The 144,179-nt window shown below is 43.9% G+C and overlaps 2 protein-coding genes, 1 long non-coding RNA gene and 1 pseudogene across 8 annotated transcripts; 3 read left to right on the plus strand and 1 right to left on the minus strand.

The window, feature by feature from the left end:
- Positions 1 to 1,141: 1,141 nt before the first annotated feature.
- RNF169 (ring finger protein 169) lies at positions 1,142 to 76,402 on the minus strand. Its single transcript, XM_060176833.1, has 6 exons — positions 75,849 to 76,402; positions 47,768 to 47,841; positions 39,285 to 39,431; positions 31,338 to 31,456; positions 10,821 to 10,917; positions 1,142 to 7,925 (listed from the first exon to the last, which is right to left on the minus strand). The coding sequence occupies exons 1-6, from the start codon at positions 76,348 to 76,350 to the stop codon at positions 6,735 to 6,737; spliced, it is 2,130 nt and encodes a 709-aa protein (XP_060032816.1). The 5' UTR covers positions 76,351 to 76,402; the 3' UTR covers positions 1,142 to 6,734.
- Positions 11,340 to 13,911, plus strand: LOC103111017 (dihydrolipoyllysine-residue acetyltransferase component of pyruvate dehydrogenase complex, mitochondrial-like; annotated as a pseudogene).
- Positions 33,641 to 35,998, plus strand: LOC132534071 (uncharacterized). Of its 2 annotated transcripts, XR_009545771.1 has the most exons (3): positions 33,641 to 34,070; positions 34,481 to 35,285; positions 35,871 to 35,998. It is a non-coding gene; the product is annotated as an uncharacterized LOC132534071 (long non-coding RNA). The 2 variants fall into 2 exon arrangements; XR_009545772.1 differs by having other exon boundaries at positions 34,481 to 35,998.
- A 22,416-nt stretch (positions 76,403 to 98,818) lies between the features above and the next one.
- On the plus strand, positions 98,819 to 137,088 carry CHRDL2 (chordin like 2). 5 transcript variants are annotated; one of them, XM_060176830.1, is made up of 13 exons: positions 99,801 to 100,479; positions 113,690 to 113,802; positions 116,913 to 117,006; positions 120,483 to 120,625; positions 123,906 to 123,999; positions 126,157 to 126,212; positions 128,398 to 128,566; positions 129,726 to 129,920; positions 131,360 to 131,533; positions 132,359 to 132,443; positions 136,024 to 136,116; positions 136,267 to 136,314; positions 136,928 to 137,088. In XM_060176830.1, exons 1-13 carry the CDS (start codon positions 99,972 to 99,974, stop codon positions 137,016 to 137,018), a joined length of 1,863 nt encoding a protein of 620 aa, XP_060032813.1. In that variant the 5' UTR covers positions 99,801 to 99,971; the 3' UTR covers positions 137,019 to 137,088. The 5 variants fall into 5 exon arrangements, 4 of the variants coding, with proteins under 4 accessions (XP_060032813.1, XP_060032815.1, XP_060032814.1 ...); XM_060176832.1 differs by lacking the exon at positions 132,359 to 132,443 and having other exon boundaries at positions 99,806 to 100,479; XM_060176831.1 differs by lacking the exon at positions 136,267 to 136,314 and having other exon boundaries at positions 99,808 to 100,479.
- The last annotated feature ends 7,091 nt before the right edge of the window (positions 137,089 to 144,179 follow it).

A 144,179-nucleotide genomic window follows, 5' to 3' on the forward strand; every position in this document is an offset into this window, starting at 1 on the left:
ATGAGAAACTGGCTGCCACTCTTCTGATCCTTTTCTAGTCTTCTACCAAGAGCAAACAGAAGAAACAGTTTCTCTTGCCAATTCCCCAAGATTAAGTTAAGTCCACTGTTTTTCCAGTTACTTACTCGAGATGCCAGTTAGTATCCAGGGAGTTAGGTGTGGCTGTAGGGGAGAGAACAAACTGTGCCTCACAATCCTAGCTGTCTCAGGATACCCTCCACACCCTTAGTGGAAGCAGGGGGAAGAAGTCTAGTTTCCTAAACCTGTCAGGTTAAGTCCAAGAGAAGGAAATTCAACCCCAAAAGTAGTGGGAGCCATACTGTTAGCCAAGGTCAGAAGAGAATGGCACCGCCCTGTGGTTGATTTTAGGGCAACAGAAAAAGCTTTCAGTGGAACCAGCTTGCAGGTTATAAAAAATGGACAGGGTCAGTAATGAAGGTCAGTCCTTACACGCACACACACAAAGCTATAAGGAAGCTCATGGGCAAGGTGTATAGAATATTATCTGTTACTTTAGGGGGCAAAGAACAGTGAAGTTTTGCTGTCTTGTCCCCCAAGTAGTCCAATGTTTCTTGCCAATCACTGTTAACAGTCCTTTTAAAGAGGTTGGCTCAGATGATTTCAACAGCTCTCCAAGAGCTGGTTTACATGTCTAACATAGATTGTTATATCAGTCTATGAAATTTGGTTTTATGACTTTAGGTAGATAAGGGACACATGTATTCTCTGCTGGATAAAAAACTGACACCAAGGGGGATTTGGGTGATTTCAAAGCAATGGTTATAAGAGGGCGTTAAAACAAACAAACAAAAAAAAACCCCGATGCTTTGATTATGGTCTTAATGTACAAGAATAATGTTATCCAGTATAGTTGTCCTCACTCATACTCTTTCTTGGTGCCTTAGAAGTATGAATTATTTAATATAAGAATGACACCTGTATGCTGAAAATAGCTTAGAAATCCATGGAAACCCCATCTTACCTCCTAATTTCTCTTATCATTCTGAATGACAAAGCAAGACATTCCAACATGGGGGCGGTGCATCTGTCAGAGCACAGACAGCACCATAAATAAAACATCATCGTAGTCTAAGCTAGCCCAAGTCCATTTTAGATTACACTTCAGAGATAAAACTTTACCAAAAATGCAACATTCATGTTTATGAATTTGTTTTACTGTATTCTCCACTTGAGCCTCTCCCTAAGCAGGCAAATATACATTGAGAAATGCACTTTGGTTCCATTTAAGTAAACATATCATCCCATTTGATCCCATGCTATTTCCTTGTTGGCAGAAGCATTCCTGAAAAGCCGTTTTGAGTTCACTTTGTGAAAACAGTCTTTATGTTGAGTCAGAAGGCATGGAAACCTACTACAAGGCCCTACTACAACTCTAGTGCAAGCAGCAAGTTAAATCTGATAAACAACCTATTTCCTTCCTTCTTTTCTTCCTTCCTTCCTTTCTTTCTCATTCTTTTTTTTAGTGGGAGGGTAAAGGGCTCTAGGGGTAACAGTGTGTAGAGTTGGAAGAAAACAGTGCATCAGGCAAAAATAAACCCATTAATGACATTTAAGATAATTTTTTTTCTTGCATAGTTATCATTTCTGCTGTAGGCTAAGGGTTGAACCCGCAGAGGATGAGCTTCTGCTCTTATTGGTGGCACAGGTTCCAGCGTGGGCAGGACCAGTAGGGAGAATCTGTTGCCAATCAGAACCAGGGCACAACAGCTTCCATTTTTTAGAAGCAGAACTTTTTTTCTAGATAGACCACAGTGCCGAGGCTTCCTTCACTGTGGTGGGTGCATCCAGGATGGCACTGTCTTCAACAGGTGCTGGGCTCTAATCTGGGTTGAGCACATGGCAAAGCAGCACATTATCCAAGTGAGGTATTTCACTGGCCCAATTTATACCATATATTATAGAAGAAGAAAGAAAAAAAAAAAGAGGAAAGAAGATGAGCAATCCTGTTTTACTGTGGCTCTATTCAAATAGTTCTTGATTTAGGAGTGAGGAGAAAAGTTAGAAAGTATGAGGTTGCCTTCCACACTTAGAAGATATTAAGGAAGCACTTACAAGCCAGTGTGTGATCTTTTTTTTTTTCCTTAGGAAATACTGATAATACGTTTAAAATGTGCAAATTCAGCCTTGGCACTTGTTCTTCACCTAATTTAACCTATCTCTAAACTGGTGGTCTTTTCATAACTCTTATGTCCTTTTCTGTAGGACTGTCATCTTCAGAATAGTAGACAGTAATTAATCATATGTGAAGATGTATTTCTGGATCTTTGGAGGAAAATCTACTCAGTATCCTCTATTGCCTAGAATTCCTCCTCCCACCGCCCACCACATGAAACAAAAACAAACCTGCTTTCTCACTGTGCAACAAGAATTTGTGAGCAGTTATACTCACTTCTAAAATCAAGACCAAAACAAACAAACAAAAACTGTGTTGATAAAGAAAGACTCAATTCCCTTAGGAGCTCTTGACTTTCAAAGAAAAATGAAGGCTTTTTACTTGCAGTAGTTAAAATGATATTCCAGTCAAAGTATTTTACTTCCCAAGATTCCATATTCATATTACTCAGACTATAGAAGTTTGTTTCCCTATTTGGGTATGTATTGAAGGGATTTTAATCCTAATTTAAATAAACTAGAAAGAAAAGGCTGTTAAAAATTAGAAAACCTCCTAAACCATCCAGATATCCCCCTCATTAGCAAATGATGTTTTTATGTAAGGAAAAGGACTATTTATTTATATATTAGGAAGTTACAGTGTAACATAGGTGCATGGCAGGGACTGTGTTTCTCATTTCTTTAAAATGAAAATAGGGATGAGGGGAAGTTTGAGTAGGATTATTTCTAGTTATCAGATTTTATGATTATGATCCAGCCGTCAGTTTTTCTTTTGTCCCTCCCCACCCCAACTGGCCTCTAATTTTAATGAAGAGCCAGACAAGGAAGAAATCCCACGTTGCTGCTAGGTCTGGTAAGAAGTATGGTTGGGCAGAGATTAGGAGAGTATGCCTAGTATGGGCTACCTCTGACCACATCAGTCCCTTAGTCTGCTTCAGATCTTGAAAATTCAGCTAAAAACAGCTCTGGCAGAGATATTACTATCCTATAGTCACTGGATAAATTACTTAGGGAATGGGAAGCAGGGTTGCAAACAAATTCACAAATACTGACAGGGATATATTAAAGTGTTCAAGGCAGCTTGCTGGGTGTTAGAATCCTGAGTAGGATCATCCGAGATCACTAGATTATAACAAACTCTCTCTAGCCACATACACATTCAAATACATTCCATTAGGCACTGAGCTCACAGTTGGGACTGTCTTTCCATCTTTGTATCTTCATGATCCAGCATAGGGCTGGCACAAGTTCGAAGCTCAGGCAGCTGTCAAATGGAACAGACAGAGTAAATAGCACAGTCTTCGGTCATCCAAGCATAATGGTAGCTTCTCAGGTTAGTCTTTTGGTCAGTTTTGTAACCATACAGTAAGCAGCTTTAATCTCTTAAGGGTCATTTTCCTTTAGGGGAAAAAACAAAACACAGAAAGCACTCATCACCAGTGCTTTCTCCAAGCAAAAATATTATTATTTTCAAATAAAGCCACTTACAAAGATTTTTCTGGGAAGCCTTGGCCAAGAACTAATATTTTCAAGAAAGATCATTATACGAAAGATCAGAGGCAGGGTGATTTGATTTGAAACCCACCCAACAGGCCCGGATGACTGCTAGCAGATATAATCAGCAGGTCACCAATATGTTCCCAAAGTCTTCTCCATTCTCTGGAAGAAGGAGGGAGGAGAGTCCCTTTCTCAGGGCTTTCTACCTTTCCTGGATTTCCTATCAGAATAATTCCCATCCTCCAACCTCTCATAATTTCCCCTTTAGTAAGAAAAAAAAAAGACTGCATATGTAAAAGGAATAGTTAGCATAAGGTAGGAAATCTATATGATGAATTGAACACCAGTGATTTATGAGAAATGTTTGCTGTGTGAAATACTTTCTCATTATTATAGCTCCAGCCTAACAGTTCTATTTTATCTCCCTCCCCCAATAATTCATGTCAACTTTATTTCTGACCAACTGTACAACAGAAGGGCAATATTTTCTAGAAAGAAAAACTGTTTTGGTTTCAGTTAAATATGGAAAGCATCTTAGAGATAATACCTTAAGGGTTTTTTTTTCCCCCTCCTCCAAAACCTTAAAGATTAAGCCTTTCTCCCCTTTAACCTGGGCTGTTTTGCCTCTGTTTGAAGGGACTGCTACTGAAAGTTTGACAAGTAACTGTCACCACCACTCCAGGGACCATTAAGCAGATGCAAGGGGGAAAGTCAATTGGGAGGACATAGCATTTGGAATTTTGCTTAACAAGAAGTAGCTTTTCACTCTAAACATGAAGCTAACACTTGCTGCTACTACTATGTAATTCATTAAAATGAAAGTATTACTTTGGGAAAGTATTTAAAATATATATCTTTATCTATTAAAAATATTTATCTGTCTTCCAAAACCAAAAGTCAGCTCCAACTAAAATGTGTGTGTGTGTGGGGGGGTTGTTTTTATTCTTTTTTTCTTCTTCAAATTACTGGAAGATATAGAAAAAGGTGACAAGTGGAAAAATAAGTGTCTTTGCTATTACCAATGAGACTAGCCTTCCAATAATGTTTACTAAGATAAAGAGGAATATATGAAATGGCAGTAAGTGATCCTTTTTCTAAGTCACCCTCCCCATCCTCTGCAGACCAGTGCCAGCCTTTCTATTGTGGGCACTAACATGCCTTCCAGCAGCCTTGGAGGGCATATGTTGCTGCTAGGACTTAGAATTGAAATGTTGTGAATACAAAGAGATACACATCTGCACATGTGCAGACACAGGCACACAGAATACAAGACTGCATACATTCAGGTGAGTGGCACTCCCCACCAAAGTGGTTACTGAGGAGGTTTCACACAGCTCAGTGAGCACAATGCTTAGGACACCTCTGGAACATCTCTTTGGGAATCATGTATAAGGTACACAAGGAAATGGCTCAGACTGCTTTATAGCTGGACCTCGTTTTATGACTTCAAAGCCTTCTGATAGCCACCTCCTCATCCAGAGGTTTCTGATTAGTTGCAAACTGAAGATTCTCTGTTCTATAACCCTAAAAAATGGAATATCCTTCCAAGGAACGAGGGTAAGTCTCCTAAGAAGAATCCAAATAAGGTGACATACTATATATCTAGTGACACTTGTCACTGAGTCACCCTTTTGGATCAAATCTTCTGCCTTAGAGGAAGAGGCTAGAACTAACTGTTAAGGTACTAACATTTTCAGAAGTCCATGTTTATGTTTCTAGATTTTGAGGACAGTTCCAGAAAAAAAAAAGTTTTTTTTTTCACCCAATGGGAAAACTGCAGAATTCACTAGGGGCACTCAAGGGGAGAACAGATAATGGGTGTGTGTGTGTAAGTACTGGAAGGTTTGTTAAATGCCAGTCATAGGACTTTATAGTAACAGCTCATACATGCACAGGGAATGCAGTCTACATGAGATTCCCAAAAACTCTATAATCCCTTTATCCAAGGAGCCCAGATGGGCAGAAGCACCAAGCACCACCAGGGATGCAAAAAGACACATGGTGTCAGCTGCTATGGAAAATAAACCCCAAATATCCACATGGAGTTGAACTGACCAGCTGTATCCAGCTAGATACCTTGCTTCCATAGTATGGAATTTCAGGACTCTTCTGCCTGATTTTTGAGCAAAAATTTTGGATTTTAGATCAACATTGCAGATAAACCCTTGGCCATGTGAAGAATAATAATGAAGTCCAGTTATAGTTTTATCCTATAGGGTGGAACCCCCACCAAAATGCAAGTGGAGAGATATACTGATACTTTTAGTTAATCTCACTACCTGGATGGGAATTTGGCACATTCAGTAGTCAATGCCCAGCCAGCTTCCCCAAGGCTCCTTCTGCACGCCATTGGGTTGCAGTCCGTTATGGCAACCTGTTAGTATGGAAAATCAATGGAATTTGTCAGGAGATCAACCCTGACAGTCTGGGACCTGCCACTTGGTAGAAAACCTCAACATCTGCACTGCAGTGTCAACATCTAAAAATGGGGCTAATACCACTTACATGAGGGGGGGTCTCTTGGGAAAACCAAATTAAACAATGATTGTGAATGTGGCCTGTCAACTATATGGCACTAACCAGATGTTATTTTTTAATAGGTAATGTAAATTTTATAGAAGCATAAGCTCAACTGATTTTATTTACTTGTGCCAAAGGAAAGGAGATCTGCCAAAGAACTACACTATGTTCCACTTCTCTGAAAAAGAACTGATTTCATCTGCAACGCTGATTTAAAACAATACCCTGTTGAAAGAAGTCAGTCATCTATCAGTTTGAGAAGGTATTCCCTCTTTCCTCTAGTATTTCTGATTCTGACCACTGTGCTCCTAAATCTCATTCCAGTAGGTGCTGCCATTATTTGGCTAAGAACCCTCACGGGTGTATCACCTGGGTGGGGGTGTGTGAAGAGTGCTTCTGATCTGGGTTACAGTGAGGTAGAGACCCAGTTCCCTTGGATATACACTGCAAAGGTCCTGGCACCTCTCAGAACCGCATTTGACAGTGTTCTGCCTTGAAAGAAACCCAAAGTGAGAACACTAACTCTTCAGGAAAAACGACCAAGCCCAGAAGGTCTCAAGATAGGTAACAATGTGCATCAGGTGCTACTTCGCCCCAGCCATGTTGCTGGACCGTAAGAGATACTGATCCACGCTTCCTTTCCTTCGACTCACAGTCCGCCTTTCATTGTCAAACATGCGCTGCAGCTGCACAGCCAGCTGTCGGTCCTCTTCCTCTTGCCGCAACTTCTGCTCCATCTCTTGCAGTGCTGGCTCTGCTGAGGTTAGACCTGTCTCACCACTACTGGGTCTCAGTTTCTTAAATGAACCATTTTGTTCCAAGTGCTTGGTCTTACAGTGTCTTTTCCGGCCGCGCCGCAAAGAAGGAAGTGACTCCTCACATAGGTTACCTGCCAGAACACCATTAGGCAGATCCAAATGATTCACTGTTTTCAACTGTTTCTTTGTTTTTAAGATTCCACCCAGAACAGTGTTTTTGGGCAGCACTGAATTAACTGTAGAGATTTTCACAGCTGTGCTGATACAGATTTTTTCTAACTTGGCATTTGGGATTGACCCTGAGCCTTCTAATTGCTCTCTCCCCAAGGAAGTCCCACTGGCTCCCCCTTTGAGTTCTGAAGAAGAGCAGATATCCAATGGAATCTCACAGCTCCTCTTATTAGCACTGCTCTGCTCTGCTTTTGTTTTGCTAACAGATGGGCAGTTATCAAGGTCAGTGGATGTGGGCCCAGTGTTTTCACAGATTACTTGTCTACCAGTCAGTCTTGTATTTAAAGCCAGAGATGGCTTCTCCTTGCTTTTGCTTGAATGGGTAACTTCAGAGACAAGTAAGTCTTCCCCTGCTTCTGAAGCCAGAGAGGTAAGGGTGGCTTTTGAAAGGGTTTTTTTGATTTGCCGCTCCTGAAAGATCTGTTCCCACTTTTTTAGGATCCGTGGACTGGCCTCATAGGAAGTCTGCTTCTGTAGGCTTCTGGTTAGGTTTCGAGGTGTTGATTTAATGATGAGGGGACTGAGCACACGGCCATCGGGAAGCCTCTTGGGAGGAGTACATGGTGAGCAGACAATGGGTTTGAAATGGTTTAATTCTTCAGAGATGCTGTCATTGCTTTCAGGACTGATGGACCGCTCTGGCTTGTGCAGGGAAGCCAAGGAAGAGAGGGAACTGAATGGCAGACGCTTTTCAATGGCTAAGTCAGGAGCTGAGAGGCAGCGATTGTTCTGAGTGGACAAGAGAACACCAATGATGGGGTTGGAGGCTGGGGTCATAGCTGTGACCTGAAAGAGATAGAAAAAATTATAGGTACATAAACACATACATAGTACTCTTAGAATTCCTTCAAAATGGTAGAGGAATGGAGAACCATAACATAATAAATAAAAGAGATTAAGGGTGTAAGAAATGGAGATTAAGGGTGTAAGAAAAAGCATACGATTTAAAAGAAAGTCCTGTATATTTGAACCAATAAATAAATTTGAAAATTTGTAATGGGAAAGGGGAGAACTTCATCTCAAACATTTTCAAAGGTTCCTCTGTTAGGCTATGAAAGGAGCCAGACATGCACTTCTAATTGGGAATTGCACCACTTTGCATAGGAAAAATCATGCAGATTGGTGCATACCCAGCCAGGGCCACTGTTGTATGCTTTACATTGGTTTGGTCTAGCTCTCCCCCTGCCAGGAAAATTAGTTTAGTCCTGCTAGTTTCGCGGGTCCGCTTGTCCCCGCCCCAAAGAACCCCGACAGAGTTAGAGACTTCTTGGAGCCACCATGTGAGAAGGATGCAGAAGAGTTCTGTTTGTCGATTAGTTTGGGTTAGATTATGAATCGTTGTTCATGAATAAAGAAATACAGCTTCCCGGCCCAGCTGCGTATCTCTGGTCATCTCTGTTACCTGCCCGTGAAGCCAGCCCAGATAAAACAACATATGGCACCCAACATGGGGCCAGACCTGCGCATCTCTCAGATAAGTGAAGACAATTTGGCTACCTATGCACTATGGCCTTCTCTTCTGCTTGTGAAGAGATCTCCAAAGGCGTCTGCCCTTTCTTCACGAGACTGTTTCACTGTTTCTGGAACATTTATCTCTGGACCACTCTGTGGTTTCCACCCAACACCAGCCTGCAGGAGCCCAATGCCAGCCCGCAGGAGCCCAACGCCAGGAGCCGGCTTTCTGCCGCGTGGCACAGGACATTGGGCGCTGGCTCCCTCCACACTGCTCGGCCGCTGGAAACAGGGCAGCAGACATGGCAGGGCCATGGGGCAGGGCCGCAGCAGCCTATCCTGGCCGCCACCCCAGGGCACCTCGGCCCGCGCCTTCTGCATGGCTAGCCTGCCCACCCTCGTGCTATAAAGTCTGGACAGATCCCAGACCCCCCGAGACCTCGGGCTCCCTGCCAAAACTGGGCCCCCTGGCCGAGATCTCCAGCTTGGGTCTGAAGGCAGACGAGCTAGAATATGCAGAGATTTGTGCAGAGATCGCAACCTACAATTCCTAGAAGTGGAGCTGCCCAAGAGGCCACTGCTGGACAACGCACTCCCAGAACGGCTAAGACAGTATAGATCTAAATTTGTGTTTAAAATGACATGCCTTTGTAACAAAAGTTTCTCTCCTTGTGTATTGAAGACCATGTGTATGTGTGTGTTTAAAGTTTGGTAACATTAACTTTAAGGTTAAGAATATAACTTTAAGGCTAAATTCTTACCAGGCAAAGTTAAATGAAAAAGGTTTTCAACGTAATTCTCATAAAGATAAAATTAACTTACATTTAAAGTCTGAGGTAAATATTAGTTAACAATCAATATATTTTAACTAAGTTGGTCTAAACAAAACCTGCGCGCACCTAGGGTGTGTCTCCATCTTAAATGGGTGTAACAAAAGGTTAAATAGACATTGTTGATATGTAAAACTCTCAAATTCCTTCTCAATTAGAAACATTAGATTGCGCTATGGTTATGCTAATGACAAGTTTTGTTTCATAGTAAGTAAATTGCAGCTGTCAAGTTCTCTACAAAAAAGCAGAATTCCGATGGTTGACATCCCCCATCAAGACAACAAACGCTGACTGCAGCCATCTGCCTTTGGGACTCTAGGCTGTTCCCCGCTCCCATGCTAGAAAATGCCCATCGAGGCAAGTACGCCCCCCAGAGGCAGGAAATGGTTTTTTTAAGCTGATAAAAGTTTTGCCCACAGAGGCAAAAAATGGCCCCCTCAGGCCTTCCCTTGGCAGCACACTGGTTCTTGTTACTCGCTTACATGTTTCTCCATGTTTGTGCCAGTTTCTTTTTTGAAAATGCCTGTACGATATAGGTTTCTGTTCACCACACACCCCTGATACTGTAGTCATTTAGTTAAAAAGAAAAGGGGGAATTGTTGTATGCTTTACATTGGTTTGGTCTAGCTCTCCCCCTGCCAGGAAAATTGGTTTAGTCTTGCTAGTTTCGCGGGCCCGCTTGTCCCCGGCCCAAAGAACCCCGACAGAGTTAGAGACTTCTTGGCGCCGCCATGTGAGAAGGATGCAGGAGAGTTCTGTTTGGTGATTAGTTTGGGTTAGTTTATGAATCGTTGTTCGTGAATAAAGAAATACAGCTTCCCGGCCCAGCCGCGTGTCTCTGGTCATCTCTGTTACCCGCCCGTGAAGCCAGCCCAGATAAAACAACAGGCCACCAGGAAACCAGACCAACTGGAGAAAGCCAGGAGGTTCCAGAAACTGCTGGACTCACCAGCATCAGGCGAGCCAATTATAAAGGAGAGTCTGCAGCCAGAATACAATCTCACAGATGACAAGCAATGAGGGGATGGGACTAAAGACCAGATAAATGCAAAGTTATTTGACCTCCAGCCCCCCTTTTTTTGTTGTGCCTTTTTAGAAGTACCTCCCCTTTTTCTGAGGGGGTGTCATATTCTCTAAATAAATGTACTCTTAATTCTTCCTAATGTGTATAAGAACCTGGAAGGCCCAAAGTAGATCATGAATTGCCTAGTCAAACTTCTATTGGCTCTTGTTCTACCCATCTGTCTACTCCCTAGTTTCACATCTGTAGACTTGTCCCACATAATGAGTATTAGACCAATTCTATTGCTTTTCATCTGGAATAGTTTCTGGACTGGCTGTGTGTAGAGGAGGTGTGGGGATGGGAATGCATAAGTGTTTACTTGTATCAGAGGATTACCTTGGCTTTGCTGGTTGGGGCTACTCTGAGTCTCTTCATTCTGTCTGGAGCAGTGTCATTGCAGCTCTGACTCCTCTCCACCTTAGAATTTAGGTTCCTAAAAAAAAAAAAAGAATAAATAAAAGACAAATAATCAAAAGGAGCCTATATGTTAGTTGAGAAAAAAAGAAGAATCCCTTCTATGATTACAAAACCACCCACCAAGAAAACAATTTCCTTGGATAGCTAGAATAGAAAATAATTAATTACTAGCAAAACTGCATTTAAAAGCAAGTCCTGTCAAAAGAGAAAGAGTTCTCCAGAGAGATAATTTGATTTATGCCTTTATTTTCAAATTAGAGCTTGCTTAAATGAGGCAAGGCCAAGAGCTATTGTGCTCATGATTAGAGAATACACACTGTTAAATCACCTTTACAAGCAATCATCTTTTCACTTTTGTTAGACTTGGATGACCTTTTCTCAAGCAATCTAAATCAAACATGAAACAAACATTTAAGTGATCATAAAAATGCCTCCGGAGACGGCGTTGGGTTTGGGCTGTGGGGTCACTGACACTATGTGGCGCGTCTGTGCGCGACGGGCCCAGCGTGCTGCCCCCGGGGCAGGGTTCCAAGCTGGACTGACGGCCCTGAAGGAGGGCTCCGGAGTAGCGTGCGGTTCCGGTTCGGTGCAGGAGCGCGGCCGCTCGGTATGGCGGGGTGCGGGCATTGTGTGGCTGGAGCCCCAGCTCCAAGGTCTCCTCGCGGAGTCGCTTCCTGCTGCAGCTGTTAGGGCCGTCAAGCCGCCGCAGCTACAGTCCCCCCCCCCCCCCCCCCCGCACCAGAAGGTTCCATTGCCCTCTCTTTCCCCCACCATGCAGGCAGGCATCATAGCCCGGTGGGAAAAAAAGGAAGGGGAAAAAAATCAATGAGGGTGAACTAATTGCAGAGGTGGAAACTGATAAAGCCACTGTTGGATTTGAGAGTATGGAGGAGTGTTATATGGCAAAAATACTTGTTGCTGAAGGTACCAGAGATGTTCCAGTTGGATCCATCATCTGTATCACAGTTGACAAGCCTGAGGATATTGAGGCCTTTAAAAATTATACATTGGATTCCTCGGCAGCACCCACCCCACAAGCAGCCTCAGCACCAGCCCCTGCTGTCGCTGCTTCGCCTCCTACACCTTCTGCTCAGGCTCCTAGTAGCTCATATCCCACTCACATGCAGGTGGTTCTTCCTGCTCACTCTCCCACAATGACCATGGGCACAGTTCAGAGATGGGAAAAAAAAGTGGGTGAGAAGTGAAGGAGACTTACTGGCAGAGATAAGAGACTGACAAGGCCACAATCGGTTTTGAAGTTCAGGAGGAAGGTTACCTGGCAAAAATCCTGATCCCTGAAGGCACAAGAGATGTCCCTCTTGGAACCCCACTTCGTATCATTGTGGAAAAAGAGGCGGATACACCAGCATTTGCTGATTACAGGCCAACTGGAGTAACTGATTTAAAACCATCAGTACCACCCCCTATACCACCCTCGGTGCCCTCTGTTCCTCCAACTTCCCAACCCACAGCCCCAACACCTTCACCTAGCTGCCTAGCTGCTCCTGCTGGACCAAAAGGAAGGTTGTTTGTTAGTCCTCTTGCAAAGAAGTTGGCAGCAGAGAAAGGAATTGATCTTACACAAGTAAAAGGGACAGGACCAGATGGCAGAATCATCAAGAAGGACATTGACTCTTTTGTGCCTACGAAAGCTGCTGCTCCTGCTCCAGCAGCTGCTGCGCCTCCCCCAGCTCCAGGAGTGGCACCAGTTCCTACAGGTGTCTTCACAGATATCCCAGTCAGCAACATTCGTCGTGTTATTGCACAGCGGTTAATGCAATCTAAGCAAACCATACCTCATTATTACCTTTCTGTTGATGTAAATATGGGAGAAGTTTTGTTGGTACGGAAAGAACTTAATAAGATGTTAGAAGGAAAAAGCAAAGTTTCTGTCAATGACTTCATCATTAAAGCTTCAGCTTTGGCATGTTTAAAAGTACCAGAAGCAAATTCTTCTTGGCTGGACAGTTATAAGACAAAATCATGTTGTTGATATCAGCGTTGCAGTCAGTACCCCTGCAGGACTCATCACTCCCATTGTATTTAATGCACATATAAAAGGACTGGAAACTATTGCTAATAATGTTGTTTCTTTAGCAACCAAAGCATGAGAGGGGAAACTTCAACCACATGAATTCCAGCGTGGCACTTTTACAATTTCCAATTTAGGAATGTTTGGAATTAAGAATTTGTCAGCTATTATTAACCCACCTCAAGCATGTATTTTGGCAATTGGAGCTTCAGAAGATAGACTGGTTCCAGCAGATAATGAAAAAGGATTTGATGTGGCTAGCATGATGTCTGTTACACTCAGCTGCGATCATCGGGTTATGGATGGAGCAGTTGGAGCACAGTGGCTTGCTGAGTTTAGAAAGTATCTTGAAAAACCCATCACCATGTTGTTATAATTAACTCAAGAATTTCTAGACACTCCCAGACCACATTAGGTCATTGTTATCAAGATATTTATGTTATTACACAGGTAATTTGTTTTTTTAAATTAACCAGTTTACCTTTTAGTCTGTCCAGATGAATTATTTGTGATGGGCATTACTGAACTTTTTAATGCCAATTACAAACAGATATTGTGTTCATTTAATAAACACCAGTTGGTAAGCTGTGTATTTCTAGTTGATGGACATGTATGTAACTTGCCATTTTGGCAATAAGTACTTCTAGTGGTTCCCTGATGAGACAGGTACATGAAAGTAATGAAAACATAACACTTTAATATTTAATTGCCCCAATTATTTTGCCTAAATTTGAGAGGAAAACAAATCAGGAAAGTTATATCTCTTATAGAAAGGGTATGTTTTAGAATTTATCCATAGTATAAGACTTTATGATATGTGAGCTATTGTTGGTCAGCCTTTTTTTTTGTTATGGATGATAGAAAAATAAGTGAAATGTTAAGTCAACATCTTCTTTCATCAATCAACTGTTCTTTATTTTTCTATGAACTCCTAAATGGTTGCTTTTCCCCCTTGAGATGAACATATAAATATAAACTAGCTACTTGGTATAAGTGAAAAAAAAATGCACAGCAGTGCACTAAATTTTTATGGAGGGAGTAAAAAGTAAATGCAGTTGCTCTTAACCCATTACAATTGAGCTTCTAAAGGTCTCCCTAAATCCTGATAATTTAAAAAAATTTCAAGGACACAGGACTTTCTGTCTTTGCGTGAATTACTAGACAACTCAAATCAAAATCCCCAGTTCCTGTTTTAATACCTACTGCCACCTATAGGAGGGGAACACATGCCAGAGACTGTAAGTAGGAATTCGTTTTGTTTTTTTTTAGTTTCCTTATTGGGGGATTCGTGTTTTACAGTCCATAGTAAATGCAATACTTTTGTACATGCATAAAATTTCCCATAACAATACAACCCCTACTAGGTCCTCTGCCATCGTTACTTTGGTGCAATACACCAACTATAGTCCAAGTTCTCCTTAGTGTCTTCTCTTCTGATCTTATTTTTCAGCTTCTGCCCAAGAGTGAGATCATCCCATATCCATCCTTCTGTTTCTGACTTATCTCACTTAACAGGATTTCTTCAAGCTCCATCCAAGACGGACTGAAAATGGTGAAATCACCATTTTTAATAGCTGAGTAGTATTCCATTGTGTACCTAGACCACAACTTACTCAGCCACTCCTCTGTTGGACACCTGGGTTGCTCCCAGGCTTTGGCTATTACAAATTGTGCTTCTATGAACACAGGTATACACACATCTTTTTGGATGGGTATATTTGGTTCCTTAGGATCTATCCCCAGGAGAGGAATTGCAGGGTCATAGGGTAGGTCCATTTCTAGCCTTCTGAGAATTCAGAATTCTGAATTCTGCTCTCCACAGAGGTTGGACCAATTTACAATCCCACTAGCAGTGCAGGAGGTTTCCTTTGACCCCACAACCTCTCCAGCATTTGTTGCTACTACCTTTTCTGATGTATGACATTCTCACAGGAGTGAAGTGATATCTCACTATTGTCTTTATTTACATTTCTCTGACAATCAGTGACGTGGAGCACTTTTTAATATGTTTGTTTGTCTTCTGGATCTCTTCTATGGTGAATAGTCTATTTATATCCTCTCCCCATTTTTGGATGGGATCATTTGTTTTCATGTTGCTGAGTTTGGCAAGCTCTTTATATATTTTGGTTATTAGCCTCTTGTCTGACCCCATTCTGTGAGGGGTCTCTTGGTTTGGGTAGTGGTGCATAAGCTTTTTAATTTGATGTAGTCCCATTGGTTTATTTTTGTTTTAGTCTTCTTTGTAATTGAATTTGTTTCATTGAAAATGTCTTTAAAATTTATACAGAAAATGTTTCATTTTTATAAATAAAAATTTTTAAAAAATATTATTTATGTAGTATTGGACAGAGACAGAGTGAAATTAACAGGGGATGGGGAGGTAGAGAGGAAGAGAGACAGAGAGACACTTGAAGACCTGCTTCAATATGCATGTAGCTTTCCCTCTCAGGTGGGGAACCAGGGGCTTGAACCTGTGTCCTTGCTCACTGTAGTGTGTGTGTGTGTGTGTGTGTGTGTGTGTGTGTGCACTTGACTAGGTGCACCACCACCTCGCCCCCTGACTTTTCCACTCTGATCCATCCTCGTCTTTCTTTTCAAGCCTGGTTAATCATGATAATGATTATAACTCTCTTTTCTGAATTTCTCATTCCCTAGATCCACTCACACCAACCCTCAAGCCACTATGCCAGTAAAAATCAAAGGAATTGGGAGTTGGGCTGTAGAGCTGCAGTTAAGTGCACGTGGTGCAAAGCACAAAGACCAGAGCAAGGATCCGGGTTCCAGCCTCTGTCACCGCACCTGCACGGGAGTCACTTCACAGGCGGTGAAGCAGGTCTGCAGGAGTCTATCTTTCTCTCCCCCTCTCTGTCTTCCCCTCCTCTCTCCATTTCTCTCTGTCCTATCTAACAATGATGACATCAATAACAACAACCTTAATAACTACAACAATAAAAAACTAGGGCAACAAAAGGGAAAATGAATAAATAAATAAATAATTTAAAAAAAAAAATCAGAGGAGTCTCTGGGAGCCTGTAAGATAAAACCCATCTCTCCTGGGAGGATCAAGACTACCCCATTCCAGAGTCTCTTCAACAAATGGCGTTGGAAAAAATGGGTTGAAACATTCAAAAGAAAGAAATTGAACCACTACATTTCACCAAACACAAAAGTAAATTCCAAGTGGCTTAAGGACTTGGATGTTAGACCAGAAACTATCAGATACTTAGAAGAATTCTTAATAATGTATTTACTCACTTTTGTTTCTCACTTTCCAATACTTGCCTACTATATGTTTGATAAGAATAATACTTGTGCAAATGTTTGTAACTTGATAGAATTTTTTTTTTCCCTCCTCCAGGGTTATTGCTGGGCTCGGTGCCTGCACCATGAATCCACCGCTCCTGGAGGCCATTTTTTCTCCCTTTTGTTGCCCTTGTTGTAGCTTCGTTGTGGTTATTATTATTGACCTTGTTGACACAATTCGTTGTCGGATAGGACAGAGAAAAATGGAGAGAGGAGGGGAAGACAGAGAAGGGGAGAGAAAGATAGACACCTGCAGACCTGCTTCACCGCCTGTGAAGCGACTCCCCTGCAGGTGGGGAGCCGGGGGCTCGAACCGGGATCCTTACGCCCATCCCTGCGCTTTGCGCCACATGCGCTTAACCCACTGCGCCACCGCCCGACCCCCAACTTGATAGAATTTTAACATTTATCACACTGAGTGCTAGCCAATGATAAATGTTATCTGGGTACTAGGAAATACAGAGAATGAAAAAGACAGAGTTACAATTTCAAATTTAAGATCTGTCTGACGTGGTTTTACTGCAGAAACACGTGTACCGAGAAAAAGACTGAACCCTTCCTTCCTCTTTCTTTTCTCCATCCTCTCCCTCCCTTCCTTTTTTTAAACTATTCCTTTTTTTAAAAAAAATTAATTACCCTTATTTATTTATTTATTTATTTATTGGATAGAGACATCCAGAAATAAAGAGGGAAGGGGGGAGATAGGGAGAGAAAAAGAGAGACACTTGCAACATTACTTTACCACTAGCAAAGCTTTCCCCTTGCAGGTGGGCACTAGGGACTGGAACCAGGTCCTTGCACATTGTAACTTCACTCAACCAGGTGTGCCACTACCCGCCCCCTCTCCCTCCCCTCCCCTTCCTTCCTCCATCCCTTCCTTCCTTCTTTCTTTCCTTCTTTTCTTCTTTCTTCCAGGGCTTTACTGCTCTGACCCAATTATTTTTCAGACAGGAAGAGACACAGAGGAAGATAAGGAAGATACTAAAGGACCAAAGTATCCTCCAGTATGTGGGAGCCAGGCTCAAACCTGAGTCATGCACAGGGAAAAGTAGCCTCAGTGTCCAGGTAAGCTACCTTGTTGATACCTGGACTGACCTTTTAGACAGTCAGAGAGAGAGAGATGGAGAGACACTGCAACACTGAAGTTTCCTCCAATATGGTGGGGGCCAAGTTTTTCAGATAAAGAGAGCAGAACGAAATAGGAAAAGACATCACAGCACCAAAGCTTCCCCTGTGCCTTGGGGACTGGGCTTGAACCTGCTTTGTGCACATGACAAGGCAAACAACCTTCCAGGTGAGCTATTTCACTAGCCACAGGAAAAAGATTTTCTGATCAACAGAAGAATATATTTTGTAACTTTCAGTAGTTAGAACAGTTTGCTGGTAGCTATTTTGGAGGGACTGAACTCCATGTCATTAGAGGTATTCAAGCTGAGGTGATACTTTAAGGCCCAAACATTCATTCCTTAATTGAAAGCTAACTGAATATAAATTTTAGAATAGGATATCAATCCAGTTAGTTGGCAGAGACAGAATCAAATTTAAAGATAGTGCCTACATGCTGAAGTTATTAGTTGTTCAAATGACAACTATCTATTATTGATGGGAGGAGCATTCTCACAGGCCAATTTCCAAATTGTTTTGGTGACAAAAAGAAAAAAAGGGAGGGGAGCAGAAAGAGGAAACTGATGGTTGCTGCACTCAAACACACAACAAGGACACCCACAATGATTCCTGCTAGAACAAATCTTTTTCTAAACCTTAGTAAACCCAAAATCATCATTGCCTCCTTTCATTTGGTCAGTGGGGCTTTCCTAAGTGTTAGTTCTGCACAGCATTTGAATGTTGATGAAGTGATCACTTTGACCCACACGAGTAATTCTTCCTTAGTTCTTTATATAAAGATTGTGGTGGGAATAGATAGCATAATGATTATGAAGTTTTGCTAGTTATTGCAAAGAATCTCTAAAACAATTTGGGGAGTATTGTTATCTTAATATTAAGTCTTCTAATCCAGGAGCACAGGTCTTCCACTTTAATTACCTCTTCTCTAAACAATGTTTTATAGTTTTTAGTGTACAAGTCTTATATCTCCTTGCCCAAATGTATTAATAACTAAGAGGAATCATAACATCACTTTAGTATATATGGTGATGGAAATGAAACTCAGATTTTGCAAATCTAAAACTCTATCCCATGCACAACCTCCTAGGTTATAACTATTTTATTATCTTTGATGCAAAGGTAATTGAATTGCTTTTCTAGTTACATGTTCTGATTGTCCATTGGTAGTGTATAAAAATACAACTGGTTTCTGTGCAGTGATCTTATTACTGCAGCTTTGCTAAATGATTAGTTCTGTAGCTTTTTCATGAATTCATCAGGATTTCCTATGAATAACATCCTTTAAATATACAGAGAATAGACTGGTAGTTTCCAGAGGCAGAGATGGAGTGAGAGAAATGGTTCAAAAGGTACAAATACTGAACTTTAATCTTTAATATTTCCTTCCTTTTGTTTGATTACAAGCTTCATTTACTCTCCTAGCTTCTTAAGGTAAAAGGTTTTATTTATTTTTAAAAAATTCTTTTTTAAAATGTAAACTTTTACAACTAAATATAAAAACATCTCAGTATTGCTTTTATTATATTCAAAGTTTTAGTATGTTGGTTCATTTTCATTCCTCTTAAAGTATTTTCTAATTTCTCTTCTGATATCACTTTTGACCTATTGTTTTTGTTTGTTAAAGAATGTCTTTTTAGGGGGCTTTGGAGACAACATAATTGTTCTGCAAAAGACTTCCATGTTTGAGGACCCTGGTTCCCACATTCAGTCTCATCATAAGCAAGAGCTGAGCAGTGTTCTGGATTCTCTCTTTCATTAAAATAAATTAAAAACTACAGATATGTAAAAAAGAAAGAAAGAAAGGAAGGAAGAAAGAAAGAAAGAAAGAAAGAAAGAAAGAAAAAGAAAGGAATGTGCTTTTTAATTTCTTTGCTATTTATTTTTGCCTTAATTCCACTATGGTAAACATAAGCATGCTCATTTTTTCCAAATTATTTTATTGGGGGAATAATTGTTTACAGTACATTTGTTGACATATGGATACAATTTCTCATCTACCCATGACAGTTATCTGCAAAACATTCTCACCCCCAATGGAGGCCCCTTTTCCAGCAATGTGCATCATGACCCCAGTGCTCTTTATACTCTCTGCCATCCCTTCTTTCCCCAGAGTCCTTTGCTTTGGTGCAGTCCAAGTTTCACCTTGTAAACAATGTTCACCTTCTTTCCTTGTTTCTTAACTTCCAACTGCAAGTGAGATCATCCAATATTCACCTTTCTAATTTTAGCTTATCTCATCTAACATGATTCCTTTGAGATCCATCCAAGATGAGGCAGAGGAGATGACTTCATAATTTTTAACAACTGAGTGGTTTTCCACTGTGTCTATGTACCACAACTTTTTACTTTTAGCTGTTCATCTGTTGTTGAGCATAAGAGTTGGTTTTAAATTTGGGCTATTATAAATTGTGTTGCTATGAATGTAAGTATCAAAGAGTTCTTCAAATCGGTGTCTTTGATTCCTCTGTATATCCCCAGGAGAAAAGCTGCCAGTTCATAGTGTACATCCATTTGTAGTCTTCTAGGAAATCTCCTGGCTGTTCTCCACAGGGTTTGGACCAGTTTACATTCCCATCAGCAGTATGAAAGGGTTCCTTTCTTTCCCACATCTTTGCCAGCACTTGTTTCTGTCCTTTCAAATGTGTGACATTTCCACAGGTGTAAAGTATTATCTCACTGTTCTCAGGATTTGCATTTCTGATTTGTGACTTTGAGCATTTTTTTCCATATCTGTTGGCCCTTTTGATCTCTTCATTGATGAAGGTTCTGTCCAAGTCTTCTCCTTATTTTTTAATGTAGCTATTTCTTTTTTATTGTTGAGTTTACTGCGTTCTCTATATATTTTGGTTATTAGTCATTCCTCTGATATAAGGCATGTAACAATCTTATCCCAGTCAATAGGGTGTCTTTCTGTTTTGCTGATGGATTCTTTGGCTGTGTGAATGCTTTTCAGTTAGATTTGGTTCCACTGGTTTATTTTTGCCTTTGCTTTCCTTGCTATTGGACTTAAGTCTTAAAAAAAAAAAATTTCCAAAATATATATTGTATTCTGCCAATGTTTTCCTCTATATATTTTATGGTCTGGTCTAACATCCAAGTCTCTTATCTACTGGGAATTGGCTTTTGTGCATGGTGAACTGTAGTGGTCTTGTTTCATTCCTTTGTATGTTTCAAACCAATTTTTCCAACTTCATTTGTTGAAGAGACTCTCCTTTCTCTATTCCCCCCCTTTTTTCTTTATTTTTTTCCTTTCTCTATTTAATGTTCTGTCAAAAACTAGATGTCCAGGCTGGAATAAGGTATTCCAGACCAATAATGCAAATAAAAGCTATTCTAATATTAGGTAAATTAGACTTTCAGGCAAAGAAGGTGAAAAGCAACAGACATGGGCACTATGTATTGGTCAGAGGACCAAACCAACAGGAAGACACAATCATCATCAATATATATGCCCCCAATAGGCGGTCACCCAAATATTTATTTAAAAGTACTTATTGACCTTAAGAGAGATAGTGACAGCAGCACAGTATTAGTTGGAGACCTCAACACACCACTCACAGCAAGAGACAGATCATCAGGACAAAAAATTAACAAGGAAATAGAGGCCTTAAATGAAGTCATAGACAAAATGAACTTAGCAGATATATTCAGAACTTTTACCCCCCCCCAATAAAAAAGAATATACATTCTTTTCAATTGCACATGGAACATTCTCAAGAATTAACCATACGTTGGGACACAAAGTCAGCCTTAATAAATAGGTGAATACTGAAATCACAAAAAGCATCTTTTCTGACCATGACACGGTAAGGTTAGAAATCAACCACAGGGGGTCGGGCGGTGGCGCAGTGGGTTAAGCGCATGTGGCGCAAAGCGCAGGGACCGGCGTAAGGATCCCGGTTCGAGCCCCCGGCTCCCCACCTGCAGGGGAGTCGCTTCACAGGCGGTGAAGCAGGGTTGCAGGTGTCTATCTTTCTCTCCCCTTCGTTGTCTTCCCCTCCTCTCTCCATTTCTCTCTATCCTATCCAACAACGAATTGCGTCAACAAGGGCAATAATAATAACCACAACGAAGCTACAACAAGGGCAACAAAAGGGGGAAAAAAATGGCCTCCAGGAGTGGTGGATTCATGGTGCAGGCACCGAGCCCAGCAATAACCCTGGAGGAGGGAAAAAAAAAAAAAAAGAAATCAACCACAAAAAGAAACAAAAAACAGACCCAAACTATGAAGACTGAGCAATAACTTCTGAATAACACCTGGGTCACTGAAGAAATCAAAAGAGAAATTAAAAATTACTTGGAGAACAATTAAAATGAAGAGACTAACTACCAGACCCTGTGGAATGCAGCAAAAGTTGTCTACAGGGAAGTTTATAGCAATATTGACAAACAACAAACATCTCAACTAAGCTACTTAACATTACAACTGAGCCAACTAGAAAAAGAGCAACAGAGAGACCCAAAAGTTGGCAGAAGGAAGAAAACAGTCAAAATCAGAGAAGAAATTAATGAAATGGAATCCAGAAAGGCCATCCAAAAGATTAGTGAAACCAAGAGCTGGTTCTTTGAAAGGATAAATAAAATAGATAAATCATTAGCTAGACTCACAAAAAGAAAAAGAGAGAAAGCTATGATAAAAACAATCAGGAACAAGACAGATGAAATGACAACTGAAGACAGGGAGATGCAAAGAATCATATAGGAATATTATTAACATCTCTATGGAAATTAATTGGACAACCTCGATGAAATGGATACATTTCTAGAATCATACCACCTGCCAAGCCTACCCCAAGAGGAAGTAGATAGCTTAAACAAGCCTATTACTAGTTTAGAAATTGGATGAATCATCAGACATCTTCCCAAGAATAAAAGCCCAGGCCCCAGCAGCTTTACTAAAGAATTCTACAGGACTTTCAAACAAGAACTAACCTATTCTCCTCAAACTATCCCAGAAAATTGTAGAAGGGCAAATACGTTCTATGAGGCAAACACACTTTGATTCTCAAAGCAGGGAAGGACTCCACTAGAAAACTGTAGACTTGGAAGTCAGGTGGTAGCACAGTGGGTTAAGTGCAGGTGGCACAAAGCACAAGGACCAGCGTAAGGATCCAGGTTCGAGCCCCCAGCTCCCCACCTGCAGGTGAGTCACTTCACAGGCGGTGAAACAGGTCTGCAGGTGTCTATCTTTCTCTCCCCCTGTCTTTGCCTCCTCTCTCCATTCCTCTCTGTCCTGTCCAACAACAATGACATCAATAACAACAACAATAATAACTACAACAATAAAACAAGGGCAAAAAAAAGGAAATAAATATTTTTAAAAAAAAACTATAGACTTATATGCTTGATGAGTATTGATGCAGAGATCCTGAACAAGATCTTGGCAAATCGAATCCAGTAACCCAGAGAATAACTTACCAAGACCAAATGAGATTCACCCCAGGGAAATGAGTGGTTCAACATCTGCAAATCAATCAGTGTAATTCATCATCAAAAATAAAAATAAAAATCCCATGTTCATATCAATTGATGTCAGAAAGGAATCTGACAAGATCCAACACCCCTCCAGAAACTGGGAACAGAAGGACCAGTCCGCAACATAATAAAGACCATTTACAACAAATCCACAGCTAACATCATTCTCAATGGGGATAAGCTGAGAACATTCCCCCTAAAATCGGGAATGAGACAAGGATGTCTACTGTCTCCACTGTTATTCAACATAGTTCTCGAGGTCCTTGCCACTACAGTCAGACAAGAAAGAGATATCAAAGACATACAGATTGGAAAAGAAGAAATCAAACTGATTTGCTGATGACATGATATTATACTAGAGAACCCTAAATACTCCACCAAAAAACTACTGGAAGTAATAAATTCAGTAGAGTAGCTGGATAATCTATTTCAAATTAATATAATATCAAGTTAATTTCAATAGCGTAAAATTTTGCTCCTATCCAACTCTACTCCCTTGTGTTGCTATTGTCACAATGATTGAGGAGGTGGGTCAGTGGCTCAGCAAAGAATTTTTAAGCTTAAAATCCTGCATTTGGTCCCTGGCACTACAAATGCCAAAGTGATGTTCTAGTTCACTCTGTTTTGTTAATATACAAATGAATCTTGAAAAAAGGAATTATCACAGAAATTATGAGTGTGAAAATAACACATAAACCATAAACATAGTACACATAGGTCATTATTTCAGTTAGGTACTATTTGGTCAGGATAAGCAGTTTCAGATAAGCTATAGGCTGGAAGATGGCATCTGGTAGAGCACAGAGCTTGTGTGAGTTCCTGAGTTTGAGTCCCAGCATCACATAGGAGCACTGTGGATGGCACTGGGGTGTTCCCTCTCTCTGTGTCCTTCTCTCCCTCTTTCCTTGTATCTCTCAAGAAAACAAACAAAAATGAAAAGTTTGGGTGAGGAAGGCTATTCAGTAGTATTATACATGTGTGAAGCTCTGAGTTCATTTCCCAGTGCTACATTAAAAAAAAAAAAATGCTGACAGAGTTTGCTGGTAGCACATATGGTTAAAGGCACATATTCCCATGCTCAAGGACCTGGGTTTAAGCTCCTTCTCTCTACCTGCAGGAGGAAAGCTTCACCAGCAATGAAGCTAGTACTGGAGATGTTTCTCTGTCTCTCTCCCTCTCTATCTCCCCCTCCTCTCTCAATTTTTCTCTGTCCTATCAAATAAAGGGGAGAAATTAACTCATCATGCAGTCAATAAGCACAAGCGATAACCCTGGTGGCAATTAAAAAAAAAGTTCTGGTGGAGAATAGTCAATAGCAATGAAGCTGATAATGTTACTAGGGTTGAAAGAGCTCAGACACCATCACTAGACACATAGGGGCAGTAACTTTTGTGTATTTATTTCTGTATCCCGAAACTCTAACATATGACCTTCCACATAGTGTACATGTTCAGTAAGTTTATTATAAATGAATAAAAATATATACAGAGATGCCTTTCTCCCTTTTAAAGGAAAGAAAAATTACACATTTATTTGGAATCTAATATCTGTCAGCACTGTGCTGAGTTTTTTAAATAGATTATATCTCACTGAATCCATAAAGAATCTTTGATAAAGATATCATCATCTTCAAATTATATATAAATTGTTAAAAGATGTGATCTTTCCAAGGTCATACATTAGAGCCAGAATTTTAAACCTGATTGTGGTTCTTTTGACCACAACACACTGATTTTTATATGCTACCCTGCCAAATCATAGAACAGATCCAGAATGCCTAGGGAAGATCTCTCTCTGTTCCAAACACATAATTAAGTCATAAAGAGAAAGCAACATTGTCTGAAAAGCAACTGGCTTAAAATTTCCACTGCCAAGAGGCCAGATGGTTTCTGGGATGTCTAGTTAGCTATAAATACCCACAACCACAAGGAGTCTGACTTACAAAGAAAAGGAAGAACAGCCAGTATAAACATGCAGCTGGAAAGTTAGAAGATTAAATGCTTGTAAAAAAAAGCTTAAAACATTTTCAAATGGTAATGCATGATATAAAACATTAGTCTGTACAACAGTTCCCTCTCATCACTTTCTCAGCTACTCACCAACCCATTAGTTTCTTAATCAAATTTTAACAAAGCTAAATGGCTCCACCAGTAAGTCTAGGATTGGGGAGCCCCTAAATACAAAGATGCCCCCCTTACACACACACACACGCACACGCACACGCACGCGCGCATGAATCAAATAATCGATTTCCTAAGGCTTAGTAGTACCTATGTGCCAAGAAGCAAATATGATTTGTTGTGATCCTTCTTTTGTATGTTTACAGTCTGGGTAACCTGCCTGTGTATAGTTTTGCAGTCTGGGAGGTGGCACAGAGAGTTTACAAGTATCACAAGTGCCAGAGTGATGGTCTGGTCCTCTCTCCTTTCTAGCATAAATATTTTTTAAGATAAGTGTACAACTTAATGGTTTTATTATTAGTCACAAAGTTATTTTTACACTTGAAAGTCACATATCTGCAATTTCATTTCATTATATTTTATTTTTCAAGCCATTTATATATATATATTAATTTTTTAATTTGTGATTAATAGTAGGCTACAAGATTGTTAGATTACAGTCAGTGTACATAGTCCCACACCACACCCACTAGCAAAGTTCTGTGCCCCTACTCTCCCAAAGATAACTACTGTAGTTCTTACAATCTTAGAGACAATTTGCTTGTTTTTGTTTTGCAAGTTTATGTTTATCAGTTCTCCAGATTACACGAATGAAATCATCCAGTAGGTGTCTTCCATCTCTTTACTTTAATCATCACTACAATATTAGAATGCCTCCCTCACATCTATAAAGAAATCTCACACTCTTTAGCTGTCATCCTCCAACCCCTTTTCTCCTCTACCCTACACAACCACTGATTCACTTTTGTTGTTGCTATTTTTACTTCTTAACCAAATACTGCTCATCTCTGGCTTATGGTGGTTCTACGTAAGAAACCTAGGATTGATTGACTTTTTTCTTTTGCTTCCTGGGGTGGATGCCAGCACTACAAATCCACAGCTCCCGGCAGTCATTTTTTTTCTTTTTCTTTTATTAGGACAGAGTAGGAATTGTGGGGGGGAGGTGGCAGATAGAGGGAGAGAGAATGATAGACAACTGAAGACTAGCTTTAGTGCTCCTGAAGCATCCCTGCTGCAGGTGGGGAGTGGGGGCTGGGACCTGAGTCCTTGGCGGGTCTTTGTGCATAGTACTATGTGTACTTAACCAAGTGCACCAATAAATTATGCCCTCTTGCTTCACTTTCTATCTCTATATAGTTGCCTATTGTGGACATACAATAATATCCTTTTTGTGATGGGCAGACACACTGTTTCTACAGCTTATTCCATAGGCTTAGCAGCATTCAAAAGGACTGAGGTCCCCTAACACATGACTACTGTACAGTTTCTTATACACTTTGGTATTAGTCATGTATCTTTTTGGAATAAGAGAGCATAATTTATTGTACCAAAAAAGAAGAAAGGTTGCTTTCTTTAGTAGAGGTAGATCACTTCAAGACAACAATTCTCACACAAGGCTCTTTTGTCCCAGGGTTCTGCCTGTTGTTTGACAGAAAGTTCTGGGGTTGAAAAAGAGCTGAGTTCCAATTTCACCTCTGTCATTCTACCAAGGTGAGTTTTAAATGATGAGTTAATTTCTTTAAATTTCATTTTACTTAGCTGAAAAATGGGAATACACAAAATTTGAAGGAGTCATGTGAGAGCTAAATGCAATGAGGCATGCAAATGCTCACCACAGCAAGAAGCACTGGGAGAAGGCTAGTTCCCATCAGGCTGCTCCTTAACCAACCTGCCAGCCTCCTGAAAACCACCCAAATATTTCTGTTCTAAATGACAAAGGGGGGCAGGTGGTAGTGCAGCAGGTTAAGCACACATGGCATGAAGAGCAGGGACCAGAGTAAGGAACACGGTTTGAGACCCCAGCTCCCCACTTGCAGGTGGGTTTGCTTCACAAACAATGAAGCAGGTCTGCAGGTGTGTCTTTTTTCTCTCAGTTTCTCTCTGCTCTATCCAACAACAATGACAGCAATAACAACAACAATAATAATAAACAACAAGGGCAACAAAAGGGAAAAAATAGCTTCCAGGAACAGTAGATTCGTACTGCAGGCAATGAGCCCCAGCAATAACCCTGGAGGCAAAAAAAAAAAAATCTTAAAAAAAAATGACAATGATATCACTACACCTCTCTTCTTAAGTTCCAATATTGTATCTTCATAAGCTATCTTCCTGTTCTAACCATCTCCTATTACTTTTAACAAGATTTGTCCTTTTAATAACCAGGTTCATTTTTGACTTCTTTCAGTTCCTTTCTGCCTCCCTCAATACACATACACACACCACCACCACCACCATCAGCATTGCACTTCTGTTTCTCTTAAAACTTCCTTCTCTCTCATTATTTGGTCATTTCCCATATATAACTTTGCAAGTATGTGTGACTTCAAATTACTTAAAGGAAAATACTTTGAGCTACTAGCAAGACTCATGGCCAAGATCTATTGATGAATTCCTAAATAACTCTTTTCTAAGGACAACTCACGCTTACCTCTATGCTTTTGCTTTTGGGTTCAAGAAAGAAACATCTGTAAGGTAAGTTAGTAAAACAAATGGTAGACTCATTTGATTGAAATACAGTTGTTGTATTTTAAAATATTTATTTATTTATTTATTCCCTTTTGTTGCCCTTGTTGTTTTTTATTGTTGTAGTTATTCTTGTTGCCGTCATTGTTAGATAGGACAGAGAAAAATGGAGAGAGGAGGGGAAGACAGAGAGGAGGAGAGAAAGGTAGACACCTGCAGACCTGCTTCACCACTTGTAAAGGGACTCCCCTGCAGGTGGGGAGCCGGGGGCTTGAACCGGGATCCTTAAACTGGTCCGTGCGTCTCGCGCCACGTATGCTTAACCCACTGCACTACCGCCCAACTCCCCGAAATACAGTTTTAAAAGCTTTTAGAGCATCTACCTATGTGATTTCTTTAGAACTTAGATAAAACATGTATTCTTCTGTTGTTCCTTAACTGTATAAAACATTCCTTTGAAACAATACAAAACTATGAACAATATTAATTATTTTGTAAAGAGCTAGAAAAAGAGATAACCCACTCCTGGGAAAGTTGTGGTATAGATATATTTACAACAGAATACTACTCAGCTACTAAGAATGATTAATTCACCTTCTTTACTTCATCTTGGATGGAGCTTGAAGGAATCATGTTAAATGAGATAAATCAGAAAGAGGATAAATATGGATGATCTCACTCATGGACAGAAGTTCAGAAATAAGAACAGAAAGGGAAACACAAAGCAGAACTTGCACCGTGCTTGGTGTATTGAACCAAAGGAAAGGACTCTGGGGGAGTGGGAGTGTGTTTTCAGGTCCTAGTGCAAGATGGTGGAAGAGGACGTAGGCTGGGGGTGAGAGTGTTTTGCAGAAAACTGAGAAATTTTATACATGTACCAAAAACTTGATTTACTATAAACCATTAATCCTCCCAATAATAATCATATAATCTTAAAATAAATAAATAAAAATAATTAAAAGAGATAAGCCACTCTGTTAGATGTGGTACTACTGGGCATCAACAGGAGACTCAGGTATATAAGTCCATGTTCTACCAGTTGAGCTATTTCCCCAGATGCTTCATTTTTGTAATTTCCTACTATTCTAGCAATCTAAGTTTTGTCAAACCAAAACAGGTCTTGTATCTGTGATTATAAAATTTACCATTTTAAGTTTACAGACACACAGTCATGCTAATTCTTTTTTAAAAACATACACATATGCCACACCTCACTGTTGCCACTATCAATTCCATAGTGTTTTCCTAAATATCATTTGGAAGTAAAACATTTTCTTGTAAGGAATGTTTTCTTGTAAGGATTTAACTTACAGTAGTATGACAGATTTTCCAACCTAAGGTTTCCATGATAACACCAGACAATTTCCTATCATAACACTATAAATCCAACTAACTGTTTTAATAGTGATACTTATAATTGGTTTTAATCCACACACTTTGAAAAAAAATGAACGCTGAAGTCTAGCAATGTGCAATGTTAATCCCTAATATTTCTTGACAGTAAAATGTTAATGCTTTCCTATATCAGAGTCACTTTATGGTGGAATGAGAGGTAGGGTAAGGCAAGGAGAGTCTGAGTAGCAGGAAAAGAAGATATATTACAGAACCATACATCTTCAGAAGGATATCCCTCCATAAAGACTTTGTGTTTTCCCTTTCAAGAAGAATTTTCTAAGTTCTTTGCAAGACATTTATGTATAAAGGTATCAGCCTGAGGGGGTCAGGCGGTGATGCACCTGGTTGAGCTCACACATTACAGTGCACAAGTACACTGGTTCAAGCCTCTGGTCCCACCTGCAGGGGGAATGCTTCACGAGTGGTAAAGTACAGCTCCAGGTGTCTCTCTCCCTCTTTATCTCTCTCTTCCAAGTCCTCTCTGTCTCTATCCAATAATAAATTAAATTAAAAGACTAAAAAAAGCCTAAAGATATTAGCCTGCTACCCCTTTTGAATGAATGAATTATATGGGTATAAACTGAAACTGGTAGCATTTCACCTGTTTAATATCTACACCAACTAATTGATGAAATTTGGTCTTGACATTGTACTTTAAAATATATTCTTTCTAAGAATTTCAAATTATGAAATATTAATTAACTAGTCATAGGTAGCCTAAAGTAACATTTATTTGTTTTGTTGACTACTGTGCATAACATGACTTTTTTCTCTTTTCAGTAGCTCCATCTCATAATCCTTAAAATAAGTCTGCTGTGTTGGGGTATATATAGTACACAATCAGCTAACAAGTTTTAGTCAAATAACCCTTCAAACTTTAGAGGACTATAGTTCAAACTCATATACATAATGTAAGAGTTCTATAGTCATCATAAATGTAAAGGACACTGACTTATTGGGTCTTGATTCACCAACCAAACCTTAGTGGCCATTCAACAAATGTCAAATGAGTGAATAAATATATATATTTTTCTTTTTTAACCAGATCACTGCTCTGTTCTGGCTGATGGTGGTGTGTGTGTGTGGGGGGGGTTGAACCTGTGACTTTGGGGCCTCAAGCATGAGAGTCCCTTTGTGTAACCATTATGCCCAAGTGAGTAAATACTCTAGGAAAGGGTATTACTGGGAAGGCCTATCTTAGAGAAGGGAGCATTTAAGAAAGGGTAGGTTTAGTAAATTTTACTTAGAAATAGTAGGAAAGTCAGAATACTTTAAAAGAGCAAACATAAAAAGGACTCAGATTAAACAAACAAACAAAAGCTACACTAGAGATTATGACAGACATACTATATAGCTTTTCAAATCCTGGTAGCTTGGTGGGGGGAGTCATATTTATTAGTACCTAGTTGTAAAAAGCCTTTAGATGGAAAACGATATAGATATATGTCTATAGGGACTGCAAAAGGGGGAGGAGAGAGAGGGAGAGAAGTGTTTCATAGTGTAGGTAGGAAGGTAAGAAACCCTAGAAACAGCAATGAGCAATGCCAACTTTAGATAAACAAAGACAGCAAAATGGGGTAAAGATTGTGAACTTCCATCTCTATTAAAATAGGAAGTAAAACAGAGAGTAGTTGTTCCCAATATATCTGTCAAATGATTCCCCCCTTTTTTCCCATCCATCCATCCATCCATCCATCCATCCATCTTTGTTTCCTTCTCAACTTCCCTCTCCCCTTCCACCTTCCTTCCTTTTTTTCATACTTCCATTATCTAACCCCTCATTATTTCTCATATTATCTAACACCTATCTAATTCCTTCCTTCTTCCTTCCCAGGGCAAAAGCTAAAAGATCAAGCTATTTCTTGACATGGATCTAGATAAATTCTCAGTCTACCCTCTTAAAAGTCTATCAGGGCATATTTTAATTCTAGTCAGTGAAAATAAAATTAACTTCTCACTTTTAACTAAGAGAAAAAAATCCACAGAAAGAATCCATGGATATTGTCTGCTAAAGAAGACTTTGATGTTTCTTCCCAGTATCTAGTTTCACACTTTGTAGCACAGCAATTATCACAACTTTACACCCTAAGGATGTCAGAAATACTGTTACTTTTCTCTATAAACTCAGGTCAGAAAGGTGGACAACAGAACAACTGGTAGAACACAGTACCTGCCAGCCTGAGGTTCCTAGTTCTACCCCGGCTCTGTACATGCTGGAGTGGTGCTCTGAGCCCATCTCTCTCTCTTTCACTCATATTAGACTCTTTTTCTCACACAAAATAAATATCTCAGCCTGGTCAGCCCTTTGTCCCTAATCCATTATTTGAAAATGAGTTACCAGTTCATTTCCCTGCTTCCATCTCCCCCAAATTAGCTACCACAAACACTTTTGCTTCCCCACTCCCTTTTGTTTGACACCCCAAAATGAAAGAACCCTGACTGAATTCAGTATCAGTCTCTTACCCTGCCTGGAAAGCTAAGGAGTAGGAGTTGTTCTTGGAAACAAATGCAGAGCGATGTGTCTGTGCCATCTTGCCTCGGGAAGGTTCTTCGTTCTCTGAGTCTGAGAGACGTGCAGGACACTGGCAGGAGACAAGGGAGACAACAACACTGTCCATTTGGGATGCCCACAGAATCTCCTCCCCTCACTACTGTTTCTATTCTTTCTTTCTACTATATGTCACTTCTTTCTGAGATCAAATCTGTATTTCTAACTACCTTCTGGAGACCTCAGTCTAAATATCCAAACTGTAGCTCAAACTCAACAGATCCAAAATGAAATTTACCACTTTTCTTCTACCTACTTCTAGTAATTCCACTGCCAACCAACTAACATTAGTAACTTTAGTGTAATCTGTGACTCTTTATTTCAAAGTACTACTAACACTATATAGAGATATTGAGTATTCCAACATCTATAAACATTTTTCATATACTTTTATTATCACAATGTCAGTATATTTCATATAGTCCTTATATGCTGGTATTATTATCTCTTTTTTACAGATGGAAAATTGAATCTCAAACTAAGTAATTAGTGAGTAAATCCAGAATATTAGTATTTTAATATGGAACACCCAAACTGGCCCCATGCTATTCCTAAAATGTCTCCTAGATCTGACTTGTCCATTCATACTCATTCTCAGTGTCTTTCCTTAGATTCTCATCATCCTGGCTGGACTATTACAATCTGCTAATTGCTGTCACTCTTTTCAGCCTTTCTTCCCTGACCATACCACCAACCACACAGGCAGATTCCTATTTTTTTCTATTTAACTGTTGACATCAGGATAAAGTGTAAACACCTTAGCATGACATAATGACTTTTACAAACTAGACTCTGCTTTCTTTTATATCATTGCTTCCACTAGTTCCCACAGAGGAAACTTCTTGAGTTTTTCTTAACTAGTTATTATTTATTTATTTAATTATTGGATAGAGACAGGGAAATCGACAGGAAAGACAGAGAGGGACAGAGACAGAAAAACACCTGTAGTACCACTTCACTGCTCATGAAGCTTTCCCTCTGTAGGTGAAGACCAGAGCTTGAACCAGGTCCTTGCACACCGTAATGTGTGTGCTTAACCCAAGTGCACCACCACCCAGCTCCCAACTTCTTGAGTTTTACTGTAGCCAAATTACATTCTACTTTCTACAGTTATTATCATGATTTTTAAAATATCTTATTCCTTGGACAAGCTACACACTTTGCCTAAAATTCCCATTCCATATTCTCTGCCTGTCTACACAGTGGCCTTTCATGGTCTTAAATGTCAATTTCTCTGTAAGGGCTTCTAAATACCCTGAAAGTCGGGCTTCTCATATAGTTGATACACACTCATTTACCTTCATTTTATTTTGGAGTTTGTTTATGAGTCTTTCAATTTATAACTGAAATTTCCTCTGGATATAATTTTTGCATAAAATACACAATAAGGATCTAAAAATTTTCACTTCCCTCTTTATTACACTTAGTCTGATTACCACTGTTATACTGAACTGTTTCCAAACAGAACACATAGTAAATATATGTAAGGGAGAATAAAATATGTCCTATAAGTCCCACAATTCAGTGAGAGTTCTTTTTATTGCCATCAGGGTCCAGAGTTGGTAAGGATGTGATAGAATTAGTTTAATATTTTCATCTACTACTAGTGGAAGTATAACTATACTCATATTTTCTGAAGTCCAGCTAAGCAATCAATACCAAAAATCTTAGAGGGAAATTGGGGGGAGAGAAAGACAGACAGAGAGACACCTGCAGCCCTACTTCATCACTTGTGAAGCTTTCCCCCTGCAGGTGGGGACCAGGGGCTTGAACCTGAGTCCTTGTGTACTGTAATGTGTGCTTAATCAAGTGTGCCATTGCCTGGCTTCTCCAAAATTCTTTTATACCATACTCCTTTTCAGATGGCCATTTCACTTCTTGTAATGTATTGTAATGAACATGTAAGACAAGTGAATTTCATGACAGTAGTGATTTAAGGAAAATATCAACAGGAGTTTAATTACATAAATTTATAGTTAAAAGTACTGAAATCACTAAGTAATGATGTGTTTTTTATTTAAATGGAAAGGAATTCATGGTTACAATTTGTTTTATTTTTTAAATATTTCACTTATTTAGTTATTGGATAGAGAGAGAGAAATCGAGGGGGAAGGGGAACTAGAAGAAGAAGAAAAAGAGCGACACCTGAAGCACTGCTTTAGCGCTCATAGGCTTCTCTCTGCGGTGCGGACTGTGAGCTCGAACCTGGCTCTAAGAAGTGTGCCACCTCTTAATCCCAACAGTTTATTTTGTAGAGGCTATTCAACAGTATATAAACATTGATTATAGTTTCTGAAAAGAAAACAATATATAGTATGTGTATACTTAGCTAAAAAGGACATTTACCAAAATGTTTACTAGGGTTATCTCTATGCATGCGATTTTTCACTTTCCTCTTTATTACATTTAATATGACTATCACGATTATACTAAACTGTTTCAAAACAGAACACACAGTAACCATATGTAAGGGAGAATAAAATAAGTCCTATAAAAATGAAAAAGGTGGGGGTGGCAAAGGTTTGCAGAGGAGAGTGTGGATACAAGTGAGGAATCACTTTAGTTTCTATGAAGGTGACAGCTTTTGAAATGGAATAGCCTTTCAATATGTAATGGAACTCCAATGAGATGAAAATCCAAGAGTATATGTTAACTCTCTTTTCAATCACCAGGTTCCAGATGCCACCAGGATGCTGGCCAGGCTTCCCTGGATTGAAGACCCCACCAATGTGTCCTGGAGCTCCGCTTCCCCAGAGCCCCACCCTACTAGGGAAAGAGAGAGGCAGACTGGGGGTATGGACCGACCAGTCAACGCCCATGTTGAGTGGGGAAGCAATTACAGAAGCCAGACCTTCTACCTTCTGCAACCCTCAACGACCCTGGGTCCATGCTCCCAGAGGGCTAGAGAATGGGAAAGCTATCATGGGAGGGGGTGGGTTATGGAGATTGGGTGTTGGGAATTGTGTGGAGTTGTACCCCTCCTATCTTATGTTTTTGTTCATTAATCCTTTCTTAAATAAAAAATTAAAAAAAAAAAAAAGAAAATCCAAGAGTAAAGACTCTAAAGAGAGAAAGCATAGGGAAATGTGTGTGTGTGTGTGTGTATGTGTGTGTGTGTGTGTTTGTGTGTCTCCAATTATGTATGTATATGGGAGAAAGTTAACACCTAAGTTCACTAGAAAGATAATCTAAACTAAAACTAAGGACCTGAATGGCGCTGCTTTGCCATGTGCACAATTCAGGTTCAAGTCTAGTCCCTACTGAATTGAGGGAAGCTTCAATGCTGTGGTCTATTTCACTCTTTCTCTGCCTCTCTGTCTCTATGTGAAAATCTTGGAACAGTAAAGCCCAGGTGATAAAAAAAAAATTACATAAACAAAACCCCTGAATGTTGGGGTGAAGAGTTCTCACTTACTTCCACAGGAAGTAAGGAATCAATCACACAAGTACTGGGACAGAAGAATGAAATGATTAGTCCATCTCTAACCTTCTTCACGTTCCCTACATAAAATAAAATTCTTCAGCTGGCTTTCCACGAAGACCACTTGAGCTCTCTTGGATCCCAATTTGAATGAAGACTTGACTAAGCTAAATGAAATGTTTTGTACAATACCAGAAACTCATAAGACATATTCAAAGAAAATTAGAGCCATTTAAAATCTTCAAAAAATACAAAAGCAAACAATAATAGGCAAATCACAAAAATATAAAACTTGAAGTGTCTTATTTTATCTGATTTTTTCAATGTGTGTTTTTTTTCTGTTTTATTAGATAGAACAGAGAGAACTTGAGAGAACATGGGGAGAGAGAAAGATAAATACCTGCAGACCTGCTTCACAGCTTGTGAAACATTCTCCCTGCAGGTAGGATCTGGGGACTCAAACCTGCGTCTTTGTACATTGTACTATGTGCGTTTAATCAGATATGCCACCATCCAGCCCCCTTGATATATTTTTACATAAAATTTTGTAAAGCCAGTCATTGTCAATTAAAATGAGTCTGAGACATGATGGGCCTAGACCTCAAATAGATCCCTCTCTCCATTGTCACTGGTCATCTCTATCAAGAGCAACACAATAGATCCCTTTGTGGGCCCCCATAGGACCTTGCCCCCAACGTGGATCTACAATGAAGGGAAGCTGGACAACATACTCTATATTCCACCTGAGGAAGATGGGTCCTGAAATTGGGGCAGCTTGGAACATTCCTACTCATGACCACAGAATGTGAGCTCAGATCTATAGAGATGCAGAGGTCACATATGCTCCTAAGCTGAATATGGGCCCCAGATCAGATCAAATTATAGGCTCTTTGGAATATAACTAAAATAGGACTACACTCTATAAAATGGAGACCTCCTCCCCAACTCTTCATCTGAACTATTCCAGCCTTTAGGTTCATGATTAGCCAATAATTTGTTTGGCTCTATATGCTAATTCTTTTTTCAGCCACCAGGTTCCAGATGCTACCATGATGCCAACCGGACTTCCCAGGGCAATCGACTCCACCAGTGTGTCCTAGAGTCCTGCTTCCCCAGATCCCCATCCCACTAGAGAAAGAGAGAGACAGGCTGGGAGTATGGATCAACCTGCAAATGCCCATGTTCAGTGGGGAAGCAATTACAGAAGCCAGGCCTTCCACCTTCTGCATCCCATAATGACCCTGGGTCCATACTCCCAGAGGGATAAAGAATAGGAAAGCTATTAAGGGAGGGGATGGGATACGGAGTTCTGGTGGTGGGATTTGTATGGAGTTGTACCCCTTATCCTATGATTTTTTGTCAGTGTTTCCTTTTTATAAATAAAAAATTTAAAAAATGAGTCTGAGAATTTGTACTTCCTGATGGCTTTTAAGATTAAAATTTGGGTGATTGACTTTTAGTTTTCAAAGGTGGTAGTAGCAAAAGAAATAAATAAGAGCCATTTCCCAATCTTGACATAAATTAATACTAGAGGTAATTTCCTAGAGAAAACCCAGGCCTAGCAAGTCCAAAAATAGGAGGTTCTTTCCATCATAGGACTATAGTGAAGGGTAAGCTTTGTCTATATTGGATTGTCCTAACATGAAAGTTTCTGTTTTGTCTGAGGTCCCTAATGGAAATCTATCAAAATGAAAGTTTCTGTTTTGTCTGAGGTCCCTAATAGAAATCTGTCAAAATGAAGCAGGGTTACAGACTTTAAAGCTCATATTTTATTCTCTCCTTCCTAGCTAAATAGCAGCCTTTTCGCTTTTGCAATTCTCACTGAACAGAGCATCACGAGTAAAAAAGCATTTCATGTATATTACACTGAATGTGTTAGAAAATTAACACCTTGGGAGTCGGGCTGTAGCGCAGCGGGTTAAGCGCAGGTGGCGCAAAGCTCAAGGACCGGCATAAGGATCCCGGTTCAAGCCCTGGCTCCCCACCTGCAGGGGAGTCACTTCACAAGTGGTGAAGCAGGTCTGCAGGTGTCTGTCTTTCTCTCCCCCTCTCTGTCTTCCCCTCCTCTCTCCATTTCTCTCTGTCCTATCCAACAACAACAACAATAATAACAACAACAACAACAACAAAACAGCAAAGGCAACAAAAGGGAATAAATAAAAAAAAAGAAAATTAACACCTTGTAAGAAGGAAGCACCTAAAACTTTAACAATAGATAATAATAATTATTATTATTTACTGGAATTTAAAAGCCCACATACATGTAAGTTTAATACTATTGATCAAAGAAAGCTTAAATAGCATATTGGTTTTTGAAGTTCAGGAAAAATGTTTTTAAAAAGAGTAAGCTAATGGGGCCAGGCAGTGGTGCAACAGCTTAAGTGCGCAGAATAAGAAGTGCAAGTACTCAGCAAGGATTCTGGTTCAAGCTCTGGCTCCACCTACAGAGGTGGAGGTCACTTCACAGAGATGAAGCAGGTCTGCAGGTGTCTATCTTTATCTTCCCCTCCTCTCTCAATTTCTCTCTGTCCTATCCAATTAAAAAAAAAAAAACCGGCCTCTAGGAGCAGTGGATTCATAGTGCAGGCACTGAGCCCCAGCGATAACCCTGGAGACAAAAAAAAAAGTAAGCCAAAAAATAGAAAAGTGAAATAGTATAGTCAATATGGTATAATCTGATACAATGTTAGGAGCTATTTAAAAGGTAGAATTCTTTCCGTTCATAGATTTTTTTTTCTATTCTTCTTTGCTGCTTGTCTTTGCATATGGTAAATTTTTCCTGATTTGGGCTTGTTAGAAAGTTAATCTAAAGGGAGTCAGGCGGTAGCACAACGGGTTAAGCGCAGGTGGCGCAAAGTGCAAGGACTGGCTCAAGGATCCTGGTTCAAGCCCCCAGCTCCCCACCTGCAGGGGAGTCACTTCACAAGTGGTGAAGCAGGTTTGCAGGTTTCTATCTTTGTGTCCCCCCTCTGTCTTCCCCTCCTCTCTCCATTTCTCTCTGTCCTATCCAACAACAATGATAACAACAAAACAACAAGGGCAACAAAAGGGAATAAATAAAAGTTAATATGAAATACTAAAAGGTCTGAATCACAAATTATTTTGGAAGATATGACTCTAAAGATATGTTAAGCACATACAAGATACAGATGTCCAGTTCAGTATAAACTTCCTAAAGAAAATCACTCAACTGTAACTATCCATTTGAACATTTGGTAGACTCCCCTAATGCCTTCTCATGTAAGTTAGATAAACCACTTACAATCTTTGTAGTAATTTCTTAATAAATATATTTTTTAAAAAGGCAAAATTTGGCCCAATTAGAAGTTTAAACCTGGGGGCCAGGTGGTAGTGCAGCGGATTAAGCGCACATGGTGCAAAGTGCAAGGACTGGTGTAAGGATCCCGGTTGGAGCCCCAGGCTCCCCACCTGCAGGAGGGTCCCTTCACAAGCAGTGAAGCCAGTCTGCAGGTATCTATCTTTCTCTCTCCCCTTCTCTAACTTCCCCTCCTCTCTCCATTTCTCTCTGTCCTATCCGAAAACAACAATGACAGCAACAACGATAAACGACAAGGGCAACAAAAGGGAAAAAATAGCCTCCAGGAGCAGTGGATTCATAGTACAGGCACCAAACCCCAGTGATAACCCTGGAGACAAAAAAAAAAAAAAAAACAGATAAAAATTAAAATAAAAAACAAGTTTAAACCTAATGCTTCCAAATAAAGTTTAAAATCCTGAAAAAAAACCTAATGCTTAATAAAAGTGAATCCCACTAAATATGTAACCCAATACTGAGAACTTATCTCATATTTAGCATATCCTTTATAGGATGCTATAAAGAATGTGCCACAGGGGCCGGGTGGTGGCGCACCTAGTTGAACTCACAGGTTACTTTGCACAAGGACCCGGTAGTACTTCAGATGTCTCTCTGTCTCTGTCTCTGTCTCTCTCTCTCTCCATTCCCTATTTATTTCTGGCTGTCTCTATCCAATAAATAAATATAGTAAAAAAAAATTAAAGAAACAGAATGTGCCACCAGAGGAAGTCCCAGTGTAGTGGTGTCTCTCCCTTTCTTGATTCCCTCTATCTGAATGAGAAAATGATGCACAGTAGTGAAATCATCCATGCCTGAGATCACAGTGACACACACACACACAAATAAAGGGAAGTAAATTTTAAGAAAATATGATAATATAGCAGATAAAATTTAAATGTCAAATAACAACATATAAATCAAAAATGACAATTATAAAACTTACTATAAGCAATATATTGTATATTAGGTTTTCCTCTCATTCTTTCCACACAAATCTCCCTACTTTTAAGATTCAGTCCTTACTGTTATTGATCTCAGAATGTACCAGCATAGGTTTTTCAAATCCATTTCACTTGCACTAATTGCTGGTTCTAAGGCAGATGTTAATAACAATGATTTACTTACTCGCTCTAGATTTTTCGGTACAAATGGTACAAATGGCTCATGTCGTTTTCTCTGTTCGTCCATTTTCCTCTTTGCTGTTTCTGTGTCCTCTGATAACAGCTTGTGATCTTCAGAGGTTTTCTCCTCTTGTAACTTGTCTCCTCTTAGCTAAAAATACAAATCACATCAAGACAGTAGTAGCTTTTTAGGCAACCAGAGACATAAAAACATCTCTTAGTCAGTAGTCTCTTAGATCAAATGGCATTTTTGAGCCTACTTTTTATTTTTTTATTGGATATGTAACTCTCTTGATTTTTAAGTAAATCTGCTTTTACTTAGCTCTTGCCAAAGGTCTCAAGGCTTAAGATTTAACTGTTCTTCACTCATGGGCAAAATGAAACTCTTAATGCTAAGATAAGATATATAGTAAAAGGGTTCACTTAACCCAAAAGGTTGAACCTACAAACTTCCTTTATTCCATAAATTGGATAACTATATTAGAGTAGGAGAAGCAGCAGAGATGAAGTCCACAGAGGGCCAGAGATGCTGGGATAGGCAAGACAAATATCCAGACCAAGTGGCAGCAATAATATAAAAGACTGATTTCACTTCTAATGTCATACAATTTATGCTGTTACCCTATGGTCCAGAGCACAGGTTAAGATATGTTGCCTACAGAAGATTGAAATGAGAAGTATATACATCTCATTTGCATAGAATTATGAAAATAAGATAGAATTCAGAATAAAAACCTACATTCCTGGTTACATCTCCTTTTTGCCAGCTACATAATCTTGGGCAAATGAAACATCATATGCTCAGTCACAAAAAGAGTACAATAACTCCTAGTTTTGCAGATATTTTTGTTACAAAGTAAATGAGAGCTAGTAATAAAAAATATATAGTATACATATTGCTGTGTACTTACGTAACACCAAGAGTTCCCTCTCTTTATCTCTTCTTATTCTTTTTTCACTGCCCAGAGTTTTAATAAAATTTAGGTGACATATATTTATCAAATCAATTATAGACTACTGTGGTCTGGGAGGTGGCACAGTGGATAAAGCACTGAACTCTCAAACATGAGGTTCCAAGCTCCATTCCTGGCAGCACAAGTACCAGAGTAATGTATGGTTCTTTCTCTCTCTCCTCCTATCTTTCTCAATATAAATAAAATACTTTAAAAAAACAATTATAGACTACTAATATTTTTTAACATACTTGAGAAAAAATTAACATTTTTCACTGGTTGTTGCCTCAGGGTTTAAGAAAAAGAGCAATAACAAAAATAAAGCTCTAGTTTTATCATTTTTTGTAGATCTCATTCCTGTAAACTTGAGCTAGTTTTAACACACTAAGTCTAATTCAAGAGGTTAGACATAAATAAAGAACACCAACACAAAGCTATGCCAGGAGGAAATTTAAATAAAATAACATAATCCAAATCTCCCCAATTCAAACAAGAACATGAGGGAAGAAAAGCAAATCCAAAGCCAGGAAGAAAGCAAACCTGTCAGAAAAGGAGCCAAATACCTGATGATTTCACTACTTATGGAACACAAAGAAACAAAATAAGGGAGCAAAACTAGCCCTTGGATTTATATCACAGAACTCACAAAGAAACAAAATAAGGGAACAAAACTAGCCCTTGGATTTACATCACAGAACTCAGGTCTCTAGAGCACTGCTCAAGTCTGGTTTATGGTGGTGCAGGGGATTGAACCTGGGACTTCGGAGGCTCAGACATGAGCATCTCTTTGCATAACCATTACTATTTACCCCTGCCCCCATACATATATTTAAATCTCCACATGTTGCTCAACAAATTGTTTGGCTTCGTATGTTAACTCTCTTTTCAGTCACCAGGTTCCAGATGCCACCAGGATGCTGGCCAGGCTTCCCTGGATTGAAGACCCCACCAATGTGTCCTGGAGCTCCGCTTCCCCAGAGACCCACCCTACTAGGGAAAGAGAGAGGCAGACTGGTGTTGGTATGCATGAGACCCCTTCTGTTTCATTTGGTTTAAATCCCCCCTGCTTAACACTATTCTATTTACATAATCACTGTTAACAAGTTCCACCCTCCCTCCAGGGCATTGTGGTTCAGTGATAGGATTCTCTCCTGCTCTGCCCCTTCTTTGTCACACTCTGATTTTCACCAGTCACTTTTCTCTCCACCCTCTCTATGTCACATCCTGTTTCCACCCTACTTGGGAAGTATATATAAAGACAGCATTGTGAGTTTTAGAGTACTTTACCTTGAGTTTAGCTTAGCTCGTCTTAGATTGTGCTGCGTCCTGCATGAATAAAGAGATACTGCCTACAGCTCAACTATGAGTCCCTGGTCGTCTGTTACCTGCCCGTGAAGCCAGCCCGGCGAAAACAACCTAACCCGTCGAAAACGACATATGGCGCCACAACGTGGGACTAGACCTGCGCAACTCCCAGATAAGTGAAGACTTTGCCTACCTATGCACTATGGTCTTCTCTTTTACTTACGAAGAGGTTTGCCAAAGCCTCTACTGTTTCATTATGAGACAGTTTCTCTGTCTCTGGAACATTTTACTCTGGGCCACACTTCGGTTCCCTCACCGGGAACTTTGGTTTCTTATGACCAAGATCATAGAGCTTGGGAGATGCACAGAGATTTCTCCTTGGACTTTCTGGATTCCCTCTCCCATGTTTTCTGAGGAAAAGGACTACATTTTGCTCCGGGCCACAATTTGGTTCTTTATGACCGTAATCATAGACCTTGGGATATGCATGGGGATTTCCACTGGGACTTTCTGGACTTCTTCTCGAATGTTCCCCATGGAGAAGGACTACTCTAATTTGAAGAGCATTCTCCAGTACCCTGGCAGTTCCCAAGTATGGAGACACGTGGTTAGTTCTACTCTCCTGATTGGATTCTTTCTTCGATGGGAAGACACTTTTAAAAATGGGTGCCTGAAGCAATCCAGCAAGAACAGTCAGAAACACCCTAAATGGAATTTCGAGGAGCTTTTTGGACTAGGTCGCCCTCCGGGGATTCTTAATCCTACATGGTGAGATCTTGATAATCTGGTTCAAGTTGTGTTTCATAAGAGAATGATTTGAATGACTGAATTTTTGTTTGACATTGACTTAAAAAAAATGCTAGATGCAGCCATGATTTCTAGAGACATCCAGAAACAATCCAAAAAATTGTTTTTTCCCTCCTTTGATTTCTCTTTTACATCTTGACATGAATCTGAAACGTTTAATCCTGAAAACTGTATGAGTTATGGGTGGGGCAGATAGTGCAATGATTATGTTAATTATTCTCATGCCTGAGGCTTTTAACCGTGGTTCTTCTGTTTACCTTTCCACATTTTATTGAGTTTAAACTGTTTAAACAACCTTAAAATCATATTAGAAAGGACTTCCAATTATAATGGAGTTATCAATTATAGTAAACTTCTAATCTGCTACAAGTTTTGTTCAACAAGTAAGTGAATTTCAGCTGTCAAAGTCTTCACATGAAAAAGCATCTACTCAAATGGAATTCCTGGAAATCCATTTGGATCCGGTTCTCTGACATCGCCCCCGGAAACCAATGATGAGACCTGGCACGACCTGAAGAAACAGATTCACAGAGTCCAAAGATCACTCTCTACAGAAAAGCAGAATTCAGGTGGCCGCCATTCCCCATCGAGACAGACATACAGCGTTTCATCCCTTGGCATTTTCTTCTGTGGTCAGCTACTTTAGACTGACACCTCCATCAGACTTACTGGTACACACTGCTGTGTTTCTTAAAGACTAACTTCAGCCAGTTGCCTTGAAACTTTATAGATCATGTCCCCTCACCTGCAGGCTCTGTCCCAGAGGCAGAAAGCTCCCCCTCCTTATTAGGTTATGCCCACAGAGGCATGAAGCGCCCCAAGAGGCAAGAGATGCCCACAAAAGCAGGAAACGCCCTTTGAGGCAAGAGATGCCCCCAGAGGCATGAAGCACTCCCAGAGGCAAGAAATGCCCTTTCGCCTGCTAGGCCTTGCCCTTTGAGGCAAGAAAAGCTCCACTTGGCATCACACTGGTTATTGCTGCTCGTCTATTTTGTTTTCCATGTTATATGCCAGTTCTTTTGAAAACGCCTGTACGATATACGTTTCTGTTCACCCCATAATGGCCATTAGTTAAAAAGAAAGGGGGAATTGTTGGTATGCATGAGACCCCTTCTGTTTCATTTGGTTTAAATCCCCCCTGCTTAACACTATTCTATTTACATAATCACTGTTAACAAGTTCCACCCTCCCTCCAGGGCATTGTGGTTCAGTGATAGGATTCTCTCCTGCTCTGCCCCTTCTTTGTCACACTCTGATTTTCACCAGTCACTTTTCTCTCCACCCTCTCTATGTCACATCCTGTTTCCACCCTACTTGGGAAGTATATATAAAGACAGCATTGTGAGTTTTAGAGTACTTTACCTTGAGTTTAGCTTAGCTCGTCTTAGATTGTGCTGCGTCCTGCATGAATAAAGAGATACTGCCTACAGCTCAACTATGAGTCCCTGGTCGTCTGTTACCTGCCCGTGAAGCCAGCCCGGCGAAAACAACCTAACCCGTCGAAAACGACAGACTGGGAGTATGGACCGACCAGTCAACGCCCATGTTCAGCGGGGAAGCAATTACAGAAGCCAGACCTTCTACCTTCTGCAACCCACAATGACCCTGGGTCCATGCTCCCAGAGGGATGGAGAGTGGGAAAGCTATCAGGGGAGGGGGTGGGTTATGGAGATTGGGTGGTGGGAATTGTGTGGAGTTGTACCCCTCCTACCCTATGGTTTTGTTAATTAATCCTTTCTTAAAAAGAATAATAAAAAAATAAATCTCCACATGAATCATGTGATCCCTATACTAGTTTCTATAGAAGTTATTTTCTGTCCCTTCTAGTAGTGATTTATAAGAACTGAGAATTTAATCTCTGGGAGAGTTTTTATTTATTTTTTTATTTTATTTTATTGCCTCTATGGTTATTGCTGGGGATCGGTGCCTACACTACAAGTTCACTGTTCCTAGAGACCGTTTTTTCCCCTTTGTTGCCCTTGTTGTTTATCATTGCTGTTGTTATTACTGCTGTTGTTATTGCTATCATTGTTGTTAGATAGGACAGACAGAATCAAGAGAGGAAAAGACAGAAAGATAGACACCTGCAGACCTGCTTCAATGCTTGTGAAGCAACTCCCCTGCAGGTGGAGAGCCAGGGGCTCGAACCAGGATCCTTACTCCAGTCCTTGTGCTTTGTGCCGTGTGCGCTTATCCCGCTGCGCTACTGCCCGGCACCCTTATTTATTTTTTTAGAGAGAGAAAAAAAACTGGTAGCAAAAGTAAATAAATAAAAATAAAAACCTCTACTAAGTAAAAATTCCCAGGAATTTTTTATTAGTGATATAACAATGATTTACAAGATCATAAGATTACAAGGGGGCAGGAAACCAGGCAATAGCTCACCTGGTTAAAGTGCACACACTACAGTGCGCAAGGGCCTGGGTTCAAGGTCCTGGTCTCCACCTGCGAGGGGAAAGCTTCACGAGTGGTGAAGTAGAGCTGCAGGTGTCTCTCTGTTTCTCTCCCTCTCTATCTCCCCTCCCCTCTCAATTTCTGTCTCTATCAAATAATAAATAAAATAAAATAATGAGATTACAGGAGTTGAGTCCCACATCACATCCCCCAGTACAGGTCTGTGCTCCCCACTATGGCTCTCCTCACTTTCCCCAAAGGAGAACCACCAGAGTTTTAACTAAATCTTAGCAAAGTTTGGGTGTTTTTGTTTTCTTTTTAGTAAATTCATGTGTTTCAGTTTTATATTGCACATATGAGAGAAACCATTCAATAGTTACCTTTCAGAGAAATGTAGGTTATTTGGTGATCGATATAAACTACAGCAACAAGAGTCTTTGAATACATATACCAAATTAAAGAACTTCAAAGTATTACATATTAAGAAGGGTGAGTAAAACAAACTTATGTATATGTAAGAAAGACTTAAAAGTAGTAGAGAGAAAATGACATCATTTAAAAAGACATAGAGGGGAGTGTCAGGCAGTAGCACACGTGGGGTGAAGCACAAGGACCAGCATAAGGATCCTGGTTTGAGTCCCCGGCTCTCCACCTGCAGGCTTTACTAGCAATCAGTTAAGCAGGCCTGCAGGTGTCTATCTTTCTCTCGCCCTCTGTCTTCCCTTCCTCTCTCCATTTCTCTCTGTCCTATTCAACAATGACGACATCAATAACAACAATAACTACAACAACAATTAAAAAAGGGCAACAAAAGGGAAAATAAATATATAAAAATAAATTACTGTATGTGTGTGAATGTGTTACACACAAAAAGTACTATGTATATATAATACACACACACACACACACATATATATATATACATACACATACATCTAAGAGGGTCTTTTTTATTTATTTTGCCTCCAGGGTTACCACTGGCGCTCGGTGCCTGTACTACAAATCCACTGGCTTTTTTTTTTTTTAATTTTTTTGGATAGGACAGAGAGACATAGAGAGGGGAGGGGAAGACAGAGAGGGAGAGAGAAAGATAGACACCTGCAGACCTGCTTCACCATTTGTGGAGTGACCCCTCTGTAGGTAAGGAGCTGGGCAGGGGTCAATCCAGGATTCTTGTGTGGGTCCTTGGAACTTCGTATCATGTGTACTTAACCCAGTGTGCCACTGCCCAGCCTTCCCCCCCCCCCCCGCTGAGTCTTTTTTAAAACTGTTCTTGTCTCACCATTCTTTGCTTGAATAGCTATTTCATCTATCCATTTCTTCCTCCTCTTTCATACTTTACTTTAAAGCTGTCTTGTATTTCTATGGCTTGTGTTCCTTGGTCTGTTTTAATGTGCACAGCCTTGCTGAGGATTAAATGTTCCTTGCTACTTTCCCTGTGGCACTCCTTTTGGTAAACCTTGCAAAGCAGGTCTGGTAATGGCAAACTCCTTTAGTTGTTGTCTTTTAAAACCCTGAATATGCCACTCCTCTCTCTCCTGGCTTGCATGGTTCCTGCAGAAAAGTCTGATTTGAGTGTGACTTTTTAAAGTCATTTTCTTCTTTTCCCTCACAGTTTATAAACATTTACCTTTGTCCTGGACTCTTGATAATCACAATAATATGTCTTGGTATAGGCCTGTTTGGGTTTAGGAATTTGGGGGTTTTCTGCTTCCTGAACATTTACATTCTGACCATATCCCAGATTTGGAAAATTTTCCATTATTATATCTTTGAATGTGGTTTCTGCTCCCTTCCTTCTCCCTTCTCCGAGATACCTGTAATTCTGATATTTGCTTTGCTAGTGGAGTCTGCAATCTCTTGAAGAGTTGCTTCATTTTTCTTAAAGCCTTTTTTCTCCGACTTTGAAGTCAAAGAGTGCTGTCATTCTGTCTTCTGTTTCTGATGTCCTCTCCTCTCCATGGGTAAGTTTACTTCCTTGACTTGCTACTTGAGACTGGAGCGTATGCAAAGTGTCCTTCACACTTTGTAGTTCTGTTTTCAGGTTTTTCATTTTCCTATGAAGTGACTCATTGAAGTCATGGATTTTTTTTAACGAATCTCTCCAGATTAACTTGAGAGCTTTGTATTTCCTCAAATTTCCTGACAGTGTATTCCCTAAATTCTGTCTCTGTTGAGAGCTCTTCTGGATCTGCATCATCGTGTTCCTCGCTCTCGCCCTGGTGTTACAGAGCCAGCATTTTCCTAGTTTTACCCATGAGTTTTTGTTTCTGATGTTGGCCAGCAGATGGTGCTGGGTTCTGTTTTGTATATGAACTATGACAGGGAATGGAGGAGTTCTCAAGAATTCACCTAGTGTTATGGCAATCTGACATCCCTTAAACAGAGCCCAGGGGGAGGGGGAAGGAAGATCCCAGACCTCCTTCTCTTCCCAGATTGATTCCTAAAAGTGGGAGTTCTGCTTTGAGTTCAAAGTCACTTTCCTTCCTGCAGGAAGTCTGACACCATTCACCAGGGTCTCTATGGCAGTTGGAATACCTTAAAGTTTGGTAGGCTTCCCAGCTGCCCTACAGGTAGAGAGTTCAGTTCTCTGGTGCCCTCTGGATGGCTTCTTTGGGTTCACGTAAGGGCTTATGGCTTCTGCAGCTCTAAACAGCAGTTACAAACTCCTTTTTTAAGCCACTCAGTAACTGAGTGACCAGAGGGCCCTTTTAGTCCAACAGATGCAAATGCAAATATGGCGCCTGCTGGCAAAGCAGCACCACCTTTCTGCTTATAGCTTTAACCTCCAGTTCTTGCTGTCCACATGCAATCATCAACCTTCAGATAGTGATATTCCTTTCTTTATCAGAAATCCTAGCTGTTCTCTGTGAAACTCATTATTCTGCTATAATATATGCTTTCTGGAGGAGAGCCAACTTTCTGTGACTAGGTTGCCATAGCTCCACCCTGGAAGTTCTCCCAAACTAAGCGTTTTTAAAAGTCATTATTTCAGTTGACTTTAAGAATGAGTGTCATATACTATTACCTTTCTTAGGCTTTCATATTCCTCACAGAGTTCCCCAGGCTTGCTTAATTTGATTGGTGCTCTGAATATAAACTCTGGAATAAAAGGAAAAGAAAATATTTTTAAATAAGACTTTCCATGAAACAACCAAGACTTTGTCCTACAGATGCTTTCAGATTACAAACTATACAATTGTGGTCATTATATTTTGAATATTTTTGAATATCCATTCCCTTGTTCAACAGTATTTACCAATGGTCAAAATCAGGCATACTTTTTTATTTTTTAAATTTTTTATTTATAAAAAGGAAACATTGACTAAACCATAGGATAAGAGGGGTACAACTCCACACAATTCCCACCAACAGAACTCTGTATCCAATTCTCTCTCCTGTTAGCTTTCTTATTCTTTAACCTTCTGGGAGTATGGACCCAGGTTTGAGTCCCTGATCGCCACCTGCAAGGGGAAAGCTTCACAAGTGGTGAAGCAGGGCTACAGGTATCTCTCTGTCTCTCCCTATCACCCCATTCCCTCTCAATTTCTGGCTGTGTCTATCCAATAAATAAAGAATATATATATATACATATATATATACACACACACACACATATATATATATATATATATATATATATATATATATATATATATATATATATATATGAAAAGAGAGTTAACATACAAAGCCAAATTGCTGACCAATCATGGACCTAAAGGCTGGAATAGTGCAGATGAAGAGTTGGGGGAGGAGTCCTCCATTTTGTAGATAGCTAGTAGGCATATTTTAGTTATATTCCAAAGGGCCTGTGGCTATACTAGTTTGTTTTTTTTTTTCCCCTGAGCCTGAAATCTGATATGCAGGTAGATCCAAGTTATTGTCTGGGGAGATGATGTCATAGCTGGGAAAAGGACCAGAAAGCTGGATCAGGGGAGACAGTAGCTCCCTAATATGGGAAAGGGGTATAAATATTTTTTACTGTAAACCCCATCAATTTGATGTGATCTAGGGCCCATATTCAGCTAAGGAGCCCATGTGACCTCTGCACCTCTGTAGATCTGAGCTCACATTCTGTGGTCATGAGTAGGAACATTCCAAGCTGCCCCAGTATCGACCCATTTTCCTCAGGTTTCTAATCACTGAGGGAAGGCACTGAACAAACATCAGCCTGGGAGGTGGCACAGTAGATAAAACATTAGACTTGCAAGCATGAGTTCATTCTGGCACCATATGTGTCAAAGTGATGTTCTATTTCTCTGTCTCTCTTTATATATATGTGTGTGTGTGTGTGTGTGTGTATGTATATACGGCATATTACATAATATAAAACTATATAAAATAATAAGTATAGCATTATAAACATAAGTTTTAAAGGGCCCTGAACAAATATTGTTCTCACAGAAGTTACAGTCTTAAGGAAGAGGGAGACAATTAACAAACAAGTCTGTGGATATAATACAACTAGTGGTTGTAAGCACTATGGAAGAAAATATGTGTACATCAGAATTCTATGCACACCATATATATTTAGATATCTAAATATAGTATTACCTTTAAATATTCTAACAACTATACATCCCATCATAAATGCCTGTTGTATAAAAATTAACTTAAAAATTAATTCTTGCCCACTTTCAGTTGTTTCAATTATTTTATTTTACTGAAAGATTCATTTACTGAACTAGAGTATTGCTCTAGCGTTTAACCCAGGATCATATGGAAGCACATGTTACATCTAAGTTCTGTGCTCTCCCACTAAGCCAACTTCACTGCTACTTGACTATTGTAAAGAGACTGTTCAGAACCTGGATTTGGAAAGCAAACATTCCATCTTCACTTATTTAAAAATTTCCTAATGACAACTTTAATAATGTTCATTAAGTATATTTCCAATTGCAAGCAATATTTAAAAGTAGATGCTCTAAAGAGTAAAGAGAATAAGCAAAACAAAGCCCTTAAAGGCAAATATATACATATAGGAAAATATATATATATATATGAAAATATATATATATTTCAATCTGTTTGTGGAGAACCTATTCTATGTTAGGGTACGTCATATACATTCTTTATGTGAACCTTCACAGAAACTTTATAGGTAGTTATTGTAACATTTTATAATAGAAAAAATTAGGTTAATGACTTCCCCCAAGTCACAGAACCAGTACATGGCAAAACCAAGAGAAGAGCAACAATAAGAAGAGGGAAATTACGTAAGAGCCACAAAGGCAATCCAGCAGTAAGATAATCATGAACTTGTATGAAGCTACAACACAGCAAAACTAGTAAAATTTTAAGCAGAAATTTAAAAATCCAAAATTATACCAACAAAATTTGAAAATTTAAGAAAAACAGATCTAAAAAGCAGATTGTAAGACTAAAAAAAATACTGAACAATAACATAAACAAACTATCATTTATATTTATGTATATATCTAATGAACCAAATAGACATTCCTTAAAGCAAACAATGAGTAATTAAAATAGACTAGGTGGGCACTGGACTGTGGCGCAGCAGGTTAAGTGCACATGGCATGAAGCACAAGGACCAGTGTAAGGATCCTGGTTCGAGCCCCCGGCTCCCCACCTGCAGGAGAGTCGCTTCACAGGCGGTAAAGCAGGTCTTCAAGTGTCTATCTTTCTCTCCCCCTCTCTGTTTTCCCGTACTTTCTCCATTTCTCTTTGTCCTATCCAACAACAATAACAACAATGCTAGTAACAACAATAATGATAACAGCAATGATAAACAAGGGCAACAAAAGGGGGGGGGGAAATGGCCTCCAGGAGCAGTGGATTCATGGTGCAGGCACTGAGCCCCAGCAATAACCCTGGAGGCAAAATAAATAAATAAATAAATAAATAGACTAGGTCATGAAGAATTTTCAAAAACTTTCAGAGAGTTTGTATTATACATACTTGGCTTTTAGATCTTGTTTGCCATGCCCCAAGTCAAGTTTCCTAGCTATCTGCTGATTATTCTAGGTCATCCACATTCTTTCTCAATAAATTTCTTTTCTGCTTAAATTTGTCAGAGTAGATTTCTGCTGGAATTTCTAAAATTGAAATTTATAACATGTTTATAACATAAGGTTTTCCTCAGTCATCACTGCAAATGAAACAAAACCTCAAACTCTATAAATTGAAAAAAAAAAAAAAGAGAGAGAGAGATTCATTGTCCAATACAGGGGAAGGAGGTATAATCTCTCAAATCTTGCCCCCTTCCCCAACTATGTTCTTTTGCTCCTTTATAAATCATCTGGGGTTCAAAAGCTACGTGCCATTTAGCAGGGTTACACGGTCACATGGCGAGGTCGGGTGCATGCCCCAGTATGCCTACAGAGTGTGCTGTGGCTGCTACATGCTGCACAGCAGAGTTAAAAGTTCAGGTGCTTGTTTTCCTGATGTTCAGGCAGGGTGCCAAGGTAAGGTGCCAATTGTGTCTCCCCTAGTTCCTTCCTAACAATTTCAATCCTTTTATGCTCTTTCACTGAACAGAACTGTGACTAACATTCTCAACTTCCTTTTTTTGCAAAATCGAAATACCTATGACATGATAATCTATTATAAGGATCAACGTGGAAACATTTTATAGATCTAAGTGGAAACATTTTATAAATGTTCACAGAGTAGCATGCAACAGAGTCTAGTAACTATAAAATTGAATGTAGTGTTATTGTACAAAGAAATTATGGCTTAGTTACAAGATCAGCTTATAAGAAACAATAACAATGATTCAATTGCCTTGATATACATAGGTATATACAAAATAGGAAAGAATAATTCACTTTTATCACTAATAGTTTAGCTTCATCCATGATGTAAGAAGCAAAACACACAAAATATTTTTTTATTATTTGGCCAAAGGAGAGGAATGGGGCTAGGTGGTGGTACAACCAGTTGAGTGCACACATTACTAGGCTCACGGACCCAGATTGAGCCTCTCCCCCCAATGCGGGGGGCGGGGGGGACACACAGGAGCCTCTTTACTAGCTGTGAAGCAGGTCTGCAATGTCTTTTTTTTTCTCCCTCTCTACTTCCCTTTTTCAGCTCAACTTCTCTGTTCTACCAAATAAAAGAAGGGGGCTGGCACAATTCATAATAGCTAAAACCTAGAAGCAACCCAGGGGCCCAACAACAGATGAATGGCTGAGAAAGCTGTGGTATATATACACAATGGAATACTATGCAGCTATCAAGAACAATGAACCCACCTTCTCTGACCCATCTTGGACAGAGCTAGAAGGAATTATGTTAAGTGAGCTAAGTCAGAAAGATAAAGATGAGTATGGGATGATCCCACTCATCAACAGAAGTTGACTAAGAAGATCTGAAAGGGAAACTAAAAGCAGGACCTGATCAAATTACAGCAGGAACCTCACATCTCCACTATAGAGCCCCTACTTCCCCCAGTCCTGGAACCCTTGGATAGGGCCCACTTTTCCGTATGCCTGTCCCAATCCATACCAAATAATATTGCATCCGCCGACCTAACCAACGCAACGACTGCCACCTCAACATGCTTCACCTCAGACTGTGTCCAGAGACTTCACGTGTGGAATGACAACCCTTCAGCTTCATTACTCGGGTGAGACCTTTCCTTTTATAGTACACTCTAATTTCATCTCAGGTGGTTCACTTTCTAACAAAGTCCCATAACCTAGATATACACCAGTTTCTGTGAGAGACAGCTTATGTTCACACGTATCCATAAACTACTGCAAAATATATACCTGAAAGGAGAAGTACACTAGAGTTTGCAGTGAGTACCTCCCTAACACTTCCTCTCCACTATTCCAAGCTTTGGGTCCATGATTGCTCAACAATTTGTTTGGCTTCGTATGTTAACTCTCTTTTCAATCACCAGGTTCCAGATGCCACCAGGATGCTGGCCAGGCTTCCCTGGATTGAAGACCCCACCAATGTGTCCTGGAGCTCAGCTTCCCCAGAGACACACCCTATTAGGGAAAGAGAGAGGCAGAATGGGAGTATGGACCAACCAGTCAATGCCCATGTTCAGCGGGGAAGCAATTACAGAAGCCAGACCTTCTACCTTCTGCAACCCTCAATGACCCTGGGTCCATGCTCCCAGAGAGATAGAGAATGGGAAAGCTATCAGGTGAGGGGGTGGGTTATGGAGATTGGGTGGTGGGAAATGTGTGGAGTTGTACCCCTCCTAACCTATGGTTTTGTTAATTAATCCTTTCTTAAATAAAAAAATTAAAAAAATAATAATAAATAAAAAAATATAAAAAGAAGGGGGCTGGAAAGCTACTGGAGCCAGAAAAAAAAAAAAAAAAACCTCTGGAAGGAAAAAATCCTTCTACAGGAAGTGGCAAAGAAATAATAATTAAAAAAAAAAAAACCCTACCAGGAGTAAGGTGATAGCACAGTGGGTTAAGTGCACGTGGCACAAAGTGCAAGGACTGACATTCAAGCCCCCAGTTCCCCACCTGCGGGGGGGGGGCTCACTTCACAAGTGGGGAAGCAGGTCTACAGGTGTCTATCTTTCTCTCCCCCTCTGTCTTCCTTTCCTCTCTCTATTTCTCTCTGTCCTATACAACAACAACAACATCAATAATAACTACAACAATAATACAACAAGGGTAACAAAAGGGGATAAATAAATAAAATATTAGAAAAAAAAAGCAGTGACTTAAAAAAAAAAACTATTAAGTTCAGCTAGTGTAGGTGAATGTTAATGAATACGTTAATTTTCCACCAAAGGGAAAGTGGAAGTGAGGCAGTGCTTGAGAATCTGGGGAGTGCGGTCACTGTTTATGTCACAGCATTTTAAACACTGCAGAGAGATGCAGAAAACAAGGGCCAGAAATCTAGGTTTTGTTATGCTGTGGGACACTTATTAAAAAACTTCAAAGTTCATATACAAAACCAAGTAACATACTAGCTGATATTCTACTATGCCTTGATTTATTTGAGAGTAAAAGACAGCTGGCAGAGAACACCCATGTCCAGTAGAGAAGCAACTACAGAAGCTAGACCTTCTACCTTCTGCACTCCCATAATGATCCCAGCTCCATGCTCCCAGAGGGATAAAGAACAGGAAAGCTTCTAATGGAGGGCATGGAATATGGAACTCTGGCAGTGGAACTTCTGTGAAATTGCACCCCTCTCATCCTACGGTCTTATCGATCATTAGTAAATCAATTTTAAAAAAAGATTATCTGGCAGAGGAGAAATTTACCAGTTTATATGTACCAATTTACATGCACCAAAACTAGTACTGATTAATACAGATTAGCTTATTCTTGCATTAAGTTTAATGATGTTTAATGTTTTACGAATACAGGTGCTGGTTGGGTGGTGAGGTACTCGGTTAACACACATATATTACCGTGCACAAGGACCTAGGGTTCAGCCCTAGCTTCCCACCTACAGGGAGGATGCTTTACAAGCAGTGACTAGGTCTGCAAGTATCTTATCCTTCCTCTTCCTCTCTATCTCCCCCTTCTCTCTCAATTTCTCTCTGTCCTATCCAATGAAATAGAAAGGAAAAAGGAAAAAAATGGCCACCAGAAGTGGTAGATTGATATTGTCAACACCAAGCCCCAGTGATAACCCTGGTGCAATAAAAAATAAAAAGAAATAAATATAAGAATACAGATGCTGGGGGTCGGGCGGTGGCGCAGTGGGTTAAGCACACGTGGCGCAAAGCTCAGGGACGGGCGTAAGGATCCCGGTTCGAGCCCCCGGCTCCCCACCTGCAGGGAAGTCGCTTCAAGGGCGGTGAAGCAGGTCTGCAGGTGTCTATCTTTCTCTCCCCTCTCTCTCTGTTTTCCCCTCCTCTCTCCATTTCTCTCTGTCCTATCCAACAACAAAGCAACGTCAACAATGGCAATAATAACCGCAATGATGCTGCAACAACTAGGGCAACAAAAAAAAGGGGGGGGGAATGGCCTCCAGGAGCCGTGGATTCATAGTGCAGGCACCGAGCCCAGCACTAACTCTGGAGGAAAAAAAAAAAAAGCTAGAAAGAAGGTGTCAGAGATGCTGAACAGCTTGGTCTTTGTTTATGAATCCAACAGTCAGGGTACTTTCCTAATTCCTGTGCTCTGACTATGTTTAACCGGAAAAGAAACTCTTTAAAGTTAGGATGCCTCAAGAATGACAAGTATAGGCGACCAGTGTCTAAGTACTACGTTCAGTCTAGAGTAAAGCACAGGGGCAGCTATATTTCCTTGAAGCTTCTTCCTGAAAAGATTTTCTCTGGGTGGAGTTACTTGTTACTAATACAGGCAAACGTAATGCAAGACAGGTATTTTGTTCACTACCTCAAACCATCAGCAATCAACTGTCATTGTTAAAGCAATCACACTCAATACAAAATTAGAAAAGGAACCTCATTCAGTTATATTGGGAAGATGCAGGTGCTATCATAACAACTCAAATCTAAAAGGAATCATCCCTTGGGACCTGCTGTGCTTAAGTTTTTTGGTAGATCCTGTTTCTAGCCAGTGTGGCAGAATGAAAAAGAGCTTTGATTTAATAATCTCAAGACCAAAACAGACTTACATTCTAATATGAGAAGCTCCCTTACTACCAATTTGTGGACCAAAAAATAAACAAGCACGCAAAAAATACTGTCCGGACTTCCTTATCTGTATCTCAGAATTATAGACAAAATTAACAGTGAATCAAAAAGCTTAAAAGCTGCTAAGTGGCAACAAACTTAACACTATGCATATGTATAATTAATTAATATCTGCTTTATACAGCCCAGGTGGTTGTACAGCATAATAGCACAAGACTTGCATGCATGAGATCATGGGGTCTTGGGTTCAATCCCAGTATTGTTCTAATTCTTTTTAACAAATAATCAAAACCAATTTTTTATTGCCACCAGGGTTGTCACTGGGGCTTAGTGCCAGCACTATGAATCCAGCATTCTTGGCAGTAGTCATTTTTTTCTTTTCTCTCACTCTCTCTCTGTTTTTGATAGGACAGACAGAATTTGAGAGAGGAAGGGGAGAGGTAAAGAGAAAAGATGCATGTAGACCACCCCTGAAGTTTCCCTGCTGCGGGTGGGGAGTGGAGGCTTGAACCTCAGTCCTTGCTCATGGTAACATATGCACTCAACCAGGTGGGCCACCACCCAGCCCCCCCATAAGCAAATATTTATTTAAAAAGATATCTACTTTAAGATGTTTAACTGGAGACCAATGTATGCTTTTAAACTACTTTTATTTTCTTTTTTTGTAATTCCAAGAGCTGGTTCTACACTGCTCTTCAGTATGATTTCAGAGGTCACCTATATGTGTTAGTCTTCTACTCCTGCAGTTTCAAATCATTTTGACCCTTGTCTCATACTTTATATTTTATTTTATATGTGGATTCTTGGGTCAAATCAGTGTCTCTATGACACTGCATGAAATGCTCTCACCTTCCTTTTACTCTGCACAGCCAATTTTATATTGGGCTAGAGAAACTCATCCTAAATATCCGTAGTGCATAATAAAACCAAGGGAAAAGATAAACTTGGAAGAAGTATTTGCCACATACTTAATAAAAGGCTAATTTCCATGATCTCACTATCAGCAGCAGCAGCATTAAGATGGTCAGTTATGTAGCACTTATATTATTAGACCAGGGTCATTTCTAAGCAGTTTTTTTATTAACTTATTTACTCTTCACAAGGAGCAGGGGGAAATGCTGCTACAGTCACCACTTTACAGATAAGGAAACTGAGGCAAAATTGTTTAACTTGTCCAAGGCTACTCTGCTGTAATGATTTAAACTCAGGTAATCTGGCTCTAGGCTTTGTGCTATCAGGAGAACTCTAACAGCTCTATAAACAATGGGCATAGGGCATGAACAGTTTCTAGAAAAAAAAACTATATTAAAAGTGATATAGGTCAGATTTCAAGATATTAAACACACTCTTATGTATCAAGTTGATCAAGGTCAATAAAGACAGAGTATCCTTTAACTTGTTTTGGTCATCTCTAGAGTTTCACCACTTGGGCTGACTTTTATACAGAAGCAGAGAGGCAGAAAGAGGGAAAGAAGCCACAGCACCTAAATTTCCCTGTGTGGTGGGGACAGGGTTTGAACCTGGGTCATGCACATGGCAAAGCAGTGCACTATCCAAGTGAGCTGTTTTGCTGGCCACAGCATATCTTTTATCTCAAAAATACATCTTATGTGCATATAAAATATATGCATAAAAACATTCATTTATGGGGCCAGTAGATAGCTCAATGGTTAGAGTACACACCCTACCATGCTTGAGGCCCTAGATTTAACCCCCAACACCACACAGGAGCACATAGACAGCATGAACAGAATTCATTCCATCAATGGTGGGCTAGTGCTGTGATATCTCTCTCTTTCTCTCATGATATACATGGGACGGGAAGGTCACCATGCAGGATCATGCATGTGCAACCCTTGATTCATTTTCCAGTTACTTCAAAAACACTTTTATGTTTTTTGTTATTTCCTTTCTTTCTTTCTTTCTTTCTTTCTTTCTTTCTTTCTTTCTTTCTTTCTTTCTTTTACCAAAGCACAAAGCACTTCTCAGCTCTGGTTTATGGTGGTGCTGGGAATTGAACCTGGGATCTCTGATGCTCAGAAATGAAAGTCTTTTTACATAACCATCGTGCTACCTACCCACCCATTGAAAATGTTTTTAAAATACTATGCTCCCTACAGATCACTCACAATACTATAGGCATGATATAACACCCTTTGATTAGAAACTGATTAAGTATGTGCTCTCTCTCACACCCACCATGAGTCTATAATGTCTGTTTCCATTCATGGTCTGGTTTCTTTTGTTGTGGTTTCACTAGAACATCACTCAGCAAGTTGGGATGTTGCATGCAAGCCCTGTATGCTACCACTTCACTATCTCCCTGGCCCTGATTTCTTGGTTTCTGATAATTTTTGATAGAATGCAATTCACTGTATGAAAAACTACATAGACTCTGAATGATGTTCTACTCCTAAAGATCAATCACATTCACTGACGATTAGAAAGGGGATAAATCACCTCACAAAATCAGGTCCTGAGCTGCTGCAGGTCTAACTGTAACCTTTGTAAATCTCACAAAGCCCTTTCCACCCTAGTTTATAGCCTTTCAGAGTCTGAGTTGTTTACCAAGTCTGCCTTCCTTGAAAGGTTTTAAACTATTTCCTCTTCAACATGAACAACTAAGAGTACTTTGCTTTTTAGTAGCATTTTGTAAGGACCTCTTAGCCTCTCAACCTCTACAGATTAAGAATCAGCAGATGTCTCAAGAGAGAAAAAACAGGTGGAAAGAAATGAAGTGGCAAGGCATAAGGAGGGCTACACCTTCTTGTCTCTGGGTCTCAGCTTTCAAGCTCTGGTTGTCTTGGCAGCCCTAAACTCAAGTTTTTATATCCCCTGCCCCATGAAGAAAGATTTTCTGGCTTTTCTGCCCCTTATTAGCTGCATTCCCCCTTTGCCAAGAATTCACAAATGTCTACAGTCCTGGCTGCCTTGGCAGCTTACCAATGCTACATATAGTTTTTTTTTAAATCAGACTTATTATTTTCAGCTGGAATTTTGGTCCACTACATTCTGCTCCACTACACTCAGAAGTAAAATCTATATTCTCATAAGAAGTGGAGAAGACAAGATTTTCATGATGAAGTCATGAGATGTTATTAAAGACTGAGTGGGAAATGAGAAGATAGAAATAGAGACTATTCATTGAGAAAGTCAAGAAAGATATGACAAAGGTAGGAAAATGTATGGTTCATGTCACAAAGAGATTTAGAATCTTGCCAGGGAAGGAGAAACCGACATTCTATAGTTCCACTAACATATCAGTTATAAAACTAAATTCCACAGTGCACACAACAAATGACAGGTACCAACTGTCTTAAAATAATGTATCTTCTTATTTGCCAACTTTCCCTAGACAAGTAACAGTTTACACCATACAATACAAGGAGTGTTGACCTGGGAATAGAGGGATATGCAATGAAAAAAGCTAAAAGCTAATAAAATGTTAACATCGAATTGTAAGCCAGGGCCTGGGAGATAGTTCATTGGATAAAGCATACAACCACAGCAAGTGTTAGGCCTTGGGTTGAAACCCTTGCACCATTTGGAGCACCATGGACAACAAGGCACTCTAGAATGATGTTGTGCTATCTCCCTGTATCTATCACTCCCTCTTTCTGTCCAGAAAAAAGAAAACTAAGGTTACTTAGTTAAATAACACAATTAACACTATGGACTTCTACTACATTAAATTTCACTGAGTTGTGTGTGTATGTGTTTTAAAGTCTTGACGAAAACGACTCAGATCACACTGTCATGACCTATATATATCAAGGACTTATAAAATAGAACTTCTGGTCTAATAACTTATTATCTAGGAATCTAAGAAAGGAATCCAAAATATGGAAAAAAAAAAACTTTACGTAAAAAGATTGTCATTGCATTAGTATTCTAATCGCAATAAAATAAAATAAAATAAAACTGAGAAAATTAAATGTCCCAGAGTGAGGATGTGGTTAGATTGTGAATAGTTCATACAATATACTATCATTCTGCCATTAAAACTATATAATAAGGAGCCAGGATATAGCTCACTGAGTAAGCACACACTTTACCATGTGTGAGGACCCAGGTTTGAGCTCCCAACACTACATAGAGCACCATGCACAACAGGTGCTATATAGCACCCTCTCCTCTCTCTCTCTCTCTCTCTCTCTCTTTCTTCTCTCTCCTCTCTCTCTGCCTTTCTCTTCCTCTCTCTCTCTCACTCACTGTCTATCTCTATGTGTGTGTCTCTTGCTATCAAAATATGTTAAAAGTTTGCCAGGAGTGAAGTCATGCAAGCATGAAGACACCCTAGTATGCCCCCCCAAAAAATTATACAGAAAATTTTTACAGTGTAAATATTGCTTTAATAAGATGAGCATACAGTTTAAAGAAAAGATGCAATTCTATAGACTTAAGTAATTTCAAACATGAAAAAATAGTTAACATAGATATGGTAATAACACGGGGAGTCAGGCAGTAGCACAGTGGGTTATGCACAGGTGGCGCAAAGCGCAAGGACTGGTGGAAGGATCTCTTTTCAAACCCCTGGCTCCCCACCTGCAGGGGAGTCGCTTCACAAAAGACTATCTTTCTCTCCCCCTCTGTCTTCTCCTCCTCTCTCCATTCCTTTCTGTCCTATCCAACAACAACAACATCAGTAACAGCTACAACAATAAAACAAGGGCAACAAAAGGGAATAAATATTAGAAAAAATTTTAAACAGAGACGGTAATACAAAAAGAGCAGTGTAACTATAAAAGCAGCAAAGAGAATATCAGTGTTGACACATCAAATTATCATATATGGTATAAAAATGGAAATAGTTACCACTAATTAAGTTTAAAATAACTACGGAGATATGACAAGATGCACTGCAACAAAATAATTCCAGATGAACCTTAAAGCAAACATTGCAATGAAAGCTGTAGGGGATGAAAAAAAGGACTCGGGAGGAGAGGCGAGTTTTTAAAAAGATGGAATGAAGCTGTATCTAACTGGCAAACCTTAAAACACTGAAGAACACAATGTAAGCAAAAAAGTACTATCAAATTGTGATGCCATCATTGAACTGGCAAGATGGCAAAGTTTGATTTTTTTTTTACTATAATTAAGAAAATAAATGTAAGTGTGCAGGCTGGATAGTGAATATTTTCTGCTGGAGCAGGATGTTTGGATAGGGGAGGTGCAAAGACCAGAAAGGCAGATTGGGGCCAGATTAGAGAGCCTTCAGCATCAGACTAAGTAAACTAAACTTTATACTGCTGGCATCATCATATTTAATCATGTTAATATGGTAAATCTGTTCGTGAGTAGGAAAGCCTCAGTCATCCAGCATGCCTAGGAAAAAACTGTTTTGAGGAAAGAAAAGAAAAATCACATTTAACTATTTAAGAGACTACTTTCTCTTGAGTTGTAGAAAAGTGGAGGGAAAAGTACTTAAGTTTGGTAAGTCTCCATACTATACAGATCAGGGGTAAGGAACCTTTTTCTGCCAAGGTTCATTTGTATCATTCTCAGGTCACACATAATTATTAACTTAAAAGTTGGCATCTAGTGCTGCTGTAATAATGAAAAACTCTCCATTTGCCTTGGCAGGGTCACAGCAAATGACTTATAGTCCACGGCCCGGGTGTTCTCACCTCTACTATATGTGAACAAGTTTATCCTCCACTCTCAGAAATACTTGTATTATAAGAGGACCACAAGAGACCTAAAAATAATGGATTTCAGACACCATATGTGACATGAGGCATTGTAATCTTCTAAGTCTCTAAAAATACCTACATTAGTCTGAGAGTAGATAAAGTGGTGGTCTTTCAAGCATGAGCTCCATTGTTCAATACCTAAGATCACATGGGCCAGAGTGATGTTCTGGTTATCTCTCTCTCCTACCACTAACTATTGATTTATTTATTTTTCAGAGAGCACTGATCATCTTTGGCTTATGGAGGCACTGAGGAGTGAACTTGGGATATTGGAGCCTCAGTATGAGAATCTTTTAGGCATAACTATTCTGCTATCTCTCCAACCCATTAATGAATTTTTTTTTTCCTCCAGGGTTATTGCTGGGCTTGGTGCCTGCACCATGAATCCACCGCTCCTGGAGGCCATTTTCCCCCCTTTTTGTTGCCCTAGTTGTTGCAGCCTCGTTGCGGTTATTATTGCCATTGTTGACGTTGCTTTGTTGTTGGATAGAACAGAGAGAAATGGAGAGAGGAGGGGAAGACAGAGAGAGAGGGGAGAGAAAGATAGACACCTGCAGACCTGCTTCACCGCCCATGAAGTGACTCTCCGGCAGGTGGGGAGCCGGGGGCTCGAACTGGGATCCTTACGCCGGTCCCTGCGCTTTGCGCCACGTGCGCTTAACCCACCGCGCCACCGCCCGACTCCCTGAATAATTATTTTTTAAAACATCTACATGTAAGGGAGTCAGGCTGTAGTGCAGCAGGTTAAGCACATGTGGCGCAAAGGACAAGGACCAACAGAAGGGTCCCGGTTCAAGCCCTCAGCTCCCCACCTGCAGGGGAGTCGCTTCACAAGCAGTGAAGCAAGTCTGCAGGTGTCTTACCTTTCTCTCCCCCTGTCTTCCCCTTCTCTCTCCATTTCTTTCTGTCCTATCCAACAACGATGACATCAATAACAACAACAATAACTACAATAAAAAAGGCAACAAAGGGAATAAATAAATAAATATTTTTTAAAATATACATGTTAAACATAAAATGGATCCTAAGAATCAGGAAAATACAAGACTTTTTACTTTATTTTTAAGAATTCTTATAATTAAAAAACCCTATATTGGGGCTGGATGGTGGTGCACCTAGTTGAACACACGTTATAATGCAAAAGGACCCAGGTTCAAGCCCCCAATCCCCACCTGTAGGGTGAAAGCTTTGCAAGTAGTGAAGCAGTGCTACAGGTGTCTCTTTGTCTTTCTCCCTATCACACCCTTCCCTCCCAATTTCTGGCTGTCTCTATCCAATAAATAAAGATAATAAAAAAAGAAGTCTCACCAAAAAAAAAAAAAAAAGCCATATATTGTGGTACTCCAGGTCGAGCAAATACATTATGATGCACAAAGGGTAGGGGTAAAGCCCCCAGTGCCTACCTGCAGGGGCTACAAGTGTTTTTCTTTCCCTCCCCTCTCAAATTCTCTGTCCTATCAAATAAAAATAAATAAATAAATAGGAAAAAATGGCCACTAAGAGCACGCAGCAATAACCCTGGTAGCAAAAAATAAAAATAAAGAAGCCATATGCTGTTTGTTTTTGCTAGAGTACTGCTCAGCTCTGACTTATCATGGTGCTGGGGACTGAACTGCTCACCTCTAGTTTATAGTGGTGCTAAGGATTGAACCTGGGACTAGTTAGTCTTATGCATTAGAAAAAAGCTAGTAAAGTCTGGCTGTGAAATATACAATCATTAATAATTTTCTCTGTTGAGACAAATGATATCAACCATTATTTGTCCTTTATCCCTTCTGCTATCCAGAATAGCTCTACTTTTTCTTTAGCACTATAATGAACATTATTTTTTTTATAACTCCTATGTATATGTATAAAATTTCCCGAAGTGGGTGCTTATTCATGTAATCACCAAGTGAGAAGGAATATACTTCTTCCATTTATCAGATAAAACCAAACTGTTCTGTAAAATCATTATTCTCCCTGAGTAGTACATAGGTCCCTGTTATTAGTTTTAGTTAATGAATCAGAAAGTATGTCAGTCTGCCGGACACTTACTTTAACTACCCTGATTTCTAATGATACTGGACATCTTCTTAGAAGTTTTCTTTCTCCAGTCTTCATCTGTGACACATTTATTCAAATGTCCTCACCATTTTTATTTTTTCTAAAATTTGTATACTTATTTTCCCTTTTGTTGCCCTTGTTTTTTATTGTTGTAATTACTGATGTCGTCATTGTTAGATAGGAGAGAAATGGAGGACAGGGAAGACAGAGAAGGGGGGAGAAAGACACCTGCAGACCTGCTCCACTGCCTATGAAGTGACCCCCCCCCTGAAGGTGGGGAGTCAGGGGCTCAAACTGGGATCTTTATGCCAGTCTTTGCGCTTTGCACCACATGCACTTAACCCGCTGCACTACCACCTGACTCCCTCCTCACCATTCTTCTACTGAACATTTCTGTGGTTTGTAGTTCTGTATATACTGTAGACATTAACCTGTCAGTTATTCATTGCAACTATGCTCCAATCCTGTGGCTCACTTCTTAAAAATGTCATTCACCATATACAAGTTTATTTGGGGCTGGGTGGTGGCACACCTGACTGAGTGTATGTATCACAATGCACAAGGACCAGGTTCCAGCCCCTGGTCCCCACCCACAAGGGCAAAGCTTTGTGAGCATTAAAGCAATGTTGCAGGTGTTTATCTCTCTCTTTCTCTCTCTCTTTTGGCCTCCAGGGTTATTGCTGGGGCTCAGTGCCTGCACTTCCACTGCTTTTGTAGCCTTTTAAATTTTTTTTTTCTCAATTTTTTGGATAGGGCAGAGAGAAATTGAAGGGGAGGGGCACTAGTTCTCCAATAGGTTAATATTTAACTACTGGCTTGAATTGTTACATTTTACTTTTTTCTTAAGATGTGTTTAATATTTTATTCATTAGAGACAGAAACTGAAAGGGAAAGAGAGGGAGAGATACCTGCAGCACTACTTTACCGCTCATGGGGGCTGGAGGGTGGGGCTTAAACACAGGTCCTCGCGCACTGTAAAATGTGCGCTCAAGCATCTGTGCCACCACCCAGTCCCTGTAGTCGTATTTCCTAGTTATTCTTCAGTCAGCTGAAGAATATTATATGTTTTTTGGGAATTAGCTATTTCACATACTTTTCAAATACACACACATGCCACAGCACTGCTCCATTTATGGAGCTTCCCTCTGTTCCTTGCATGACGCTCCCACTTGTGCATGGTAAGGTTGTGCGCTATCTGTAAGCTATCTTTTGGCCTTTCATAATTATTGTTTTTCTTTATTGGGAATTGTTTTACATTCAACAGTAAACACAATAGTTTGTACATGCATAACATTTCTGTTTTCCATATAATAACACAACCCACTAGGTCCTCTGTCATCCTTTTTGGACCTGAATTTCTTCTTTTATACAGTCAGCACTGGTTTTGCACCATGCCTTCTATATTTCCCTTTTCTTTATGCTTATTTCTTCTCAAGTGTAGTATTAATTCTTTTAAAAACAGTGAGACAAATTCTCCATATTTTTGTTTGTCCAAAGACATTTTTATTTTGATCTCAATTTTGAGTGGTAACTTAGCTGGAATGAAATGCAGATGTCCTACAGTTAGAAGATGCTCCCTTTTCTTTCTCTCTTGTTGACTTGAGACATCTGCTCCTTTTTGCTTTCCTATCAGGTTACTTATAAGTGTCTTTGATGCACTGCAGTTTCACTGCAGTGTGCTTAGTGTGGGTGGCTGGGTGTTTGTTTTATTTAATTCTTTCAGGGGCTCAATGTCTTTTTACTAATTCCAAAATATTACGACATCATCTCTTCAAATTCCATGTCTCTCTCATTCTGTTTCTCACTCTGGAATTACTGCTGATAGTTTTCTTGACTTATCCTCATAGATCTTCACCTCTCCATCTCACTGTTTTGCCTTCTCAGGTATTACCTCATTATCCAATTCCCAGATGGCCTCTTCATCTGTGTAACTATTAACTTATTTATTGAATTAAAAACTAATTAAAAACTAATGCTGGGGTGGGGGAGACAGCATAATGGTTATTCAAAGAGCCTGTCATGCTGGAGGCTCCAAGGTCCCAGAGTCAGTCTCCTACGTCACCTTAAGGCAAAAGTGAGCAGTGCTCTGGCAAAACTAATTAATTAAATATAAAAAGATAAAAAACAAATACATATAAAAATTATTGCAATGACCATATTTTCATTAAATCTTTTTTTCTCAGACCAGAGAGATAGGTCACCTGGTAGGGTGCCTACTGTGCCATAAAGGTGGCCCTTATTTTAGTCCTGGCATATCATGTAAGAATACCAAGGCTCGGGAGTCGGGCGGTAGCGCAGTGGTTAAGCGCAGGTGGCACAAAGCACAAGGACTGGCATAAGGATCCCGGTTCAAGCCCCCGGCTCCCCACCTGCAGGGGAGTCTCACTTCACAAGCGGTGAAGCAGGTCTGCAAGTGTCTGTCTTTCTTTCCCCCTCTGTCTCCCTCTCCTCTCTCCATTTCTCTCTATCCTATCCAACAACGAAGACATCAATAACAACAACAATAACCACAATAATTAAAAAAACAAAGGCAACAAAAAGGGAAAATGAATAAATAAATATTTTTAAAAATTTAAAAAGAATACCAAGGCTCAGGAGGAAGTTTTGATGCTATGATGTCTCTCCCTTGCACTCTTTATATCTATTTATCTACCTATCTGAAAAAAGGCCTCCTGGGATGGTGAAATTGCACATATGCAAGGTCCCAAAGATGAAAAGAAAAAAAAAAAAACCTTTTTCAAATGTACCTATTTCATAACCACTTGCTCATTTCTTAGAATTAACTTTTTAATATCTCAAGACACTTAAAATATACTAGTAATTTAAGTATTGCAAACTCTCATCTACTATTCTAATTCTTAGAACTATAATCCTTCTGCTGTGTTTTTCTGATGTCTCTGAGAAAACTTTCCTCACACATTGTCATTAAGTTCATCTTGTCTAAGGATTACTCCTTCTGTTAGAAGCCCTGTGGTGCAGATAGAGGAGTAACCCTGTTGAAATGCTGTTTTTCTCCAGGTGAAACAGGTTCCAAGAATTTGGAGCCAGTTTCTATTGGGCTGTCAGAAAAGTTATGGTGTATTTTCTTGTTTTTCTATGCTAAAATGTATCATAACTTCCCCAACAATCCGATATATTAATTTTTAGCGTAGATAGAAATGAGTATCTGAACAATGTAATATAAACTTGGATTCCAAATATAAATTGGTCTTATATTTCAATTTCTCAGAGAAGCTTTTCTTACCATTGCCTCTTTGTCTCCAGTCCAGGTAAATCAAGACAAATTTCTTATTGCTTCAGGTCAGTGGGAAATCTTTTCTCTAGTCTACCCTTGTATCTTGGAGAATTCTGGCTTTACAGGAAGGTCTTATCTTGGAGAATTCTGGCTTTACAGGAAGGTCTTAGTTTGGATTCTTTTTTCCACATGGTTAGAACTCATGTAGAGCTCTAGTGTTCCACCAAGAATAGAAGAATGAAGGTTGGGAGTCGGGCGGTAGCGCAGCGGGTTAAGCGCACAGACGTAAGATTCCGGTTTGAGCCCCCAGCTCCCCACTTGCAGGGTGAAGCAGGTCACTTGGCGGTGAAGCAGGTCTACAGGTTTCTGTCTTTCTCTCCCCCCTCTGCCTTCCCCTCCTCTCTCCATTTCTCTCTGTCCTGTCTAACAATGACGACGACATCAATAACTACATCAACAATAAAAAAAAGGGCAACAAAAGGGAAAATAAATTTAAAAATTAAAAAAAAATTAAGTTATGCTTCACTCCACCTATTCAGTCCTCTACAGCTTTTAGCTCCACTTTTGTTTCTAGAACCTAGAAAGGTTTTCCTTACTTTTCATTCTTTCCAAGAATTTATTTAAAAGAAATATTGTTCCCTATCTTATGGATGTTGTAGTTGTTTGTAACAGAGGAATCTCAGTTTACCTCAGCTAAAAGAGAATTTGGACTTTTCTAACCTACATGCTATCTACCACATCTCACTGGAATGACCTCTTGGAAATGATACACTCCAATATAAAACTCTTCAGGATGCTCCCTATTTAGCAATCAAAGTTCACTATTCTCCAGTAACTGCTAACTTCTACAGTCTCTTAAGTATATTCTCTTCCAGCCACTCCTAGTTACAAAGCCCAAAATTCTCCTAGTTCCACACTCTCATGTCTTGAAAGAAGGCTTCCCTCATCTTTATCCTATCTTCATTTCACTTACTGATTATTTATGGTCAAATATCTGCTTTTCACTAAAATCACTCCTGACCTGTGTAAGCTGGTTGTCTGTGAAACTAGCTAACACTTACTGAGCATATATGCATTGAGCTGCTATATTCCAAGTGTTAAAATAGCTTATTTTGGTTTTCACAATGACTCTATGGTTATTGTCAAAATGTTACTATTTGCTACTCTTAGTATCCTTTCTGAAACTAGGAACTGAGGTACAAAGAGATTAGGCAATATACCCAGTGACACGTAGTTATTAATAGCAGAGATGGAATTCAAACCCAATTTGTCTGTCTCCAGACTTAACTCCATTAACTGGCCTATTGACAGTATCTTCTATAATCATATCTTGCGTTATCATTATTATTGCACATAATTAGTCTATCACATTTTATATGCATGTTTATATACCATTTTTTCCAACTACACTGACTTTGAGACAAAATTATGCTGTATTTTTGTTTGTAACTCTATTGCCTAGCTCTATTGCCCTCAGCCACCCCTCAGTCCTTTTCCATCTCTTGCCAGAACTACTAAAATAGTCCTCCAACTGGTCTCCTTTGCTCTAGTTTCCACTCATATTTTGCTTCTACATTCCAACCAGTAATGGTCTTTCTAAAGTACATCATGACAGTGTCAATCCATTACTTTTAAAATCTTTTTTTTTTCATCTATTGGATAGAGACAGCCAGAAATCAAGAGGGAAGAGGGTGACATAGAGGGAGAGAGATAAACACCTGCAGCCCTGCTTCACCACTTGCAAAGCTTTCCCCCTGCAGGTGGGGACCAGGGGCTCGAACCCGGGTCCTTGCACATTGTAACGTGTGCTCAACCAGGTGTGCCACCACCTGGCCTAAAAATCTTTAAGACAGGTACTTCATACTTGGAATAAAGTTCCAAATTGTTTCAGCATGGCACACAATGCCTTTTATGAGCTAACTTTGGCAATATCTTCTCCTTCCCCACTCCAGACACACAGTCCATCTATAATTAACTTTTTGTCAGCCTTTGAATAAAGCAAGGGCCTGTATGTCTGGAACAGCCATTCCTCCTCTCCCATCTGGTAAATTCCTACTCTTTTCAACTTATAGTTTAAATGCCTTCCTCAGATTTTCTCCAGGATGTCAGTTAGCTCATTGCTATACTCTGTTGTTATGCATTCATCTCACTTACCACTTCTATTATTTGAGAATGTGTATTTCCCCAAGCAGACTGAAATCTTAAAGAACAAGGTATGTCTGTCTCTCTCCTCTCTTTCTTCTTTATTTTTGGCCACTGGTGCTTCATGACTGTGAGACTACCACTCTTGGTAGACTCTTATTCTTCCTTTTAACTTCAGATAGAACAAGAAGAGGTTGGGGGAGATAGCATAATGGTTATGCAAAGAGAATCTCATTCCTGAGCAGCCGAGGTTCCAGGTTCAATCCCTAAGCATCATCATAAGCCAGAGCTAAGCAGTGCTCTGGAAGAAAAAAGATACATGAAAGAAAGAACAGAAAAGAGGAGCAAAGCGAAGAATGTTGAGAGTGCAAGAAGACATAACACCATGAAGTTTCCTTTGGTGCAGCTGTGTCCATGTGGTAGCAGGGGCTCAAACTCAGGTTCTCATACATGCAAAAGTGTGTGATCTACTGGGTGAACTAGCTTCCACTCAACCACCCCAACCACTGTGTGTGTGTGTGTGTGTGTGTGTGTGTGTGTGTGTGTGTGTGTACCTTTAGTTTCCTCCATTCTACTCTAAGCCCACTCTATACTTCTAGGACATACTTTTAAAAAGATTTATTGCATAATCGTTATGCAAGGAGACTCTCCTGCCTGAGGCTGCAAAGTGCCAGATTCAGTCCCCTGCACTACCTACCATAAGACAGAACTAAGCAGTGCTCTGGTTTAAAAAAAAAATGTATTTATTTGATTTTTATGAAGGAGTCCAGAGCACCTCCCACCTCTGACATATGTAGTGTCAGGGATCAAACCTGGGACCTCATGTACAAATCCTGTTTTGCCACTGAGCTACCTCCCAGAATCTCCATCTTCTTTATTGTACTGTCCTAAGACATGCCCCAAGATGTTCACTGAATTAGAATGAAACTTGGCATATCCCCTGCATCCTACACTTAACAATTTTAGACAGAAATGAATTCAAGGTAAACAGCTCTTGTGTAAGTCAGAGTGAAAATGTAAATGAGCACAAACCAAATCTAAGTTCCTGCTGCTCTATCCTAAATTCTATAGAACAGAGCTATTCCTTCAATAGTAATTAAGGATAATGTAATATCAACCTAAGCTGAAGAAAAAAAAACATAAGGCAAATATTTCTTTCTTACATTAGTATGAGAATTAGAACACTCTCAAATTCTGGAATAAGTGTCATTACAGATAAATGCTTGAGAAATCTTACATATTTAAAAACAAGAAGAGGGGAATTCCTGTCCTTTTACACTACAGTCACATGACTTCATTATTCACTATTCCTAAAAGCAATTTGGGCTACACACATAACAAACATTGTTTGCCAACTGAGTAATAAACCAGAACTACCTGTTTTTCAGAGAAAGAGGAAATTTTTTAAATATGTGTTAACCCTAATTGAACAAGGAAGTTGAGATAGGATAAAGGACACTACTCAAAATTTTTTTTTCCTTTTCTTCTAGGGTTATCGCTGGGGCTCAGTGACAGCACTACAAATCCACTGCTCCTGGTGGCCATCCGCCCCCCACCCACCCCTTATTGGATAGGACAGGAAAAAATTGAGAATTGAGAGGTGATTGGAAAACAGAGAAGGGTAGAGCAAGATAGAAACTTGCATACCTGCTTCACCACTTGTGAAGCCACCCCCCTCCCCCTAGGAAGCTCGAACAGGGACCCTTGCACTTTGTATTATGTGCATTTAACCCAGTGCGCCACCACCCAAGCCCCGACACTACTCAATTTTTAAGAATATATTCAGTTTTCTAGTTTTTTTTTTTTTTTTTTTTTTGTGTGTGTGTGTGTGTGTGTGTGTGTATTGCACATGCAAGTGCTAGGGATCAAACCCAGGACTTTATACATGGGAAGCATGCCTTCTACCACTGAGCTACATTCCATGCCCAATCTATTCAATTTTTAAAGTGCACTTTACACTGCAAATTCAGTTTGTTTGATTCCCAATTTTAAAGATTTTTGAGGCTTTGTCTAGCCTTTTTTCAATTATTACAGAAGAAACAGAACTATCCTAAAGTGCACTGCTTTGCATTGCACTCCACACAGGTTTCAAGCTCAGCCCCCACCACACTTAAGAGCTTTGGTGCTATAGTTTCTTCCTGTCTGGTCGGTCAGTCTGTCTGAAAAAGTCATCCAGAGCAACGAAACCCCAATAATGGGCCAAAAAAATGAACCATCTGGAAAAAGTCTTGGTTTCAAGTTTAAAGGCAGTATAACTTAGAATGCTGATACTTGATTTCAAATCGAAAGACAATGGCTTTTAAAACTTCATTAGTTATTATCAACGAGGTTTAACTACTTTATAAATAGGTATAAATCTTCTTGTGAACTTTTAGGTAGTAAATGTTTTCTAAATCAGTGGATCAAGACTGTCTTGAAATTCAGAAGTTCTATGAGGGAAAGAAATCATTTCTAAATATTTCAAAGCAGGTTCTCAGTACCCACTTGCTGAGTTCTGCCCATGATGGTTCAAATATTTTACATATAGGTACTCAGAACATAAAATTCTGGCTGACCTTGAGTTTCATAGATAATTCAATTCCAAGAGTCATAAGGCTTCAATAACAAATTTTTTTCCATTGGATAGGAGAGAGGGAAATTGAGAGGAGAGTGGAGGGGAAGGTAGAGAGGGGGAGAGAAAGACAGTCACCTACAGACCAGCTTCACCACCTATGAAGCAATCCCCCTGAGGTGGGGAGCTGGGAGCTCAAACCAGGATCCTTGCATGGGTCCCTATGCTTCATATTAAGTGCACTTATCCCAGTACACCACTACCTGGCTCCCTCAGTAACAATTTTTAAAAAGTAAGCATCAGGGGTGGGGGTATAGCATAATGGTTATGCAAAGAGACTTTCATGCCTGAGCCTCTCAAGTCCCAGGTTCAGTTCCCCACACCACCATAAGGCAGAGCTGAGCAGTGCTCTGGTAAAAAAAAAAAAAAAAAAAAAAAGTAAGCATCAATGTGTTTACTGCAAAATTTCATTTCTAGTGTTTTAAAGTAAGCCTGATCTTTTTTTTTTCCTCCTCCAGGGTTATTGCTGGGCTCGGTGCCTGCACCATGAATCCACCGCTCCTGGAGGCCATTTTCCCCCCTTTTGTTGCCCTTGTTGTTGCAGCTTCGTTGTGGTTATTATTATTGCCATCGTTGATGTTGTTCATTGTTGGATAGGACAGAGAGAAATGGAGAGAGGAGGGGATGACAGAGAGGGGGAGAGAAAGACAGACACCTGCAGACCTGTGAAGCGACTCCCCTGCAGGTGGGGAGCCGGGGGCTCAAACCGGGATCCTTAAGGCGGTCCTTGCGCTTTGCACCACATGCGCTCAACCCACTGTGCCACCGCCTGACCCCCAAGCCTGATTTTTCATCATCTAACCTAACTTTGCCTAAAGAACACTGTTATGATACTTCTGAGCATACTGAAAATGGCTAATTCTGGTGCTCCTCACTTGTAAAAAAAAAAAAAAAGCACAGTGCAAATATTTATGTAACTAGTATTTTCTGTTTTTCCTTTTAAAATAAATCTTCATGCGGTCAGGGGTGGGGGGGGGCAGGATATAATTCATTTAATAGAACACATGCCTGGCTGGATATGAGGCCCTGGTCTTGAGCCCCAGCACTACATGGGAACACCCTGGACAGCACCAAGGTGAAGCAGTGCTGTGGTCTCTCTTCTCTCTCCTTCTTTTCCTTCCCTCTCAAGAAAAGGAGGAGGAGGTGGAGGCAGAAGGAAGGTAGGGTGGGTGGATGGAGGAGATTGGGCCAGGAGGCTGTTCAGTGGTTTCACAAATGCTCATTCCCTAAAACAACTAAAAAAAAGTCACATGAGCACCTGGAAATTAGGTTTTATTTTAGCTTTTATGAATGTGCTATCCTTTCAACCGTTATGTATTACTCACTCAGATGAGCATTAGCGGGTCACTCTGTTCTGGTCAGGTCCTCAACTTCTCTCTTCTGCTGAATGGGAAGCCTTGATTAAAACAATCATTAATAACTTTTTTTCTGTGACTGAGAATCTGGCGAAATGTGTAAGTGACCTCTCCACTAAGAGACACACATACACACTTTACATTGTGATTTTTGGAAACAATTAAGTTGTTTCCTCTCTGTAAGTCAGAATAGAAATGGAAATGAATAATTTAAATGTCCACAGTCATTCAATGAAATTTCTTGCAACTGTTAAGTAGAATTAAGAAAACTTCTAAGTATTGATATAAAAAGATTTTGATTATGAACTGTTATTTTAAAAGTTACATAACAATCTGTATAACATGCAATCTTTTGTATATAAAACATGTTCAAATGTTTATGTGTAAGCATAAAGAAACTGGAACTAGAATCTTTGCTAGGAGTAGGAAATGAAAAAATGGAATAGGAAGAAGCTGCTTTTTCTTAAGATAGAGAATAAAAGAGGCCACAACACTGAAGCTTCCTTCAATGCTCTGGGGGCCAGGCTTAAACTTGGGTTGCACACAGGGCAAAGTAGCACACTATCCAAGTGAGCTGTCAGCAGTCCTGGGAGGAACATTTTTACTCTCTACTTCTATTTTATCTTCTTTTTCTTTTTTTTTTTTTATTTTTTTGTATTTATTTATTTAGTCTCTTTTGTTGCCCTTATTGTTTCGTTGTTGTAGTTATTATTTTTGTTGTTACTGATGTCGTTGTTGTTGGATAGGACAGAGAGAAATGGAGAGAGGAGGGGAAGACTGAGAGGGTAAGAGAAAGACAGACACCTGCAGACCTGCTTCACCGCCTGTGAAGCGACTCCCCTGCAGGTGGGGAGCCGGGGGCTCGAAGCGGGATCCTTACGCCGGTCCTTGCGCTTTGTCACGTGCGCTTAACCCGCTGCGCTACCGCCCGACTCCCTATCTTATTTTTCTATATGAATGCATTCTCTTTTTTTTTTTCCTCACCAGGAATTTTTGATGGGGGCTCTGTGTCTGGATTACCCTACTATTCTTGGCAGACTCGATATTTTAGAGAGTGAGAGACAGAGAGGAAGAAAGCCAAAGAGACAACAGCACCACTCCACCACTTTTGAAACCTCCTCTTTGCATAGTGCTCCTACATGCTGGCCTGGGGTTTGAACTCAGATGATCTAACTCCTGTCCTACCTTCCCGTTAAACCTTTTAACAACAAAAATACTTTGTTATTTTAAGAAGCTCAATCTGCTGAAACAAATAGCCAAAGTACCACTCAGCAATAGTCTTCTATAATGCTTTGATTTAAGCATGAAATAGTACACACTCAGTATTTTTAAAATGAACTTTCTTTTTTCATTGCTAGAGCTTCACAGCTCCAGGACTATTTTTTTTTCTCTTCTCCAGACAGAAGTAAAAAAAAGAGACCACAAACAGCTCTAGAACTCCCCCCTCCCAGTGCACTTAAACAAACAAAAAGACAGTCATGAAAAAATTTTTCTTTTTTTTTTTTTTTTTTGCCTCCAGGGTTATCAAGAGAGTGCCAGCACTACAAATCCGCTGCTCCTGGAGTCCATTTTTTCCATTTTATTGGACAGGACAGAGAGAAATCGAGAGAGATGGGGAAGATAGAGGGGAAGAAAAAGATAGACACCTGCAGACCAGCTTCACCACTTGTAAATCGACCTCCTGCACGTGGAGAGCCTCCAACCAGGATCCTTGCACCTGAGTCCCTGCACTTTGTACTATGTGCTCTTAGCGGGGTGCACCACCTAAAAAATATTTTCGTTATGATCCTCACATAAAGAGTAAGTGGTAGAAACGAATGGGTCCTAATCTGGAATCTCAATTTTGTATAATTCCCCTTATTCAGTTTTTTTTTTTATTTAGATAGTGTGTAAAAGAGACCACAGCACCAAATCTTCTCCAGTGTTGTGTGGGTCAGGCTTCAACCTGGGTTGTGCACATAGCAAAGCAGCACACTATCCAAGAGAGCTATTTGGCTGGTTCACTGATAACACTTCATGATCAACTTCTTTATGGAAAAATGATTACACAAATCAACAAGTGATACTACATGGTTCCCATTTCACACTTGATATTCTGCAAGGGAGCATGGGCTTTGTAAGTAAAAACAGAAATTTCTACTCCACTGGATTATCCAATCCATAGCAGCAGCAGCAGAGTAGCCAAAGAAAGTCTTTTTAAAACCAATCTCTAAATTTAAAGTGAGATCAACACTAAGTATCCACAACGTAGATTCTTTGGAGAGACTTGTATCCCTGATTTGAGGAGAAATCAAGACAGAATTGGGTTTCCCTTCATAGGCCAGTTACTTATCCGCTGTGGGCCTCAGTTTCACTGTAAAATGGAAACAAAAAGCACCTATCTGATAAGGCTGCTGTAAATCTTAAAAAACATTATCTGGAACATAAAAAGCAAAGCACAGAAAAGAAATTAAGTCCTAAGGGAGTGGCAGGTGTGCGACTGCTTGACTCAAAACAAACAAACTGCATTCTGGAACCTGTAGTTTCTAGGGACAGCGCTTGCACACACCAGCAGTGCCTCTTCTTGCCTGTTGAAAATCAACATATGCCAGAATCCCAATCAAGAACGTGCAGAGGCATGGCCTTTCCTGATCATGTTTCTCGAAAATCTTGTTTGGGAAGCATTTTTATCCAAAGAGCTGTATATGCTTTGTTGACTGTCTCAGTCCCAAGTTGTAATACAATTTTGTTTTGTATTTTCAACAGGGCAGAAAGGCAAAGAGGATGAAAGCAGTGGTCCCGCAACAGACTTTTAAGCTCCAGGCTGAGAACAGGAAGCCTATACTGCCACTGCTATAGAAGCAGCTCCTGCCAATCAATCTCCGTTTACAGGATTTCTAAACTCCATCCAGCTGGTTTGTGCCGGACACGACAGGATTTATGGTGAGTAGTACTACAGCTATAAATAGCTGTCATGTACCGCTTCCCCACTATGCGCCGACTATGCGCCGGGCTCCCTGTTTGGGACGCATTTGCAAGATTCTGTGGAAACTGCTCATGTTCTCAAACTCTATTCTATTCAAGTCTGGGAAGTTCCCTTCACAAGCCTCAAATGCATCCAGTCCCCTAAACTCCACAGTTCCCACCGACCCAGTCAAGTCCCAAACACATCTCTGCAAGCAGTTCTCCACTAACTCCAATATTTGTTTGAGGCTCTAGGGACCCAGCAAAAGTTCACACGCCAAGTGCCACCTGCCCCCAACTCCTTTCCAGAAAGCGAAGGTTGCTCCAAACTTCTGGCCTCCATAACGCACTGGGTCCTCCCACTCCCAGCCCCCGCCCCTCCAAAGTTCAAAATATAGAAACCAGACACCGCACAGCACAGCCGGGGTCCCAACCCCAACCAGGGCTCCACCCGCGTTGAGTCAGGCCGGGACCCCCCACGCCCGGGCCGGCCTCGCTCGGGACCCCGTGAGAGGAGAGGAAGCTCCACCTTGCTCCGCAGGCGCGGCGCGCGGCTCCTGCTCGGGCCTGGGCCCCGCGGCGGCGGCCGCGCCCCCGTCCCCGTCCCGACGCGAGCGGCTGCGCTCCCGCTGGCCGCGGCGGGCGCACTCGCCCAGGAGCTCCGCAGCGGCCTGGCCGTCGTCGCGGGCCCGACGGCGGGCCCAGCCTGGGCCGCGGGCGCGGCAGCGGAGACAGCCCGGACCCGCCGCGTCGGCGGCGCGCTGGGCACAGCCTCGGCACAGCGAGTGGCCGCACGGCAGGGCCGCCGCTTCCCCCGGGGTCTCCAGGCACCCGGCGCAGCCCGACTCCTCCGGTCGCGGCGGCTGTAGCAACGATGGCGGCAGCACCAGCAGCGCAGAGCCGGAGGCCGGGCCCGAGGCCCCCGTCTTCGCCGCCGCCATCTCGTCACAGCGGCCCCGCCGGCCCCGCCGACTCAGAGCTGCCGCGGCTGCCGCAGAAGAGGCCCGAGTGCGCGGACCCGCCGCCGCCATCTTGCTTCCCGTTTGAAGGGAGAGTCCGTTGCGAGGGAGAAGAGTAGAGGGCGGGGCGGCGCGGCGCGGCGGCAGGCTGTCCGTCTGCATATTCATGAGGGGCGGGGTCCGGAGAGCCTGGAGAACAGGCTCCCGGACTCGGTTGGCGGGAAGTGATGCCTCATTAATATGTATTAGTTATTCTTTCTGTGGCGAGTCTTCACCGCCAGCCTGAGGTTTCTCTTACTGAACCTAGCCAACTTGTGGACGGAGGGGGGTTTGTTTGGAAATTCAGAATGGCAGTTAGAAGTAACAACACTTGCTTATCCTGGATAACTGAGACTAAAGTCAGTGGGGATATACGAATTATCCTCAATTCTACCTCTTTGCTTCCTTTATGGAGTGAGAGGGTGGGTAGGGGGTGTAGCTGTTATGATTTGAAATAAGCCTACCATGACCTACAGCTATTGCCAAAAATATCGACTTATTCCATATCTCATTTCCATGTCCCTTCTTGAAGCTCCCTTCTTTTGGCTGGCAAAAACCATGTTGTACCCCACCCCGTGCTTTTTCTCACAAGCCTTCCTTAAGTTCTGCCTTCCTCCCTTGTTTTGGCCTTAGAAATGTGTATGCTCCTCTAGGCTCAGACCTGAGTTGTATATCCTGTGGCCTGCTCCCTCTGTGTATTTCACACTCTCCCCACTGAAAACCCCCAAGTGGTATCTATCTACAAGTTCAGACCTCCAAGTCTAACCATACTTGCTCAGTTGCCTGCTGGGAACATATGCTTGGATATTTGCATCCTTCCTATACCAAAGGTACTACCTTCCTCCCTTTAAAACCACTCTTCTCATAGCTCTCGTTTAAATAATGATACTATACTTCCCGCTTTTCAAGCTTCAAACCTAGTAAACCTTCCTACTTCCTCAGCTTCCATACCCTGTCTGTTTCTTAGTCCTATCATTCTTCTCACCAACACGACTGCTTTTATCCCGTCTTCTCTTCCTCCCACTTCCACTGGCCAACTCTCATCATTTCTCACCTAGATTACTGTAGTACCTTCTATAGATTGTCTCCCCCCAACCAGTCCTCCAAAACCCAGAGTTGGTTCCTAAAGAACAGCTCTGACCATAGTTTCCCTGCTTGGGCCACGTGCTTAAACTTTGATGCCAGCCCCCTTTCTGGATGTAAAGGGTACAGGAGAAAAAGTGGGTCCTTTCTCTTGACAGAGAGATGGTTTTACTGTGGCACTTCTCCTACCCATTGATTTTTGACATTTAGGTAAATTTGGAGCAGGAAGGTATTAAATAGCATTTCCTTTTGGGAATCTTTATAAGCCCAAGTTTTCTAAGGAGAGCAAAATCTTAACAGTAAAATGGTATGAAATACATCAATGCCTTGGCTTTCTGTGAGTTTTTTTTTTTTTTTTGCTTAGGAAAGAAAGGGGGGGGGAACCACACCTTAGCTGGCAGTAAACCTATCCAAGAAATGGTGATAGGTAGAAGATAACAGCAACTGTTTTACATCCATGGAAACTTCACATTTCTTCACTTGAGACTTCTGACGAGGGAGGTTATGATACAGGGATATAGCCAACTACTATTATAAATGAGGCTCTTGGTGTGTGCTATTCACTTGTGACAGCTTGGAACTTCTTTTAAAAATTTCTTTATTGGGGGATTAATGTTTTACAGTCGACAGTATAAATACAATAGTTTGTACATGCATAACATTTCCTAGTTTTCCACATAACAATACAACCCCCACTAGGTCCTCTGTCATCCTTTTCCAGGACCTGTACTCTCCCCACCCACCCCAGAGTCTTTTACTTTGGTGCAATACGCCAATTCCAGTTCAGGTTCTACTTCTGTTTTCTCTTCTGATCTGGTTTTTCAACTTCTGCCTGAGAGTGAGATCATCCTTCTGTTTCTGACTTATTTCACTTAACATGATTTCTTCAAGCTCCATCCAAGATGGGCTGAAAATGGTGAAATCACTATTTTTAATAGCTAAGTAGTATTCCATTGTGTATATATACCGTAACTTGCTCAGCCACCCATCTGTTGGACAGCTGGGTTGCTTCCAGGTTTTGGCTATTACAAATTGTACTGCTATGAACATAGGTATACACACATCTTTTTGGATGGGTGTGTTGGCTTCCTTAGGAGCTATCCCCAGGAGAGGAATTGCAGGATCATACAGTAGGTCCATTTCTAGCCTTCTGAGAGTTCTCCAGACTATTCTCCCCAGAGGTTGGACCAATTTACATTCCCACCAGCAGTGCAGGAGGGTTCCTTTGACCCCACACCCTCTCCAGCATTTGTTGCTGCTACCTTTTCTGATGTATGACATTCTCACAAGAGTGAAGTGGTATCTCATTGTTGTCTTTATTTGCATTTCTCTGACAATCAGAGACTTGGAGCATTTTTTCATGTGCTTCTCGGCCTTTTGGATCCCTCCTGTGGTGAATATTCTGTCCATGTCCTCTCCCCATTTTTGGATGGGGTTGTTGAGTTTGGTAAGCTCTGTATATATTTTGTTTATTAAACTCTTATCTGATATATGGCATGTAAAGATCTTCTCCCATTCTGTGAGGGGTCTCTTGGTTTGGGTAGTGGTTTCTTTTGCTGTGCAGAAGCTTTTTAATTTGATGTAGTCCCATAGGTTTATGCTTGCCTTAGTCTTCTTTGTAATTGGATTCATTTCATTGAAGATGCCTTTAAAATTTATGTGGAAAAGAATTCTGCCAATATTTTCCTTTAAGTAACTAATAGTTTCTGGTCTAACATTCAGGTCCTCGATCCACCTGGAATTTACTTTTGTGTTTGGTGAAATATAGTGGTTCAGTTTTATTCTTCTGCATGTTTCAACCCATTTTTTCCAACACCATTTGTTGAAGAGACTCTGCTTTCCCCATTTAATAGTTAGGGCACCTTTGTCAAAGATTAGATGCCCATACGTGTGGGGGCTTACTTCCAGGCTCTCAATTCTATTCAGTTGTATGTTCCAGTACCAAGCAGTTTTGATGACAATGGCCCTATAATACAATTTGAGATCTGGGAGTGTGATGCCTCCGGTTCTGTTCTTTCTTCTCAAGATTGTTTTGGCAATTCTAGGTCTTTTCTGGTTCCAGATAAACATTTGTAGCATTTTTTCTATTCTCCTAAAAAATATGGTTGGGATATTGATGGGGATAGCATTAAATTTGTAGATGGCTCTGGGTAGTATATTCATTTTGATGATGTTAGTTCTTCCAACCCATGAATATGGAATATCTTTCCACTTCTTTGTGTTTTTTTTCTATTTCCTTGAGTAGCGACTCATAATTTTTAGTCTACAAGTCTTTCACTTCTTTGGTTAGGTTTATTCCTAGACATCTTATTGTTTTTTGTTGCTATAGTAAAAGGATTTCATTTCTGAATTTCGTCTTCTTCTAACTTGGTGTTTGCATAGAGGAATGCCACTGACTTTTGTATATTAATTTTGTAGCCTGACACCTTACCGTATTGCCTGATGATTTCCAAAAGCTTCTTGCAGGATTCCTTAGGTTTTTCTATGTATACTATCATGTCATCTGCAAATAGGGAGAGTTTCTTCTCTTCCAATCTGTCTGATCACTATGGCAAGAACGTCCAACACTGTGTTGCATAGTATTGGTGATAGTGGGCACCCCTGTCAATTTGGAACTCTTAACCTGAAGTCAGTTTACTGTTTCAGGTGCTAAGCCACAGAACTGGAGCCTGCTTTCTTGATTACTAACAAGGACAGGAGATCCGTGGCCACAGTGGAATAACTCACCTAGATAGTATGCTACTTTTGCCATGTGAGCTACCCAGGTTCAAGCCAGCCCCCACTACATTGAAGGAAACCTCATACTGTTGTCTATTCTCCTCCTCCACTGCCATAAATTTGTTACTGTCTTTATTTATTGTATAGAGAAAGCCAGAAATTGAGAGGGTAGGGGGAGATAGAAAGGGAGAGAGACAGACACCTGCAACTCTGCACTGCTTCACCACTAGCAAAGCCTTCCCCCTGCAGGTGGGGCCTGGGGGCTCAAACCCGGGCCCTTGCACATTATAACACATGCACTCAACCAGGTGCACTGCCACCCAGCCTCCCCCTTCCTCCTTCGCTCTGTCTGTCTCTCTGCCTCTATCTAAAAAGGAAAAGAAAGAAAGAAAGAAAGCGCGCGCGCACACACACACACACACACACACACACCACACACACACACCAGATTTCCTTTTGCAGGAGGTGTGATCTTAAGCAGGACTGATTCTGCTCATCTTTAAATCAAAGGAATCAAAATTCACCATCTCTCAACCTGTGATGTGCTTTAGAAACACTCATATGCCAAAATCTCACTGACCCCTAACGGAGGGTGCCAATGTATCGATTTTAAAGTCATACATAAATACTTCTACGTAAAAGCACTCTAATAAATTTAAAGGTCTTTTCCAGGTCTAGCATTTGAGAAATCTGACTCCCAAATTCCAGTCTTCTTGTCTCATTACTTATGCCATTGCCAAATTAATCTTATTAAGGCAGTAGCTGTGATAGACAAAGCAACTCTAAGAAATCCAGACTCATTGACTACAGCAGCTCTGTGGGGGGAAAGAGAAGAGAAGGGGGATTCTAAAGTTGCAAACCCATAAGCTTGGAATTAGACTCATAACAGATAACAGACAAAAACAAGATAACAAGAAAGGAAAAGCCATTCAGAAAGATGAGACCATGGTGAACATTTTGTTTATTTTGCCACCCATATCCAAACCTCCCTTGTACATGGGGGAAGTCCAAGTCTCTGCAGCAGTGGTATGACAACAGAAGTTGAAGCAGGTTGTGATGCCTCTCTCTGCCCTTCTCATGTCCAGGACAGGATGAATGCCCCAGACTTGGTCACGTGGCACCTCATATCGGAACACTGAATCTTCAGGGAGTGATGGGAAGATACAGATAAGTTTAGAAACATTCACAGAGGTATTAAGTGTCCAACTGCAGTGGGTCCCTTATGGTAGTTGTGGGTGGGGATGGTGTCCCAACTTCAGTCCCTGTGGCCATTGTAGACTGTTTTCTGGGCCATGAACTTGGCTCTGAAACCTACTACCTGGCCTTCCAAGGTGCAACCCATTTCCCATCTTGGATTTCTCTGCCTTCTTCCTGTCAACAACCTGTATGCTTTCAGAAATGTCCCTTTTTCTTAAGTTGCCCATGGTCTCTATAGGTTGCATTCAAGTATTCTGATAAAGACATTGATCGGTTGCTTTTGAAGTATCACCTGAAACTGGTTACCAGAAATACTTTGTAAATTTAAAAACGAAACCAAACAAAAACTAAGAAGCTTATTTGAAGGGGGGGACCAGGCTATGGGGCACCTGGTTAAGTTCACACATCACAGTGTGCAAGCACACGGGTTTAAGCCCCCAGTCCCTACCTGTAGGGGGAAAGCTTCACTCGTGGTGTGAAGCAGGGCTGCAGGTGTCTCTCTGTCTCTTTCCCTCTTTATCTCTGCCTCCCTCCTCAATTTCTGTCTCTATACAATAATAAATAAATAAGTTAAAAATAAGAAGAATAAAATTAAAAATATAAAAAGAAGCTTACTGGGAGTCGGGCAGTAGGTGGTACAAAGCGCAAGGACCGGTGTAAGGATCCCAGTTCGAGCCCCTAGCTCCCCACCTGCAGGGCAGTCACTTTGCAGGCAGTGAAGCAGGTCTGCAGGTGTCTATCTTTCTCTATATATTTTTTCCCTTTTGTTGCCCTTGTTTTTTAAAATTAGTGTTGTAGTTATTATTGTTGTTGTTGATGTTGTCATTGTTGGATAGGACAGAGAGAAATGGAGAGAGGAGGGGAAGACAGAGAGGGGAGAGAGAAAGATAGACACCTGCAGACCTGCCTCACCACCTGTGAAGCAACTCCCCTGCAGGTGGGGAGCCGGGGCCTCTAACCAGGATCCTTATGCCAGTCCTTGCGCTTGGCACCACGTGTGCTTAACACACTGTGCTACCGCCCAACTCCCAGGTGTCTATCTTTCTCTCCCTCTGTCTTCCCCTCCTCTCTCCATTTCTCTCTGTCCTATCCAACAATGACAACATCAATAACAACAACAATAATAACTATAACAATAAAACTATAGGGGTAACAAAGGGAATAAATGAATAAATATTTTTTAAAAAGAAGCTTACTTTTTTTTTTGCCTCCAGGGTTATCGCTGGGGCTCAGTGCCTGCACCATGAATCCACTGTTCCTTGAGGCCATTTTTCCCATTTTTTTTGCCCTTGTTATTACTATTGTTTGGATAGGACAGAGAGGACAGGAAGACAGAGAGGGATAGAGAAAGATAGACACCGCAGACCCGCTTCACTGCTTGTGAAATGACCCCCCTGAAGGTGGTGATCTGGGGGCTCAAACTGGGATCCTTATGCCAGTCCTTGTGCTTTGCACCATGGCCCCCTACAATACAAACCATTTTTAAAATTTGAGATTAATAGTGGTTTACAAGATTGTGAGATCTGTGGTGTTACACACCACACCTACCACCCAAGTTCTGTATACCCACCCTCCCAAAGATAACTACCATAGTTATCTCTCTCTCTCTTTAGTATTTTTATTTATTTATTATTGGTTAGAGACAGAGAGAAATTGAGAGGGGGAAGGGGAGACAAAGAGGGAGAAAGACAGAAAGACACCTGCAGCCTTGTTTCACCACTCAGAAAGCTTTCCCTTGCATGTGGTGACCAGGGGCTTGAACCTGGGTCCTTGCACACTGTAATGTGTGCACTTAACCAGGTGTGCCACTGCCTGGCCCCTTAAATAAATCCATGTCTTTTTTTTTTTTTTTTTACCAGAGCACTGATCAGCTCTGGCTTACAGTGGTGCAGGGAATTGAACCTGGGACTTTGGAGTCTGGAGCATGAGAGACTCTTTGTATAACCATTATGCTATCTACTCTTGCCCTCACAGTGCTCACAAAGTCTAAGAGACAGTTTGTTTAGTTCTGGCTAGGTAGTGGTGTTGTTGCTGTTTGCAAATTTTTGTGTTTTAGTTCTAGATGCTGTATATTAGTGAAACCATCCAGTAGTTATCTTTCACCTCTACTTATTTTGCTAAGTATAAACACCTTCAGTTCCACCCATTTTGTCCCAAAAGACACAGTATCATTTTTTATTGCAGAGTAGTATTCCATGGCAAATATATTCCATAACTAAGAAGCTTACTTTGACAGGTTATATGTGTTGCTTTTTCTCCCTTAAGCCCCCACCGCATACCACAGACCACAATGGAAGAGGCTGTCACAAACTCACTTGAATGCAGTCAGCAGGGAAGTCAGCTGGAACAAATAGCATTGCAGCCTCATCTACCAACACTTCCTCTTCAGCTCCTTTAACAAAAAAAAAAAAAAAAAAAGATTTATTTTATCTCATGGACTACGGAAAGAGAGAAGGGGCCAGGCCAGAAGAACAGCCTGGTATATATAGTGTCAAAACTCTACCAATACATGACCTCTCAAGATGTCTCTCTCCAGTGCTTCTTGCTCTGCTGTTCCTGTCATGCTTTCTGAGGACTGCATTGCTGGAAAAACCCCTGGCTGTCCTTCTCGTAGTGGCTCTTCCTAAATAACTCTCCCTGCCTCTCCACCGCCAATGCCTTATTCCTCATGGACATCACTGCAAACCCTTGCTTCTCCCCTCCAGTTCAGGCAGCAGCTTCTTTTGGATGAACTGAGAAGACAAGTGAAGTAAAGCCCATCGGCCTAGTTTCAGGTAGAAACAAGCTGTGTTCCGTATACCTGAGAGCCTCCTCTTGCCAGCCCCAGGCACTGGATTCATGCTGAGATATCACATTTATTAGGAAGAAGAAGGATCACATCTTTCCCCTCCTCTTATCTCCTCAAGTGGTATCTTCTTGTATTCTTCCTCCCTCAAGCCAGATGCCCCCTGAGATAAAATTAAAAATATAAAAAGAAGCTTACTGGGAGTCGGGCAGTAGGTGGCACAAAGTGCAAGGACCGGCGTAAGGATCCCAGTTGGCCCTTTCCCTGTTGCTTGAAAGATCCCACTACATTCTTGCTCACATTCACCATCTGTTTCAGAAGTAGAATTGGCTCATTTTCCAAAGTTAACCCCTTTCCTTGTCATCTTTTCAGCCTCCTCCAGATCTTCAAACTACAAATAAGACCTGGTCTCTGCCTCCTGAAATGCATAGCCTAACAGAGTTTTAAAAGTATAAATATAATGGGGGAGAATAAGAATTACAAGCTCTGTAACCGAGACACAGAGTGTTGAGGAGGCAAAGAGCAAAGAAAGCAAATGGGAATGGGATGAGAAGACAGCAGAATGGTAATATAAAAAGACTTTCATGCCTGAGGCTCTGAGGTCACAGGTTCAATTATCAACTCCATAAGCCAGAGTTGAGCAGTGCTCTGGTTAGAAAATAAAAGAAAGCAAACAGGGAAGCTTTTAAAGAGGAGAGATGTTGAGCTCTGTGTTGATGGATGAGGTGAAGTTAATCAGGTAGACAAAAGAAGATATTCCTAGCTAAAAACAAGAACAGGTACACATAGGTATACAAATTCAGGGTCTATGTGGGATTGATCTGGTGCTCACTGTGACTAGAACATTGTTTTGGAGAGAAGGCTATACAATTGGAGAAAAAAAGGGAACTAGAATTTACTAAGCAATTGCTAGGCAATGGTGTATCATAACTTTAAACCCTAAGTAACTGTGAAGTGGGTAGAGAGTTTATGCCCTTCTACAGAGGCATAAACTCAGAGCATTAAGGATACCACTAGATAATTGTATATTAGAACTAAGGCCATTTATTTTATAAAAATACTTCCCAACTCTGTCAGTGAGGACTGTAGAAAATCTAATTTGATTTCAACCTTATTAACTCCTTGGAGTTGAAGTGTCACCAGGGAGACTTAGCTAGCATCATAGCTAGCACCCACTTATTCAACAAGTACAGTTTTTTCTCCCTTTTCAAAAGTGTTCATGATATGCCTCATTACGTGGGGCCAGGTAATGAACTTAGACCTTCAGCCATGTACAACACATGGCTTGCCACTTTGCTCTTACAAAAGCCCTTCATTAGTACCTATTCCCACTAATTGAAAAGAACTCCAAAGAGGGGCCCCCCTTGAGACAGAAAAAGCAAAATGAGCAGTCTCCATTGGTTCTTTTTATTATTATTATTATTATTTATAAAAAGGAAACACTGACAAAACCATAGGATAATAGGGGTCCAACTCCACACAGTTCCCACCACCAGATCTCCGTAGTCACCACTGGTTCTAAAGGAAGCAGCTCTTTGGGCTGTATAGTGGCACCACCAAGCTCCTTTTTTTTTACCCCCTCTCTCCTTCAAATCTATGCATTGTCACATCAGTCCTGTTTTTACTATGTTTCAATGTTATTTTAGGTTTCATGTATTATTTGGTATGATTTGGTAGCTTATTTTCAGGGTTTAGAAATAACTCAAAAACATTTCCATTTAAGTTCATGGTAATTGTTCCTTCACATTATGACATTTTAACTTACAAAAGATTTCATAATGGAGCCAGGCAGTGGCGCACCTGGTCAATGTGTACTTGTACACACATTACAGTGTGCAAGGACCCAGGTTCAAGCCCCTGGTCCCCACCTACAAATGGAAAGTTTCACAAGTGTTGAAACAGGGCCACAGGTGTCTCTCTGTCTCTTTCCTTCTCTACCTCCTCCTCCCCCTTTCAATTCTTGGTCTCTGTCTAATAATAAATAAATAGAAAAAAGTTTTCATAGGAATATTTTACTTCCAGATCACAAAGGAAATCTGTAACTACTGATAACCTACTATGTGACAAGATAATATAAGAAATCAAGGGCCAGGCAGTGGGGCACCTGGTTAAATGCACATACTACAGGTGCACAAGGACCCAGGTTCAAGCCGCTGGTCCCCACCTGCAAATGGAAAGTTTCACAAATGGTGAAGCAGGGCCAAAGGTGTCTCTCTGTATCTTTCTCTCTCTGTTTCCCCTTTCTTCTCAAGTTATCTCTGTCTTTATCCAATAAAAAATAAAAATATAATTTAAAAAAGAATTCAACAGCAAACAATGCGGGCAAGGTATAGATGCTAAGGAAGTTCTGTTGAAACCTCTTTAAGGACAGTATTTGGCACATTCCAGATGCTGTGAAGTGAACATTATCCCTTTAGTTGTGCCTTTAATGTTTATTAATATTCTGAATGACAATGTCCTTATCAGGAAAATAATTCTGGGCAGGGGAGATAGATCAGCTTGTTAGAACTCTAGCTTGCATGCCTGAGGCCCCAAAGGTCGAAGATTCAGTCTTTAGCACCACGTTATGTCTGAACTGAGTAGTGATCTGTCTTTCTCTCTCCCCCGTAATAAAGTAAATAGATAAAACTTTTTGTTTACTTGCCATCAAGTTTGTCACTGAGGCTTGGTGCCTGCGCTATGAATCCATGGCTTCCAGCAGTTTTGTTTGTTTGTTTTGTTTTGTTTTTCTGATAGGACACAGAGAGAAATTGAGAGGGGAGAGAGAAAGAGAGAGAAAGAAAGAGAGAGAGACATGCAGACCTGCTTGCCCCTACCTCCCATCGAAGGTGAGGAAGTGGGGGCTTGAACCCTGGTCCTTCCACATGGTAATGTATGCATTCAACTGCCTGGCGCACAACAGATAAAACTTTATCAAAAAAATTAAAGATCCTCTCAAGCCTACAGACATCTAATTTTTGTTTAAGAGCCTCAAACTATTAAATGGAGAAAGGAGAGTCTTTTCAACAAATGGTGTTGGAAAAATTGGGTTAAAACATACAGAAGAATGAAACTGAACCACTGCATTTCACCACACACAAAAGTCAAGTCCAATTGGCGTATTGCACCAAAGTAAAAGACTCTGGGGTGTGGGGGGGGCGGGTACAGGTCCTGGAAAAGGATGACAGAGGACCTAGTGGGGGTTGTATTGTTATGTGGAAAACTGAGAAATGTTATGCATGTGCAAATTATTGTATTTACTGTCAAATGTAAAACCTTAATCCCCCAATGAAGGGGGGGGGAGTAAAGTCCAGATGGATCAAGGACCTGGATGTTAGACCAGAAACTTAAAATACTTAGAGGAAAACATTGGCAGCACTCTTTTCCATCTAAATTTCATAGGCATCTTCAATGATACAAATCCAACTGTAAGGAAGGCAAAAACAAAAAATAAACCAACAGGACTACTTCAAATTAACAAGCTTCTGTGGGGCCAGGTGGTGGCGCAGCTGGTTGAGCGCATGTTACAGTGCTCAAGGACCCAAGTTCAAACCTCTGGTCCCCACTTATAGAGGGAAAGCTTTGCAAGTGGTGAAGCAGTGCTGCAGGTGTCTCTCTGTCTATCTTCCTCTCTGTCATTCCCTTCCCTCTCAATTTCTGGCTGTCTCTATCCAATAAAGATAATGCAAAAAAACAAACAAACAAAAAAAACTTCTGCATAGCAAAAGAAACAACCACCCAAACAAAGAAACTCTTAATAGAATGGGAGATCTTTACATGTCATATATCAGACGAAAGACTAAAATAACTAAAACACATAAAGAGCTCACCAAACTTAACAACAAAAAAATGATCCCATCCAAAAATAGGGGAGAATATGAACAGAATATTCACCAAAGAAGAGATCAAAAAGGCCAACAGACATATGAAAAAATGCTCCATGTCACTGGTTGTCAGAGAAATGTAAATAGAGACAATAATAAGATAACACTTCACTCCTGTGAGAATGTTATAAGTCAGAAATGACAGCAACAACAAATGCTGGAGAAGTTGTAGGGAAAGAGGAACACTCCTGACTGCTGGTAGGAATGTAAATTGGTCCAACCCCTGTGGAGGGCAGTCTGGTGAACTCTCAGAAGGCTAGAAGTGGACCCAGAAATTCCTCTTCTGGGGATATATCCTAAGGATGCAAGCACATCCATCCAAAAGGATATGTGTATACTTAGGTTCATAGCAGCCCAATTTATAATAGCCAAAACCTGGAGGCAACCCAGGTGTCCGACAAAAGATGAGTGGCTGAGAAAGTTGTGGTATATATACACAGTGGAATATTACTCAGCTATTAAAAACTGTGAATTCACCTTCTTCATCTCATCTTGGATGGAGCTTGAAGGAATCATGTTAAGTGAGATAAGTCAGAAAGAGAAGGATGAATATGGTTGATCTCACTCCTAGAAATTGAGAACTAAGAACAGAAAGGGAAACATGAAGCAGAATTCGGGCTGGGTTTGGTGTATTGCACCAAACTAAAGGACTGTGAGGGACAGGGGATTCAGGTCTTGGAGCATTATGGTAGAGGTACCATAGAGTGCGGGGTGAGAATGTTTTGTAGAAAACGGATTTTACACATGTAACAACAACTGTATTTACTGTCTTGTAAACTATTAATCCCCTCCAATAATTTTTTTTTTAAGAGTGGCCTGGAAGGTGACACAGCAGGTAGAGTGCCAGATTTGCATGCATGAGGTTCCAGGTTTGATCTGGCGTTATATATGCCAGAGTACAGCTCTGGTTCTTCTCTTGTTAACATTTTTAATTTTTAAAAGAAAAATTCTAGTTAATAAACATATCCAGGGTCTGGGTGGTGGTGGACCAGGTTAAGCGTACATAGTATGAAGTGCATGGACCCGTGCAAGGATCCTAGTTCGAGCCCCTGGCTCCCTATCTGCATGGGGGTTGCTTCACAAGCGATGAAGCAGGTCTGCAGGTATCTTTCTCTCTCTCTCTCTCCCTCTCTCTCTCCTCTCAATTTCTCACTGTCCTATCTAATAAAATGGAAAAAATGGTCACCAGAATCAGTGGATTCATAGTGCTGGCACTGAGCCCCAGCAGTAACCCTGGAGACAATAAAAAAAGAAAATCCATAGAAAAAAAGTTATTTAAATTACTCAATTAGATACCTATAAACCTCACCTAGAATTGTCTGCCTATTTATCTTTCTATCTGTGTATAAAATCTCCTTCTCTTTCCAGCCCTTCTTCCTATAGACTCTGATCTAAGATTCCAAACAATGAATTGCTTTCTTCTTTGGCTTATTTGTTTTCTATAATAATAAAAATGTCATTATTATTATTATTTTACCATAGCACTGATCAGTTCTGTTTTGTGGTAATCAAACCTAGGGCCTCAGAGCCTAGAACTTCAGGCATGACAATCTTTTGCATCACCATTATTCTATCTCCCCTGTGCCCATGATTTAGTTGTTTTTATTTTTAAAGTTTGTTTATGAGGTAGAGAGAGAATCACCACTCTGGTACATGTGATACTAGAAATTGTACTCAGAACCTCCTGCTTCAGGGCTCAATGCTTTATCCATTGTGTCACCTTCCACTGATCTAGTTGGGTTATTCTAAGTAAGGAAATAGAGTAGCCCTTTAGGCTCAGTATACAGAGTAAGAACTTTTATGAGCAAATGACTTCCCAAAACCACTTCAGATGACTGCCTAAAAAGGCAAATTGGTCTCTTCCAGTGCTGACCACCTTTCACAGTGTAAATCTGGTGCTTTGTTCTAACAGTGTGTCTCTTTTCCCCATCTCACCAAACAAAACCTTCTACTACCTTCCTTTCGCCTGGCCAAATGCCCAGAAGGAAAGGGGCCCTGGACATTTTTCCTGGAAAAAGAGTATAAGAGAAAAAGCCTATCATCGTAAATACCTGAATGTATATTTTTGGCCAAAATGAAGAGCTTGCTGCAGCAGAGAGCACTATGCTAAGGGTAGAGAGAGGGGGGAAAGGCCAGGACGCCTGCCTTCTAAGATTAATAGCCTCTGTTCTGGAAGGAAATAATTAAAAGGGTTTGACTGGTTGCCAGAAACAGAGACCTTCAGTTTCTTCATCTTGAAGAATAGGAATCTGTACCAATCTCCCAGTGACTGGTGAGAAACCTAGCTGGTGCTTTTTAGAACAGTCACTGTCCTGCTGTTCTTTGTTTACTAGGTGCTGAGCTCTGGTCTCTCCATCCCTGGGTAAAGCCTATGTTCAGGTCTCCCTGGGATGTGGTGTCATAGAGAGACCACCAGGGGGCAAACCGAGACTACTGAGCTCTCTCCCCAACTATCTCATTTAGTTTCTGTGAACCAAACTCAGAATGTCTGAAGTGGCTTCTGCTTGAGAAACCTCTAGGGCTTCTGACCAAACAATGTTGTTCACAGAGAAGATAACCACACTCTAAACAAAAGCGAGAGTGTGTCAAGGACACATAGTGAGTTAATGGTAATGCAGAAACCAGAAAACAGGTATTTTAGGTATTTCAGTCCTATACACACTCTATCATACCAAGCTTTCTCCTGTCACAGTTAAATCTACCCTTGAAATCACAATCCTTCAGAACTATCTCTTTATATAAATATAAAACTATATCCATATTTTTAACATCAGTGTGATTGCAGGATATTAGCTTTACTATCTTTCCATTGAAAAGGATTTCTCTCCAGTTAGATTGCATGTCCTTGTTTTAACAGACACCGAACTTCTCACCCAGCACCAAACACACAGTTTTGCAAGCAACCCAGGCTTGACACCAACAACTTTTTTTTTCAGCTAGACAGAGAGGTAGAGGGACACAGAGACAGAAACAGAGATGCCACAGCACCAAAACTTTATTCAGTGTGGTGGGGGCCAGGCTCGAACCTGGGTTGTGCACATAGCATGCAGTGCACTATCCAAGGAAGCTGTATAGCCAGCTTACAACAGTTTACAATGATATGTAGCAGTCTACATATAATATGGAAACACAAAAGAGGTAGTGACCAATGACCTGGGCAGGATCCAACCCTGGGGCCTTCAGGGGGAGAATGAGAAGTCATCAAAGAAGGCAGATAGGAACTGTGACTAGAACGACTGGTGGCTAAGCCAACACAGAGACACAGGGCAGGGTATGTTAGGTGAGAACAGTCAGGGGGGTGAGAACATAGTGGCTATAAGCTGGGAACTGGAAAGACTACACAGCTAACTTGCCAGGTACAATCTCCGGCATTAATGATGGCCACAACTGAACAGTGCTCTGATTTAAAAAGAGAGAGAGAGAGTAGGGCTGCAAGGTAGGACTACCATATGAGATTAGAAAGCACATTTAAGACCAGCTATAAAGTCGGTGTCTGGGGGGCCAGGCGGTGGCACACCTAGTTTAAGCGCACTCACACTGCAGTGCGCAGAGACCCAGGTTCAAGCTCCTGGTCACACCTTCAAGGGGAAAGCTTCACACGTAGTGAAGCAGGGCTGCAGGTGTCTCTGTCTCTCTCCCTCTCTCTCTCCAGCTCTCTCCTTAATTTCTCTGTCTCTACTGAAAAATAAATAAAAATAAAATTTTAAAATAATAAAGTTGATGTCCATTCATTCATTCAACAGACAGTAAGTATCCTCAAAACCCTTGCATTGTTATTGATAATGACAGTGGTGGGATGATAACAAAAGTGAGGGTAGAAATAATAATGGTGAGGATGGGGAAAATAGCATAATGGTTATGCAAACAGTGTCTAATGCCTGAGGCTCTGAGGTCTCAGGTTCAATCCCCCACACCACCAAAAGCCAGAGCTGAGCAGTGCTCTTGTAAAAATAATAAGTATTATTATTGAATGGCAAAGATCTGGTATCTCAAGTCTAGGGTTTACCCTTCATATGGATCAGATAATCCAGCTAAATTTCTTTGTATGTATATATTTTTTGTTCATTGGACAGAGATAGAGAGAAATCAAGAAGAAAAGGGAGAGATAGAGAGACACCTGCGGCATTGCTTCACCACCCTCAAAACTTGCCCCCTCATAAGTAGGGACTGGGAGCTTGAACCCTGGCCCTTGTGTATTATAACGTGTGCTCAATCAGGCGCTCCACCGTTCAGCCCCAGATAAGTTTCTAACCTCCACTAATTTTCATTTATTTAAAAGAATCCAGTAAGCCTTTACTCTGTGCCAGGCAGTGCTCCAACAGCAAAAAAATGGTGGTAAACCATCCAGGCCTAGGTGGGCATGGAATCTTCCTGCTGATGGGGGAGGCTGAGCACATGCAGGTGAAGAGCTACATGACAGATCATGATAAGACACACACAGAATATAAAACAAGCTGATAGAATAGAAAGTGATTGGGGGGGCATCATTAAATAGGTTGAACTGGGACATCTCAGCATGGGATGGGGTGAAAGGGACTTGCTATGGGGAGAGCTTCTTTTTTTTTTTTGCCTCCAGGGTTATTGCTGGGGCTCAGTGCCTGCACCATGAATCCACTGCTCCAGGAGGCCATTTTTTCCCCTTTTGTTGCCATTGTTGTGGTTATTACTATTGTTGTTATTGATGTAATTATTATTGGAGAGGACAGAGAGAAATGGAGAGAGGAGGGAAGACAGAGAGGGGGAGAGAAAGACAGACACCTGCAGACTTGCTTCACCACTTGTCAAGCAACCCCCCTGCAGGTGGGGAGCCGGGGGCTTGAACCGGAATCCTTGAACCAGTACTTGTGCTTCTCGCCATGTGTGCTTAACCCACTGCGCTACCGCCTGACTCCCAGGGAAGAGCATTTTAAGCAGTTGAAATCTCAAGGCAAAGATCCTGCCGAGGATCCATGCATCCTGGTGTACCCAGAGGCAGAGGGCAGGCTAGTGTGCCAGGCACAGCAGACAAAGGGAATGATGGTCTGAAGTCTGAGGGTGGTCAGAGACCAGGCCATAGACGAATTGTATTTGAGGCACAACAGAGAGGTTTGAAGCAAGGAAGTGGCATTGCCTGATTTACATTTGGAAACGCTAACTGTTGGCTCCCTCCTCACTGCCACCTTTGGCTGGGTAGCAGGCCTGCCCACTCCTCCAGGGAGGAAGAGACTCTCCATCCCACCACACTGCCAACCCATTGTTGCCAAGACAAGGAGCACTAGTTGCAAGCAGTGTCCTAGAAACAGAGCTTCCCTCAGGCTCTCAAAATCAAGGACAGGCATGCTCTGTCCCAGGCATGTTCTTCAGTGTCTCTTCTCCCACCCCAGACTTGTCAGCACCCTCCTTGCCACTGAGTACACATACACAGCTAGGGAGTCACCATAGAAATATGGGTGTCACCATACATCTTTTACCTTGGATTTCAGGGTGTTTAAGATTCAATTTAGTGTTTAGTTGCAGAAATAAGGATTTGGGATGGAGATCTTTTATCTTTGTTTCAAGTCTTCTGTGCATTTATATGTACTCTTAAGTGTAAAAGGTGGGCTACGACTGGCCTCCTCTATGTCCTGGCCATCCTGGGAGGTCTCTGCCATGAGACCAGAAAATGTCTCTCCCTCCTCACCACCCTTATCCTCCCCAGAATTCAAGCTGTCACCATCCCTTAGCTGGGTGTCCCAGCAGCTACCACCTGGGCCCCTCACTCTGTTTTCCTCAAACCTGCTGTAAGAATCATCCTGACCACCTCTACTGACAAGTGTGGTCACACGGCTTTTCCCTTTAAAGAGTATTGTTGGAAACAATAATTAAATGCAGTATTAAGGTATCCTGGGTTGATGGATTCTGAAGCAGCAACAGGACTCATGGGGAAAAAGAACAAGTGGATAAAGTCTATACTTTACTTAATAGTAATGCGGCAGATTGTTTCTTGATCGTGGCAGATGTGTCAGGGCTTTGTATGATAATGACATTGGAGGAGACAGTGAAGGATCCATGATTCTTAGATTAGACCACCATACCATGTTTGCGACTTTTCTGTCCATTTGAAATCCTTCCAGAGCCAGGCAGCAGAGCACCAGGTCGGGTGCACACATCCCCATGTTCTAGAGCCCAGGTTCAAGGTCTCTCCCTCCCCACCCGCAAGGAGGAAGCTTCAGGGGCAGTGAAGCGGGTCTGCAGGTGGCACTCTTTCTCTCTCTCTCTGTCTCCCTCTCCCCTTCTTAATTTCCATCTGTTTTATCTAAAAAACAAACAAACAAACAAACAAAACTAAAATTCTTCCAAGCTGACCACCTGTTAAAAATAAAGTAAGAAAGGGGTCGGGTGGTAGCGCAGCGGGTTAAGCACATGTGGCGCAAAGCGCAAGGACCAGAGTAAGGATCCCGGTTCGAGCCCCCGGCTCCCCACCTGCAGGGGAGTTGCTTCATGGGCAGTGCAGCAGGTTTGCAGGTGTCTATCTTTCTCTACCCTTCTCTGTATTCCCCTCCTCTCTCCATTTCTCTCTGTCTTATCCAACAAAGAACGACATCAACAAAAACAATAATAACAACAACAAGTCCACAACAAGGGCAACAAAAGGGGGGAAAAACGTGGCCTCTAGGAGCAGTGGATTCATGGTGCAGGCACTGAGCCCCAGCAATAACCCTGGAGGCAATAAATAAATAAATAAAGTAAGTAAGTAAGAAGTATTGGCTTCCTGTTGCTTATAGAATAAAATTCAAATATTGTACCATTGGCTCCAAGACCAGGCACATTTTGGCTCTTGCAACCTTGCCCCCAAACTGGCCATGGCCATGCATTTATTTTTCTTTTTTTTCTTTTCTTTTCTTTCCTTCTCCTTCTCCTTCTCCTTCTTCTTCTTCTTCTTTTTTTTTTTTTTTTTTTTTTTACCAGAGCACTGCTCAGCTCTGGCTTATGGTAGTGTGGGGGATTGAACCTGGGACTTGAGAGCCTCAGACATGAAAGTCTTTGCATAAGCATTATGGTATACCCACCCCATTTATTTTATTATTTTATTATTTTATTTCTTTTTCTTTTCTTTCTTCTTTTTGCCTCCAGGATTATCACTGGGGCTCAGTGCCAGCACTATGAATCCACTGCTCCTGGCAGACATTTTTTCTCATTTTATTGGATAGGACAGAGAGAAGTTGAGAAAGGAGGGGGAGATAGAGGGAAAGAGACAGACACACATCTGAAGACCTGCTTCTCCACTTGTGAAGCTTCTCCCCTGCAGATGGGGAGGAGGAAGCTTGAACTCGGATTCATATGTGGGTCTGTGAGCTTTGTACTATGTTCGCTAACCCAGTGAGCTACCACCTGGACCCTGCCATGCATTTCTTACTTGCACAGCTATTAGTCTGTTTTCCTTTTGCCCAGACTCTTTTTCCTCCCCTACTTAAATAATTCCTTTAAAAAAAAAAACCTGGGTTTTAAATTTTTACTTACTTTTATTTTATTGATAGGATAGAGAGAAATTGAGAGGGAAGGGGGAGGTAGAAAGGGAAAGAGAAAGGAAGACATCAGGAGTACACCTTCACTGCTTGTGAAGCCTTCCCTCCTGCAGGTGGGAGCTGGGAGTTTTGAACCTGGGTCTTTGATCATGATAACATGTATACTCAACTAGGTGTGCCACAGCGTGGCCCCGGGGAATTCCTTTCCGCTTTTGAAAACTTTATCTCTGAGGCCTTTCCTAAGCAACCCACAAGCAAAATCCATTTTTGGTCTCTGTGTTTACCAGGACCTTCTGTATTGTGGCCATGGGAGTATGCGTGTAGTCACATATATGTTGCTTAGCTGCATTTCTGTCACTGGTAGACTACATTTGGATGGTTTTCCCCAATCCCTATCCTTAGCCTAGGAGTGGAATAGGCTGTACCATCTACCAGATTCATGCTATTAGTCTCTGTGACGTTTGCACAGTGGAAGCTTCATAAGCAGTGAAACAGTACTCCAGATGTTTCTCACTACCCTCTCTACCTCCCCTTCCTCTCAAATTCTCTCAGTTCCGTCAATAAAATAAAAAATAAACCCTTAAAAAAAAAAAAAAAAAAGAAAGGGATCCTTTAAATGGGGGAGGAAAAAAGAAGGACTGGGGAAAAGGACATTTGCACAGACAATGAATAGCTCAGAGTATATCCCCCTTCTTGAAGCAAAACAGGGATGTGTTTCCACTTTTCTGTGTGAGGATGGACACCTTGTTTCTTTCACATCTTCATTTGAAGCATTTAACAAAAGTCCCTGCTGCACAAGAGACTGAATAAATCATTGCCACATGAGCTAGTAAAGAATCTTCATAGGAGAGCCTTCAACCCTCCTATGGCCCTCAGCTTGACATCAGAAACACTTGACAGAAGTTTTCTGTTCCCTGTAGAACTGCTGCTGAAGGTGCTTGTTGACCTATTACTTACTAATCTTTAAGAAAGGACGTCCAAAACCTTATGTGTGAGGGGGTGGTATATCTAGAGAGAGCAATCTGTTGTGTCAAGTTTGTTTTCCTCTGCTTGTTGCCCTCCTGGGGAACTGGCCACTGCACTGTTGGACAGCTCTCCTGGAAAGTTCTTCACCTGAAATCTGATTCCCTGTGACTTTTCAGGGCTCCTTGCTCTGCCCCTAGGGCTAGCCAGAAGGAGCCAACTCTTCCTCCTATAAGATTTGAGAATTCTTCTTCCTCTTGTTCTTACCATTTCTGTCCCAAGACGACCCCTTGACCTCTCAAGCCGCATTAAAAATTCATTTCTCCAAATGTGCTGAGTCATTTTGCCCAGGTATGCACACCACTACACATTTGGTCTCTCTTGGCCATCTCTTATCTCACCGGTAGGCTTATTTTTCCAGGGCCAAAGTAATCACCACCTCCTCACTCACCCAATAGTTGTTGAATGCCAGCCCTGTGCCAGGTGCCAGGGCCACAGTGGAGAATAAGGTGGCCACTAATGCTACATCTAAGTTTCCATTGCACTTTTATGGAAGTCTTTTTCATGGTTTCTGCCTTAGCTCCTCTCTCTTGCTTCTTTATCATCATCTGCAGCACTAAACACTTGCTTTTGTCAAAAGTTATGCCATTGCCTTTAAAGTGAATTCCTTGAAGGGCTCGGGAGATGGCATAATGGCTATGCAAAAAGACTCAAGCCTGAGGCTCCAAAGTTTCACATTCAATCTCTAGCTTTATCCTAAATCAGAGCTGAGCAGTGTTCTAGTCTCTCTCTCTGTCTGTCTGTCTATATGTCTCTCTCTCTCTCTTTTCCCCCATATCTCTCATTAAAAATAAATACGTTAATAAATAAATAGGCAAAAATAAACAAATAAATAAAGTGAATATACAGACCAGTCTCTACTTGAATTTTTTTCCTTGCCATGTGCTGTGTGCAGCACATGGTTCTGCACACAGTAGCTGCTAAGGAAAATCTGTTAAATAATATCTTTGTTCCTTCCACTAGTCCTCTCATGACTTGTGATCTGTGGCTGAAAGTCCTCCTGGCTAGCAGGCTGCACCACAGAGGAGACCATAGATGGCACTGGGGGAGCTCTATTGATGGCAGAGCAGTAGAGTGGTGTCTCTTCTCTCTCCCACTCCCTCTCTCCTTTCACTAAAATAAAGAATAAAAAACTACCCTGGGAAGGCTACTCAGCTGTGGTAGTGCACATTCATCTGGCCTCGCAGCGACAGGGTTTTAAAACATCTACTACTGTGCTCTGGGAGGTGGCACAGTAGATCAAGTGTTAGCCTCTCTAGCATGAAGTCCACATCATCACATCTGCCATACTGATGCTCTGTTTGTTGTTTGTTTGTTTTGTTTTTGTTTGTTAGTTATTTCCTCATAGTTAAGGATTTTTTTAACTACTGTTATTTTAGGATATGCTTTTTGAATCTCCAGATATTGTACATGTAGTTGGCCAAGGTGACTATAAAATGAATGTAAGATCCACCTGCTTTTATTTTATTTTTGCCACCAGGGTTACTGCCGGGGCTCAGTGCCTGCACAATGAATCCACTGCTCCTGGCAACATTTTTTTTTAACCATATTTTCCTTTCTGTTTTTTACTTGACAGGACAGAAAGGAATTGAGAGGGTTGGGAGATAGAGAGGGGAAAGAAAGACCTGCTTCACAGATCATGAAGCAGACCCCCTGCAGGTGAGGAACAGGGGCTTGAACCTGGGTCCTTGTACAATGTGATATGTGTGCTTAACTGGGTGCACCCCTGCCTACCACCCCCACCTGTATTTACTTATGTACATTTTATGTGATTATGTGTCTATTCCTAAATCTTTTTTTCCTCTCTCTCACTCTTCAGTGGTTCTTCTCCTCTCAGGACAGACTACACATAGAAATTCTAGAGGAGGAGGTAGCAAGGAGCCAGGGTGGGGAAAGCACATAGCATTTAACATACAGAACTCCTGGGAGGAAAGCTGAGAGAGGTCAGAGTATCTCTTGTGGAAGACATGGAGTGGGATTGTTCTTCATCCAGGTACTAAGTTGTGCCATGGACCAGAGGCCTCCTCCACTGTAGGTGCATGGAGTACCAAGAAGAATGGAATTTCTGCTCCTTCCCCCTCTGTGCTGAGAGGGCTTTTTCAAAACCAGTTTTTCTCAGAAACATCTTTCCATGGGCCTGTGGAGATCTAACTAGAGTGCCAGCAAACTATCTGCATAGATAGCAAGCCCAAAAGTTTTTAAACTTTGATAAATAATTCACTATCAGAGTTAGAAGTGTCTCACCTCCTGCTCCTCTCAGTGTACACACACACACACACACACACACACACACACACACACACACCCCTCACTGGAGTCCCCAGGTTCTAGGCAAGAGACGCTGCGGAGGAAGCTTAAGTCCCAGGTGGGAATGTATGTGCTTACTCAAACATGTCTGGGAACAACATGTCTGGGAAAGAATTGGGACAGGGATCCTGCTCTTTTTTTTTTTTAACTTCAGAACCTGGGTACTTCATCTTTGCAATGAACTAGGAGGGCCCTAGCTAGTTAGTTCCAGGTCTGGGGCACTGGCCACGGGAAGCTGGTGGAAAGCTTCAGGGCCCTGCTTTAAGAGAGCTGATCTTCTGGTGGCAAAGAGCACCACCTTTGTCAACCACCTCTTCCCAAAGAAGGCTGACTGTTAGGGCCGCTCTCAGAGGTGCAGGCCTCACCTGTAGAGGCCAAGGAGAGATAGTGGTGGTGCCGGTGGTGGTGGTGGTGGGGTGTCAGAAGAAGACTTTCAACCCTGGATCTAGCTGTGCTGGAATTCAACCTGGGTTGTGTGCCCGAGGACGGAGAGGAGCTGATGAAAGTACTCTGGGTGCTTGGAATCAAGCCCTTTCTTTGTGAGATTTTTGGGTACTCTGACGGTTGTCATTTCATTTCATCTCCCCAAAGGTTGTGGGCAGACTAAAAGCTCGTAAGGTCACCATGCCAGAGGCAGGGAAACAGACTCCCAGGTGCATACCCAAGACTACAGAGTTAAATCTGAGATCCTAGTTCGATTCCAGAAAAGAGTGTGAGCCATCTCTCTCTCCCTCTCTTTACTTACTCATCTATTATGTGAAATAGATAAAAATAAATCTTAAAAAAAAAAAAGACAAACATAGAATGGCTATGTATCAACTCCCTCAGAGGTCAAGTTCTAAGCTCCCTGAGCTGAGTCTCTGGGTTCCCGCAGCCCGCGTTCCCTCTCTCACCCCCACATCTCGTCCTAACCCCACGAAGCGCCACCTGAAAACTACCAAGTGGGTTCTCTCGGGCGGCCGCGGGGAGTCAGGAGTTAAACCCCGGCCTGGTGGCCCCTTCCCCCACCCCAGCCCCCTCTCCTCCACCAGGCGCCGCGCCTGGAGCGTCGGTCCGGGAGACCCGCACGCCAGAGGCGGGGGGAGTGGGCCTGTCCCTCGAGCGGCCAATCCCCCGCGCCCGCGGTGCCCGGGGGGAGGCGCCAGCGCCGGGCCAGCGCCAGGCCGGGCTGCTGCTTCCCGCGGCAAAGTACAAATGCACCCGAGCGAGGCGCCTGGCGCCCTGGGCGAGCTCCGCCGGCCCCGCTCCTCCTGCCCCAGCGGCCGCCCCGCCGACGCCGCCCCCGGGCCCCGACGGCCCCAGCCGGAGCCCCGCGCCGCCGGCGCCCGCCGCCGCCAGCCCGCCCGAGAGCAACCCGCCGCTCCGCCGCGCCCCCGCACCGCCGCCAGCCCGCCCGCTCACCTCCTCCGCGCGGAGAGCGCCCCCTCCAGCCGCCCTCGCTCCCCGTGCTCCCCCTGTCCTTCCCCCTGTCCCCACCTCGGACCTCCCTCCCTGTCCTCTCCGCTGCGGCCGCAGCCCTCCCCGGCTCCGGGGGCCGGTTGGTGCCCCCGGCGCCCCGCGTCCTCCCCAGCTCACTCTCCCGGTCCCAGCGCGGCGCCTGGCGCGACTCCGGGGTGCAGGATGGTGCCCGAGGTTCGGGTCCTCGCCTCCCTGCTGGGACTCGCGCTCCTCGGGCTGCCCTTGGACTCCCATGCTCGAGCCCGTGAGTAAGGGGGCGGCAGGCTGGCTGGGTGGGCCGCGGAGGGAGGGTGACAGGGCTTGAGGCCCCACTGACACCTGTGCCCGGAGGGTGAAGACTCCTCTGCGGAACCGTCTGTGCGGACCAGCCTGAGAGCCAGTGTGGGACTCCAGGAGAATCGGGGTCACCTGGGCGGCCTCCTGGACCCGAGAATCAGAGGACCGAGGACAGGGAGCCGGGATCTGTGCTGGGGAGTGTGGTGTCTCGGCGCCCCCCGCACAGTCCCGAGTGTTTGGTGGGATACAGAATAAAAGGCTGTTGCCCTTTCAAGGATGCGCGTGGAAGGAAGAATAAGAACTTTCCCCATGCTTCATTTCCTTCGAGATTCCCAACACTCCTTCCAATCAGGTGGGCGTGTACCGAGGAGCAAACCTGGGGTGGAAGGAAGGCTTTGCTCAAGTGTCCAAAGCTGTTGGGTCAGCCAAAAGCAGAGCCCTCAAAGTCCAAGCGCTATCCTGATTTCCCCAGCCCAGTGCCTGGCGTCTAGGAGGAGCGCTAGTGTGGGGCTGTGAAGTTCTGGTTGGCAGCAGGGTACAGAGAGACAGACCAGGATTCTTGGTGGTCCCAGCCCCACTGAGTCCGAATACCAGCGCAGGCAGGCAGGAGGGCATCTCTCCGAGCCTCTAGTTACTGATCCACAACGTGGGAGTATGAGAATGGGGAGGCTGCTTAGCAGTGTGTCTTGCCTGAGTGAGCCTTGAGCTGATTCCCAGCCCTGTGTGTGGTGTAGCCATGCTCTGGTTTCTCTCTCTCTTTCATATAAAATTATACATATATGTTTGTTTTAAATCTTATTGATTTATTAAGGTGTGTGGGGAGGAACCAGAGCATCACTTGGGCATACACAATGCTGGAGACTGAACTTGAGAATCATCGCTAAGAGTCCAACACTTCATCCACTGTGTCACCTCCCAGGCTATTTAAAAATGCAATGGTTCATGGTCCAGGTGGTGGCGCAGTGGTTAAAGCTTGAGGTCCCGAGTTTGATCCCCAGCAGCACATATGCGAGAGTGATGTCTGGTTCTTTCTCTCTCCTCCTATCTTTCTCATAAATAAGTAAAATCTTTTTTTAAAAAATACAATGGTTCAGGAGGTGGTGCAGTGGATAAGGCATTGGATTCTCAAGTATGAGGCCTTAAATTAAGTGCCTGGAATTGCATGTGCCAGAGTAATGCTCTGATGTTCTCTCTCTCTTTCTAATTAATTCATTAACTAATTAATTAATTAGTAAACAACTTTTTAAAAGACAAACAAGCCCATAAGAGTAAAATCCCAAGAGCATTGTGAGGATTAAAGAAAAACATGTATAGCAACTAGCACCAGAACTGGGTAGTATGTGGTAGGCTCTCAAAGAAATACCATTTCCCTCATTTGTGTTTTTCCACTTAAACAGTCTCACCTCAGTTTGTATGAACCTCTGAGCCTCGGTTTCCTCACTGCTTTTACAATGGGCTGGTGAAATCTCTCCCCTCACTCCACCCCATCAGTGTCATGGAATACTCCTAGGGCGGGAAATAAAATCAAGAATCTCCCAGTGATGGGAAGGCACTCAAATTCAAACGCTGGAATACCTATGAGAGAGATGGAGGCCTCAATTTCCATTTTCCAGTCCAGTGTTCTTGCCTTTTATTTATTTATTTATTCCCTTTTGTTGCCCTTGTTGTTTTATTGTTGTAGTTATTATTGTTGTTATTGTTGATGCCATCATTGTTGGACAGGACAGAGAGAAATGGAGAGAGAAGACAGGGGGAGAGAAAGATAGACACCTGCAGACCTGCTTCACTGCCTGTGAAGCGACTCCCCTGCAGGTGGGGAGCTGGGGGCTCAAACTGGGATCCTTAAGCCAGTCCTTACACTTTGCACCATGTGCGCTTAACCCGCTGCGCTACCACCCACTCCCTTGTTCTTGCCTCTCTACTCCTTAGCACTCCCGTGGGGTTGGTTTCTGGGTTGGGCTTTCTTGCTGCACTGGGTTATCTCTGACTTCCAGCAGCGTGAGACTCATGGGAAAGTCCTTAGTAACAAGAAATGGAAAGGTGCTCAGTGTTGGGTTCAAGTCCTGACTCTGTCCCCTTTCTCTATGTGGCTCTCCTTACGGCACAACTTCTCTGTGCCTTCATCTCTTCCTCTGTCTAGAGTGTAGGTAGTACTGTGCTGAAGTACTAACACTCATTGATGACCCCTCCCCTTTTTTGAGCTTGGGGGTTGGGGGGCAGGAATCTCCTGGCCCTGACCTGACCTGGAGAGAGACATAAAACAGGATGCTGTTCCTTCCACTTTGCACAGCTTTCTGAGCCCTTAAAGTTTAATGTCAAATCTCCTCACCTTTGATGCCCTAGGCTCAAGTCATTCTGCAGGACTGCTTGCGTCCCCCACTCAAAGCCTCCCTCACCTTCCCAGCCTTTCACTGCCTCACTCAGGTCAAACGCTCATTGGCCACCTGACCCCCCTCTCTTCTGCCTCCTCTATGCCTCAGCTAGTCTTTATGTATGTACGTATTTGGCTTTGGCTTTGGCAGGAGTGTGTCTCTCCTGTAGTCTAGCTCCAGACACACTGGAGGAAACATGGAGCAGGTGCACTCAGTGAAGGAGAGGTAGACTAGCATTGAGAGGGGTCTGTTGAGAGTCTGGGAGGTCTGGGCTGGGAGAGCCTCTGAAGATCGCCTGCTCCAACCTCTCAAGTGTACATATCCTTATAGTTAAACTGAAGCCCAGAAAGGGGGAGTGAATTGCCCAAGGTCATGTAGTAGGGCTGGGGAAAGAGCATAATGTTTATGTAAAAGACTTTCATGACTGAAGCCCTAAGGTCTGAGGTTCAATCCTCAGCATCGCCATAAACCCAGAGCTGAGCAGTGCTCTGGTCTTTGTCTCTCTCTGTATTTCTCTTTCATTAAAATAAATAAAATACTTTTTTTTTTGTAAAATACAGTTTTAAAAAATGTCACACTGAGGAGACTTGGATTCTAGTCCCTGACTTGTCACTTATTGGTGGTGTGAATTGGGACAAGTTACTCCTATTCTGAGCCTCATTTTACCTAGTAGGGATGATCCCTGAGTGTCTGGAGACAATTCTAGAGTCCTTTGCTGAGGTCCTAGCTGAAGGTCTCTTATGAAGCTCCTTATTTTAGTGTATGAAGTTCAGGCCTGTGATGGCTAGGAGACCTCCTGGAACATGTTAGGTGCTTTCAAAGGCAATGCCAACTGGCAAACATTCTCTCATCTACATGGTGTGTTACTCCTACACAGGCCCAGCCCCACCAAGGTTAAGGCCGGTGGACACACATAACAGCCTTCTCCTCACTTACAGAATGAAGCTCTTCAAACAAAGGCTACTTCTCCCTTGGCTATATTTATGGATGCCTACTGAGCCCTCATCTCAGTCAAGAGACTCAACTCCAGCCACTGACTGAGCCCTGGTCCTCAAACAGGGCTTTGTTTGTTTACAGCTCAAACCCTGATGCTGCTCCTGGGCCAGGACTCTGACCCGGTGAATAAGTGGTCCTGCTCCTACTGGCTGGGCCACATCTGTGCTCAGTGTTGGTGATTTGGGGTACCTGTTTCTCAGTGGTAGTGACATGAGCATCTACCTAGAATTTCTTTTCTTTCTTTCTCTCTTTTTTTTTTTCTTTTTTGTCATCATCAGGGCTTCACAGCTCTGGGCTGACTCTGGATATAAAGAGAAGTAATCAGGGACAGGGGAGGGTAAGATACCACAGCACTGAAGCTTCCTCCAGCGCAGCGCAGGTTGGACTCAACCCTAGCAAAGAAGCACATGATCTGGGTGAGCTATTTTGCCAGCCCCAGGTTCTTCATCCCTTATCCATCCTCTTCCCATATCAGTCCTTCTCTTTTGAAAACTTCCATGACTAATCACCCCCGCTACCCTTTAAGGTATCCAGTATGCTTCTTTCTGCCTTTTTGCCCTTTCTTTCATTCAACTCTGCTTACAGGAGGTCAGTTACCAAGTAAAGACACAGATCCCTTTGTTCTCTCTGCAAGGGTTCTGTGAGTTAGGAGAGCAAGGCCCTGATCCCAGGTGACAGAACTCCAGGCCCCATTTGCCTCTGTTTCCCCAGATGTGAAGCAATATGGTTGGACTCAGACAGACACATCACTGAGAGTCATGTCTGACTTTTAGATATTCCTTGATTCTAAAACCAGTAGAGCCAATGTTGTTAACTGCCTTGAAGCTGAATCCACACTGACCTTTGGAAAAAGAGATTAAGGAGAATGGGGAGTGTAGGTCTGCAGTCTTGTACTCCTGTCCTGCAAGAAAGGAGTGGAAAGACAGACTGAAAAATACTAGTAGAGAGTACACAAAGAGCCTGGGACTGCGGGTATACAGGGAGACCTGCCAGTGGAGACCCTGCCTTGATCTTTAGCGCTCTCTGATCCCCTCATCCACCTGTCCAGATACCCACAGATACTGTGGGGTGGGAAAGGGCTATGGGCTGACATCTTGCTCAGGGCTGTCCTCTGGCCAGTCTCTGTCCCTGGAGTTCTGCAGCTCTTCTCTCCCACCAGTAGAGGTCTCTGTCTCACTCGTGGACTTGTAGGCGGAGGCAGCTGAGCCAAGCCTGAGAACAGCTGTGGAGCTGCTCGAGCTGTTGCACCTGTTCCAGGACTGGCCTCTCAAGTTCCCCCAGCCGCCAGTTATGGCGCCAGCTCTGAGCAGGGACCCTGAGTCTCTTGAGCTCCCCAAGAAAAGGACTGGCTTGAGAGCAGTGCCCTGGGGAGGTGTAGTGTAGGGATCGTTTCAACCATCTTCCTGACTCTGGGCAGGGCCCCGTCCCAGAAGGCTGTTCCACAGCCTTGTCTCTTACCCATCCTGGCAGTCAAAATTCTCCTTTCTGCCTCTCTAAATCCTTTTGTTTGCAGTGTGCGGCCACTTCTATTGGTCCTGTCCCTTAGGGAAGGGGTGTATTTGTCAGTGCCACCCCTTAGATCTGAGGGCCCGGTTTGTGCTGGCACAAGTCAGTGATCTTAGGCAAGTTCCAGCCCTTCTCTGGGATCCAGTTTTCACAGTCATTATCTCTCAAAGATAATATTAAAGACCTCTCTCTCTCTCCCTCTCCCTCTCCCTCTCGCTCTCCCTCTCCCTCTCCCTCTCCCTCTTACCAGAGCACCGCTCAGCTCTGGCTTATGGTGGTGTGGGGGATTGAACCTAGGACCTTAGAGCCTCAGGCGTCAGAGTCTCTTTGCATGACCATTATGCTATCTACTCCTGCCCAAGACCCAATTCTCTAAGATGCTATAAATCAAAATGGATATGACCAGTGCAGAATAGAATGGAAACATCACCTCTGCCCAGCTCTTGCCAGGCCAGACTCAATAGTTCTTTCTTTTCAAGCCCTTCTACACTCCTAGGCATGCCATACTCAAGAGAGAAGTCAAATTCAAAGCCATCAGGTCCCTTTCCCTTGGCTGCACAGCACAAGCACAGAGGAACTAAGGCTGTCTCTTCTAACTCCTTTAGGAAGTCTCCCCTATCAGGTACCAACAGTTCACGCTGAGCTTATGTCTCAGAGAAGAGCAAGTTGGTTTGTGTGAAAAAGGGAACTATAAATAAATAAAGCATGGCTGTGTGGGTGTGAGGAGAGAGATGTAAACACTACATTCCTGCACAACCCAGCTCGATTGGGCTACACGAGTCCTTGCAGCCATAGTTCCAGAATGCTCTTCCCTCTCACCTCAAGCTCTCTGGGAGCTGTTTTCAGGGCCTTTCCCAGCCTCCTTGGTTTATGGGGAGGATTTCCAAACACACAACCTATACAGAGCTGACCCCTGGCCCCCAGAGAACTTTGTCACAGCACCAGAGTCCTAGGCAGACTGTGGAGGGACCTTGGATGGCCCACCTTGGGAATTTTAGATGTGAGGATCCTGGAATGATTCTCCCTCTTACCTGTCCAGGCTCCTGACCTGCTGCTCTCTCTAGCAGGTGTCTAGAGAATTTCGTGGGGCTGGAGAAGGAGAAGTCGAAGGCTGGTTTCTAGTAAGATAAGGAAACTCACATAAAAGTCCTCTTTATTTTGAAGAAACTTCTGGGGCCTGGGAAGACAGCATAGTGGTTCTGCAAAGAATTTCGTGCCTGAGGCTCTGAAGTCCCAGGTTCAATTTCTACCACCACCATAAGCCAGAGCTGAGCAGTGCTGTGGTTTTCTCTCTGTATCTCTCTCCATAAAATAAAATAAAATAAAATAAAATAAAATAAAATAAAATAAAATAAAATAAAATGGGGAGTCAAGCGGTAGCACATCAGGTTAAGCACAGGTGATGCAAAGTACAAGGACCAAGGACCCCTGTAAGGATCCCAGTTTGAGCCCTCAGCTCCCCACCTGCAGGGGGTTCGCTTCACAGGTGGTGAAGCAGGTCTGCAGGTGTCTATCTCTCTCTTCCCCTCTCTGTCTCCCCCTCCTCTCTCCATTTCTCTCTGTCCTATCCAACAACAACGACAACAATATGAACTACAACAATAAAACAACAAGGGCAACAAAAGGGAATAAATAAACAAAAAGGTCACCACCCTGTGCTGGGGAGATAGCATAATTGTTATGCAAACAGCCTTCCGTTTGGAGACTTTGAGGTCCCAGGTTTAATCCCCAACACCACCATAAGCCAGAGCTGAGCAATGGTCTAGTAAAAATATTTCTAAAATAACAAATAATAAAATAAAATGTTAATAAAAGAAAAGTCTGGGATCAAAGACTATGAGTCACCTCCTCTTCCTGAACCTTCCCTCTCCATTGATGCTTTTATTTTACTTTGCCACAAGAAGTATTGCTGGGACTTAGTGCCTGAATGATGACGCCACCAACACCCAGCAGCCATTTCTTTTTCTTGTTTTCTTGTTTTCCTTTTTTCCCTTGAGGGTGAGAGAAAGAAAGAGGAAGGGGGTAGAGAGAGACCTGAAGCATTGCTTTACCACTTATGAAGCTTCCCTCCTATAGGTGGGGACTACTGGTGGCTTGAGCCCAGGTCCTCACGCATAGTAATGTGCACTCTACAGGGTACACCCCTGCCTGGCTCCTATTCACAGACACATGTGAGAACTGTCATACAAGCACTCAGTGAGTGAGTGGATAGTGAGAAGTCATATTGTGATTCCTGATGATGATGATGATGATGATAATGATGAAGAATAACTAATGCTGGTGACTTCTTGTGCCGACTGTGCCAAGACCCCCAGCTTCTCGGCTGTTCATGTCTAAAGCCTCAGTCCCACCCTAGGATGCTCCTTGCCCCTCTCTGCCAGTTTCTAGTCTGCCGTGAAGCCCACCCATGGTACCTAATAAGTGTTCTCACATCTGCACTTACCTCCACGTCACTACTTCTCTCTTGGGCCGGACCAGCACTATGTCATGACAACCAATCCCAGTGCCCCACACACACACACACACACCCTGTTCTCTGTGTCTCCAACATTGCCCTGGAATTCAGTCTCTATTCTCAACTCCACTGTGCTGATATCAACATCAGAACTCACCACGAGCACACATGGTTTAAAGCACTTAGGTCTTTCTTCCTCCTACGCTCTTCTCCCAGCCCTCGATGAGCTTCCCTCTCTCTCTCTCTCTCTCTCTCTCTCTCTCTCTCTCTCGAGCAGTTTCTTGCTGCTCACACCCACCTTCCTGCTCCCTCCTGTAGCCTCTCTGTCTACATTCTTCTCTGCCTCTAGCCAGGGCATGCAGGTGGGAAGTGGGGAGGGTAAGTCATGCTTGGGGGGAGGGTTGGAGAGTGTGAGGGGCCAGGGGGGCTGCTGGAAATGAGACTTAGGAGCCTGGACCTTCCTCAGTGGCAGTTCCATGCTGGGGCCTGAGAGACCTGAGAGCAAAGGAAGCCTCAAGAAGCAGACTTTGAGGAAGGTGGTGTGTGTGCCCAGATCTACATATTGTCTATTTATTTTAAAAAATATTTTATTTATTTATTACTGGCTAGAGACAGAAATTGAGAGGGAAAGAGGAGAGAGAGACAGAGACACCTGCAGCCCTACTTCACCACTCATGAAGCTTCCCCCCTGCAGATGGAGAGCAGGGGCTTGAACCCGGGTCCTTGTGCACTGTACTGTGTGTGCTTAACCAGGTGCGCCACTGCCTGGCCCCTTATCTGTTTATTTCTCCCTACTGTTTAATTGAACATCTACAATGTGTCAGACAGTAGTATGTTATGCACATATTATTTGAGTTAATTTTACAGTAACCCCAAGATAGATCATTATTAACCCATTCGACAGTTGTGCAAAACTGAGACAGGAATGGTTGTGCCACTTGCCTTAACTCAGGCTTCACATAAAAATCAAACCCCGTATGACCCCTGCCCCATCAGTCTCCAAAGCCAGGTCACTGGACCACATACCACATCCACCAAGCAGAGGGCTCTGAGGGGGCGAAGGCCTGTGCTTGTCAAAGAAAATCTCCAAGAGTGTCTCTTTCCTGGGTTAGACATTGTCGACAGGGCCATAAACTCAAGATCCCGAGGAAAAGCACATGTGTCCCCATCTGGCAGAGAGATGGACACAGGTAGGTGACATGAGGTATGGGGGCATCCCCAGGCCAGGACCACAGTGGGGAGCCACAGGGATCTGAGAGTGTGTGGGAAGGAAGAGAGAGTTGAGAGACAGTCTTTGTTTGCTCTTTCTCCTTGTTGCTTAAGCTCAGCCACACCGGCTCCCTGATCCTCATTCTGACTCTTCCTCCCTACCTCTAGGAGCTATTGAGAGAGCCTGGGGGTCTGGGGTCATCAGGTCATCCCAGGTCACAGGAGCTTGACATGATCAAGTCTTAGCACCATTAGCTATACAGTTCAGAAAGCTTTGCTTTCTAACAAAATGAAGTACTTAGAATCATGGCATTCTAGGATCTTGATTCTTGGAAGTTTGGAGTCTTATAATTTTGAAAGTCATCAATTCATGAACTATTGAAAGTGCAGGAAAACTTTAAAGATCTTAGTTTACTCTCCCCACCTCCTTATTTTGCGGATGGGAAACTAAGGCACAGAATAGTGAGGGACAACTTTCCTTCAATGTCTCCAGGTAGGGTTGTGGCTTAAGGAGCTAGAGCTTTTTCCACGGGCCACATGCAAGACCTGGGTTGTGTGCCAGGACTTCAGGGGACAGAGGTGGCCAGGCAGCCCCCACTTTCTACTTGGTTTTGATGCAGCCGTGGGCACACACACCTCTAGAGGAGAGGGAGCTAGAGGCAATGCCACCCTTCCTGTGCCTCTTACCTTGGAGGGTGTGGTGGGGTGGGGACTATGGCAGCAGAAGGCCTCTTGGGGTTGAGAGGTCGCCTGCCAGGCCCCCCACGTTCTAAGACTCTGCCAGGAATGGGGGTGGAGTGGGGCAGGGCCTCCTGGCAGGTCCTCAGCTGAGAGTTTCTCTGTCTTCATGCTCTGAGCAGGCAGGGGCAGCAGGGCTGCCAGCTGGCCCAGGGGCAGGCGGTGGGACAGGCTGCCCCAAGGAAGGTGGGACAGACTTTCCTCAGCAGCAAGTCTGAGATGGAGGCCAACCTGGTGTTGCAATCCCCCTCTCTCTCCTGGTTGTGGGGTGGGGTGGGGAAGAAAGACATGATTCAGTCCTGGGAGAGTTGGGCTGGCTCTGCCTTTCACCCAGCGGGGCCTATCCCTCCCTCCCAGCCAGTGCAGGCAGACAGATAAACACGGGGCTCATTTGATACAGCCCAGCCTGGGCCTTGCTGGAAAGAGCTTCCCCCTTTACTTTGGGGGTGGGAACTCGGAGGGCTGTATGCCCCTGTGGGCACCTGCAGTCACTGAGGCCCAGACTCTGGGGACATCATGGCCCTGGGCTCCAGTCTTTGTTCACCACTCCCAGAGACTGAGAAGGAGGGTGGGAGCAGCAGGGAGGTCACACAGCCTGCACCAAAGGTCCATGTGCTCCTCAGCTCCAGGGTGTGTGTGTGGGGGGGGCTCTGCTTCAGCTTGCCCACCACCCCAGCACTGAGAGGGAGTTCCTGAGAGTGCCCCCCACCCCCCCACACGCCCCCTTGCCACACACACATCATGTACTGTTCTTAGAGCACTGCCTTCTCTAAATTTGAAACTCTAAGATAATACTGCAGTAAGAATGAGGCTTGGGGCTGGGAGGCAGCTCACCTGGTAGTATATGAGTTTCACCAGGTATGAGGCCTTGTGTGTGAAACATGGGAGCACTGTGACACTGGAGAAGATGCATGGATGGTGGACCAGAGTTGGAACGTGTTTCTTCTCTGTCTGCTCCTCTCTGTCTCTCCTTCCCTTCCTCTCTACCTAAAGTGAAAAAGTAAGCCTGTAACTGGAATCACACATGTGTACAGTTCAAACACCTCCCTCTCTCTCATACACTGAGAGAGATAAATACAGAGAGAGAGTCTCCAGAAAGTGGGAAGAAGGAAGCATGAAAGACAGCATCTCGATGCTAGAACAACAGGAGAGTAAGAGAAACATAATCATAAATGGTGGGTTGTAAATAGTGGGGTAGAGATTGGGAACCCAAAGGCCCTGGGCTCAGGCACAAAGTCAAGAGGGTGAGTGACCAAAAGGAGCTTTTCTTGGAGCCTAGGGTCCTGGGTTCAAGTCACTAGCTGGATGGCCTTAAACACATCACATAATTTCTGACTCCTAGTTTTCTGAGTCGTGGTGACAAACCCAGCCTCCTGAGAGATAGGTGGCACCCATCTGCCTTCTGGGAAGGGTAGACCTGAGTTTGGAGGCTTAGCCCATCCTGACACGCTGACCTCCTCAGATAGACATCATTATGATCCAGAGAACATTCAACTAGGTGCCAGGACTGGGTCAAAGCGAGTACTTTGCAAGCATTGCAAGCACTGTCCAATGTAATTTCCAAAACAGTGATATTTATGAGGCAATTCAATCACTTTTGTAAAGATTTTAGTACAGAGGATAAGAGAGAGAGTTCACCAAGTAGGATGCCTGCCTTGCCATGAGTTTGATTCAGGTTCGATCCCAGGTACTACTATGGCCATGGAGGATGCTGTAGTACTATAGTGTCATTCCTCCTCCTCTTCCTCCTCCTTCCTCTCTTTCTCTCTCCTCCTCATGAAAAAATAACCTGGAACAGTAAAGTTATGCATGTATGAGGTCCCAGTATCACCAAAAAAAAAAAAGAGTTTAACACAGATAACAATTGTTTATTTCTTCCTCCATAGTTTAATCTCATTTAGTTTAAACAAGACCTTGTGGACAGTTTGTGTTGGACCTCCCAGTTCTTCCCTAAAAGAGTTTGAGACTGGGCAGTGGCACTTTTTCTCCGTAAAGCACACACATAACCATGTGCAAGATCTGAGTTCAAGCCCCCAGTCTTCACCTGAAGGGAGGGAGCTTCAAAGTAGTGGAGCAGTGCTGCAGGGAGAGACTCTCTCTCTCATCTCTCTCATCTCTCTATTTCTCTCTCACCTTTTATTTTTTTAAAAAAGGAAATAAATAGCCACCAGGAGCAGAGGAGGAGTCATCATGCACCAATAACCCTGGTGTCAAAAAGAAAGAGAGAGAAGAAGGAGGAAGAGGAGGAGAGGGATCGAGGAAGAGAGATAAAGAGCCCAGATTCTCTTCAGATACTGGAGATTTTTCGATGGAGAGGGTATCACCCTTTTGGGGCTGCATGGGTGGTCAAGTACCTGGAGGGGGTTGGTAAGGGTTGAGCAAGAGGCATAGGGCTAGGCCAGGGGCTGCAAGGTTGGACAGTGAGCTCTCATGCAGGCTAGGTGTGAGCAGGTAATATTGAGAGAATTGGAACGGGAAGGTGAAAGAGAGGAGGAGGTTTCGGGAGATGAAGATCAATTACTGATCAGCCAAACACAATATCAACTTGACTATGTGCTCACAGTAGTAGCAACAATTTTTTTTTTCCTCCAGGGTTATCACTGGGGCTCGGTGCCTGTACCACAAATCCAACACTCCTGGAGGCCATCTTTTTTTTCCCTTTTGTTCTTTTGTTCATTGGTGGTGGTGTTACTATTACTATTGTCATTGTTGTTGGATAGGACAGAGAGAAATTGAGAGGGGAGGGGAAGACAGAGGGGGAGAGAAAGACAGACACCTGCAGACCTGCTCCACCGCCCATGAAGCGATTCCCCTGCAGGTGGAGAGCTGGGGGGCTTGAACCGGGATCCTTACACCAGTCCTTGTGCTTTGCACCACGTGCACTTAACCTGCTGCACTACTGCCCCCGCAATGATCATTTTAAAGGATATTTAGAAGTTTGTTTCATTGAGCCAGAGACATGGCTCACCAGATAGGGCACCTGCCTGGCCATGTGTGTGGTCCTGGTTCAAGTCCTGGCACAACATGGGAGGTGTCATGGCACTAGGGCAACTCGGGTGCTGTGATGCTTCTCCCTCTCTCTCTTTCTGAATGAAACAGTTACCCAGGAGTGGTGAAATTGTACATTTGCAAGGACCAGGCTAGTAAAAATACTATAATAATAATAAATAAGTCCTGTTTTTATTTATTTATTTAATTAATTAATTTATTTTTTAAGTCCTGTTTTTAGACAGTCTTTCAGTAAGTAGCCCAATGTTGCCCGATTCTGAGGGGGAATCCAGTTCAGTTCCCTCATGGCTCGCTGAGATGCAGGGACACAGTGCAGTGTGCCACTGGAAAGCTGCTGCGATGAGCTTTTCTCAAAAAGTAGGTCACAGAATGCAAAGTGAGAGAGGGTGGGGAGGGAGGAAGGGGGCCACAGGGGAGGGAAGGAAAGGTATGAAGTGAATAAATCAGCAAACAGGACTAAGGAAAAGGCAACTGTGCTTCTGAGTGTGGATGGAGCCTCAGACTGTGAGTCTGAAGATGGGCTGCTGTCCCTGCCTGGTGGCTGTCCCTGTTGTGTGTCCTTAGTGGTGTAATATGTCTCCTTTGGGCCTCAGGTCACTTGTCTAGTTCTAATAACTAACACTTGTCCATAATTTGAGTCTGTCCCTTCTGCTGCTTCATCCTCTAGCTGCCTCAGAGAGGAACGGTGACAGTCCTAAAGTCACACAGCAAGAGTATGGTCAGGCTGATCTCAGAGATTCCAGCTCAGACATTTGAGGCCCTGACCACACGGAAGGGGGGGTTCTCTTTTACCTGTTGGGCTGGCATCCTTCCTGGAGCCAGAAGAAGGAGGGCTGAGGCAGGGTCTTGAGCTGGAGCCCCCATTACTGACAGTGCACTGGTTGGTTTGCCAGGTCCAGACATGTTCTGCCTTTTCCATGGGAAGAAATATGCCCCTGGTGAAAGCTGGCATCCCTACCTGGAGCCCCAGGGCTTGATGTACTGCCTCCGTTGTACGTGCTCTGAGGTAGGTTCCTCTGGCCACCTGTGTGAGGTATGTCTGGGACTTCCAAAGAGGCCACTCCACAGGGAGGGGGGACTCCCTGACTGTAGAGGCCAGGAGTGATCTAGAACCAGGTCCTCTGTCAGCACAGTGGAGGGACTCAGGACCAAGCCACTTCACCAAGTACCCAAAACCTCTTCCCAGAACTGTAAGTCCCCTTGAAATGAGTCATATGATGGCCAGGATGGGGGCCAGGGCTCCTACCTCCTGAGCAGGCCCCTTTCCACCATTCTCCATTCCTCCATGGTGTGCAAAAAATTTTTTTCCACATAACACCAGAAAAGGAACCCAGGACCTTTTACCTGCAAGATGCTGCTGAGTGGAGAGTCGGGCAGTAGCACAGTGGGTTAAGCACAGGTGGCGCGAAATCCAAGGACCGGAGTAAGGATCCTGGTTTGAGCCCCTGGCTCTTCATCTGCAGGGGAGTCACTTCACAAGTGGTGAAGCAGTTCTGCAGGTGTCTATCTTTCTCTCCCCCTCTCTGTCTTCCCTTCCTCTCTCCATTTCTCTCTGTCCTGTCCAACAATGGTGACATCAATAATAACAACAATAATAAGTACAACAATAAAACAACAAGGGCAACAAAAGGGAATAAATAAACAATTTTTAAAAACAGATACTGCTGAGTGGCCTCCTGAGCCAATTCTCTATTCCAGATTTTTCAGAGAGAGAGGGAGGAAGAGACAGATGAGTGAGAGACTCTATGGCATCACTTTCTAATCCACAAAATTTTCCCAGTGCTGTCCATGGTACTTCTGCATGGTGCTGGGGCTTGAATTCAGGGTCATATGCACAACAGGGTTCTTGTTTAACAGGGTGAACCATCTCCTGACCCCAAGACAGAGCTTCGTGACCTTACCTCCCATTCCTTCCTTACCTCCCAAATGGTTTCTTTTGCCACCTTGTCATCGTATGCACTCTGCCAATGCCACTGGTCCAAATATTTTATTCTTCAAGGCTTTGCCAAAATGTCACGTCTCTTACAAGCCATACTTGATCCCTAACCTGGAAAAAATTTCTTTTTCTGGGATCCCAGTTAGCTTTCTCTGCCCTGCCTTCCAACTCTTGACCACTGTTGGCCAGGTGGAATAGGTATGTGTACCTGTAGATGGAGCCCCTAAGCACAAGTCTTCCTGGGCATGTGCTAACACCCACTTTGGTGTCCTGCCAAACACACTGGAGCAGAAATCATGTTGTCTTATCATTGCTGTCTCCTACCACCCCTACCCAAGCCAGCACCCACCATTGAGTCTTGAAACATCAAGTCATGGAATAAACCACACCACTGTGTGGCCTGGTGTGCTCAGGCCGGGTATGAGGATGGAGGTGTGGGGAAGGCCTGGCTTGAGCTCTGCCCATTGGCGTGCTGTCCTCAGCACTCTCTGTGTGCTGGTGCTCAGTGGGGTTGGGGGTTCCCAGCCTCCTGGCTTCCCTCTTTCCTGTACACAGCCAGGAGAGGCAGGTAGAACCTTGCTTGTTAAACAGCCCTCAGGTGGGAGCAAAGAAGAGCCAGAGGACACACAGAGAGGTGGAGGGGATGGTCCTGAGTAACCATTGTGTCTCCTGCTCTCATTCCTCATTACTCCAACCTTGGCTCCTAGTGGGACTCCGGCACCCCCAGGGTCACAGCTCTCCACTGTTGCCTTCCCCAGTTTCCCTTAGCACACTTAGCCTTCCTCTCTCGGAGCTCATTCCTTCAAGGTCCTTGATCCATGCTAAAGTTTAATTAATGAGCTCCAAGAGAGGAAGGCTAAGTGTTCTCTCTCTCTTAGATTGGTTCAGATTTTGAAGTTGATAAGCTTATTCCCAGTATCCTTGTCCATCTTTGTGTCCCCACAGCTCTTCACCCAAAGGAATCCTCTGTCCCACAGAAAACCTTAGACCCATGTCCTCTGGGGTCACTACTTCCCACAAGGGCAGAGGTGACCACAAGGACTGGCCAAAGCTAGTACCTAGCTTCCATAGGTTTATCTGAACTCTTAACAGGGGCTTCTAGAGATCTAGCATGTACACACACACACACACACACACACACACACACACACACACACACACACCATGGTTCTTAGTAAGTGTCAGATGGGTGAACTCAGTTTTCAGGTGACAAACAAGGGTACAGCGTCAGGAGCCATAGGGCCTAAAAAGTCAAGAGCACTCTCTAGATCTAGATTCCTGCCTTGCAGGAGCTGGGGTGGGATGAATAGTAACAGGTGCAGAGAGTATGAGGAACACAGGTTAGTTATGGGGAGGGGTAGGGACCTTGTTGCCTAGGGCGCTGCTTGGGAAAGCCATACCTACTACTTGCTGATGGGTGGTTGGAGGGGGATTTGTGTTATATAGAAATCAGCCCGATTTTTCTCCACAATCATAGAGGTGGGTGTTATATCCACACTTCTGAAGTGAGGAGAAAAAAAAAAAGGCTGGAGAGCTGGAGAATCTCCAGCAAGGGTGGGGAGGGATGGGACATCTCTCTCCAGCACCTCCATTTATGCTCATGTCTCTGCATTAGCTTCTCTGTCCTTCTCTTTCTCATTTGCTGCACTTGAGCAAGCAGAAGGAGTTTGGACCCACCCCTTCTCTGACGCCAACGCCAAGAAACTTTGTGCCCAAGATGTAGGAGTGGATCACAAAGCCCCAAGTCTCTCTCATCAGCTTCCGAGTCATGACCTCTCCCTGTCCCCTGCTTCTGTGCATCTCCCACTCTGCTTTGAAGACAAAGCTCAGTCCCAGAGCTAAGAGAACAAAGCCCTGGAGTTAAACACAAGACAGTCAAGACTGATGTCAGGAAAGCTCAAGGCTTTCACTGGAATGTCTCAAACCAAAGGACATGGTGCACAGGAAATCCCTACAAACCTGTGCACCTGTACCCTCCTCCATTGTGGGGTGACAGTGATGGCTGAGTCCCACCAGTGAAGGAAAGACACTGCACACGTGGCTTTACAGTTTTAAACCTAGATGTCACAGGATTGAAATGGGTGCCATGTCTCAGAGTTGGGATGGGGTCTGACAGCAGACAGGTTCAGGTGAGAGTTGACGGCTCTTTGGAACCAGGATGACCCCTGTGTCCCCTTCAGAGTGCCCACGTGAGCTGTTACCGCCTCCACTGCCCTCCTGTCCACTGCCCCCAGCCTGTGACCGAGCCACAGCAGTGCTGTCCCCGATGTATGGGTAAGTAGCCTCACTGGCCTCTGGCAACAACTTCCCCATGTTCCAAACTGTATCTACTCCCAACTCAGAACTCTAGCAGGTGGGGGGGGTGGTCTCCACCCAAAATAGGAGCTGGATGCCATGGGGCAGCCCCAAGGAGAACTGAGGGTGGGAGGCTGCTAAGTGTTCATTCTCAAGGAACTGTACTGCACAGGAGGATGGGGGTGGGGTGGAAAGTAGCTGAAGTTACTTGGATTCTGGACTCTGGCTGGCCAGAGCCCAAGGGTGTGCACCCCTTCTGGAAGTGGAGTGAGTGAACTTGGGCTGGGAGGCCTCTAGGAAGTGGGGTCAGCTATGGGGGATGGGAGTAGGGTCCAGACTATGCCTTTTGCTTGATGAAATGCCTGCCACTCACTTGCCACCACACCCCCTGCCCCATCATCTTCCCATTGGCCAGTTGTCCTACTGGGTGCAGGACTCAGCATTGAGTCCTGAGAGAATTCTCCAGTATCCAGGATGACTGCCATGGTAGTGACCATAGGCACTTAGGTCCCCAACTCTAGATGTCAGGGTCTCTGATGTAAAAGGCTGTGATGCCCTGGTTTTAGGATTCTAAGAGCCTCCAACTAGGAGTCTGAAATGTAGAGGTGGGGGGAGAAGCAGGGTGGGGCTGAAGAGTCATAGGTACAAACAAGGAGTCAAGGCGAGGCAGCCAGCAGTGGTCTCCCACCCCCTCCAGAAAGGGAGGGCAGAGCAGCTGTTGAGAGGAGAATTCAGCTTTAAAAGTGTGAAGAAGGTGATGGTGGGGACTGCAGAAGTGACCTCAGCTTCAGGCTGTGGAAACAGGACTCTGCTGGTGAGACAGGCCCTGCATGAGGTATGTGCATGGGTGGGCAGGCGGGAAGTGCAGGAGGGATCCCAGCAGGTGTCTACCTGGGACTCTGACTTGGTCATAGAGACCTGGCTTTGTGTCTCCTGGGGCATAGGGCTTCTGGGGTTCACATTGCCTGTGTGGGGACATCATGCCTCCTCCTAGCCCACGGCTGACTCAAGGAGTCCTGATGGTGCTTTACTTACCTGCCTGGCCCCAGACCCCTTCTCACTCATGTGCATGTCACCCTCCTCCACCACCACCACCTTTCCCCAGCTATCTGGCTCTCCAACTTCTTGATGCCCAACTCAACTAGCAGTGCCTTTGGGAAGAGTGCACATGCGCGCGCGCGCGCGCACACACACACACACACACACACACACACCCTCACCTACCTCAGCCTAACTCCTTTTGCCAAAATTGAGCATCCACCTGTCCTGGCCTTCCCCATACAACTGATGGCATCAGTGCTTGTGGCTTGGATGAAGAACTCCTTTCCCAGGGCCTGGCATGGGACCTGGTGCTTAGAAAATGTGTTGTCAAAAACATTCTTTTTTTTAAATTTTGCCTCCAGGGTTATTGCTGGGGCTGGTGCCAGCGCTACAAATCTGCTGCTCCTAGAAGCCATTTTTTCCATTTTTATTGGATATGACAGAGAGGAAATAAAAGGGGAAGAGGAGGTAGAGAGGGAGAGAGACAGAGAGATACCTTCTTCTTCTTCTAGCGTTTGCCCTTCTTCCGTAGCCAGTCAACAGCATCAGGTTGAGCCTGATGTAAAGTTTTGAGACCTCCTTTGAATCTGGAGAGGTGGCAGTCGTTGACTATGTGGGTCATAGTCTGTCTGTAGCCACAGGGGCAGTTCGGGTCATCTCTGGCTCCCCAGCGATGGAACATAGCGGCGCACCAGCCATGGCCTGTTCGATAGCAATTGAGGAGGGCCCAATCATAACGTGCTAGGTCAAAGCCGGGTTGACGCTCGCAGGGGTCTGTGATGAGGTGTTTGTTCTTTACCTCAGCTGACTGCCAGCTCTGTTTCCAAGAGACTGGAACAGAGAAGTTCAGTGTAGGCGTAGGGGACCAGATTGGGTGACGAGACGTCAAGCGTTGAACAGGGTGGGCGAAGATATCCGCGTATATTGGCAGGTCCGGTCGAGCATAGACATGGGAAATGAACTTAGATGATGCCGCATCCCGACGAATATCTGGCGGGGCAATGTTGCTAAGAACTGGCAGCCATGGAACCGGGGTGGAACGGATGGTTCCAGAAATTATCCTCATGGAGGAATATAATTTGGAATCGACCAAGTGGACATGGGGGCTACGGAACCATCCTGGGGCACAGTATTCTGCAGTGGAATAGCATAATGCCAGAGATGATGATCATAGTGTGGAAGCGCTCGCGCCCCATGAGGAGCTGGCCAGTCTTGCAATGATGTGATTCCTCGCACCCACCTTTGCTGCAGTTTTTATGAGATGTTTGTGAAATGACAGAGTGCGATCGAGAGTAACGCCAAGATAGACTGGCTGGGCTTCATGCCGGATTCTCGTATCGCCAAGCTGTACATTAAGCTCACGCGAGGCCGAGGTATGGTGTAGATGGAAAACAGATGATACCGTTTTTGCAGTGCTAGGGATTAGTCGCCATTTTTTACAGTAATCAGATATCAGAGACATGTCTTTCGTGAGTGTTTCCTCAAGGATGTCGAACTTGGACGCCTGAGTTGCACAGCAGATGTCATCGGCGTAGATGAGCTTCCTTGAAGAAGTTTCTGGGAGGTCATTGATGTAAATATTAAATAGTGTAGGAGCCAGAACAGAGCCCTGGGGGAGGCCACTTGAGACAAGTCTCCATCTGCTAGACTTGTCACCCAGATGAACCCGGAATCTTCTGTTTTGGAGAAGAAACGATATAGTGTTGGCCACCCATGGAGGCAGGCATCTTGAGATCTTGACTAGAGAGATACCTGCAGATCTGCTTCACCCCTTGTGAAGTGACCCCTCTGCAGGTGGAGAGCTAGAGGCTGGAACTGGGGTCCTTGCTCTTAACCTAGTATGCCACCACCCAACCCCCACAAAGAACATTCTCTTAGGACCAAAGGCTTCTCCTTCCACCTAGCAGGATGAGAACTGACTAACTGGCAGACTATGGAAGTGGGATAGGGAGGGGGCATGGTGCCAGTAAGTGGTGAGAGTTTATTTATTTATTCCCTTTTGTTGCCCTTGTTGTTTTGTTGTTATTGATGTCATCATTGTTGGAAAGGACAGAGAGAAATGGAGAAGGGGAAGACAGAGAGGGGGAGAAAAAGACACCTGCAGACCTGTTTCACTGCTTGTGAAGCGACCCCCTGCAGGTGGGGAGCCGGGGGCTCGAACCAGGATCCTTAAGCCGGTCCTTGCGCTTTGCGCCACGTGCACTTAACCCACTGTGCTGCCGCCCGACTCCCAGTAGTGAGAGTTTATACCAAGCACAGGGATAATCTAGATCACCGTGGCTTGTTCCACTAGAGTGCAGCATCACTGGCTCTTTGTTTTGGCCACCACTGTATTCCCAGTACCTGTGGTAGTGCCTGACGTCAGAAGGGGCTCTTTGAACACTGAATAAATTCCTCCTGCCTCCCTCCTGCAGAGCCTCACACCCCTTCTGGGCTCCGTGCCCCCCCAAAGTCCTGCCAGTACAATGGGACCATGTACCAACATGGGGAGATCTTCAGCACCCAGGAGCTGTTTCCCTCCCGCCTGCCCAACCAGTGTGTCCTCTGCAGCTGCACGGTAAGGCCTGCTTGCCCTCCTTCCTGCCCCCAGGCCCACCTGGCCTTCTAGACACTGGGCTGTGGTCTGGAGCTGGGGGTTGTTCACCCTATTCAAATCAAAGCGAGGATAAATGGGCTCAAGACTAGGAGGACGTCTGGGGCTGGAACCCTCCTGCCCTCTTCTGCATTCCCACACACTGGTGCATGGCCTGCTTATTTCCCCAGTAAACTCTGCACCCCTCAACAGGCCAACTCTGTATCCTCTGCTGTGCCCTACCCAGTGCCTGGCATACAGATAGTGCCTGCAATGATTGATGAATTAATGAATGAATGAATGAATGAATGAATGAATGAATGAATGAATGCTTGATTGGTCACCAGACTTGGGCCGGACAGCACTAATATGCAGTTCAGTTGGAAATGGCTTAGATTATCCCATCTGAGGTCAAATTCAGGCCTAAGGACAGGCCAGAATGATTGTCATTATCAGGGAACAGAGGCCGATGCCAAGCAGGACCTTCTAGAACATCTTCACTGTCCTACTTGGTGGTATGGGGCAGGCTGGGGGTGGGATCTAGGTAGGGCAGCTCCCTGTGCAGGCAGCTTCCACACATCTTCCTAGCCCTGGGATTCTTTTTTTAAAAAAAAAAAAAAATATATATATATATATATATATATATATATATTTCCCTTTTTGTTGCCCTTGTTGTTTTATTGTTGTCGTCATTGTAGAACAGAGAGAAATGGAGAGAGGATGGGACAACAGAGAGGGGGAGAGATAGACACCTGCAGACCTGCTTCACTGCCTGTGAAGCGATCCCCCTGCAGGTCGGGAGCTGGGGGCCCAAACCGGGATCCTTATCCCGATCCTTGCTCTTCGCACCACGTGCACTTAATCCACTGCGCTACCGCCTGACTCTCCCTGGGATTATTTTCACCATGGCACTAGCAGCAGAGACACCTGCCCTCTTTTGTCCCTTTCTACCAGGCCACTGAACGCGGGGCCTCAGTCCCTCTGAATGTGGAGGGAGTTTTAACTGGTGACTGCAATGTCTTCTTTGTTTAAAAGGAATGATGTAGGGACCAGGTAGTGGTGCAGCTGGGTGAGCACACTTGTTCCTATGTGCAAACACCCTGGCTCAAGTCCCTGTTCCCCACTTGCAGGAAGGAAGCTTCATAAGCAGCAAAGTAGGGCTACAGTACCTCTCTTCCTCCCTATCTCTTAATTTCCCTCTTTCCTATCAAGTATAAAGAAAAAAAGTGGGGGGTGGATGACCACCAGGAGCTGTATATTCCTAGTGCAGGCACTGAGCCCCAGTAATAGCCCTGGTGACAAATAAATAAGTAAATAAATAAAATAATGATCTGATTGAGCAATGGTGAGAGGGTGAAAGGCCTGGCATGTGGGGCTGGTCACCCATGTTTGAGCCCTAGTTCTGCTAAGACTCCCTCTGTGACCCTGCTCCCCTTGCACAACCACCTCAACTTTTAAAAAATATTTATTTATTTATGAGAACTAGAAAGAGCGAGACCACTAGAGCATCACTCTGGCACATATGATACTCAGAACATCATGCCTGAGACTCCAGTGCTTTATTCATTGTACCACTTCCCAGGCTTCACGCCACCTGCCCCAACTATTCTTAGAGGAACCCATTAATCTAAGACACTGACTTTTCTAGTCTCTGTGCTTCACTTGGGCAGGGGCTGGCAGGTGATCCACCTGGTAGAGAACATACACCAATATGCACAAGTGCCTGGGTGTGGGCCCAGGCCACCACATGGAGCACCTACAGGGGAGAAGCTTCACAAGTGGTGGAGTTGTGCTACAGTGTCTCCTCTCTATGCTTTCTCTCTTCCTCCTTCCTACCTCTCTCTCCCATCCTCTATCTAGAAAAAAAATGAACAACAAGAAGAAGAGAAATAATTTTTTATATTTATTTATTGCCTCCAGGGTTATCATTGGGGCTCGGTGCCTGCACTACAAATCCACTGCTCCTGAAGGCCACTTTTTCCCGTTTTTGTTGCCCTTGTTGTTGTATTTATTGTTATTGTTGTTGAAAAGGACAGAGAGAAATCAAGAGAGGAGGAGAAGACAGAGAGGGAGAGAGAAAGATAGATACTACTTATGAAGTGACCCCCCTACAGGTGAGGAGCCGGGGGCTCGAACTGGGATCCTTACATCAATCCATGTACTTTGCACCATGTGCACTTAACCCACTGCTACCACCTGGCCCCCGAAAGAATTTTTTAAAAGGCTATGAGGAGCAGTGAAGTTGTTCAGGCACTAAGCCCCAGCAATAACCTTGGTAGAAAAAAAGAAAAAGAAATTTTGTCAATTTACAAGCTTAGGAGCAGAGCCAGATTTCAGACATGGGATCATAGGTCTCCAAACATTCCTTTCCCTGCACAGTGGCTGCTTCCTTTGAAGGGTCAAAGGCCTACATGAGGAGGAGCAATGGGAAGAGGCAGAAGTGATGGTGGAGGGATGGTGAGAGCATTCTCAAGATTCTTTGCCCATATGCCCTGAATACTTCATCTCCCTTCTCTCTCCCTATGTCTGTTATATGGGACCAGCCTGCCTCCAGGACTTGCTTGAGGGCCTAACCCTTCTGAGAGTCACTGGCAAAGGAATAGGGAAAGGATTCAAGATGGCATCACATCTTCCCTCAGGCATTGTGCTTAGTAGCTCCAGAAAGATTTTCACTACCATTCACACCCAAATGAGCACCCCCATTCTACAGAAGAGGAAACTGAGGCCCAGAGAAGTGACATCCTGAAGCTCATCTGGCCTGCTGACTCCCAGATGCCCCTTTCCCCTGTAGTCTTTCCATTCTAGGCTGAGTTCTGAAGTTAGGGGCCTAGAATTTCCAGTCAGAGGAGAAAGTGCCAGGTGTTGCCCCCCCTGTGCCCCTTTCCCTTGCTCTGAGAGGAGAAGGATGCTGGTTTTAGCAGGAAGTGCCTGAAGACTAGGCCCGAGGCCACTTTGCCTGCTTGTGTTTTTACACTTGACCTCTCACTTTGGAGAGTCCAAGCCCCACTGCTGTCCTATCTGCAGGATGGGAATATCCCACTTGGGAAAACACTTTAGAAGCTGAAGGATAGGTACCACCTCAGGGCCTGGCCATGGAGTGGGGAGAAGGCAAGGACCCCTCCTCTAGTTAGCTAGACCCTGCCTAGCCCACCAGGGAATGTCTCAAGCTGATTGACAGGATGGGGGTTGGGGGTGTTCCCCTAGTCCCAGGGCTGGTCCTCACGGGAGCTCCTCTCCCAGCTCCTGTGGTGTGCTCTGTCTACAGGAGGGTCAGGTCTACTGCGGCCTCATGACCTGCCCAGAGCCTGGCTGCCCTGCACCCCTGCCACTGCCTGCCTCCTGCTGCCAGGCCTGCAGAGGTGAGTGTGTCTCGGGGTCATGCAGCCAGTCATGGAGCTTGCCAAGGACTGTGGAGTAGGAGAGCCTGTAGGGGGGAGGTGGCTCAGTAGGTACAAAGTAGAGCTTATACATGTGAGGCCCAGGCTCCCTCCATGGCACCCTATATGCTGGAGTGGTGCTTCCTTAATTAATTAATTAATTAAACCAGAGCACTGCTCAGCTCTGCTTTATGGTGGTAGCGGGGTTTGAACCTGGAATCTCAGAGCCACAAGTATGAGAGTCTGTTGTATAAGCATAGAGCTGGGAAGATAGTACAGCAGTTTATACAATAGACTCTCATACTTGTGGCTCTGAGATTCCAGGTTCAAACCCCACTACCACCATAAGGCAGAGCTGAGCAGTGCTCTGGTGAAAGAAAGAAAGAAAGAAAGAAAGAAAGAAAGAAAGAAAGAAAGAAAGAAAGAAAGAAAGAAAGGAAGGAAGAAAGGAAGAAAGGAAGAAAGAAAATTAAGTTCACTTAGGTCTCTGACACAAGCTCAGCTTTCTAATTTTTATTTGTTTATTTTTGGTTGGGGGACTCAGATTAAATCATTGCTGAAGCATATAAGGAGGGAAAGAAAACTCAATAGTGTACTCAGGAGCTGGCTCTGCTTATATCAATGTGAGCTGTTATATATCATCTTCTGCTTCTCAGAAAAATTTAGGTATGTTAGAGGAAGAATAAGAATTTGTCTTCCAGCCACCAAAATCCCACTGGTCAAAGGTTCAACCCACAGTAGTAATTCCCTCATGCCACCTCTTGTGCACACACATGTGGGAACAGTAGGAAGGGATAGGGAAGGGTAAAAAGTAAAGATGGGCTGGATGGTGGCTCACTCAGTAAAGTGCCCATGTTACTATGCCTGAGAACCTGGGTTCAAGCCCCTCAACAACACCCACAAGGGGGAAGCTTCATGAGCACTGGAGAAGTACTGCTGGTGTCTCTTTTGCTCTACCCCTCTAGCTCTATCTCTCACCCTCTGTCCAAAACAATAAAAGGGGAGGGGTGAATGGTCAAATTATTGTGCAGGCTCTGAGCACCAGTAATGTTTTCTGGTGAAAAACATATTTAGAAAGCAGGAGGTATGGACAGGGGCTGCAGGCCTGAGGGCAGGTGCTGGCAGGCTAGGCCTGGAGGAGGTTGGCTGGAGAATTGAAGGGCTCAGAGTTGCTGCAGCACCTGCTACAATTAGCAAAGCTGAGAGGCTTGGGAGATGATATGAACAGGCAGCTATGGCTTCTCCTTTCTGGGCACCAACTGGACTCTCCAGGTCTCAGCATGTCACACAGAATCCAGGTAGAATCTGTGTAAAGAAGAGAGAGACCAACGCATCAGCCAGTAGAGGGCAAGCAGCAGGAGCAGAGTGAATTACACAGGTGGTCACACTGTTCCCTCTGGGCTGGAATAGTCCAGGAAAGCTTCTTGGAGGAGGTAGGACTGGAGCATGCCTGTATACTCCACAGAAAGCTTCTGACAGAGGTTGGTGCTATGGAAGGGCATTGCACCAAGAGCCAGGGGACACCTGCTCCTTTACACTAATTCCTGCAGGTTTCTTCACCATCCTGAGCCCTCATTGTGAGGTATGTGGTGTTGGTCTCTCTGATTTCTAGTAGTTAGTCAGACTCTGCTGCTGTGGGTCTTTGGATCACAGATGTTCTGCAGGAACTAGACTGTGTATACGGCAGGGACTGGGGAGACTGTTCTGCTCAGGGCATCCAAACCTTTGGGGTGCCCTAGGCTTTGTGTCCCGGTGCTTCAGGGAGCTGGGGACTGGGAGAGATCTACGGTGTTCTTGCTGGAAAGAAGTCACCAGGAGTGCAGTACACAGGCCTCGTGACTCCAGGGGTGATGTGTCACAGTCTCAGGTATGGAGCCAAGAGCTCCAGATCAACCACAGTGGGCTCTGAATAAGGTGCTCTGTCTCAAATTATAGGTTGAGTCCTGATGGTGACCAAGTAGTGAGAGTGGGGAAACAGAGGTAGCAACCCAGTTATTGGAACTCCATCAACCTGGCAGTGAAGAGAGACTGTAAGGAATTGAATCCCCATGGAAACAAAAGGACCACTGGGGCACCAGGGCTGCCAAGGAGGCAGAGCTTAGGGCCAAGGACTGCTCTGACTTCCCTTTGGGTTTCCAGATGGATCAGGGGAGAAGTCAGGAGAAGAGGACCCCACACAGACATACCATGGAGTGGTAAGTGGGCAGCTTTGCTGACAGGGCGGGGCATGGGGGTGGGGTACGCAAGGCCTAAATTCTCATGATTGGAGTAGCTGTTCTTGCCCTTGTTTCTCCCTTGGCCCCTGGACTTGGGCTGGCTTTCACAAACCCTCATGTGTTCCAGCCTCCCTGTCAAGCTGTCCCCATGGGTCCAGGAGAAACCTGTTGGACAGAAACAGGTCCCCAACCTCCCCATGTCCTTCCTTCTTTGACATGATTCCACCCAGAATCAGGATCTTTGAACTCTCCCCAAGTGAGTAGCTCCTGGCTTAGTCCACCCTCCCCAACTTCCAGTTCTTGGTTTAGGGGGCTCCTGTTGGTCTAGAGTTAAGATGGACTTGAGTGTCCAGCTCTTTCTGGCCAGAGAGAAGAGACAGGGAGTAAAGACTGATATTCTAACTCCTTTTCTAAGGGACTGTGTGGGTTGTGTTTGCTATGTGAGCCATTCCTCCCACTCCTTCAGCCTGAGTTATGGGGACTCAGGGGGCTGGAGGTTGGGGCCCCCTTCCCAGGTCTCCCCAGGGGTCTGAACTAGTGACCTAGTCCTTCCCAGGTCAGGCTTTTTCCACTGGGGCCAGTGTCATTCCCTGCCATCCTACCCCCCCCCCCCACTCCCCCAGAGGCAGGTTGCTGAGATCCTGAGTAGCTTCTTTCTGATTTGCTGGGTGATATGGGCATTTCTGCCACGATAAGCATTCCTGGGAACTTACTATGTGCCTGTGCCTGTGCTGGGGTCTGGGGCATGGTTTCCACTCTGGAAACTCTTGTGGGCTCCATGTTTGGCCATCAGAAGACTCCCTAAGTTCATGCATGGCCAGAAGGGACAGAAGGACTGTGAGTGACCCAGGCTCAGCAAGGTGGTCATCCAGCCCTGCCCCTTGTCTCGATCCCACTAACTCCTCTCCCATCACCTGGAATTCCCAATCTCTAGACTCTGAGGTTCAAAGCTCCTGCCCCTGCTACCCACATGCAGCATTTGCTACTACTTACTACCAGCCCTTCCACACCTATTCTGGAAACACAGCATCTCAGCACCTTGCAATTCAGAAGAGTCTGGAAAGAGGGCCTGAGCTCAAAAACCTTTTCTCTGGAAGGGCCCTCTTCCTAGTCTTCCTGTCCACTGGGATTCTGGGGCCTGGGGGGTTTCAGAAGTCCATGCCCTTATTTCATGACTTAAATCTCCCTAGACAAAGGAATTTCCAGACACTTAGCCACACAACATTCTCACTTTATTTATTTATTTATTTATTTTTGCCACTAGAGTTTATTGCTGAGGCTCAGTGCCTGAATAACCCCACCATTTCTAGCAGCCATTTTTTACTCCTGTTTGTTTCTTTTGAATAGAAGGTGAAAGAGAGGGAGGGAAGGAGGGAGGGAGAGAGACAGAGTGAGAGAGAGAGAGAAGAGAGAGAGAGAGAGAAAGAGAGAGGGGGAGAAGAGGAAAAAAGAGACACCTGCAGCAGTGCTCCGCTGCTCATGAAGCTTCTTCCTTCAGGACCAGGGACTCAAACCCAGGCCCTCGTGTATGGCACCCTGTGTGCTCTACTGGGTGAGCCACCACCCAGACCACCTTCTATTTCTTCTGTATGAAGTTCTTCAGGTCCCTGGTCACTTATATCTCCTGGGTTAAGACCTCAGTACCCTCTGCCCAGTCCAGCCTCAAATACCTGATTCTGACCAGGGCTGAGAAGGGCTGGCTGGAGGCAGATTCCTAAATCACCATTACATTTTTCTTTTTTAAATATTTATTTCATTCATTGCATGAGAGAAAAGGGAGAGAACCACACAAGACAGAACAAGAGAAACTAGAGCAGGTGGGGATAGGTAGCATAATGCTTATGCAAAGGGACTTTCATGCATGAGGCTTTGGAAGTCCAAGGTTCAATCCCCAGCACCACCATAAGTTAGCACTTCACAGTGCTCTGATGAAAAGGGTTTTTTTTTTTTTATTATTTTAAAGAGAGAAGCTAGAGCACTACTCTAGTATATGGGGTGCCAGGAATCAAACCAAAATTAAAGCATGCAAGTCCAAAGCTGAGCTTTTGCCCTGAGCCTGCTCTTCCCTGGGAAGTCACACCATTCATTGTCTGCCCTCAGGCAGCCTCTAGCTAATCGTCTGCAGGCAGGACCCTCAATCCTTCTCTCTCCCTGCTGTTTGCAGAGGCATCCCCAGGATCCATGTGCAAGAGGAGGTGGGGGAAGGAGAGGTCCAGGCACCCCTGCCCCAACAGGGCTCAGCTCCCCCATGAACTTCATCCCACACCACTTCCGACCCAAGGGGGCAGGCAGCACAACAGTCAAGATTGTCCTGAAGGAGAAACATAAGAAAGGTGGGTACAGGACCTCTGCCAACCCATGAGCTAGAAAAAGGCCAGGTACTCCTACCTTCCATTGCTGCACCACCATTCAGGACTCCCCAATATCAGTCTGGCCATAAGCTTGCAGACTTCAAATATCAGGGCTGGCTTCCCTTTGAAAGATGAGGATAGCTAGGTTCTCAGTGTAGAGTCAGAATCAGCCCTGAGAGTGCAAGGACCCGCGTAAAGATCCCAGTTCAAGCCTCTGGCTTCCCACCTGCAAGGGGGTCGCTTCACAGGTGGTGAAGCATGTCCGCAGGTGTCTGTCTTTCTCTCGCCCTCTCTGTCTTCCCATCCTCTCTCGATTTCTCTCTGTCCTATCCAACAACAACAATAATAACCACAATGATAAAACAACTAGGGCAACAAAAGGGGAAAAAATAGCCTCCAGGAGCAGTGAATTTATGGTGCAGGCACTGAGCCCCAGAAATAACCTTGGAGGCAAAAAAAAAAAAAAAAGAAAGAAAGAAAGAAAGAAAGAAAGAAAAAGAAGAATCAGCCCTGAGGCCAGGACTATAGGTTATGGGTCTAAGAAGAGCTTTCTGAGTACCTGTCATGTCTTTGTTGGATACTGATGAGCACAGAGGACAAAAAAAAAAAAATCCCTGACCTCCAGGGGCTCTTAGTAAAGGAGGAAAGACAGACAGACACATGGATAAACCATTCTCACAGCAGGATATGCTGAGGGCAAGGCTTTCCCCATGAATAGTCAAAGCTATCTGTAGGAGGGTGGGGGTACTGGGGGACACCAAGAAAGGGAGAGGGGAGGAAGAAATGAGACTGCAGGACCCATCTGGTCATGTGCCAAGGGATGTGGGGGCATCTGTCCTAGCCCCTCTTTGTTTCCGGGGTGGGAGTGCTGAGGCTGAGAAAGGCAAAGGGACCTGCCAGAGCTCAAACAGCCAGGCAGTGGCAGAACCTGGACTCAGTCCAGACAGGCCATTCCTTCCTGTGCTCCCTCAGAGGCACCAGGAGAACTCACTACCAGCCTAGTCCTGAGATGAGGAAAGGTTAGACATTGGTCAGTTTTTGACTTTGCAGGTAACAGGGTTGGGCCAGGCTGGTGGAGAATCAGGGACTAGGGGATCACTCTAGCCCCTGACCCTCCTCTCCTGCTACCCTCCTCGGCCAGCCTGTGTGCACAGCGGGAAGACATACTCCCACGGGGAGGTGTGGCACCCAGCCTTCCGCTCCTTTGGCCCCCTGCCCTGCATCCTGTGCACCTGTCAGGACGGCCGCCAGGACTGCCAGCGGGTGATCTGCCCCACCGAGTACCCCTGCCAACAGCCTGAGAAAGCGGCTGGGAAGTGCTGCAAGATTTGTCCAGGTACACCAGGTGCTGGGGGGCAGAGAGGGTTCTGGCCAGAGGACCCTGGTCCCAGGGCACAGACCCTTGGAACCTTGATGAGGTGCCCAGGGTGTGACTTGGAGCCATAGGAAGCAAGGTTTTGGGGTGCCACATGCACACGAGTGGAAAAATGTCAGGCTTGTCAACTGTTGCAGCAACAGGTTTGGAGGTTCTCAGGCTTATACCAAAAATTGAAATAATCTTCTGGATTCTGTGAAGTCAGAAAACATCAAGTCATTAGGACTTTAAGAGAAATAGCAAGTGTTTGCTGAACACTTTTTGCTATGTGCTAGGTGGGTATACAAAACATGAATGTGTGTCACCCTCACCACGTGTAAACAGCAGGAGTGGGGCTTGATTTGTATTCTCTTGGAGACTGACCAAGGCCTGCTTCCAGCCTCCTCCACAGACATGCCTCTGGCTGGTGGGCTACGGATTAAACCTGAAACTTCTGGTGCCTCAGGCATGAAAGTCTGTTGGACAAACGGTTGCGCATTTCCCCAGGCCTGGTTAGACTTGAAGGGTTTCATAACTAGTGAGAATGTAGAAAGTTTGTCTGGGGTGGTGGTAGTGTACAGAGACTTAGTCCTTCAGTTCCTGGAAAATAGACAGGGATTTCCCTAACAAAACCATAAAAATAAACATATCAAAAGTTAGTCACTTTTTTTTCTTTTTATTTTGCCAGAGCACTGCTCAGCTCTGGTTTATGGTGGTGCAAGGGATTGAACCTGGGACTTTGGAGCCTCAGGAATGAGTATCTTTGCATAACCATTATGCTGTCTACCCCTGCCAAAAACCAAAAAGTATAAAAAAAAAAAAAAAGAAAGAAAGAAAGAAAGAAAGAAAGAAAAAAAAAGAGTCAGGGAATATTGGTAACTGGAACGTTTTGGGGACTGTCATTAGAATTCCAGCATGCCCCAGGGCCTTAGGATTGGCTCCGATTTGGTATGGAAAATGTTCACAATATTCTCACCATCCCTACCCCACTGCCAGCATTACCTCAACTCCTCCCCAGCCCTGCCATTCTGTGAGTCTCTGTTGAGAGAGCCTGTGCTTGGTGGAGTGACTCAAGCAACTCAGAGGATGTGGCTTCTGCCCTTCACTTTGTGGGTCTCTGTCGAGGAAGCAGATACCAGGGGAACAATTGCAAAGCAATGCAAGATAGAGTGGGTTCCAGGACACGAGGAGGGAGCAAGTTGAAAGTTATGGGCAGGAGAACATATGGTGGGAGAAGCTTTTCCAAGTAGGCTTCCTGGGGGAGGTGGGAGGTGACTAGGCCCATCCTTAGGAGGAAAATAGAAGATGACCTCCTCTCTCTGGGAACACCAGATAGTTCCCCAGGACAGCAGAGACCCAGAGCAGACGTCGGATCAGTGCAGTGGGCAACAGAGGCTTCACAAGTTCCCTGTCTTCCCCAGAGGACAAGGCAGAGCCTGGCCACAGGGAGGTCAGTGCCACCAGATGCCCGAAGGTGCCAGGCCAGGTGCTCGTGCATGCATCGGTATCCCCAGCCCCTAACAACCTGCGCCGCTTTGCCCTGGAACACGAGAGCTCTGAGCAGGTGGATATCTACCTCTGGAAGCTGGTGAAAGGTAAGCTGGTCCCTTAATGGGCACCTAAGACCTCCTTTTCTCCCTGTGCTCTGGGTGCTCTGGGTGCCGGGGGTCTGTATCAAGAATCTCAGATCCAGGGAGAACTGCCTCCTGCCACTCTTCCCAGCTGAGGAACCCCAGAAAAATACTTTTATTCCAGGATAGAGAGAGAGACAGCAATCCTGACTATGGTTCCCACAAGCTAAGATGCCAGACCCTCAGAGTGCGCCCTCTCCTGGGGGAAGGGCTTGTTGCATCGTGTCAGGGAGGAATCAGTGTCTAGTTGCAGGACTCCAGCCCTGAGGGGGAGGAGGAAGGAGGACCCTAGCAGCATCCTCAGAGCAAGAGGGCATAGAGCATGATTCCGTTTTGGCTTTTGTCTGTGGTACAAACTGTCACTTCAGGGTGAGCTGACAGCAGAGTATAGTTCTCCTGAGAGATAGTTCACCAACTGAAGGTCTAGGAATTGTTGTTGATTAAGGAACTGCCCAGAGTCCCCCTAAAACAAAGTTCTTTTCTCTACTGCTGGGTTTGGCCAGAGGGGGCAGGGTGGAAGAAGGGGTGCAAAGAATGATGCCAGTGACAATGACCAGAAGCTCTTTAGCCTTTCCAAAGTGCTGTCACAGTTGTCATGTCACTGGCTCCTCAGTGACCCTGAAAATTAGGGACTTTTATTCTCCATTTTGTAGATGAGGGCACTGAGGCTCAGAGAGGTGAAGTACCTGGCCCAAGGTCACACAGCCATAGGTGGAGGATGGGAGCTTGAGCCCTTGTCTTTGCCGTCAGCTGTGGCTCTATCCCTGCTCTACTCTGCCCCCGTCATAGGAGCAATGGACGGAGAAAGCGGAGCTGTTCAGCCCGGAGAAGAGGAGACTCAGGGGGACAGGACCGCTGGCTTCGTGGCTCTGAAGTATTACCTCAGGCAGAGGGAGCAGTAGTGTTCTGAATGACACCAGGGGCAAATCAACAAGCAAGGCTGTGGAATCAGACAGCCTTGGGTTTGAATTCTAGCTCTGCCTGGTCTTAGCTGTGTGGCCTTGAACAAACCACTTGACCCCTCTAGGCCTCAGTTTTCTCTTCTGTTGACTGAGGAGGAGAAGGAGGCTGGAGGGATGAGATAAGATACTCCACTGTCCCTGATAAACACACCAGTGCCCTTCACATCCTGCAACATCAGTTAATCAAAACTGCAGAGACATGGGTTTGAGCCAGTGAGGAGGGAGCCAGGACTCTACCAGGCTAGGGCTAGATGCAGCAGCCCTTAAAATGAAGACTCAGCCATCCCTGTGCAGATGCTGCTGGGATGTCTACCTGCCCCCTGTGCCCTACCAGGAGCTGGGGCCCCAACCTCTGTCCCAAGGAGTTCATGACCCAGTGGCCCAGGTGCAGCAAGAGCTCAGACTTAGGACAGCAAGAGGATTATGCTGCAGGTTGGGCCTCAAATTCTGGCTCCAGCCTCCCTCCCCCCTCCTGCCCTGTGTGCTGTGGTTGGTGTGTAGCAGGTGCTGTGTGTTTTGTGCTTCATGGAACCCATATAAGAAACTGGAGGAGAGGCAGAAACATCCCATTTTGCAGATAAGAACTGAGTGGGAGGGAAAGTGACTTCCTCAAAGTCACACAATCTAGGAAGCAAACAAAGACTCAAGCCCAGGGCTGACTGTCTCCAGAGCTGTGCCACAGAGATGGCCTTACGCGTTTAGGCAGGGGCTAGGTGTGCCCCATTGTTGCAGAGTGGGTATCATAGCTCCAGGACAGTGCCATTACCACAAGACTCAGCAGGAAAGAAACAAGATGTATGCTGGGGTTGGGGTTTTCAGCTTCACAGTGCCTTCCATGCCAGTCCCCTATCCCAAAGCTGAGGAAGTCCTTGCATCTCCCGATCCCCTTCAGCCTCCCTGTCCCAAGGTCTGACAGTTAGTGGGGAGCTCTGTCTCCTCACCTCACCGGGTGAACACAGCAGATCTGCAAGCACAAGGAGCAGGTGAGGAAGCTGGTCAGAGGTCTGGCTTAGGGCTCAGGTAGAAGGAGCCTCAGGAATCACCATTCTGACCCCAGAGAGCAACTTGATTCGGTCTAGCCCCACCCTTTTCTAAAATTTTCTACTTTAAATTTTTATTTATTTACTTCCAAGAGATGAGAGACAGAGTCCAAAGCACTGCTCAGTTCTGGCATATGGTGGCACCAAAGACGGAACCTGGGACCTCTGGGGGCCTCGGGCAGACCAGCTGCTCCCTGGATCTGGCACACCTTTCAAAGGGTCAGAGGCACACCCGCACCCTCAGGCTAGTTCTGGGGCTCCCAAAGTTCAGACCTTTCTTTTTTTTAAAAAACAAATATTTATTTTATTTATTTATTCTCTTTTGTTGCCCTTGTTGTTTTATTGCTGTAGTTATTGTTGTTATTGATGTCGTTGTTGTTGGATAGGACAGACAGAAATGGAGAGAGGAGGGGAAGACAGAGGGGGGAGAGAAAGACAGACACCTGAAGACCTGCTTCACTGCTTGTGAAGCGACTTCCCTGCAGGTGGGGAGCCGGGGGCTCGAACTGGGATCATTACGCCGGTCCTTGCGCTTTGCACCACCTGTGCTTAACTGCTGCGCTACTGCCTGACTCCCAGTTCAGACCTTTCCAGCATGTTTTCCCAGAGACAGTGTGGACTCTGCCATTACCTCTGGCACCTCCTCTGCTATTTTGTCTGGAGTCTCTTGTAGCAGACCTGGGGCACAAGGACTCATCCCCACCACTGCCTGGATCTTTAGAGAAACTCTCTCCTACATCCTGGTCCTTTCATCTATGATGGGGTCCAAGGATAGTGCTGGCTGTTCCCGTCTCCTCCTCCTCCACCTTCTCCACCTCCTCATCCTGTTCTTCCTCTTTCTCCTTCTTCTTCTTTTAATATTTATTATATTTTCAGTGACAGAGAGAAAGAGAGAGAGAGAGAGACCAAGACCAGAGTGCAGTGGCATATGGTGGTACTGGGGAATTAAACATGAGACCTTGGAGCCTCAGGCATGAAAGTCTTTTGTGTAACCATTATGCTATCTTCTCAGCCCCATTCCCACTTTCTACCACCTCAGTGATGTCCTTCACCTCAGTAAATCCCATAAGCCTTAAAAGCAAGGCCAGTTCTTGTTTGTTTCAAGAGCGGCGCTAACTCCTGATGTTCCATCTTTTCCTTCTGGTCACAGACCCTGGTGGTAACAGCTGTCATGAACTGTGCTCAGGGCACTCAGTACCCTGTGTGTGAGACCTGTTGCCAGCTCCTCTAAGGATGCAACATCAGGAAACTCAGTTAATATCTAATCCTCCTCCAGGGCCTAAGCTGGGAGTCATATATATATTTACTTATCTATTCACCCATCTGATAATTCATCTGTCTATCCATTCATCCATCCACCCATCCACTCATTCATTTATCCATCCTTCTTTCCATTCATCCATTGATTCTCCATCCCTAACGTGGACCAGGTTCAGGAGACCCAGAGAGAGAAGCCCTCAAGGAGTTCCCAGTCTAGTGGAGGAGGCCAGAAGAGTTACATGGTAACACGTCTCCCATAGGTTCAGTCCCAAACAGAAGCCAAGTGCTTCAAGTACCCCAAAGAGGAAATTATAACTACAAGGAGGCAGGGGTGGGAATCAGGGATGACGACCCAGCCTAATTGGTGGAGGAAAGGGCATTCACTTGATGGCCAAAGGAGATATTCCAGCAGAGAGGGCAGGGGCAGAGAGGCTGTGTGCCCCTCAGGAGATGTGAGTAGTTGGTTGGGACTGGAGCCCAGGCAAGATCACTCAGAGCCTTTGAGCCTTGTGCTGGAAGGGGGTCTACACTTCACTTGTTAGTTTTGGGGGTGCTTCAATAAGCACACTTATTGATTTAAAAATATATTTGTTGCAAATAACAAACAAATATATTTGTTTATCAAAGAGAGAGAGAGAGAACCAGAGCATGACTGGCATATGCAGTGCTACAGATCACATTTGGGACCTCATGCACACAGGGCTGGTGCTCTAGCCATTGCAACCTTTGGGTGCAGAACCATTGCTTTTTATCATATGTTACATGCTCAGGAGACAAGCTTGCCTGATTCACACAGGGCTGGTGACTTCTTCCTCTAGTCCTCCTCTGCAGTGTTGACAGGTGAGTGTCACATGCGAGAGCCAAGTTGGGATTGTGACCGCAGCAGGGTCAGCAGACAGGTGATGAGAGGTTACACAAAGGGAGTGGCTGAATGATGCCGATTTTTGAGTCACAGTTTCAAGGGGAAGTAAAATAAGTAAGAAGCCTAGGGTGTGATCTGGGCAAGATGAGATGGGGCCTGACTGGGCAGTGTGACAGTGAGGGGACACAAGAGAATGTTCAATACAGGAGGTTTAACCTTGGTGTTTTGAGCCAAATCAGGCACAGGAGGGTGGTGACTAGGTCTGTTCTGTTCTGTTCTAAGTCACCTGTTTCTTTGACTACACACTGCTGTCCTTATGTCTGCCCTCAGGAATCTTCCACTTGATTCAGATCAAGAAAGTCAGGAAGCAAGACTTCCAGAAAGAGGCACAGAACTTTCGGCTGCTCTCTGGCACCCACGAAGGTGGGACCTTGGGCTGAAGGCAGGGGGCTGGACTGAAGGCCGGGTTGGAGACCAGAATCTCATGGAGAGTTCCAGGCTACTGGTGCTGGGGTGGGGCTGGGGGTGGGAAGAAAGGGCACCATCCACCATAGACGTCAGTTCCTGACACAGGAATCCTGTGGGTGTCAGGGCCAGAAAGTTCCCCACTTGGAGGTCCAGGTAGGAAGGTGAAGCTAAATCAGCTGGGTCTATTCTTGGGGGAGATGGGGCTGTGGTGGGGGAGCGAGGTTGGAGTCTCCAAGCCCTGTCCCTGCCTGCTTGTGCCCCTCTCTGATAGAATACTTCCCGTCAAAACCTTCCTAAACCCTTCATTCTGACGCCCTTGTTTTGCTCTATGTCACGTGGAGGAAGGTGGAACAGAAGTGGGGCTCCAAGGTAGGGGAGTGGGAAACAGATGGAAGGGTCACCACAAGTTGGATAGTTGAAGACCAAAACTGTGTGTTGCAGGGAGTTGGGTTACCTCCTGGCTCCCTGCTCTTGTGAAGTTCTCTTTCCCTAAGCTTTTCACACTTTGAGTCACTCTACTTTCCGTGTGTGGATATATGCACATGTGAATACTTGAAAATATACCACAAACACCACATACTACATGCATTATGCCACCCACTCATCATGCCACCCACATATGCATATCACACACACCACATATACAGACATGTCACACATACACTGTGCCACCCATAATGCATATCACACAGTACCACATATACCTTACACCTTACACGCTCATGTCATACTCATACATACAACTCTTCTGCCTCCCTCCATGCAGGTTACTGGAAGGTCTTCCTAGCCCAGACACCAGAGCTAAAGGTCACGGCCAGTCCAGACAAAGCAACCAAGACCTTATAACAAAGACCTAACCAATTGAAGACATAAGCTTTATCGTTTCTATTGTTGTATATTAATAAATGGCAAGTTACATCACCCTTCCACCTGGTGTGCTAAATTCCTATCCGGTCTGTGCATGCTCCCACAGCCACCTCGCGACAGGTCTGGCCAGCCCCATAGCATAGGGCTGCAAAGCCCCTGCAGAGGTAGAGACTGACCCTCCCACACACTGCACTATGTCCAGGGCAAGGCTGGTTCCACCAATATCCTTACACACCCCTCCTGTGCTCTGTGGCTCCTGCCCCAGCCCCTAGCTCCAGCACCTTCTCTGAGCTCTAGAATGGAGGACCAGTCCATTAGTCAGAGGAGAGGGTGAGCTGCATCTTGAAGCACGTTCCCAGCAAATCTTCCAGAGGGCCTTAAAAATGTCAGCTACACTTCCCATTGGGGAAACTGAGTTTAGGGAGGGTCACTACTTGACCTGAGTCCACCAAGCAAATAGTAGCAGATTCAGAATTAAAGAAAAAAAAAAGAGGCTATTGATGGCACAGGCAGAGCCAGCAGCAAAGGGAAGATGACAAATGACATGTTGATAGGAGAGTCACAAATTGCTCACTGTGGCTGACGACCAGGTGTGAACAGAAGAGCAAAGGTAGGGAAGCCAGGTGCCCAACCAGGAAGCTGTGACTTCCTGCTAAGGGCGACAGGGGACTCTGCAGGAACCTATGGTGAGAGAGCTGGCTGGTGCAGGGGGCATGGGTGACATCTGCTGTGGAAACCCCTCTGAGGGATGACTGTAGCCTGGGCAGGAGCGAGGCCATGGGGTGGAAGGGAAGGCAGAGATGATGACAGACTGGAAGAGAGCGTCCCGTGTGGTGATGGGCAGGGGGTAGGGGTTGGGGCAGAGGTTTCAGCTGAGCATGTGTGTGTGGAGTCTCAAAAGACAACCTCTACTTGGCATTTCCTGGCTTTGGAGAGAAGGCTGGGCTAGAGCTATTGGTTTTGGAAGAGCTTTGGTGAGAGAGGAGAAGGATGACCTGGACAGACCTGGAAGAAGGGGTCTTTCAGATGGAAAAGCTTGCAGCAAGTCTTGGTGATGAGAAGATGCCACAAGGGGAAAACAGAAGGAACAGGCGTGCAAATGAAGAAACAAAAGTTGTTTTTTTTAAATTTCTTCACTGGGGAATTAATGTTTTACAGTCAACAGTAAATACAAAAGTTTGTATATGCATAACATTTCTCAGTTTTCCACATAACAATACAACCCCCACTAGGTCCTCTGTCATCCTTTCCAGGACCTGTACTATGCCCCCCACCCACCCCAGAGTTTTTTACTGTGGTGCAATATGCCAGCTCCAGTTCGGGTTCTATTTGTAAGAAACAAAAGTCTTAAGGACAAGTTAAAACCCATTCTTCCTCCACCACTGAGTAACCCTGGCCGGTAGTGTGACAAAGAAGGAAGGGGTGGCCTCACAGAGATGTCCTTGACAGAGCTCCCAAGGTGTCACTGGGCTGTCCTGGGGGACCCACTACCCAGCTAGGTGGCCAGGCTGTGTGCACCAGGTTTTCGCAGGCCTGGTGGTTAGTCAGCACAGGAAGCTCACCTGACACGTTGGCCAAGCCAGCAAGGAGGGGATTGTTAGCCACTATAGGAGGTGAAGAAACAAGCCATGATCACAACCCAATAAATGGAGGGGCTGGATTCCAAAAATGCCCTGAGTTTCTTTGCACGTCTGGGCTGAGAGTCTCTGCTTTACCCCCTCTTCCCAGGTAGCTTCCTTGCCTGAAACTTGATTGATCTATTAAGATTCCAAGCCTGGCCTCCAGTTTCCTGGGGAGGCTCCCTTCTCCTCCTCCTCCTCACCCTCCTCCTCCTTCCCCTCCTCTCCATCTCCTCTCCTCCTCTTCTTCCTCCATTTCTTTCTCTCCTCTTCCTCCTCCATCTTCTCCTCCTCCTCCTCCTCCAGTAGCTGTAAAGCCACTTAACCCTGCCCACCCTCCACCCCGCCACAAACCTTGGCTCTGAGAAACAGCCATGTTTCTGAGAAACAGGACGTGGCCTGTGGTTTGGTGCTGCCCTGGGGGTGAGGGAAGGCCTGGGGCCCTAGCAGGCACAATGGCATCTCTCTCTGGGGCAGGCTAGGCCTCCTCCTTCTTACCCTGGTCCCCGGAAGATGCCTCCTGCCTGCCTTCTCCTGCAGGCCCAGGTCACAGGAGATAAACAGGAAGTGCTATAGGAAGTTGGCTACGGATGCTGTGTGTGTGTGTGTGTGTGTGTGTGTGTGTGTGTGTGTGTCTGTGTGTGTGTGTGAGAGAGAGAGAGAGAGAGAGAGAGAGAGATGAGTTTCTATGTCCCAGGAGTTACAGAACTTCTAGAATAGGAACTGAAACTTAGACCTCTGCTCCTAAGCTCAGTCTAGCAGTCTGAATGACCACATGACATCCGAAGTCTCGCCCCAGCTCCACCTCTATCTACCCACAGACACTAATCAGAGCTCACAGGATTTAGTCAGAGTCACAGCAACCAAGAGCTGGGACTCTGATTACAACTCCAAGGGCCTGGCTCCTTGCCTACTTCTCCGTCATTAAGTCTTCCTTCCATGGTTTCCCTCTGCCCTCAGGATAATGTAAAAGCTCCTCATTCCAGCTCATCAAAGCCCAGTAGCATCCAGGGTCCAGCTGCTGACCTGCCTGAACAAGCTGAGATAAATCTGGGTCCCAGGAAGACATTAATCGGACTCTGATCCCATCCTCTCTCTTTCTCCCTCTACATGTCAGTCGACGTTTTCCTTTTTTTTTTTCTTTTCTCTCCTCCCCCTTTTTTTAAATTACCACCAGTGTTATCACTAGTGCCAGCACTACAAATCCTTGGCTCCTGGCAGCCATTTTTTTTCTTTTTACTTTACTTTTATTTGACAGGACAGAGAAATCGAGAGGGAAAAGGAGATAGAGAGGGAAAGAAAAAGATAGACACCTGCAGACACGAAGCATCTTCCATGCAGTTGGAGAGTGGGGGATTCAAACCTGGATTTTTGCCACTTCTGGACCCTTCAGTCAGCATTTTCTTTCCAACCAACTCTCACAAGAAGCAGACAGCTCTGTATCCCAAATCTCTCAACAAGATAGGGAACAGATGGCCAGGGAGTGACTCAGTGGCCTTGCAGACAGAAGGTTCTGGGTTCTATCCCTGTCAACCCACCCCAGAAAGAGAAGGTACAAGAGATATGCCCTTCTGATCCCAATAGAAAGACCCTGGAGGGTACCTGATTTATCCATTTTGGGTGATAAATAATCAATTTTGGATGATAAGGAATGGGGTATCAGAATCCCAAATGATGGGACTAAGGGAGCAGTTCCCTCCAACACAGGTATGGGCAGCAAACACATTATCACTAAAGGGACCTCTGTGGCCAGGCTGACCCCCCCAGGCCATTTCTTAAACATGTGTCCCTCTTCCACACCTTGAACATATTATTCCTGCTTTCTAGATGCCCTTCCCTGTTCTCAACTCCAGTAGATTTCTCCAGCAATGTCCTTGCCACAGATCTCAGGTGCAGATATCAATACTCCTATCTGAACACTGATGTGCTATGGATACTGTTAACTGCCCACCCAAGTGAGGATGGATACTTAGCACCTGGGATGGACTGCGAACGGCCTAGGCCACACTCATCTTGGCAAGCCAACTCTCCACTACCAGTGACTAGTTTTGGACCAGGTACATAATCCCCAGTTCTGGGCCAGGGGGAGTGTTTCTTCCTTATAGGAGAGAATCACATGAGGGGGAATGCTTTTCACTGCTGGTCTCCCTTTCCTGCTTTAGATACTATCAATAAAAGATGTGAGGGCTGGAGCTTCAGCAGCCATCTGTGACTGTGAGGCTGAGGCTGATGAAAGCCAGAGACACAGAGAGTTGTGTCCTCAATGACTCATACTAATCTAATCTGGTAGACCACCTACATTTCTTGTTAAGAAAACAACAGATGTCCTTAAAGCTTCTGCTGCTGCAGCAGTGCTGCCAGTGACCCACTCATAATCCCTCTCATCCCGTAACATTTTCATACACGTGGGCTCCCAGTGAGCTTTCATTCCCAATAGCCAACACCTGCTTCTCTTTGTCAGCAGACTGCCCTCAGGCAGCTGGAGCCTGCTTTGCCCATGGAAGGCCTGATAAGCATGGGAATCATGCCTGTCTTCTTCAAGGCAACACTCAGCCAGTTCTCCAGCCCCCTTGTCCCAGTTTGGACAGCTTTCAGTGCTCTGCACCACCCCAAGACTCTGGAAGGCTTGCCCTTCCCTCCCCTTTTTTTTGTCTCCTTTACTTTCCTACTAGATTTTGTAGTTTGTCATGGAAACACATTTTTCCCCTCAGGTTATTGCTGGAGCTCAGTGCCTGCATGATGAATCCACCGCTCCCAGTGACCATTTTTCATTTTCATTTATTATTATTTTTTATTATGGTAGAGAGAAAACAGGGCAAGAGAGGCAGAGAGAGAAAGTGAATGAGACCACAGTACCGAAGCTTCCTTCAGTGAAGTGGAAGCAGGGCTTGATCCTGGGTTTTGCACCTGGCAACACAGCACACTGTCCAAGTGAGCTATTTCACCAACCCTTGAATTCATTGTCTGTGCTGAGTAACAAATTGCCACAAATATAATTTTAAAATACAGTTTTTATTTCAGTTTGTAAAGGCTAGAAGCCTGGGCACAGTCCAGCTGGGTTCTCTGCCAGCCCACCAATCCAGGAGGCAGCAGGGGCTGCTGTCTCATCAGAGACTCTGCTAGGGAAACATCCCTTTTGTGTTTGCTCTGGTCAATAGCACTCATCACTTCATACTTACAGCACTGAAGCTTTTGTTTTCTTGCTGGTTATAAGCTTGGGGGTCAGAGGGTGGGGATGCAGGATGTCAGTGTCAGCTCCTGGAATACACTGCCTTATACAATACACCAAGTTTATTATTGTATTTTATTTTATTTTGCCACCAAGGTTATTACTGAGTCTCAGTGCTTGCACAACTTACATTCTTAGTGGTCATTTTTTTTCTTTTTCTCTATTTTCTGATAAAGGCAGAGAGAAATGGAGTATGGAAAGAGAAAGAGATACACTTGCAATACTGTTCCACCTCTTGTGAAGTTTCCCCCCTGCAAGTAGGAACTAGGGAACCCAGATCCTCAGGCATGATAATGTGTGCACTCTACCAGGTATACCACTGCCCTGCCCCAAAACTAACTCTTTAAAATCCAATGGCAGAGTGGACTCCAGAGAGGGTTTAACTTAAGTGTAAACCAGGCCCACCAGGATAATCTCCCTTCTGAGTCACTCAAGATTTGGGACCTTGATGACATTCGCACAATTTCTTCACTTTTTCTATATTCTACTGACTAGAAGCAAATCAGTCAGAAAGGTGGCACAGTAATCCTGTCCAACAAGAAGGAGTGAGGCCCACCCAGCCCTCCAGATCAGAGCTTGCCCCCACCAGACACTGCTCCAACTACTTCCCTTCCCCCTTGTGTTCCTGAGTCCTTCTCAGTAATCATGTGGGTTGGGGGGGGTGCACAGGCTCAGTGAGGTTAAGGGACTTTCCCAAGATTGCACAGTGGTGACCTCAGAGCTTCCAGCCAGGTTTATTAAACTCCTGAGCCTGAGGCAGAAGGTATGTGCTTTTTTTTTTTTTTTTTTGACACCTGTAGACCTGCTTCACCGCCTGTGAAGCAACTCCCCTGCAGGTGGGGAGCCCGGGGCTCGAATGGGATCCTTACACCGGTCCTTGCGCTTTGTGCCACGTATGTTTAACCGTTGCGCTACTGCCCAACTCCCTAGTATGTGCTTTAACAGAGGCCAGAAGTGCTTAGGAGTCCACTCAGGTCCTCAAGGGCACCTGAGGCAGAGCAGGATATGGTCAGGGCTAGAGCAGGGTCACAGAGCAATGGCAGAATTTAGTTATTGGACAATAAGCACCTGGCCGAGGTGGGGAGGTGAGAGTCAGGGTGTTTGGCCACTGTGTAGGGGGTTAATATCAAGCAAGGCTGGGAGAAAGGTGACTGGAGTGGGAAAGGGGGCAGGACCTAGTCTGTAACATCACTACATGAGGGGTCAAAGTTCTTTCTGAAGGCAGTTCAGGAGGGTGTCAGTTCTTCTAGAAGGATCCATGACAGCATGTATGTGTGTGGAGGGGGGCTGTTCAGAGTTCTGTGGCCTCAAATGGCCTTTCCCGAAGCCCTCAGGGTGGAGGGGGTGGGTGAGCAAGACTGAGCCCATTTTGTGGACAAGGACACTGGGGCCAGATGAAAGGGCACTCACTGAGAGTAATGGGGCCCCATTGTGGGGACATAATGCCCCACCTCAGTTATGGGGTGGGGAACATTTTCCCCCTGAAGACCATGATTCATTCACCCCCTGCATATCCCACATTCATGCAACAAAATAAGCACAGGAGTTACTCAACATGAGAATTCTGGAGTCCTAGTGATGAGATGGCCCTGAGGGTTAGAGCATCAACTTGCATGTCTGAGGCTTTAGAGGCTACAGGTTCAATTCCCTGTCAGAGCTGGTGGAGCTCTGGTCCCCCTCCTTCCTCTTATGGTCTCTTATAATAGATAAACACATTTGTTGTTGTTGTTGTTGTTATTTTAATGTGAATTCTGGGGTCTTGGGCCCAGTGGTTTTGATTAAACAAGAGTAGAGTGGGACCTTGCACTAATGTTAACCAAACACCTCCATGAAGGGCATGAAGTAGCATGAAGGGCCAGGCTATACTTTCCGAAACTCTCCAGACAGAAGCATCCAAAACCACGTAGAACATTGATCCCTCCGCCCCCACCCCTGCTTCTCCATCTCCCACGACTTTCTCGTGGCTGCCTGGTCACAGCCTGACCTCATCACAACCCTTCAGTCCTTCCTTCCCTGACATGGAGACCCTACCCAACTTTCTAAGGGCAAAAGTGATCTCTTCTCTCCTCTGCTCAAACCTCTCCCATGGCTCCCCATTGCTCTCGGGTGGGAGGCCACGTTCCTCTCCTGTCAGGCTGGCCCAGCTCCGGAGGATGTGACACATCACACTTCTGCGACCTTGTTTCTTTGGCTCGTGCTGCCTTTTTCTGAGCCCCTGGTGACCACCTTCTCTGAACTGAGTCTTCCCTCTGCAAAGCACTTGCTTCACCCCAGGGCTGGCACACACCTTTCTTCTGTAACCC

The sequence above is a fragment of the Erinaceus europaeus genome, chromosome 17 (assembly GCF_950295315.1).
Source record: "Erinaceus europaeus chromosome 17, mEriEur2.1, whole genome shotgun sequence".
Taxonomy (NCBI): domain Eukaryota; kingdom Metazoa; phylum Chordata; class Mammalia; order Eulipotyphla; family Erinaceidae; genus Erinaceus; species Erinaceus europaeus.

Excerpts from the sequence above, each read along its gene's own strand:
- RNF169 (XM_060176833.1), bottom strand. The coding sequence starts at position 76,350 with ATGGCGGCGGCGGGTCCGCGCACTCGGGCCTCTTCTGCGGCAGCCGCG. Across the intron at positions 47,842-75,848 it reads CGCCGCGCCTGCGGAGCAAG|AGTTTATATTCAGAGCACCA; the intron begins GTGGAGCTTCCT and ends CTTTTATTCCAG. Across the intron at positions 7,926-10,820 it reads CCCCAACCAGCAAAGCCAAG|GTCACAGCTATGACCCCAGC; the intron begins GTAATCCTCTGA and ends TATCTCTTTCAG.
- CHRDL2 (XM_060176830.1), top strand. The coding sequence starts at position 99,972 with ATGCACCCGAGCGAGGCGCCTGGCGCCCTGGGCGAGCTCCGCCGGCCC. Across the intron at positions 120,626-123,905 it reads GTGTCCTCTGCAGCTGCACG|GAGGGTCAGGTCTACTGCGG; the intron begins GTAAGGCCTGCT and ends CTCTGTCTACAG. Across the intron at positions 132,444-136,023 it reads GCTGGCTTCGTGGCTCTGAA|GAATCTTCCACTTGATTCAG; the intron begins GTATTACCTCAG and ends GTCTGCCCTCAG.